At 43.9% G+C, this 132,347-nt stretch overlaps 3 protein-coding genes across 6 annotated transcripts; all 3 read left to right on the top strand.

The window, feature by feature from the left end:
* The first annotated feature begins 19,830 nt into the window (after window positions 1–19,830).
* LOC106569416 (dynamin-3) lies at window positions 19,831–72,939 on the top strand. Its single transcript, XM_014140756.3, has 21 exons — window positions 19,831–20,170; window positions 20,495–20,809; window positions 47,613–47,686; window positions 47,861–48,010; window positions 48,188–48,391; window positions 48,566–48,664; window positions 50,974–51,134; window positions 51,293–51,435; window positions 51,534–51,669; window positions 51,802–51,869; window positions 53,326–53,464; window positions 53,643–53,729; window positions 53,996–54,066; window positions 54,764–54,824; window positions 57,909–58,022; window positions 62,780–62,889; window positions 63,351–63,465; window positions 65,767–65,943; window positions 68,313–68,539; window positions 68,852–69,034; window positions 70,789–72,939. Exons 2-21 carry the CDS (start codon window positions 20,649–20,651, stop codon window positions 70,832–70,834), a joined length of 2,526 nt encoding a protein of 841 aa, XP_013996231.1. The 5' UTR covers window positions 19,831–20,170; window positions 20,495–20,648; the 3' UTR covers window positions 70,835–72,939.
* Window positions 72,940–80,795: 7,856 nt separating this feature from the next.
* LOC106569417 (SUN domain-containing ossification factor) lies at window positions 80,796–101,543 on the top strand. Of its 4 annotated transcripts, XM_014140757.3 has the most exons (23): window positions 80,796–81,088; window positions 86,276–86,369; window positions 86,516–86,704; window positions 87,072–87,523; window positions 87,842–87,980; window positions 88,132–88,237; window positions 88,402–88,526; window positions 88,638–88,705; window positions 89,745–89,852; window positions 90,169–90,274; window positions 90,681–90,701; window positions 91,643–91,698; window positions 94,036–94,118; window positions 94,434–94,469; window positions 95,169–95,234; window positions 95,452–95,593; window positions 95,966–97,321; window positions 97,474–97,561; window positions 97,888–97,992; window positions 98,247–98,395; window positions 99,025–99,116; window positions 99,679–99,734; window positions 99,912–101,543. In XM_014140757.3, exons 1-23 carry the CDS (start codon window positions 81,027–81,029, stop codon window positions 100,332–100,334), a joined length of 4,122 nt encoding a protein of 1,373 aa, XP_013996232.3. In that variant the 5' UTR covers window positions 80,796–81,026; the 3' UTR covers window positions 100,335–101,543. The 4 variants fall into 4 exon arrangements, with proteins under 4 accessions (XP_013996232.3, XP_013996233.3, XP_013996234.3 ...); XM_014140758.3 differs by lacking the exon at window positions 90,681–90,701; XM_014140759.3 differs by lacking the exon at window positions 94,434–94,469.
* Window positions 101,544–122,387: 20,844 nt separating this feature from the next.
* On the top strand, window positions 122,388–125,983 carry LOC106569419 (uncharacterized). The gene is made up of 3 exons (XM_014140761.3): window positions 122,388–122,775; window positions 122,891–122,971; window positions 123,906–125,983. The coding sequence occupies exons 1-3, from the start codon at window positions 122,629–122,631 to the stop codon at window positions 124,683–124,685; spliced, it is 1,008 nt and encodes a 335-aa protein (XP_013996236.3). The 5' UTR covers window positions 122,388–122,628; the 3' UTR covers window positions 124,686–125,983.
* Window positions 125,984–132,347: the final 6,364 nt, after the last annotated feature.

Here is a 132,347-nt window from a genome sequence, read left to right as displayed (position 1 = left end):
GCAGTTATTTATCAAAACATAGGTTGTATTTGTCTATACTGAACGTCTTTGTGTCTGTCTGTCTGATCCCCTTTTTATCATAGTAACGATGGCTACTCAGTGTTTACTTCCTTTATACCCGATACTTATATAATGAAATCACCATATGATTAAACTCTCCCCAGACACAATGTCCAATATCTCTTGGATTTATCACCAGTTAGGTAGCTTTCCTATACACCTGCATATTAGGTGTGAAGTACAGGTAAGCTCTGGGCTAAGGTTCAGCGAATGCACCATTGCATCCTGTCTGCTTGCCTTAGTCTAAACAGGTCTGGGATGTCCAGCTGCCGTCCACCCTTTGCCCCCCACAACAGGCCAACCCAGTTTAGCCTGGTCCCAGATCTAAGGGAAAACCAGTTCACCTGTACACCTGAGGGCAGTCTGACACTCTGCTCTGCCAGGGCAGGATGTCTGGAGGGTGGTTAGGATTAGGAATGTGGTGAACGCAGACGGTCCATCCTTCCTCCCTAACCCGTAGTTTTCTTTATCTGGCTGCTTCACTCTGGCATCATAAATCTAGCTAAAGGATGGGGATGATTAGGGAATATTTGACTGGACATCATCCCACTCTTGTGTAACAGAAAGCTTTCATTACAACGTGATTCATATCAGAACGTTGGGACAGGGTTTTACAGGAGTCCCCACCTCCCACTTCTCTTCTCTCCATGCCTCCCTCTCCTCCCACTGCTCTCCCCCTGGCTAGCCACCCTCTTCTCCCTCCTCCTTCTGGCTAGCCACCCTCTCTTTTCTCCCTCTCCCCCTCTCCTCCAACCTCTCTCCCTCTGGCTAACCACCCTCTCTTTTCCCGCTCAACTTCTGGCTAGCCATCCACTCTACTCTTCCCTCTCCCTGGCCTGCTACCAGCTTGGGATCTGGACCCTGGGGGAGCAGCCCTAAAGGGGATCATGTCCTTTGGTTTGATATGGTGATCTGGAAAAAAAACGAACCTTGTTTTGTACCAGGTGAACATTCCACATGTCTTGCCTCTGTCTGTCAGTTTGTTTTGGGGGCCAGTTTTGTGAAGTGCGAACACACACACACGTGTTTATGACTGAGGGAAGGGACAGGGGAGCAGGTTGGAACCACATGGCTCAGACACGATAGTCGATTAAAGAAAAAAACTAATGATAGGGAGAATGGAGGATCTGTAGATGAGAGGTAGCAGGGAGAATCACTAAGATAATAACAGACGCTCCATCTCCTCTCCCCCTCCCCTCGGGGGAACGGAGTAATGGTTTTTGCATATTTACTCTTGGCACAGCTACGGTCGACTCAAATTCAAAACATTGCTTGAGTGATGATTTATTTTCTATTCCCTCCCGCCTTCCCAGTCATCCACCCCTATGCTTCCAACTCAAATTCACCACATACTCACTAAAAAGTGTTTGTTCCACAATATCAAACTCAAACTCCCCTGGTTGGCTCAACAGGATATACTTCATGTTTCACTGTGGAATCTCCAGCAGTGTTTCCACCGTACGTTCGTTCACCTCTCCAATGTTTTTTTCTGACATAAAGTTACGAGGCCTCAGGCATCCTATTTTTCTCCAGCCCTGTCCATGGCCCCTGGCCCCCTGCCTCATAGTGGCCACAGAGAAAATACAGGCAGTCTACAGGCGGTCAGCTGCAGTCTCTCAGTGAGGGGCCAGGACTGTTTGGGCACGGACACACCGGTAGCATTTGCCGGCCAAGAGTACTTAGCACCTCTGAACAGAGTGCCGCCTGTCATTTGTAACTGAGTGCAAACCAATTCTACATGTAGAATCGCGCAAAAATATTGGTCCACCAGTCGGTGGGTCCCTAAAACACACCTCACCGAATGAATGGCAGATGAATGGCAGATCAACAGTCAGTGTGGTGTTTGTGGTCCCTTAGTCCAATGAGACACCAGACTGCTGCTTAAAACAAACTCCTGATGCCTCTGCCATGCACTTAATTAGGATGGCTTATTTAGTATTTTTTCAATAAAAAAGACAGACCACAAAAAGCAGATAATGTTATTTCTTTAGATTTATCAGCAGCCCAAGTGGTTTGACTACTGCTGGGCTACAGCACCCAGAGTGTACAGGGCCTTTAGAAAGTATTCACACCTCTTGACTTATTCCACATTTTGTTGTGTTACAGCCTGAATTCAAAATTGATAAAATACTTTTTTCTCAACCACCTACACACAATAAGACATAATGACAAAAAGAAAACATGTTTTTACACATTTTTTCAAATGTATTGAAAATTAAGTACAGAAATATCTCATATTCACACCCCTGAGTCAATACATGTTAGAATCACCTTTGGCAGGGATTACAGCTCTGAGTGTTTCTGGGTACATTTCTAAGAGCTTTACATACCTAGATGGTACAATATTTGCAAATTATTCTTTAAAACATTCTTCAAAGTCTGTCAAGTTGATTGTTGATCAGTGCTAGACAGCCATTTTCAAGTCTTGCCATAGATTTTCAAGCCGATTTGTCAAAACTGTAACTAGGCCACTCAGGAACATTCAGTGTCGTCTTGGTAAGCAACTCCAGTGTATTTTTGGCCTTGTGTTTTAGGTTATTGTCCTGCTGAAAGGTAAATTAGTTTCCCAGTGTCTGTTGGAAAGCACACTGAACCAGGTTTTCCTCCAGGATTTTGCCTGTGCTTAGCTCTATTCTGTTTCTTTTATCCTAAAGAAAACTCCCTAGTCCTTGTTGATAACAAGCATACCCATAACATGATGCAGCCACCAACATGCTTTAAAATATGAAGAGTGGTACTCAGTTGGATTTGCCCCAAACATAACGCTTTGTTTTCAAAACATAAAGATAATTTCTTTGGCACATTTTTTGTAGTTTTACTTTAGTGCCTTACTGTAAACAGGATGCATGTTTTTGAATATTTGCTTCCTTCTTTTCACTCTGTCATTTCAGTTAGTATTGTGGAATAACTACAATGTCGTTGATCCATCCTCAGTTTTCTCCTATAACAGCTATTATTAAACTCTGCAACTGTTTTAAAGTCACCTTTGGCCTCATGATGAAATCCCTGAGTGGTTTCCTTCCTCTCCAGCAACTGAGTTAGGAAGGACCCCTGTATCTTTGTAGTGACTGGGTGTATCGATACACCATCGAGAGTGTAATTAATAACGTCACCATGCTCAAAGGGATATTCAATGTCTGCATTTTTTTGTTACCCATCTACAAATAGGTGCCCTTCTTTGTGAGGCATTGGAAAACCTACTTGGTCTTTGTGGTTGAATCTGTTTTTTATATTCACTGCTCGACTGAGGAACCGTACAGATAGTTATATGTGTGGGATACAGAAATTAGGTAGTCGTTCACGCCCTGATCTGTTTCACCTGTCCTTGTGATTGTCTCCACCCCCTCCAGGTGTCGCTTATTTTCCCCAGTGTATTTATCCCTGTTTCCTGTCTCTCTGTGCCAGTTCGTCTTATCTGTTTCAAGTCAACCAGCGTGTTTTTCCCGTGCTCCTACTTTTGCTATTCTCTCTTTTGCTAGTCCTCCCGGTTTTGACCCTTGCTTGTTTTCTGGACTCCGTACCCGCCTGCCTGACAGGTCTGCCTGCCCTGACCTCGAGCCTGCCTGCCACTCTGTACCTTCTGGACTCTGATCTGGTTTTGACCTTTTGCCTGCCCACGACCATTCTCTTGCCTACCCTTTTGGAACTAATAAATATCAAATATTCAAACCATCTGCCTCCAGTGTCTGCATCTGGGTCTGGCCCTGAGCCCTTATATAGTTATAAAAAAAATAATGTTCAACACTATTATTGCACACAGAGTGAGTCCTTGCAACTTATTATGTGACTTGTTAAGCACATTTTTACTCCTGAACTTATTTAGGCTTGCCATAACAAAGGGGTTGAATGCTTATTGACTCAAGACATTTCAGCTTTTCATTTTTTATTAATTTGTAAAAATGTTCAAAACATAATTCCACTTTGACATTATGGGGTATTGTATGTATGCAAGTGACACCAAATCTCTAATTCATTTTAAATTCAGGCTGTAACACAACAAAATTAGGAAAAGGTGTGTGAATACTTTCTGAAGGAAGAATATCTGTCACGACTTTCGCCGGAGTCGGTCCCTCTCCTTGTTCGAGCGGCGTTCGGTGGTCGACGTCACCGGCTTTCTAGCCATCACCGATCCACTTTTCATTTTCCATTTGTTTTGTCTTTGTTTTTTACACACCTGGTTTCTATTCCCCATTACAGGTTCATTATTTAACCCTCTGGTTTCCCCCATGTTTGTGTGCGTGTTTGTTTTATTGTAAGGCTGTATCTGACGGCTGGTATATTGTTACCGGGTTTTGTTATTACGCCCGTTTATTTCGTGGTACCGGTATTTTTCTAGCACCATAGTATTGTGTTAATACTGGTGTTTTCTTGTATTAAATACCTTGTCCACGCATCTCAGCTCTCCTGTGCCTGACTCCTTTCACCAGTTACCCACAGCCTTGACAATATCTTTGTAAGAGTTGTGCATGTCAGATTTTCTAGGAGAATAAATGGACAGATACTGTACATCAGATGGAGTAAAGAGTGAAGAAAATAATAGCAAGGAGGATGACCATCCTGGCAGAGACTCAGAAAATAAACTGAGACTGAAAACTCCTCTTGGACCAGTTTAGACCAGTTTTTCTTTAAGATTCCACAGAAACCCTGAAGGTACAATACCAGCAGCATCCTTGGCAACAACTTCAAATTTCCACTCCTGAATACCAAAGGGAGGCTTATGTTACAGATACATTGAGTTAAATAATAATACCATAATTCCCCCCTCAGAAAGGAAAGGAAAATGACATAAAAAAATCCAGAAGATGGATCCAGAAGCTTGAGACATTTTGAGAAGTATTAGTGAAGTGGGACATGGAAGTTGACGATGCATCTGATCCCGCATGACAAACATAAGGGATAAAGAGAGAAACAGTTGAAGTGGTGATCCAGGACAGTAAAAGGACTGTGGAAATAACTTCTGGTACCTGGAATAAGTTGCCAATCTGTCAACAGACAAACAGACAAACAGACAACATTAGTTACAAACAGACAACATTAGTTACTCAGACTAATCAACTTCAAATCGGTAATTTCAACAGCCTTACCAACAGCCTTGAGGGTTGGGAAACAACAGATCTGCCTCTGGTGAGAGGCAAAACATTTTGTTTCAGAAAGAATTATGAATTTTCTCATTTTGTGGAGGCCAACACACTCATTAGCCCACGCATTGTGGGGTAAAGGGTCATTTATATTGTGGTGATTGGTATTTTGGTCTTTTATTAGGATCCCCATTAGTTGTTGCACAAGCAGCAGCTACTCTTCCTGGGGTCCACACAAAACATGAAACATAATATAGAATGACATAATACAGATCATTAGACAAGAACAGCTCAAGGACAGAACTACATACATTTTTAAAAAGGCACACGTAGCCTACATATCAATGCATATACACAAACTATCTCGGTCAAATAGGGGAGAGGCGTTGTGCCGCGAGGTGTTGCTTTATCTGTTTTTTTTAAACCAGGTTTGCTGTTTATTTGAGCAATATGAGATGGAAGGAAGTTCCATGCAATAAGGGCTCTACATAATACTGTATGTTTTCTTGAATTTGGGGACTATAAAAAGACCCCTGGTGGCATGTCTGGTGGGAAAGTGGGTGTGTCAGAGCTGTGTGTAAGTTGACTATGCAAACAATTTGGGATTTTCAACGCATTAATGTTTCTTATAAAAAGAAGAAGTGATGCAGTCAGTCTCTCTTCAACTCTAAGCCAAGAGGGACTGGCATGCATAGTATTTATATCAGCCCTCTGATTACAATTAAGAGAAAAACGTGCCGCTCTGTTCTGGGCCAGCTGCAGCTTAACTAGGTCTTTCCTTGCAGCACTGGACCACACGACTGGACAATAATCAAGATTAGACAAAACTAGAGCCTGCAGAACTTGCTTTTTGGAGTATGGTGTCAAAATAGCAGAGCATCTCTTTATTACGGCTAGACCTCTTCCCATCTTTGCAACCACTGAATCTATATGTTTTGAACATGACAGTTTACAATCAAAGGTAACGCCAAGTAATTTAGTCTCCTCAACTTGTTCAACAGCCACACCATTCATTACAAGATTCAGCTGAGGTATAGCACTTAAGGAATGATTTGTACCAAATACAATGCACTTAGTTTTAGAGATGTTCAGGACCAGTTTATTACTGGCCACCCATTCTAAAACAGACTGCAACTCTTTGGGGTATGTGGGACGAAATCGTCTCACCTAGTCAACAGCCAGTGGAATCGAGTGGCGCGATATTCAAATACCTTAAAAATGCTATTACTTCAATTTCTCAAACATATGACTATTTTACACCATTTTAAAGACAAGACGCTCCTTTATCTAACCACATTGTCCGATTTCAAAAAGGCTTTACAGCGAAAGCAAAGCATTAGATTATGTCAGGAGAGTACCCAGCCAGAAATAATCACACACCCATTTTTCAAGCTAGCATATAATGTCACAAAAACCAAAACCATAGCTAAATGCAGCACTAACCTTTGATGATCTTCATCAGATGACACTCCTAGGACATTATGTTATACAATACATGCATGTTTTGTTCAATCAAGTTCATATTTATATCAAAAACCAGCTTTTTACATTAGCATGTGACGTTCAGAACTAGCAAACATACCGAAAACTTCCGGTGAATTTACTAAATTACTCATGATAAACGTTCACAAAAAATATAACAATTATTTAAAGAATTATAGATACAGAACTCCTTTATGCAATCACGGTGTCAGATTTTAAAATAGCTTTTCGGCAAAAGCACATTTTGCAATATTCTGAGTAGATAGCTCGCCATCACGGGCTAGCTAATTTGACACCCACCAAGTTTGGCGTTCACTAAACTCAGAATTACTATAAGAAAAATTGGATTACCTTTGCTGTTCTTCATCAGAATGCACTCCCAGGACTTCTACTTCATCCACAAATGTTGTTTTGGTTCAAAATAATCCATAGTTATGTTCAAATATCCTCTGTTTTGTTTGTGCGTTCAGGACACTATCCGAACGGTGACGCGCGGACGCATGTCGTGACAAAAAAATTCAAAATATTCCATTACCGTACTTCGAAGCATGTCATACGCTGTTTAAAATCAATTTTTATGCAATTTTTCTCGTAAAATAGCGATAATATTCCGACCGGGAGACGTCTTTTTCGTTCAAAGACTGAAAATGTAAAATGGACTCTTCGCGTGCACGCGCGCACCCGTCTCATTGTTCTCAGATCGACCACTATCCAAATGTGCTACTGTTTTTCAGCCAGGGGCTGCAAAGTCATCATTCAATGTTCTATGGGCTCTCAGAAGGGAAAGTGTCACGTTACAGCAGAGATCCTCTGTTTTCGATAAAGAGGGTATAGAAGGCCAAGAAATGGTCAGAGAGGGCACTTCCTGTACAGAATCTTCTCAGGTTTTGGCCTGCCATATGAGTTCTGTTATACTCACAGACACCATTCAAACAGTTTTAGAAACTTTATGGTGTTTTCTATCCAAATCAAACAATTATATGCATATTCTAGTTTCCGGGCAGTAGTAATAACCAGATTAAATCGGGTACGTTTTTTATCCGGATGTGAAAATACTGCCCCCTACCCTAGAGAGGTTAAGGGTTTCAGTGACTTCATTAGCTGTGGTTGCTGATATGTATATGGTTGAATCATCAGTATACATGGACACATATGCTTTGTTTAATGCCAGTGGCAGGTCATTGGTAAAAAGAGTAGAGGGCCTAGAGAGCTGCCCTGCGGTACACCACACTTTACATGTTTGACATTAGAGACGCTTCCATTAAAGAAAACCCTTTGAGTTCTATTAGACAGAAAGCTCTGAATCCACGACATGGCAGGGGTTGAAAAGCCATAGCAGTTACGTTTTTTCAACAACAGGTGATTGGTTGGTGGTATGATTGGTCTGTTGTATTTGGCATGGGTCCACAGATCCTCAAAAGGTTCTACAGCTGCACCATCGAGAGCATCCTGACTTGTTGCATCACTGCCTGGTATGGCAACTGCTCGGCCTCCGACCGCAAGGCACTACAAAGTGTAGTGCGAACGGCCCAGTACATCACTGGGGCCAAGCTTCCTGCCATCCAGGACCTCTATACCAGGCGGTGTCAGAGGAAGGCCCTAAAAATTGTCAAAGACTCCAGCCACCCTAGTCATAGACTGTTCTCTCTGCTACCACACGGCAAGCGGTACTGGAGTGCCAAGTCTAGGTCCAAGAGGCTTCTAAACAGCTTCTACCCCCAAGCCATAAGACTCTCGAACATCTAGTCAAATGGCTACCCAGACTATTTGCAATGCAAATATTGAAACTGCACTGTTGGTTAGGGGCTCGTAAGTAAGCATTTCACTGTAAGGTCTACACCTGTTGTATTCAGCGCATCTGACTAATAAAATTTGATATGATTTCAGTATGCAGGGTGAGGTAGACGCGACGCAGGCACACACACACACACACACACACACACACACACACACACACACACACACACACACACACACACACACACACACACACACACACACACACACACACACTATGACCTCTTAACCCCAGAGGCAGCAGGTGGTTTCTTTCCCAGACATTCTTCAGTTACCTCAGTGTTTACTTTGCTACATGCAGCGTTACATGTATGTGACTATACCATAATGTAAGGCTGGTGAAAACATAAATGACTCATTACTTTTGATTCATCTTGCTGGAAAAGGTGGCCTTCAAGGTTGGTACACTACAGTAGTCCTGGTGTTGGGTACTGAGGTGGATACCAGGGGGGTTTTGTTGAGTCCTATAACTGAGCCCTCAGGCAATATGATGCGATGGTGGGATGGGATGTTTTTGTCTGTAAGGATTAAAGATCGTCTGCTGTCTGTCTGCTATAACTGTCTGCCTGGTGTAATCATGGTGGATCACACACTATATCCCTCCTCCTCCCTCCCTCCTCTTACTGTAAGTGTTGTTTAGTCACTCAGTGCTCACTGCCAGCCCAAGGCAGCCAGCCAGGTGTTTCTGTCCATAAGCCTTCATTAGTGATGTAGACAGACTAACATGGCACCAGACCATTATACAAATGCTCCACTGTAGACTGGCTACATAGTCACCTCAGTCAGTGACACACACACACACACACACACACACACACACACACACACACACACACACACACACACACACACACACACACACACACACACACACACACACACACACACACACACACACACACACACACACACACACACACACAACTGTAAAGGGTATGCATGCAGTACCAAAGGCTTTTTTCTCTCTCCCTTTCTCTTCCTTTCTCTCTCTGACACAATGAAAACAGCCTGATGTTGATTCAGAGATGTTATTTTTGTATCAGACATTTGCTACCATGCCGTAACATATGCAAATGTATCGCCGTTTGCAATCTCTCTCCCTCACTGTCACTCTGTCTGTCTGTCTGTCTGTCTGTCTGTCTGTCTGTCTGTCTGTCTGTCTGTCTGTCTGTCTGTCTGTCTGTCTGTCTGTCTGTCTGTCTGTCTGTCTGTCTGTGTCCTGTCCCATCTGTCTGTCTCTCTCCGATTATGTCATCTAAATATACAGTGTAAAATCATGGAATTCCAGCTCCTCATAATTCCAGTAATACCCTCTTCACAAAGCAGCCTTCAGGCACGTTGTTCCATAAGTATAGGTCCTCGGAATACCAATGGCCGTAATACTGTACATTTAAAAGCCCCAATAAATTCCTCTTTTCCGACTTTTGCTATGTAATGCAGCCAAGCACACTCCACTAGCCAATCAACCACTGTGCGTGTATATGTCTGTGTGTGTGTTGGTTTTGTGTGCGTGTTCATTTTGTGTGTATGTAGTGCGTGTGTGTGTGTGCAGTATGTGCATGTGAAAGGTGTAATGTGTATGTTACGGGAAGAACAACTGTTTTCCTCATCGATGACAGTTTAACAGGGCACTCTGCCTCTGGCGCAACTAAGCCAAGAATTAGAGTTTGCCATCAAAATATTGATGGAGGAGAGGATGAAGGAAGATGTAAGAGAATCATAACTCTCCTTCCTCCAAGTAGACTGGAGAGACCTGACCAGATGGAAGGAGTCATAAATAAGACAAAGGCAATCCATAACTGTACATAAAGATCTTTGCTAAGATGACAAGTCCCCGCAGATCTAGTAAACTTCAGACAAAAGCAACATTTTCATCTCATTTGGAGAAAGAAAGTTGCAGCAGGCACAGGAGGTTGGTGGCACCTTAATTTGGGAGGATGGGCTAGTGGTAACGGCTGGAGCGGTATTAGTGAAATGGTATTAAATACATCAAACACATGGTTTTCATATGTTTGATGCCATTCCATTCGCTCTGTTCCAGCCATTACTATGAGCCATCCTCCCCTCAGCAGCCTCAACTGGGAGTAGGGTAGGGGTAAATTCCATTTCAATTCAGGGGATGAATTCAAAGTCTCGTGGACACACAAAGCGATTTTTGATGCACTTCCACCTGAATTGAATAGGAATTGACCAACAACACTGAGCATCAGCAGCAATAGCACCTATACCATTTAGAGTCTGACATTCTTAGGCTAAGTCCCAAATAGCACCCTATTCCCTATGTAGTGCACTATATATATATATATATATATATATATATATATATATATATATATATATAAAAAGTAGTGCACTACATAGGGAATAGAGCACCATTTGAGCCAGACACCTAGTAAAAGTTGTTTCTCCTACCTCTTGTCTTTGGCTCTGGACCTGTTGAAGGCACTTGGAGGGAGATATGTGGTGTTGGGGTTTTGATGAGCCCAACAGACGTCCCTGGCCATCAGGGAGATACCACTGTCCAAACACAGCGCCCCACTGGAGTGTGGGTAATGAACGATTCTGAGGGCCGGTGGAGCGAGACGGGGGGACGACACACGTGCGCACGCACACACACACACACACACACACACACACACACACACACACACACACACACACACACACACACACACACACACACACACACACACACACACACACACACACACACACACACACACACACAGACAGTACAAAAATAGACATCATGCAAAGTTTAACACAATCAAATATAATTGTAAAAACACTGATGCTAGAGCAGACGTGGTGCATGCGTTAACATACACACGTCTGTATGAGTTGATATCTTAGAAAGGTCTTCATGTTCCAAAATGGAGACAGTGAAACAGTGAGGGCAGATGAGACTGACGGATTGATGAGGGTCAGATCTGAAAAGACTAAAGTTAGAGATCATAAATCAAATCAAACTTATTGGTCACTTGCACCGAATAAAAAAAGTTGACAAATATTAGCTAAATTAAAAGGAAATAGTAACACAATAAAAACAATAACGAGGCTATATACAAGGAGTACCAGTACCGAGTCAATGTGCAGGGGTACAAGGTAGTTGAAGTATTTTAGGTAATACAGTATGTACATGTGGGTAGGGGTAAAAGTGACTTAGCATATCACACAGGAGGTTGGTTGCACCTTAATTGGGGAGGACAGGCTCCTATTAATGGCTGGAGCGGAATATGTGGAATGGTATCAAATACATCAAACACATGGGTTCCATGTGTTTGATGCCATTCCATTGGCTCCTCTCCAAACATTATTATGAGCCGTCCTCCCCTCAGCAGCCTCCACTGATCAGCATATGGGAAGAGTGTGAAAGTGTGTCTATGTGTGAGTGTGTGTGTTTTGTGTGGGTGCGAGCATATGTAGTGAGTGTGTGTGTATGTGTGTGTGTGAGTTGGAGTGTCAGTGTAGTATGAGTGAGTGTGTGGGTAGAGTCTAGTGAGTGTGCATAGAGCCAGTGCCAGGGAGAAATAAATAAATAATAAACAGGGTCAATGTAAATAGTCAGGGAAGCCATTTGATTAACTATTCAGCAGTCTTATGGCTTGGGGGTGTTCAGGTGCCTTATGGTCACAGAACTGGCGCTCTGGTACCGTTAGCTGTGTGGTAGCAGAGAGAACAGTCTATAACTTGGGTGGCTGGAGTCGTTGAGAATGTTTAGGGTCTTCCTGACACCGCATGGTAAAAAGGTTCTGGATGGCAGCTAGTTCGACTCCAGTGATGTATTGGGCCGTACGCACTATCCTCTGTTGCCATACCAAACGGTGATGCAGCCAGTGATGCAGCCAGTGTCAATGGTGCAGGTGTAGAACCTTTTGAAGATCTGATTGCCCATGACAAATCTTTTCAGCCTCCCGAGCGGCAGGTGATGTCGTGCCCTCTTCACGACTGTGTTGGTGTGTTTGGACCATGATAGGTCCTTAGTGATGTGGACACTGAGGAACTTGAAGGTCTCGACCCGCTCCACTACAGCTCCAACGATGTGAATGGGGGCGTGTTTGGCTATCTGTTTCAGGAGTCCATGATAAGCTCCTTTGTCTTGCCCACGTTGAATGAGAGGTTGTTGTCCTGGAACCACACTGCCAGGTCTCTGACCTCCTCCCTATAGGCTGTCTCATCGTCATTGGTGATCAGGCCTACCACCGTTGTGTTGTCGGCAAACTTTTTAAAATGTATTTCATTTTTATTTAACTAGGCAAGTCAGTTATGAACAAATTCTTATTTACAATGACACCTACACCGGCCAAACCCATACGACGCTGGGCCAATTGTGTGCCGCCCTATGGGACTCCCAATCATGGCTGGTTGTAATACAGCCTGGATTTGAACCAGGGTGACGGTAGTGATGCCTCTAGCACTGAGATGCAATGCCTTAGACCGCTGTGTGATGGTGTTGGAGTCATGCGTGGCCACCAAGTCATAGGTGAACAGGGAGTACAGGAGTGGACAGAGCACGCACCCCTGTGGGGCCCCCATGTTGAGGGTCAGTGTGGCGGATGTGTTGTTGCCTACCCTCACCAGCTGGGACCGGCCTGTCAGGAAGTCCAGAATCCAGTTGCAGAGGGAGATGTTCAATCCCAGGATCCTTAGCTTAGTGATGAGCTTGGAGGGCAAAATTGTGTTGAATGCTGAGCTGTAGTAAATGAACAGCATTCTCACATAGGGGGTTCCTTTTGTCCAGGTGGGACATGGCAGTGTGGAGTGCAATAGAGATTGCGCCATCTGTGGAGCTATTGGGGCGGTATACGAATTGGAGTGGGTCCAGGGTTTCTGGGATGATGGTGTTAGCATTTCATGGCTACAGATGTGAGTGCTACGGAGCGGTAGTCATTTAGACAGGTTACCTTGGCATTCTTAGGCACAGGGACTATGGTGGTTTGCTTAAAACATGTATGTATTACAGACTGGGTTAGAGAAAGGTTGAAAATATCAGTGAAGACACTTCCAAGCTAGTCAGCACATGCTTTGAGTATGTGTCTTGGTACTCCGTCTGGCGGCCTTGTGAATGTTAATCTGTTTAAAGTTCTTACTCACATTCGCTACGGAGAGCGTGATCATACAGTCGTCTGGAAAAGCTGGTGCTCTCATGCATAGTTCAGTGTTGCTTGCCTCGAAGCGAGCATAGAAGGCATTTAGCTTGTCTTGTAGGCTTGTGTCACTGGGCAGCTCTCAGTTGGGTTTCCTTTTGTAATCCGTGATAGTTTTCAAGCCCTACCACATCTGACGAGAGTCAGAGCCGGTTTTGTAAGATTTGATCTTAGTCCTATATTGACACTTTTCCTGTTTGATGGTTCGTCGAAGGGCGTTGCGGGATTTCTTATAAGCGTCCGGATTAGTGTCCTGCTCCTTGAAAGTGGCAGCTCTAGCCTTTAGCTCAGTGCGGATGTTGCCTGTAATCCATTGCTTCTGGTTGGGATATGTACGTACGGTACGGTCACTGTGGGGACAACATTGTCGAAGAACTTATTAATGAAGCTGGTGAATGATGTGGTAAACTCCTCAATGCCATTGGATGAATCCCAGAACATATCAAATAAAAAAAATTATTTGTCACATGCGCCCAATACAACAGGTATAGTAGACCTTACAGTGAAACGCTTACTTTCAAGCCTTTAACCAACAATGCAGTTTTAAGAAAAAGAAGTGTTAAGAAAGTATTTACTAGAATAAACTGAAGTAAAAAATAAATAAATACAAATAAGAAAATAGAAAAATAACAAAATAACAAATAATTAAAGAGCAACAATAAAATAACAGTAGCGAGGCTGTATACAATATATAGGGGGTCAATATACGGGGGCATGGGTTAGTTGAGGTAATTGAGGTAATATGTACATGTAGGTAGAGGTAAAGTGACTATTCATAGACAATAAACAGAGAGTAACAGCAGCATAAAAAAATGGGGGGGACAATGCAAATAGTCCAGGTAGCCATTTGATTAGCTGTTCAGGAGTCTTATGGACCTAGACTTGGGGCTCCGGTACTGCTTGCCGTGCGCTAGCAGAGAGAACAGTCTTTGACTAGGGTGGCTGGAGTCTTTGGCAACTTTTAGGGCCTTCCTCTGACACCGACTGGTATAGAGGTCCTGGATGGCAGGAAGTTTGGCCCCAGTGATGGACTGGGCCGTACGCACTACCCTCTGTAGTGCCTTGCGGTTGGATGCTGAGCAGTTGCCATACCTGGCAGTGATGCAACCAGTCAGGATGAATAACTTTTTGAGGATATGAGGACCCATGCCACATCTTTTCAGTCTCCTGAGGGGGCATTGGCGTTCCCTCTTTACGAATGTGGTGTAGCCTATGGGTGTAACGAGTGTCGTAATGATTGGACCAAGGTGCAGCGGGAATGTGTATACTCATCTTCTTTAATTGGTAAAAAGAAGGAAAAAACAAACAAAACACGTATACAAACACAACAAATGACACTAACTGTCATGTCATGTATTCAGACACTAAACAAGGAGACAACTACCCACAAATCCCATGACAAAAACACCCTTCTTAAATAAGACCTTCAATTAGAAGCAATGAAAAGCAGCTGCTTCCAATTGAAGGTCAACCCCATCAACTAAACATAGAAACAGAAACTAGACTAGAACATAGAACATTAACCAAAACCCCGGAACACTCTAAACAAACACCCCTCTACATACACACATAGCCCAACAAACCCCGAACCACATAAAACAAACACCCCCTGCCACGTCCTGACCAAACTACAATAACAAAGAACCCCTTTACTGCTCAGAACGTGACAACGGGCAATATGGATATCACTTATTATTGATATCTAGGCTACATAGTGCATTGAAATCGAGGCACGTTGCTGCTCTCTCATTTACCTATATTTGCGCCTTACGAATTGTGGTTGTTGTGGATAGCTGTTCACAAATGTATATGTATATTTTAGCCCAATAATGGTTGAATTGAAGAAGTTTAAGCAGCCTATCAATTATTGTTTTTGCGACCAGGGGTGTATTCATTAAGTAAACCGTTTACCGTTTAAGAACCAAATGGAAGCAAATAGAGCTAAACAAGAGTTTCTATTGGACATATTCAGGTAGGTCCAGCCCCATTTTGTTCTGTTTGCTGCCGTTTAAGAATATAAGAGTATAAAATCCACTCTTGCAACAGCTGCATAGTGTGGATTCCTGCCCATGGAATAAAAATGTGAGGGAATTCCTCCCTTCTAAACTCCCCTGTGCAGGGCCCTATTAAGAAATCATAGGCCCTGGGGCTGGCATCCATTGCTAGTGTACCCTTGAGTTTAACAGTCAAATTGCCAGGGTAAAATGTTACAAAACCCTTTATGGATTATGTGGCTATGGCCACAACACAACAAGCTGTAGCCTATATTTGGCACACATGCTGCCCAAACTGTGGCCTTCCTGACTGTAGGCATACCGGTAACTGGCAAAATTAAGGAAACACTTGAGTAAACAATGTCAGCGAGCTTTAGTCCAGTCGACGCTTGGCATTACGCATGGTGATCTTAGGCTTGTGTGCAGCTACTCGGCCATGGAAACCCATTTCACGAAGCTCCCGACGTGCTTCTTGTACTGACGTTGCTTCCAGAGGCAGTTTGGAACTTGGTAGTGAGTGTTGCAACTGAGTAAACAGACAATTTTTACGCGCTACACGCTTCAGCACTCGGCGGTCCCGTTCTGTGAGCTTGTGTGGCCTACCACTTCGTGGCTGAGTCGTTGTTGCTCATAGACGAATCCATTTCACAATTACGGCACATAAAGTTGACTTGGGAAGCTCTAGTGAACTGACGAACTGACGTATTGGAAAGGTGGCATCCTATGACAGTACCATGTTGAGAGTCACTGAGCTCTTAAGTACAGGCCTTTATACTGCCAATGTTTGTCTATGGAGATTGTATGTGTGTTCTTGATTTTATACACCCGTCAGCAACAAATGTGGCTGAAATAGCAGAATCCACTCATTTGAAGAGGTGTCCTGAAATAGATGTTCTTCAATTGGTAGTATTCATTTTTTGTCTTCTTCTAATGCGTTTTAAGCAGGTTGACGTTTATTGCGATGAGTCTTCTCCTTAAGGCAGAAATGAGCGACTTCCGCTATATTGTAAAACTTTCTGAAAACTAAAATATGTTTTTTGGTCTTAATTTAAGGTTAGGCATTAGGGTGAGCAGTGTGGTTAGGGTTAGGTTTAAAATAAGATTTTGTCGCTGTGCCAGCTAGTGACAACTCTGCAGAGCTGCTTCAACAAGATTCATGATGAAAAGCGTAACCTGTGCCTATTAAGGAAAGTAATTTAAAAGTAACTGAAAGTAATCAGATTAGGCCTACATTACTGACTTTGGGTGATCCAAAAGTTACGTTACTGATTACATTTTTGGACAGGTAACTAGTAATTAAAATGGTTTACATTTAGAAAGTTACCTACCAAACCCTGACAACAACAACAAAGAAGTTACTGCAAACAACAAACACAGTTTTTTCATCTTGGACATAATTGCACGCACAATAGAAGAGCACAATATGTACCTTAAAAAAGGTTTTACTGTGCTGCTCAAAGCTCCTCATTTCGGCAACAAAAGCAATAACATTTACATTTACATTTAAGTCATTTAGCAGACGCTCTTATCCAGAGCGACTTACAAATAACAATGATGGTAGGGCAGCAAGTGGTGCTGTTTCACCTACTGCGGATTCCATCTTTAAAAGTATACTTCGGCATTGTATCTACTTCCCCAGAATCAGATGAACTTGTTGATACCATTATTATGTGTCTGTGTCCAGTATGAAGGAAGTTAAAAGTTGTTTTGTGAGCCAATGCTGACCAGTGTTAGCGCAATGACTAGACGTCCATGCTAGTTAGCAACTTCCTTCAAACTGCACGCAAAGACAAAAATGGTCTCCACAAGTTCATCTGACTCTGGGGAGCTAGATAAAGGGCCTCATTGCCAAAATCCTGAAGTATCCCTTTAAGTGTTGATGGTGTATTGGAGGCTGCCTACACACACAGAACCTACTCCACTCTTCCTCCACAGACATTCACAAAAGATGACAATCAGCAAGATATCTTAATATTGTGTGATGTAGGCCTATGTGGATTGATTCCAAGATTAACTGAGAATCAAGTGACTGCTAAATGAGGCCAAGTGTTGAATCTTGATTAACGCTGCCCTCTGGTGGTACACTTGAATCACAGCAACATGTGTACCATCATTCACCATCTTGCTGTGTGGTATAGCCAGTAGGGAAATGAAAGGCTAAATGATAGGCTAGTGATACCACCATGCAAGAGAAACCATGCAAGAGCCTTCTGCTCCCTTGCCCCTCAATTTAAAGACAATGCTACCAAATACTAATTGAGTGTATGTAAACTTCTGACCCACTGGGAATGTGATGAAATAAATAAAAGCTGAAATAAATAATTCTCTCTAATATTATACTGACATTTCACATTCTTAAAATAAAGTGGTGATCCTAACTGACCTTAGACAGGGAATTTATACTAGGATTAAATGTCAGGAATTGTGAAAAGCTGAGTATAAATGTATTTGGCTAAGGTGTATGTAAACTTCTGACTTAAACTGTATGTTGTTTTTATTGTATATATAGTACCAGTTTTTTTCCTTTTTTTCCCCCGAAGTACAGCTTTGAGATTAATCAAATCAAATGTTATTTGTCACATGCACCGAATACAACAGGTGTAGACCTTACAGTGAAATGCTTACTTACAAGCCCTTAACAAACAATGCTTTAAGAAGTTTCAAGAAAAAATAAGTGTTAAGTCAAAAATAGATAAGTAAAAAATAGAAAATAAAAGTAACAAATAATTAAACAACAGCAGTAAAATAACAGTTGCGAGGCTATATATAGGGGGTACCGGTACAGAGTCAATGTGCAGGGGCACTGGTTAGTCGAGGTAATTGAGGTAATATGTACATGTAGGTAGAGTTAAAGTGACTGCATAGATAATAAACAGAGAGTAGCAGCAGCGTAAAAGAGGGGTCTGGGTAGCCCTTTGATTAGATGTTCAGGAGTCTTATGGCTTGGGGGTAGAAGCTGTTAAGAAGCCTCTTGGACCTAGACTTGGCGCTCTGGTATCGCTTGCCGTGCGGTAGCAGAGAGAGCAGTCTATGACTGGGATGACTGGAGTCTTTAACAATTTTTAGGGCCTTCCTCTATCATCGCCTAGTATAGAGGTCCTGGATGGTAGGAAGCTTGGCCCCAGTGATGTACTGGGCCGTATGCACTACCCTCTGTAGTGCCTTGCGGTCGGAGGCCGAGCAGTTGCCATACCAGGTAGTGATGCAACAAGTCAGGATGCTCTCGATGGTGCAGCTGTAGAACATTTTGAGGATCTGAGGACCCATGACAAATCTTTTCAGTCTCCTGAGGGGGAATAGGCTTTGTCGTACCCTCTTCACGACTGTCTTAGTGTGTTTGGAACATGATAGTTTGTTGGTGATGTGGACACTACAGCCCAGTCGATGAGAATGGTCCACAATCGTCTCCTTTGTCTTGATCACGTTGAGGGAGAGATTGTTTTCCTGGCACTACAGGGCCAGGTCTCTAACCTCCTCCCTATAGGCTGTCTCATTGTTGTCGGTGATCAGGCCTACCACTGTTTTGTCATCTGCAAAGTTGATGATGGTATTGATAACTCTGTAATGAAAAGCGCTATACAAATGAAATGTATTATTATTTATTATTATTTTGAATGGGACATCTGGTCATCGTGTAGCAGAGTTCTTTAGGTGTTTGGAATGTTAACCTGTTGTTATAGTGTGCCATGTCTGCCCTCACCAGGGTCAGACATCCTCTACAGTAGGCCTTAATGACCAAACACATTTAGCCACTGATTATAATGCTGATGTTTAATAAACATGTCAAATGTAAGATATAACTACTGTTATAATGAATGGAGGAAAGGGAATGGCTTTTATCTAACATAGATGTTGGCTTGGTGAGGTTATAATAGGCAGCGTGTGCCTATGGCCTATGGTAGCCTAGCTACACACCGACTGTATACCAGGCCAGACACCTGCTATGGAACAGAATGCTTTGCCATCAAACAAAATACATCTTTATATCATGCATTTTCACACACGATAGAAGAGGCCGTGATGGAAAGGGGGGATGAGTTGGGCATGAATGTGTCAGTGTCCCTCAAATTCAAATATTCGACATGTTATTTTTGCTCTCACTGTAGGGGACTGAAGGAGCGCATCCAATCCTGCTCAGTGCGTAATGCGCAGCCGTGAGTCATGACCGCAAACATGGCACGATGGCACAGGGGGCGGGTTTGTTATACCTAACCTGTATGCGCCCTGCCTATAGGCCTACCGCGACGACAGCTCCCCTGCTGTCATTGGGCATTTCATATGTCAATCTGAACACCAAACGCAGCGCCTCCTCGCAATTATCGCGGTTGCATAAAAATATATGATTAATCCGTTATAGAGGCGAATTTAGGTTCATTCAGAATGAAGCTTTGACTCCATCCGAGCAAAACGACCAGAGCAAAACATTATTATAGCACAGGACATCAACATTTAACCGATGCTCATTTACAGCAGGTGGCGTTGCTTGTATAATCCATAATCGCGTTTCGATCCGGACCTTGGATTGGATCTGCCTGTTGTTCAGATTCAGCACTGGACAGCGACCGATTTTGTCGCTCGGACATTCAAAACGACAAGGAATCCTCGAGAAAGGGTAGGTCTAAATGAGACATGGTTATAGAAAATTAATAGAATGAATTATGTCGATGTATTTATTATTAACGTGTTGCCTGTAAGCAAAACATAATATTCGATGCAACGCGTATCATTTGGTGTAGGTTATTTTTCCTCTTGATGCATGTAATCTATGGAATTATGTCTACAAATTTGCACGGCTTTATAGATGGCTTTTAGAGGCGGATTTTAACAGGACCTCATTCCCCAAATGCCCTTGAAAATAATGGTGTGTGTGCGGTGTTGGAGGCAAACAACTGCGCAATCCTACTCTGACTGCCTCGCTTTCCCTGTCTCTCCTCAGTCGAATCGACCCTTGCTTGGCTCGGGGCATTGCGCGGCTAGATGACTTCACTACATCAACAAGCACGGTAGCCCTGGACTAAATATATCACCACATCCCCCTGCCTTCTCTCTTCCTTCTCTCTCATCTTGAGCGCCCCCCGCCCGCTAGCACCATGGGTAACCGAGGAATGGAGGATTTGATCCCGCTGGTCAATAAACTCCAGGACGCTTTCAGCGGCATCGGTCAGAGCTGCAATCTTGACCTGCCACAGATCGCGGTAGTCGGCGGACAGAGCGCTGGCAAGAGCTCGGTGTTGGAGAACTTCGTTGGCAGGTAGGTTCAACGAGTAGCAGCCAAGCACAACACGTCAAATTCATTACTAATACTAGGGCTAGAAATAATCCAATCTCCTGTTAACCTTGGGGATGTCCTGTCACGGCCAATTTATCCTCAGTCGTGTCCATCCCCGTCACGTTTTGTTTTCCCAGAGGACGCACGCACTGTGGCGTCCCTGATCATCTCGTAGCCAGGAGCTCGAGCTCGTCTCCATCTTATTTTCAACGCACATTCCTATTGCATTGCAGGCTATATGACAGGGGAGCCGGTATTTGGGTTACCGCAACACCCTCGGGATTTCAGCCCCATCCAGCCTGTTTCATTCCTTGAAATATCAATTTCTTCAGGAGATCTACCATTTAAACAGAGGCAACATTTGTTTTCAATCACTTTACACAAATCCATGTCTCTATCTGTAAACTATACATATATAATGTCTATAGGCCTACAGTATTGGGTTGAAATATAACATGTCCACCCCACCACCTGCATAAAGGTTGCATTAGAACCCGAGATGTCTGTTGTGGTCTCCTGGTTTCAATAGGATTTCTAGTCATTACAGCATAAACTGGATCAATACTGCCTATCTCACTGCTGTGACACAACTGACTATCCCTTTCTAATTTCTGTCAAACAACTGAGATTCATAGGCTGTTGTTGTTTCAGAGTGAATGAAGGATGTAAACCTCTGTAGATGAAAGCATCTTTAGGTGAAGAGTAATTATTTATCCATCCTTTTGCCTCTTGGTTTATTTCAAGACATCTATTTACCAATGAATGGAATGAAATTGAATTGAATTGAATGAAGGCTGAATCATCTGGTTGAGTATTATATTACCAATTATCATTCGTCCCAAGACAAATGCGGGTGACAGGTAGCCTAGCGGTAAGAGAGTTGGGCCATTAACCAAAAGGTTTCTAGTTTGAATCCAAAATAGACAAGGTGGTGAAACATCTGTCAATGTGCGCTTGAGCAAGGCACTTAACCCAGAGTGCTCCAGGGTCGCCGTTGATAATGGCAGACCCTGGCCGTAACCCCACTCTCTGAGGGTGTCTCAGGGGGAGTTGGGATATGCAAAAACACATTTCCAATTCACACATGGGTATTATACATGCTTTTACATGTGTGAAATAGGACAAATACAAGTGCCTACATTATTATAAGACGAATCCTCTGTATCCTCGGCACTGTAGTTGATTAAAGGTATTTTGGATGTGGGTGTCTCAGAGGGTGAATGATATTGTCTGTAAAATAAGTAATGAAATGACTGTTGTAAGGACTGTTGGATATACAGTACATATACCTGTCACCACTTTTCTCTCATCTTATTACATTGATATGATCAAATCAGTTCTGCTGTCAATCGTGAAGAAGAGTTTCCATTCGATTTTGTTCACTGTGGGAGGAATTGGTACTGTACATTATGACACAGTGTGACCCTTGAATATGGTTTGTACATAAACAGAAGCCATTGGATAGAGACAGAGGAGGTTATAGAGTAGTCTGACAAGTCAGACAACTGTTTCTGAAGTATGACCTATGTCTACAAATATTTACAGACAAACGTGAATGGTAAAGACTGGTCATTTATGCTATGTATAGAAGATGTTTCTGCTATCGCCAAGGTTGTATTCATTAGTGCACACCGTAGCAAAATCTTTTGCAACGGAAAAAAGAGGATTTCTTATTGGACAAGATTCTGGAGTCCCTCCCTGTTTGTCCGTTTTCTTCCATTTGGTGCCTAGAAAATACGACCCAGGTCCAGATAGATGAGGTGCAGGGTTGTTGTCAGCAGCAGCATCAGTCAAAGCTCAGCCGGCCACCCCTGAGACCTGGGATCCAGCTGAGTAATGATCCTGCTGTCCAGGGTTGGCTCCCCCGCACACCGCTGCTGAATGGACACCAGGGTTCTGACTCATCTTTTCTGCTAGCCCATAGATAGAGGGCAATCTCATGATCAATATTCATCTAGCCTAGCCGTTGTTTCAATTGCGTCAGGATTGTAGCGTTCAACTGTGTGATGAGAAATGACAAGTGTCCTAAACATACATATAGACAAGTGACATGCAAACACATGAGCCAACACTCACGCATACACACACACACCCAATCGCTCTCTCGTCTGGTAGCAGACTGGTATGTACTGAAGTCACAATTTTTTGTTTATTTACAATACAGTATGTGGTGAATTTTCAAAACTCGTAGTACAAAACTCCAAAGTGGTAACACTTGTTGCATCTTACATTTAAAACCTTTCATTGTGCATTTTTTTTGTTTGTAGACATATTTCACCCCACAACCATTGATCCAAAATATAAGTTTACTGTGAAATATAATGAACAACCAGTTCATCTAATAGCAAAAAATGTAAGCTAGTTTTTTTTAAATTGCCCTTTGAATGTGGTATGCAACAGTACTGTAAATTGCAGTACATTACTGTTTCACATTAGACAATACATTTGCACTACCCATAAAAATGCACTGAACATCAAATTTCCAAAATGTCTACCTCATGAGTGACCATTGAAGGCATCTTTCACAATGTTATGAAATGAAAGAAACATCATGTTTAGCAGGCACTAGTTTGCGTCTGTCACGCCCTAGGGGGTGACTAGGGGGTGATCTAGTATGTTTATTTCTATGTTGGTGCTAATATGGTTCCCAATTAGAGGCAGCTCTTTATCGTTGCCTCTGATTGGGGATCATATTTAGTTAGTTATTTCCCCATCTGTGTTTTGTGGGATATTGATTGATTGTTAGTGGGTTTGGGCACTACGTCCTCACAGTCTTTGTAAGTTTTGTTATTTTGTTTTGTTAGTTTCACTTAAATAAATATGTGGAACTATACTCACGCTGCGCCTTGGTCCGCTCATTTCCAAGAACGTGACAGAATATCCTACCAAACCAGGACCAAGCAGCGTGTTCACCAGGTAAAGGAGTTTTGGACATGGGAAGAAGTGATGGGTGGATGCGAAACCCTTCCTTGGCGGCAGACGGAAGGTAACAATGGAGGACAGCGACGACGCCAGGGTTCGCGGCCACAGAAAGCCCAAGGACAACCCCAATATTTTTTTGGGGGGGGGCGCAAGGGGTGGCCGGTCGAGCTGAGAAGAGTGCCAGAGCCTGAATGGCAAACTCTGGAGGAGCGTATCGTCAGACCACGGCCACAGAAACCCCAAGATTTTTTTGGGGGGGGGGCACATGGAGCTGGCGGCTGAGCCGCGGGAAGAGCCAGAGACTGTCAGTGAGGCAATGGAGAAGTTATGAGAGAGATGTTGTGTAAGTGTGTTCTCCTCAACATTCGACCAGAAGATCCGGTTAGCAGTCTGGTGAAACCTGTGTTGGCTCCACGCATCTGGCCTCCAGTGCGCCTCCCCAGTCCGGTACGTCCTGTGCCTGCTCCTCGCACTCGCCCTGAAGAGCGTGTCACCAGTCCGGTGCAACCTGTGCCAGCCCCACGCATCAGGCCTCGAGTGCGCCTCCCCAGTCCAGTACATCCTGTGCCTGCTCCTCGCACTCGCCCTGAAGTGCGTGTCCCCAGTCCGGTACGTCCTGTGTCTGCTCCTCGCACTCGCCCTGAAGTGCATGTCCCCAGTCCGGTACATCCTGTGCCTGCTCCTCGCACTCGTCCTGAAGTGCGTGTCACCAGTCCGGTGCCACCTGTACTTGCTCCACGCATCAGGCCTCCAGTGCGCCTCCCCAGTCCGGTACGTCCTGTGCCTATTCCCCGCACTCGCCCTGAAGTGTGTGTCACCCGTCCAGTGCCACCTGTACCAGCTCCATGCACTAGGCCTCCAGTGCGCATTCCCAGTCCAGAGCTTCCTGCGACGTTTCCCAGTCCAGAGCTTCCGGCGACGTTTCCCAGTCCAGAGCTTCCGGCGACGTTACCCAGTCCGGAACCTCCTGCGACGGTCCACAGTCCGGAACCTCCAGCGACGGTCCATGGTCCGGAACCTCCAGCGACGGTCCACGGTCCGGAACCTCCAGCGACGGTCAACGGTCCGGAGCTTCCAGGCAAGGCGTCCAGTCCAGCTCCAAGGCCGGAGCCTTCTTCTGCGCCAGTGCCCAGTCCAGGCGTCTAGTCCAGCTCCAGGGCGGGAGCCTTCCTCTATGTTGGTGGCCAGTCCAGGCATGATGTCCAGTCCCGCTCCATGGCGGGAGCCTTCCTCTGCGCCGATGCCCAGTCCAGGCACGGCGTCTAGTCCCGCTCCATGGCCGGAGTCTTCTTCTGCGCCGGTGCCCAGTCCAGGCATGGCGTCCAACCCAGCTCCATGGCCGGAGCCCTCCTTTGCGCTGGTGCCCAGTCCAGGCATGGCGTTTAACCCAGCTCCATGGCCAGAGTCCTCCTTTGCGCCTATGTCCAGGCACGGTGTTCAGCCCGGCGCGATGGCCGGATCGGGGGTCTGGGCAGGGGCTACGACCTGCACCGGAGCCGCCACCGACACTAATCACCCCCCTACCCTCCCCATTTGGTTTCAGGTTTTGCTGACTGGAGTCCGCACCTTTGGGGGGGGGGGGGTACTGTCACGCCCTGACCATAGAGAGCCCTTGGTTCTCTATGGTGTAGTAGGTCAGCGTGTGACTAGGGGGTGATCTAGTATGTTTATTTCTATGTTGGTGCTAATATGGTTCCCAATTAGAGGCAGCTGTTTATCGTTGCCTCTGATTGGGGATTATATTTACAGTGAGGGAAAAAAGTATTTGATCCCCTGCTGATTTTGTACATTTGCCCACTGACAAAGAAATGATCAGTCTATAATTTTAATGGTAGGTTTATTTGAACAGTGAGAGACAGAATAACAACAAAAAAATCCAGAAAAATGCATGTCAAAAATGTTATAAATTGATTTGCCTTTTAATGAGGGAAATAAGTATTTGACCCCCCTCTCAATCAGAAAGATTTCTGTCTCCCAGGTGTCTTTTATACAGGTAAGAGCTGCTCCTAATCTCAGCTTGTTACCTGTATAAAAGACACCTGTCCACAGAAGCAATCAATCAATCAGATTCCAAACTCTCCACCATGGCCAAGACCAAAGAGCTCTCCAAGGATGTCAGGGACAAGATTGTAGACCTACACAAGGCTGGAATGGGCTACAAGACCATCGCCAAGCAGCTTGGTGAGAAGGTGACAACAGTTGGTGCGATTATTCGCAAATGGAAGAAACACAAAAGAACTGTCAATCTCCCTCGGCCTGGGGCTCCATGCAAGATCTCACCTTGTGGAGTTGCAATGATCATGAGAACGGTGAGGAATCAGCCCAGAACTACACAGGAGGATCTTGTCAATGATCTCAAGGCAGCTGGGACCATAGTCACCAAGAAAACAATTGGTAACACACTACGCCGTGAAGGACTGAAATCCTGCAGCGCCCGTAAGGTCCACCTGCTCAAGAAAGCACATATACATGCCCGTCTGAAGTTTGCCAATGAACATCTGAATGATTCAGAGGACAACTGGGTGAAAGTGTTGTGGTCAGATGAGACCAAAATGGAGCTTTTGGCATCAACTCAACTCACCGTGTTTGGAGGAGGAGGAATGCTGCCTATGACCCCAAGAACACCATCCCCACCATCAAACATGGAGGTGGAAACATTATGTTTTGGGGGTGTTTTTCTGCTAAGGGGACAGGACAACTTCATCGCATCAAAGGGACGATGGACGGGGCCATGTATCGTCAAATCTTGGGTGAGAACCTCCTTCCCTCAGCCAGGGCATTGAAAATGGGTCGTGGATGGGTATTCCAGCATGACAATGACCCAAAACACATGGCCAAGGCAACAAAGGAGTGGCTCAAGAAGAAGCACATTAAGGTCCTGGAGTGGCCTAGCCAGTCTCCAGACCTTAATCCCATAGAAAATCTGTGGAGGAAGCTGAAGGTTCAAGTTGCCAAACGTCAGCCTCGAAACCTTAATGACTTGGAGAAGATCTGCAAAGAGGAGTGGGACAAAATCCCTCCTGTGATGTGTGCAAACCTGGTGGCCTACAAGAAACGTCTGACCTCTGTGATTGCCAGCAAGGGTTTTGCCACCAAGTACTAAGTCATGTTTTGCAGAGGGGTCAAATACTTATTTCCCTCATTAAAATGCAAATCATTTTATAACATTTTTGACATGCGTTTTTCTGGATTCTTTTGTTGTTATTCTGTCTCTCACTGTTCAAATAAACCTACCATTAAAATTATAGATTGATAATTTCTTTGTCAGTGTGCAAATGTACAAAATCAGCAGGGGATCAAATACTTTTTTCCCTCACTGTAGGTAGTTATTTCGCCACCTGTGTTTTGTGGGATATTGATTGATTATTAGTGTGTTTGGGCACTACGTCCTCACAGTCTTTGTAAGTTTTGTTATGTTGCTTTGTTAGTTTCACTTAAATAAATATGTGGAACTATACTCACGCTGCGCCTTGGTCCGCTCATTTCCAAGAATGTGACAGCGTCAAGCCTATCTTGAGCATTTGGCAACAGGTTCTCATCAAAATTGCAGTAAATATCCTCATTGTTCATGTACCTGGAGAAAAAACAAGCTGGATATAGGTCTGGATTCATCCATGACCTGAAGGAGAGTGGCACGGTCCACCTGTATTCTATTTCACAGTATTGTAGTGGTCCTGTAGTGGCTTAGTTCATTAGAGCACGACACTAGCCAGAGTTGTGGGTTCGATTCCCACCGGGGCCACATACCAAAATGTGTGGACTGTTGTCACTTTGGATATCAGTGTCAGCTATGTAAATTGCATATATTGCAGTACTGTATAGGCCAATGCAATTTTCGTAATGTACTGTAGCTTCATTTTGGATACATGTCTACTGTATAGGGAATGCATTTCTTTCTTGTTTTGGACTTTCTGGATTTTTTGCGTATTTGTATTATTACTGCACTTTAGGAGCTAGAAACACAAGCATTTCAGTACACCTGCTGTAACATCTGCTAATCTGTGTACGCGACCAATAAACGTTGATTTGTTACATACAGTACATCTCTGATCTTGTCAATATCAGATTTAAAAAAAATGTACTGTGAAGTACTATCAAGGCACAAGGCGAGAGGAGATGCAGACACAGGAGGCAGATGGTTAGAGTCTTACAATGTTTAATAAGACAAAGGGGTTGGCAAAAGAATGGTCGTGGACAGGCAAAAGCTCAAAACCAGATTAGAGTAAAGATCTGGCAAAGAGTGGCAGACAGGCTCGTGGTCAAGGCAGGCAGAATGGTCAGGCAGGTGGGTACAGAGTCCAGAAACAGGCAAGGGTCAAAACCGGGAGGACTAGAAAAAGGAGAATGGGAAAAAACGCTGGTTGACTTGACTAAACTTACAAGACGAACTGGCACAAAGACAGGAAACACAGGGATAAATACACTGGGGTTGGAGACAAAGGATTGTGAGACACGGGCTTAATCCTAGACACATGGAAGGTAGGGTGAATATGGAGGGTACGGGGTAACACAAGACGGATAGCAGTGGAACTCAGGACTCTACCCGAAAGGGCAGATCCCGAATGGAAAGCCATACCCTCTACCCAATGCGGTAGTGGGGAGCTGGGGTCGGGCGACGGTCAGCTTGTCGATGATACCTGGAGTTGCTCTTAAGAATAGCTGCCTTGGCTCTTCTCCAGGTACGTCGACAGTGGCGGACAAACATCTGGGCCGAGGGTACACTGACCTCCTGCTCTTGTTCCGGGAAGAGTGGAGGCTGATACCCCATGGAGCACTCGAAAGGGGAGAGTCCCATGGCAGAACTGGGAAGGGTGTTCCGGGCATACTCCATCCAGACCAGTTGACGGCTCCAGGTAGTGGGGTTGGTTGAGACCAGGCACCTTAAGGTAGTCCCCAGGTCTTGGTTGGCTCGTTCTGACTGACCGTTAGTTTGGGGATGGAATCCGAATGACAGGCTGGCCGACAATCCAATAAGGGGGCTGAATGCCTTCCAGAACTGAGACGAGAACCCCGATCGGAGACCATGTCTCCCGGGAGTCCATGGATCCGGAAGACATGCTGCACCATAAGCTGGGCCGTCTCCTTGGCAGAAGGTAGTTTAGGGAGAGGGATGAAATGGGCGGCCTTGGAGAACCGATCGACTACCGTCAGAATGACAGTGTTGCTATCAGACGGAGGGAGCCCAGTGACAAAGTCTAGAGATGTATGAGACCAGGGACGATGAGGGACCGGTAGTGACTGAAGGAGGCCAGAAGGAGCTTGCCGTGGAGTCTTGTTCTGAGCACACACAGAGACGTCAGGAAACATTGTGGGCCACCAGAAACGTTGTCGGAGGAAGGCTAGTGTACGACGGGACCCTGGATGACAGGTCAGCCTGGAGGAATGAGCCCATTCCAGGACCTGGGACCGGACTGGATTAGGGACAAACAGCCGGTTAGCCAGGCCCCCTTCAGCTCCAGGCTGAGAGTGTTGTGCCTCACGGACCAGGTTCTGAATACCCCAATCCACAGTGGCAGCAAGGCATGAGGTAGGAAGAATGGTCTCAGAGGTTGAGGGTGTGGCAGTGGAACTGTATGGGCGGGAGAGGGCGTTAGGCTTAACATTCTTTGAGCTTGGGCGGTAGGAGATGGTGAAGTTATATCTGGTGAACAGGAGGGCCCACTGGGCCTGCCTGCAGTTGAGGCGCTTGGCTGTATAGAGATATTCCAGGTTTTTATGGTCGGTCCAGACCAGGAATGGCTGTTCTGCTCCTTCCAGCCATCTTCACCACCAGGAGTTCTCGGTTGCCAACATCGTAGTTCCTTTCTGCAGGATTGAGATGATTGGACAGGAAGGCACATGGATGACGTTTCTGGTCCTGGGCAGATCCCTGGGACAGAATGGCCCCCACTCCAACATCAGAAGCATCCACTTCCACCACAAATTGACGCGAGGGGTCCAGATGGATGCTGTTGTGAACCGATGCTTCAGGTCCACAAAAGCATGGTCGACAGCTGGAGATCATTTAAATGGTACCTTGGGAGAGGTGAGTGCCGAGAGGGGGGCCGCCAGGGTGCTGTAGTCCCGAATGAAACGGCGGTAGAAGTTTGTAAAACCAAGAAACTGTTGCAACTGCACCCTGGATGTTGGTTGAGGCCAATCCACCACTGCTTTCACCTTTCCAGGATCCATCTGAACATTGCCCTCAGCAATGACATATCCCAGAAAGGTGATTGTAGATAGAGCGGTGGAACTCACACTTCTCGGCTTTCACAAACAGTTGGTTCTCCAGGAGGCGCTGAAGGACCTGTCTGACATGAAGAACATGTTCTTGTGCAGATCGGGAGCAAAAACAGGATATCGTCAAGGTACATGAACACAAACCGGTTTAGCATGTCCCGAAGCACATCATTGACCAAAGCCTGGAAAACAGTTGGTGAGTACAAATGGCATGACCTGGTACTCATAATGTCCACTGGCTGTGTTGAAAGCTGTCTTCTACTCATCCCCCTCGCGTACCCGAACCATGTGGTAGGCATTTCGAAGGTCCAACTTGGAAAATATGGTGGCCCCCTGGAGAGGTTCAAACGCAGAGGAGAGTTAGGGGGGTAACGATTTTTAACAGTAATGTCATTAAGTCCCCGGTAGTCAATGCACGGACGCAGGGTCTTGTCCTTCTCCACAAAGAAAAACCCTGCGCTGGCAGGAGATGGGGACGGACGGCCCCAGTGGCCAGAGACTCCTGTATAGCTTTGGTCTCTGGTCCAGAAAGAGAATACAATCGACCCCGAGGTGGTGTAGTGCCTGGGAGAAGTTCAATGGCACAATCATAAGGACGGTGCGGGGGAAGGGAAGTAGCACGTGCCTTACTGAACACTTCCAGGAGGTCATGGTATTCTGTGGGAATAGCAGAGACATCCACAATCTTGCTAACATCCTGAGGAAGACTACTTGAGTAAGGCTGTGCTGCTTGAAGGCAGTGGGAATGGCAAAATGGGCTCCAACCCAGGATGGAACTTGTGGTCCAATCAATTATGAGTTTGTGCTTTTGAAGCCAGGAATATCCCAAAACAACCGGAACATGGGGAGATGCAATGAGGAGGAACTGGATTGTCTCACAGTGGTTACCAGAAACCCATAATTGAATTGTAGTTGTAATAATTAGGTATGTTTTAGCTGAATTCATTAGCTATGTTGTGGTTGTATTCATTATGTATGTTGTAGTTGTGTTCATCAGGTATATTGTAGTTGTATTCATTAGGGATGTTGTAATTGTATCCATTAGGTATGTTGTAGTTGTATTCATCAGGTATATTGTAGTTGTATTCATTATGTATGTTGTAGTTGTATTCATTATGTATGTTGTAGTTGTATTCATTAGGGATGTTGAAGTTGTATTCATTAGATATGTTGTAGTTGTATTCATCAGGTATGTTGTAATTGTATTCATTGGGTATGTTGTAGTTGTATTCATTGGGTATGTTGTAGTTGTATTCATTAGGGATGTTGTAGTTGTATTCATTAGGGATGTTGTAGTTGTATTCATTAGGGATGTTGTAGTTGTTTTCATTAGGGATGTTGTAGTTGTATTCATTAGGTATGTTGGATTCATTATGTATGTTGTAGTTGTATTAATTAGGGATGTTGTAGTTGTATTCATTAGGTATGTTGTAGCTGTATTTATTAGGGATGTTGTAGTTGTATTTATTAGGGATGTTGTAGTTGTATTCATTAGGGATGTTGTAGGTGTATTCATTAGGTATGCTGAAGTGGTATTCATTAGGTATGTTGTAGTTGTATTCATTAGCTGTGTTTAAGTTGTATTCATAAGGTATGTTGTAGTTGTAATCATTAGGTATGTTGTAGCTGAATTTATTAGGTATGTTGTGGTTGTATTCATTATGTATGTTGTAGTTGTATTCGTCAGGTATATTGTAGTTGTATTCATTAGGGATGTTGTAATTGTATCCATTAGGTATGTTGTAGTTGTATTCATTAGGTTTGTTATAGTTGTATTCGTTAGGGATGTTGTAGTTGTATTCATTAGGGATGTTGTAGTTGTATTCATTAGGGATGTTGTAGTTGTATTCATTAGGTATATTGGATCCATTAGGTATGTTGTAGTTGTATTTATTAGGGATGTTGTAGTTGTATTTATTAGGGATGTTGTAGATGTATTCATAAGGAATGTTGTATGTGTATTCATTAGGTATGTTGTAGTTGTATTCATTATGTATGTTGTAGTTGTATTCATTAGGTATGTTGTAGTTGTATTCATTAGGTATGTTGTAGTTGTATTCGTTAGGGATGTTGTAGTTGTATTCATTAGGGATGTTGTAGTTGTATTCATTAGGGATGTTGTAGTTGTATTCATTAGGGATGTTGTAGTTGTATTCATTAGGTATATTGGATCCATTAGGTATGTTGTAGTTGTATTCATTAGGTATGTTGTAGTTGTATTAATCAGGCAGGTTGTAGTTTTATTCATTAGTGATGTTGTAGTTGTATTCATTAGGGATGTTGTAGTTGGATTCATTAGGTTTGTTGGATTCATTAGGTATGTTGTAGTTGTATTCATTAGGGATGTTGTAGTTGTAATCATTAGTGATGTTGTAGTTGTATTCATTAGGAAGGTTGTAGTTGTATTCATTAGGGAGGTTGTAGATGTATTGATTAGGGATGTTGTATTTGTATTCATTAGGTATGTTGTAGATGTCATCATTAGGTATGTTGAAGATGTAATCATTAGGTATGCTGTAGTTGTATTCAATAGGTATGTTGTAGTTGTATTCATCATGTATGTTGTAGTTGTATTCATTAGGTATGTTGTAGTTGTATTAATCAGGTAGGTTGTAGTTTTATTCATTAGGGATGTTGTAGTTGTAATCATTAGTGATGTTGTAGTTGTATTCATTAGGGATGTTGTAGTTGGATTCATTAGGGATGTTGTAGTTGTATTCATTAGGGATGTTGTAGTTGTTTTCATTAGGGATGTTGTAGTTGTATTCATTAGGTATGTTGGATTCATTATGTATGTTGTAGTTGTATTAATTAGGGATGTTGTAGTTGTATTCATTAGGTATGTTGTAGCTGTATTTATTAGGGATGTTGTAGTTGTATTTATTAGGGATGTTGTAGTTGTATTCATTAGGGATGTTGTAGTTGTATTCATTAGGTATGTTGTAGCTGTATTTATTAGGGATGTTGTAGTTGTATTTATTAGGGATGTTGTAGTTGTATTCATTAGGGATGTTGTAGGTGTATTCATTAGGTATGCTGAAGTGGTATTCATTAGGTATGTTGTAGTTGTATTCATTAGCTGTGTTTAAGTTGTATTCATAAGGTATGTTGTAGTTGTAATCATTAGGTATGTTGTAGCTGAATTCATTAGGTATGTTGTGGTTGTATTCATTATGTATGTTGTAGTTGTATTCGTCAGGTATATTGTAGTTGTATTCATTAGGGATGTTGTAATTGTATCCATTAGGTATGTTGTAGTTGTATTCATTAGGTTTGTTATAGTTGTATTCGTTAGGGATGTTGTAGTTGTATTCATTAGGGATGTTGTAGTTGTATTCATTAGGGATGTTGTAGTTGTATTCATTAGGGATGTTGTAGTTGTATTCATTAGGTATATTGGATCCATTAGGTATGTTGTAGTTGTATTTATTAGGGATGTTGTAGTTGTATTTATTAGGGATGTTGTAGATGTATTCATAAGGAATGTTGTATGTGTATTCATTAGGTATGTTGTAGTTGTATTCATTAGGTATGTTGTAGTTGTATTCATTAGGTATGTTGTAGTTGTATTCGTTAGGGATGTTGTAGTTGTATTCATTAGGGATGTTGTAGTTGTATTCATTAGGGATGTTGTAGTTGTATTCATTAGGGATGTTGTAGTTGTATTCATTAGGTATATTGGATCCATTAGGTATGTTGTAGTTGTATTTATTAGGGATGTTGTAGTTGTATTTATTAGGGATGTTGTAGATGTATTCATAAGGAATGTTGTATGTGTATTCATTAGGTATGTTGTAGTTGTATTCATTATGTATGTTGTAGTTGTATTCATTAGGTATGTTGTAGTTGTATTCATTAGGTATGTTGTAGTGGTTTTCATCAGGTATGTTGTAGTTGTATTCATTAGGGAGGTTGTAGATGCATTGATTAGCGATGTTGTAGTTGTATTCATTATGTATGTTGTAGTTGTATTGATTAGGGATGTTGTAGTTGTAATAATTAGGTGTGCTGTATATGTAATCATTTGGTATGCTGTAGTTGTATTCATCAGGTATGTTGTAGTTGTAATCATTAGGTATGTTGTAGCAGAACTCATTAGGTATGTTGTAGCTGTATTCATCAGGTATGTTGTAGTTGTATTCATTATGTATGTTGTAGTTGTATTCATCAGGTGTGTTGTAGATGTATTCATTAGGGATGTTGTAGTTGTATTCACTAGGTATGTTGTAGTGGTATTCATCAGGTATGTTGTAGTTGTATTCATTAGGTATGTTGTAGTTGTATTCATCAGGTATGTTGTAGTTGTATTCATTAGGTATGTTGTAGTTGTATTCATTAAGTATGTTGTAGTTGTATTCATCAGGTATATTGTAGTTGTATTCATTTGGTATGTTGTATTTGTATTTATTAGGTATGTTGTAGTTGTTTGTATTCATTTGGTATGTTGTAGTTGTATTCATAAGGAATGTTGTATGTGTATTCAATAGGTATGTTGTAGTTGTATTCATCAGGTGTGTTGTAGTTGTATTCATTAGGGATGTTGTAGTTGTATTGATTAGATATGTTCTAGTGGTATTCATCATGTATGTTGTAGTTGTATTCATTAGGTATGTTGTAGTTGGATTCATTAGGTTTGTTGGATTCATTAGGTATGTTGTAGTTTTATTCATTAGTGATGTTGTAGTTGTATTCATTAGGGATGTTGTAGTTGGATTCATTAGGTTTGTTGGATTCATTAGGTATGTTGTAGTTGTATTCATTAGGGATGTTGTAGTTGTAATCATTAGTGATGTTGTAGTTGTATTCATTAGGAAGGTTGTAGTTGTATTCATTAGGGAGGTTGTAGATGTATTGATTAGGGATGTTGTATTTGTATTCATTAGGTATGTTGTAGATGTCATCATTAGGTATGTTGTAGATGTAATCATTAGGTATGCTGTAGTTGTATTCAATAGGTATGTTGTAGTTGTATTCATCAGGTGTGTTGTAGTTGTATTCATTAGGGATGTTGTAGTTGTATTGATTAGATATGTTCTAGTGGTATTCATCATGTATGTTGTAGTTGTATTCATTAGGTATGTTGTAGTTGTATTAATCAGGTAGGTTGTAGTTTTATTCATTAGGGATGTTGTAGTTGTAATCATTAGTGATGTTGTAGTTGTATTCATTAGGAAGGTTGTAGTTGTATTCATTAGGGAGGTTGTAGATGTATTGATTAGGGATGTTGTATTTGTATTCATTAGGTATGTTGTAGATGTCATCATTAGGTATGTTGAAGATGTAATCATTAGGTATGCTGTAGTTGTATTCAATAGGTATGTTGTAGTTGTATTCATCATGTATGTTGTAGTTGTATTCATTAGGTATGTTGTAGTTGTATTAATCAGGTAGGTTGTAGTTTTATTCATTAGGGATGTTGTAGTTGTAATCATTAGTGATGTTGTAGTTGTATTCATTAGGGATGTTGTAGTTGGATTCATTAGGTATGTTGGATTAATTAGGTATGTTGTAATTGTATTCATAAGGAATGTTGTATGTGTATTCATTAGGTATGTTGAAGTTGTTTTCATTATGTATGTTGTAGTTGTATTCATTAGGTATGTTGTGGTTGTATTCATTAGGTATGTTGTGGTTGTATTCATTAGGTATGTTGTAGATGTAATCATTAGGTATTCTGTAGTTGTATTCATTAGGTATGTTGTAGTTGTATTCATTAGGTATGCTGTAGATGTAATCATTAGGTATGCTGTAGTTGTATTCATTAGGTATGTTGTAGTGGTATTCATCAGGTATGTTGTAGTTGTATTCATTAGGGATGTTGTAGTTGTATTAATCAGGTATGTTGTAGTTGTATTCACTACGGATGTTGTAGTTGTATTCATCAGGTATGTTGTAGTTGTATTCATTAGGTATGTTGTAGTTGTATTAATCAGGTAGGTTGTAGTTTCATTCATTAGGGATGTTGTAGTTGTAATCATTAGTTATGTTGTAGTTGTATTCATTAGTGATGTTGTAGTTGTATTCATTAGGGAGGTTGTAGATGTATTGATTAGGGATGTTGTATTTGTATTCATTAGGTATGTTGTAGATGTCATCATTAGGTATGCTGTAGTTGTATTCAATAGGTATGTTGTAGTTGTATTCATCAGGTATGTTGTAGTTGTATTCATTAGGTATGTTGTAGTTGTATTCATTAGGTATGATGTAGTTGTATTCATTATCTTTGTTGTAGTTGTATTCATTAGGTATGTTGTTGTTATCAGGTATGTTGTAGTTCTATTGATTAGGGATGTTGTAGTTGTATTCATTAGGTATGTTGTATTTGTATTAATTGGGTATGTTGAAGTTGTAATCATTAGGTATGTTGTAGCTGAATTCATTAGGTATGTTGTGGTTGTATTCATAATGTATGTTGTCGTTGTATTCATCAGGTATTTTTTAGTTGTATTCATTAGGGATGTTGTAATTGTATTCATCAGGTATGTTGTAGTTATGTTCATCAAGTATGATGTAGTTATGTTCATCAGGTATGTTGTAATTGTTTTCATTAGGTATGCTGTAGTTGTATTCTTTAGTTATGTTGATGTTGTATTCATTAGGTATTTTGTAGTTGTATTCATTATGTATGTTGTAGTGGTATTCATCAGGTATGTTGTATTTATCAGGGATGTTGTATTTGTATTCGTTAGTATGTTGTAGTTGTATTCACTCGGTATTTTGTAGTTGTATTCATTAGGTATGTTGTAGTTGTATTCATCAGGTATGTTGTATTCATCAGGGTTGTGTCACAGAAATAGGCGTGTTGAAGTGACCAAATCGCAGGCGGGATGTGAATACTCATCTTTTAATGGTAAAGAATCAAGCAAACACGGAAAAATTAAAAACAAGAACGACTCAAGGCAGGCTAACAGGCTATACTTACAAAAATAGCAGTGGTAGTGAAAACAACCCACAACCCCAAGAGAAAAACACACACCTAATATATGACTCCCAATCAGGAACAACAATATCCAGCTGTTCCTTATCGGGAGTCACACAGACTAACACACAAACAGAACAACTAGAAACTACATACAACCTCTGCCATGTCCTGACCAATACTAAACAACACTCACTCTGCTGGTCAGGACGTGACAGTACCCCCCCCCTAAAGGTGCAGATCCCGGAATGCACCTTAAAAGAAAACACAAAAATCCCCCCAATACCACAAAAAAAAAAAAAAAAGTACCCCCTAAACAAAAAAGGGAGGGAAGGGAGGGTGGCTGCCGTCAATGACAGCACCTGTGCTACACCCCCCCTCCCCAACCCACCTATCCTGGAGGTGGCTCTGGTTCAGGCCTACTGCCCTCTAGACTGTAGACAGACTTGCTCGGCTCCGGACTGTAGGCAGACTCATTCCGTTCCGGATCGTAGGCAGACTCATTCCGTTCCGGATCGTAGGCAGACTCACTCCGTTTCACGCTGTAGGCAGACTCATTTAGTTCACTGTTAATTAAACACTTATTCAGTTCCGGATCCCATACAGACTCACTTGGTTCCGGGTCGCTGACAGACTCACCCGGTTCCGGGTCGCAGGCAGACTCACCCGGTTCCGGGTCGCAGGCAGACTCCCTCGGTTCCCGGGTCGCAGGCAGTATCCCTCGGTTCTGGACTAGACACTGTTGCCGGATACTCTGGACTGCACACTGGTGCCGGATACTCTGGACTGCACACTGGTGCCGGATACTCTGGACTGCACACTGGTGCCGGATACTCTGGACTGCACACTGGTGCCGGATACTCTGGACTGCACACTGGTGCCGAGCTCTCGAGGCTGGGCTGATGCACTGGACGCCTGATGCGTGGGGCTGGTAGAGGAGGTACCAGGCTGGATACACGCACCCCAGGACTAGTGCGAGGAGCGGGAACAGGCTGAATAGGACTAGGCTGACTCATGGGAAGCTTGATCTGGGTTGCTGGTACTGGTCGCGCCAGACTGGAGGTACTCACTTCCGGGTTAGCACGAGAGGCGGGAACCGGAAAGACTGGGTCATGGAGGCGCACAGGTGGCCTTGACCGCACCTCCTGCACAACCCGTCCTGGTTGGGTGGAACTAGCAGCCCTGTACGAGCGGGGTGCTAGTACAGGGCGAACTGGGCTGTGCAGGGGCTTGCTGGTTACCGTGCGTAGAGCGGGCGTAGGGTAGCCTGGTCCTAGGAGGCGTACCGGCGACCAGACGCGCTGCGCAGGCATCCTCCTCCCAGGCTGGATGCCCACTCTAGCACGGCATCTGCAAGGGGCTGGAATAGCGCGCACCAGACTGTGCGTGCGTATGGGCGAGATAGTGCGCACCTCAGCGAAACACGGCGCCCTCAGCGAAACACGGCGCCCTCCACTCCATATACTCACGGGTAGCTGGCTTATGGCTCTTCCTTGGCCTAGCCAAACTACCCATGTGCCCCCCCCAATTTTTTTTTTATTGGGGGTGCCTCTCCGGCTTCCTCGCCAGTCGTGTACCCCGGTAGCGTTCCCGGTCCTCACCAGCCTTCCTCCACGGGCCCCCTCCGGCCAGAATCTGTTCCCAAGTCCATTTTTCACGAGTGTCCAACTCAAAGTCCCTTTTCTCAACCTGCCGCTCCTTTCTCCGCTGCTTGGTCTTGGTTTGGTGGGTTGTTCTGTCACAAAAATAGCCGTGTTGATGTGACCAAATCGCAGGCGGGATGTGAATACTCATCTTTTAATGGTAAAGAATCAAGCAAACACAGAAAAACAATAAACAAGAACGACTCAAGACAGGCTAACAGGCTATACTTACAAAAATAGCAGCGGTAACGAAAACAACCCACAACCCCAAGAGAAAAACACACACCTAATATATGACTCCCAATCAGGAACAATGATATCCAGCTGTTCCTGATCGGGAGTCACACAGACTAATACAGAAACAGAACAACTAGAAACTACATACAACACACAACCTCTGCCACGTCCTGACCAATACTAAACAACACTCCCTCTGCTGGTCAGGACGTGACAGGATGTTGTATTTGTATTCGTTAGTATGTTGTAGTTGTATTCATTATGTATGTTGTAGTTGTATTCATTAGGGATGTTGTTGTTGTATTCATTAGGTATGTTGTAGTTGTATTCATTATGTAGGTTGTAGTGGTATTCATCAGGTATGTTGTAGTTGTATTCAATAGGGATGTTGTAGTTGTATTCATTAGGGATGCTGTAGTTGTATTCATTAGGTATGTTGTAGTTGTATTCAATAGGTATGTTGTAGATGTAATCATTAGGTATGCTGTAGTTGTATTCATTAGGTATGTTGTAGTTGTATTCATTAGGTAGGATGTAGTTGTATTCAATAGGGAGGTTGTAGATTTATTGATCAGGGATGTTGCAGATGTATTTATTAGGTATGTTGTAGTTGTATCGATTCGGGATGTTGTAGTTGTATTCATTAGGTATGTTGTAGTTGTATTCAATAGGGAGGTTGTAGATGTATTGATTAGGGATGTTGTACATGTATTCATTAGGTATGTTGCAGTTGTATTGATTAGGGATGTTGTAGTTGCATTCATTAGGTATGTTGTATATGTAATCATTAGGTATGTTGTAGGTGTAATCATTAGGTATGCTGTAGTTGTATTCATTAGGGATGTTGTTGTTGTATTCATTTGGTATGTTGTAGAGGAATTCATCAGGTATGTTGTAGTGGTTATGATCAGGTATGTTGTAGTTGTATTCATTAGGGATGTTGTAGTTGTATTCATTAGGTATGTTGTAGTGGTATTCATTAGGTATGTTGTAGATGTAATCATTAGGTATGCTGTAGTTGTATTCATTAGGTATGTTGTAGTTGTATTCATTAGGTATGTTGTAGATGTAATCATTAGGTATGCTGTAGTTGTATTCATTAGGTATGTTGTAGTTGTATTCATTAGGGAGGTTGTAGATGTATTCATTAGGGATGTTGCAGTTGTATTCATTAGGTTTGTTGTAGTTGTATTCATTATGTATGTTGTAGTTGTATTCATTAGGTAGGTTGTTGTTGTATTCATTAGGTATGTTGTAGTTGTATTCATTAGGTATGTTGTGGTTGTATTCATTATGTATGTTGTAGTTGTATTCTTCAGGTATGTTGTAGTTGTATTCATCAGGTATGTTGTAGTTGTATTCATTAGGTATGTTGTATTTGTATTCATTAGGTATGCTGTAGTTGTATTCATTAGGTATGTTGTAGTGGTATTCATTAGGTATGTTGTAGATGTAATCATTAGGTATGCTGTAGTTGTATTCATTAGGTATGTTGTAGTTGTATTCATTAGGGAGGTTGTAGACGTATTAATTAGGGATGTTGCAGTTGTATTCATTAGGTTTGTTGTAGTTGTATTCATTATGTATGTTGTAGTTGTATTCATTAGGTATGGTGTTGTTGTATTCATTAGGTATGTTGTAGTTGTATTCATTAGGTATGTTGTGGTTGTATTCATTATGTATGTTGTAGTTGTATTCGTCAGGTATGTTGTAGTTGTTTTCATTAGGAATGTTGTAATTTTATTCATTAGGTATGTTGTAGTTGTATTCATCAGGTATGTTGTAGTTGTATTCATTAGGTATGCTGTAGTTGTATTTATTATGTATGTTGTAGTTGTATTCATTAGGTATGTTGTAGTTGTATTCATTAGGTATGTTGTATTTGTATTGATTAGGTATGTTGTAGTTGTATTCATTATGTTTGTTGTAGTTGTATTCATTAGGTATGTTGTTGTTGTAATCATTAGATATGTTGTAGTTGTATTCATTAGGTATGTTGTAGTGGTATTCATCAGGTATGTTGTAGTTGTATTCATTAGGTATGTTGTAGTGGTATTCATCAGGTATGTTGTAGTTGTATTCATTAGGGATGTTGTAGTTGTATTCATTAGGTATGTTGTAGTGGTATTCATCAGGTATGTTGTAGTTGTATTCATTAGGGATGTTGTAGTTGTAATCATTTGTTATGTTGTAGTTGTATTCATTAGGTATGTTGTAGTGGTATTCATCAGGTATGCTGTAGTTGTATTCATTAGGTATGTTGTAGTTGTATTCATTAGGTATGTTGTATTTGTATTCATTAGGTATGCTGTAGTTGTATTCATTAGGTATGTTGTATTTGTATTCATTAGGTATGTTGTAGTTGTATTCATTAGTGATTTTGTAGCTCATTTCCAAATATGCATTATGATGCGTTACCAGCTTAAAACATTTTTAAACAAAAATGACAATTATTATAATAACCGAGACTATTTGCGTGATAAATAATTGTTTCCCAAACATCAAATCAAATCAAATCAAATGTATTTATATAGCCCTTCATACATCAGCTGATATCTCAAAGTGCTGTACAGAAACCCAGCCTAAAACCCCAAACAGCAAGCAATGCATGTGAAAGAAGCACGGTGGCTAGGAAAAACTCCCTAGGAAAAACTCCCTAGAAAGGCCAAAAACCTAGGAAGAAACCTAGAGAGGAACCAGGCTATGAGGGGTGGCCAGTCCTCTTCTGGCTGTGCCGGGTGGATATTATAACAGAACATGGTCAAGATGTTAAAATGTTCATAAATGACCAGCATGGTCAAATAATAATAATCATAGTAGTTGTCGAGGGTGCAACAAGCATGTCCGGTGAACAGGTCAGGGTTCCAGAGCCGCAGGCAGAACAGTTTAAACTGGAGCAGCAGCATGGCCAGGTGGACTGGGGACAGCAAGGAGTCATCATGCCAGGTAGTCCTGAGGCATGGTCCTCGGGCTCAGGTCCTCCGAGAGAAAGAAAGAAAGAGAGAAAGAGAGAATTAGAGAGAGCATATTTAAATTCACACAGGACACCGGATAAGACAAGAGAAATACTCCAGATGTAACAGACTGACCCTAGCCCCCCGACACATAAACTACTGCAGCATAAATACTGGAGGCTGAGACAGGAGGGATCAGAAGACACTGTGGCCCCATCCGATGATACCCCCAGACAGGGCCAAACAGGCAGGATATAACCCCACCCACTTTGCCAAAGCACAGCCCCCACACCACTAGAGGGATGTCTCCAACCACCAACTTACCGTCCTAAGACAAGGCCGAGTATAGCCCACAAAGATCTCCGCCACGGCACAACCCAAGGGGGGGGGGGGGGGGGGCGCCAACCCAGACAGGAAGACCTCGTCAGTGACTCAACCCACTCAAGTGACGCACCCCTCCCATGGACAGTATGGAAGAACACCAGTAAGCCAGTGACCCAGCCCCTGTAATAGGGTTAGAGGCAGAGAATCCCAGTGGAGAGAGGGGAACCGGCAAGGCAGAGACAGCAAGGGCGGTTCGTTGCTCCAGCCTTTCCGTTCACCTTCACACTCCTGGGCCAGACTATACTTAATCATAGGACCTACTGAAGAGATAAGTCTTCAGTAAAGACTTAAAGGTTGAGACTGAGTCTGCGTCTCTCACATGGGTAGGCAGACCATTCCATCAAAATGGAGCTCTATAGGAGAAAGCCCTACCTCCAGCCGTTTGCTTAGAAATTCTAGGGACAATTAGGAAGCCTACGTCTTGTGACCGTAGCGTACGTGTAGGTATGTACGGCAGGACCAAATCGGAAAGATAGGTAGGAGCAAGCCCATGTAATGCTTTGTAGGGTAGCAGTAAAACCTTGAAATCAGCCCTTGCCTTAACAGGAAGCCAGTGTAGGGAGGCTAGCACTGGAGTAATATGATCAAATTTTTTGGTTCTAGTCAGGATTCTAGTAGCCGTATTTAGCACTAACTGAAGTTTGTTTAGTGCTTTATCCGGGTAGCCGGAAAGTAGAGCATTGCAGTAGTCCAGCCTAGAAGTAACAAAAGCATGGATACATTTTTCTGCATCATTTTTGGACAGAAAGTTTCTGATTTTTGCAATGTTACGTAGATGGAAAAAAAGCTGTCCTTGAAACAGTCTTGATATGTTCTTCAAAAGAGAGATCAGGGTCCAGAGTAACGCCGAGGTCCTTCACAGTTTTATTTGAGACGACTGTACAACCATCCAGATTAATTGTCAGATTCAACAGAAGATCTCTTTGTTTCTTGGGACCTAGAACAAGCATCTCTGTTTTGTCCGAGTTTAAAAGTAGAAAGTTTGCAGCCATCCACTTCTTTATGTCTGAAACACAGGCTTCTAGCGAGGGCAGTTTTGGGGCTTCACCATGTTTCATTGAAATGTACAGCTGTGTGTCGTCCGCATAGCAGTGAAATTTAACATTATGTTTTCGAATGACATCCCCAAGAGGTAAAATATATAGTGAAAACAATAGTGGTCCTAAAACGGAACCTTGAGGAACACCGAAATTTACAATTGATTTGTCAGAGGACAAACCATTCACAGAGACAAACTGATATCTTTCCGACAGATAAGATCTAAACCAGGCCAGAACTTGTCCATGTAGACCAATTTGGGTTTCCAATCTCTCCAAAAGAATGTGGTGGTCGATGGTATCAAAAGCAGCACTAAGATCTAGGAGCACGAGGACAGATGCAGAGCCTCGGTCTGAGGTCATTAAAAGGTCATTTACCACCTTCACAAGTGCAGTCTCAGTGCTATGATGGGGTCTAAAACCAGACTGAAGCGTTTCGTATACATTGTTTGTCTTCAGGAAGGCAGTGAGTTGCTGCGCATCAGCTTTTTCAACATTTTTTGAGAGGAATGGAAGATTCGATATAGGCCGATAGTTTTTTATAATTTCTGTGTCAAGATTCGGCTTTTTCAAGAGAGGCTTTATTACTGCCACTTTTAGTGAGCTTGGTACACATCCGGTGGATAGAGAGCCATTTATTATGTTCAACATAGGAGGGCCGAGCACAGGAAGCAGCTCTTTCAGTAGTTTAGTTGGAATAGGGTCCAGTATGCAGCTTGAGGGTTTAGAGGCCATGATTATTTTCATCATTGTGTCAAGAGATATAGTACTAAAACACTTTAGTATCTCCCTTGATCCTAGGTCCTGGCAGAGTTGTGCAGACTCAGGACAATGGAGCTTTGGAGGAATAGGCAGATTTAAAGAGGAGTCCGTAATTTGCTTTCTAATGATCATGATCTTTTCCTCAAAGAAGTTCATAAATTTATTACTGCTGAAGTGAAAGCCATCCTCCATTTGCGAATGCTGCTTTTTAGTTAGCTTTGCGACAGTATCAAAAATAAATTTCGGATTGTTCTCATTTTCCTCAATTAAGTTGGAAAAATAGGATGATCGAGCAGCAGTGAGGGCTCTTCGATACTGCACGGTACTGTCTTTCCAAGCTAGTCGGAAGACTTCCAGTTTGGTGTGGCGCCATTTCCGTTCCAATTTTCTGGAAGCTTGCTTCAGAGCTCGTGTATTTTCTGTATACCAGGGAGCTAGTTTCTTATGACAGATGTTTTTAGTTTTTAGGGGTGCAACTGCATCTAGGGTATTGCGCAAGGTTAAATTGAGTTCCTCGGTTAGGTGGTTAACTGATTTTTGTCCTCTGACGTCCTTGGGTAGGCAGAGGGAGTCTGGAAGGGCATCAAGGAATCTTTGGGTTGTCTGAGAATTTATAGCACGACTTTTAATGCTCCTTGGTTGGGGTCTGAGCAGATTATTTGTTGCAATTGCAAATGCAATAAAATGGTGGTCCGATAATCCAGGATTATGAGGAAAAACATTAAGATTACATTTACATTTACATTTAAGTCATTTAGCAGACGCTCTTATCCAGAGCGACTTACAAAATGGTGCATTCACCTTATGATATCCAGTGGAACAACCACTTTACAATAGTGCATCTAAATCTTTTAAGGGGGGGGGGGGGGGGGGGTTAGAAGGATTACTTTATCCTATCCTAGGTATTCCTTAAAGAGGTGGGGTTTCAGGTGTCTCCGGAAGGTGGTGATTGACTCCGCTGTCCTGGCGTCGTGAGGGAGCTTGTTCCACCATTGGGGTGCCAGAGCAGCGAACAGTTTTGACTGGGCTGAGCGGGAACTGTGCTTCCTCAGAGGTAGGGGGGCCAGCAGGCCAGTGGTGGATGAACGCAGTGCCCTTGTTTGGGTGTAGGGCCTGATCAGAGCCTGAAGGTATGGAGGTGCCGTTCCCTTCACAGCTCCGTAGGCAATCACCATGGTCTTGTAGCGGATGCGAGCTTCAACTGGAAGCCAGTGGAGAGAGCGGAGGAGCGGGGTGACGTGAGAGAACTTGGGAAGGTTGAACACCAGACGGGCTGCGGCGTTCTGGATGAGTTGTAGGGGTTTAATGGCACAGGCAGGGAGCCCAGCCAACAGCGAGTTGCAGTAATCCAGACGGGAGATGACAAGTGCCTGGATTAGGACCTGCGCCGCTTCCTGTGTGAGGCAGGGTCGTACTCTGCGAATGTTGTAGAGCATGAACCTACAGGATCGGGTCACCGCCTTGATGTTAGTGGAGAACGACAGGGTGTTGTCCAGGATCACGCCAAGGTTCTTAGCACTCTGGGAGGAGGACACAAGGGAGTTGTCAACCGTGATGGCGAGATCATGGAACGGGCAGTCCTTCCCCGGGAGGAAGAGCAGCTCCGTCTTGCCGAGGTTCAGCTTGAGCTGGTGATCCGTCATCCACACTGATATGTCTGACAGACATGCAGAGATGCGATTCGCCGCCTGGTTATCAGAAGGGGGAAAGGAGAAGATTAATTGTGTGTCGTCTGCATAGCAATGATAGGAGAGACCATGTGAGGATATGACAGAGCCAAGTGACTTGGTGTATAGCGAGAATAGGAGAGGGCCTAGAACAGAGCCCTGGGGGACACCAGTGGTGAGAGCGCATGGTGCGGAGACAGATTCTCGCCACGCCACCTGGTAGGAGCGACCTGTCAGGTAGGACGCAATCCAAGCGTGGGCCGCGCCGGAGATGCCCAACTCGGAGAGGGTGGAGAGGAGGATCTGATGGTTCACAGTATCAAAGGCAGCAGATAGGTCTAGAAGGATGAGAGCAGAGGAGAGAGAGTTAGCTTTAGCAGTGCGGAGAGCCTCCGTGACACAGACAAGAGCAGTCTCAGTTGAATGCCCAGTCTTGAAACCTGACTGATTAGGATCAAGAAGGTCATTCTGAGAGAGATAGCAGGAGAGCTGGCCAAGGACGGCACGTTCAAGAGTTTTGGAGAGAAAAGAAAGAAGGGATACTGGTCTGTAGTTGTTGACATCGGAGGGATCGAGTGTAGGTTTTTTCAGAAGGGGTGCAACTCTCGCTCTCTTGAAGATGGAAGGGATGTAGCCAGCGGTCAAGGATGAGTTGATGAGCGAGGTGAGGAAGGGGAGAAGGTCTCCGGAAATGGTCTGGAGAAGAGAGGAGGGGATAGGGTCAAGTGGGCAGGTTGTTGGGCGGCCGGCCGTCACAAGACGCGAGATTTCATCTGGAGAGAGAGGGGAGAAAGAGGTCAAAGCACAGGGTAGGGCAGTGTGAGCAGGACCAGCGGTGTCGTTTGACTTAGCAAACGAGGATCGGATATCTTCAACCTTCTTTTCAAAATGGTTGACGAAGTCATCCGCAGAGAGGGAGGAGGGGGGGGGGGGAGGGGGAGGAGGATTCAGGAGGGAGGAGAAGGTAGCAAAGAGCTTCCTAGGGTTAGAGGCAGATGCTTGGAATTTAGAGTGGTAGAAAGTGGCTTTAGCAGCAGAGACAGAAGAGGAGAATGTAGAGAGGAGTGAGTGAAAGGATGCCAGGTCCGCAGGGAGGCGAGTTTTCCTCCATTTCCGCTCGGCTGCCCGGAGCCTTGTTCTGTGAGCTCGTAGTGAGTCGATCCACAACATTTATTCCATGGGACAAAACTAGGTCCAGAGTATGACTGTGGCAGTGAGTAGGTCCAGAGACATGTTGGACAAAACCCACTGATTCGATGATGGCTCCGAAAGCCCTTTGGAATGGGTCTGTGGACTTTTCCATGTGAATGTTAAAGTCACCAAAAATTAGAATATTATCTGCTATGACTACAAGATCCGATAGGAATTCAGGGAACTCAGTGAGGAACACTGCATATGGCCCAGGAGGCCTGTAAACAGTAGCTATAAAAAGTGATTGAGTAGGCTGCATAGATTTCATGACTAGAAGCTCAAAAGACGAAAACGTCAATGTTTTTTTTTTTGTAAATTGAAATTTGCTATTATAAATGTTAGCAACACCTCCGCCTTTGCCGGATGCACGGGGGGTATGGTCACTAGTGTAACCAGTGGTTGAGGCCTCATTTAACACAGTAAATTCATCAGGCTTAAGCCATGTTTCAGTCAGGCCAATCACATCAAGATTATGATCAGTGATTAGTTCATTGACTATAACTGCCTTGGAAGTGAGGGATCTAACATTAAGTAACCCAATTTTGAGATGTGAGGTATCACAATCTCTTTCAATAATAGCAGGAATGGAGGAGGTCTTTATACTAGTGAGATTGCTAAAGCGAACACCGCCATCTTTAATTTTGCAAAACCTAGGTCGAGGCACAGACACGGTCTCAATGGGGAAAGCTGAGCTGACTACACTGACTGTGCTAGTGGCAGACTCCACTAAGCTGGCAGGCTGGCTAACAGCCTGCTGCCTGGCCTGCACCCTATTTCATTGTGGAGCTAGAGGAGTTACAGCCCTAGCTGTTTATTTGTGTTGTTGTCTTGATTGGCTCTCTGTCTGCAGAGACTTCCTGCCCCGAGGCTCTGGGATCGTCACCCGCAGGCCCCTTGTCCTGCAGCTCATCAGTGCCAATGCAGGTAACACATGTGCTCGCACACACACACTCACGCACACACGCACACACACACACACACACACACACACACACACACACACACACACACACACACACACACACACACACACACACACACACACACACACACACACACACACACACACCCCCTACTTATCTGCATCTTTCTTCACAGAATGGGCAGAGTTCTTACACTGCAAAGGGAAGAAATTCACTGACTTCGATGAGGTTCGCCAGGAGATTGAGGCGGAGACTGACCGCATTACTGGGGCCAATAAGGGCATATCTCCCGTCCCCATCAACCTCCGCGTCTACTCCCCACATGGTACACATACCTTACCCCTCATCCACCCTCTTTCTCTCTCTTACTCTCTCTCTCTCCCCCTCTTTTATCTCTCTCTCTCCCTCTCATACATATCTCTGTGCTCTCCTTCCCTACTGTGTGTTCATTAATATTCACTATAAGATGTGTCCTCCTCTCTCCTTTCCCCCCTGCCTGCAGTGCTGAACCTTACCCTGATTGACCTGCCTGGCATCACCAAGGTGCCCGTGGGGGACCAGCCAGTGGACATTGAGCAGCAGATCAGAGACATGATCATGCAGTTCATCTGCAGGGAGAGCTGTCTCATCCTGGCTGTCACCCCGGCCAACTCTGACCTGGCCAACTCAGACGCCCTCAAACTGGCCAAAGACGTTGACCCCCAGGGTAAGATGTTGATCATATTGCTATATCACATTATGGGGTTAGCTGATATTTTTAACACCTATCCAGACGTTGAGAGATCTCGCAGGCATCTGCAATGAAGTCAGCTATGAACGTGGTCTTTGTGTTGTGACTGACTTCTGCCTTTGACCCTTACCCTTTGACCTCTGACCCCAGGCCAGCGGACCATAGGAGTGATCACCAAGCTGGATCTGATGGATGAGGGAACAGACGCCAGGGAGGTCCTCGAGAACAAGCTGCTGCCCCTAAGGAGAGGTGGGACATCTCTTTCTCTGTCTTTCTACCAATCTCTCTCATTCTTTGTCCCTCTTTCTCCATCTCTATGTCCACCGATCTACTTCAGTCATCTTTGGTATCAGATTTTCTGCTCTATCCTCCTCACTCGCCTTACATTTTGGTCCCATTTTATTGTATCTCAGTCATGTCTTTTCCATCATCCCGTCTGTCTCTGTGTGTTGCCAGGTTATATTAGAGTGGTTTCACCCTGTCCATCTGTGTGTGTTGCCATGTTATATTGGAGTGGTTTCACCCTGTCCATCTGTGTGTGTTGCCAGGTTATATTGGAGTGGTTTCACCTTGTCCATCTGTGTGTGTTGCCAGGTTATATTGGAGTGGTTTCACCCTGTCCATCTATGTGTTGCCAGGTTATATTGGAGTGGTTTCACCCTGTCCATCTGTGTGTGTTGCCAGGTTATATTGGAGTGGTTTCACCCTGTCCATCTGTGTGTGTTGCCAGGTTATATTGGAGTGGTTTCACCCTGTCCATCTGTGTGTGTTGCCAGGTTATATTGGAGTGGTTTCACCCTGTCCATCTGTATGGAAGCCCGTAAGCCCAAGACAAAAAAAAAATAACGTAGACTCTTGGATTATCTTGTTTGAACGACTTACTATCTTTTTCAAACAACTTATTATTTTGTTTGAACAACTTAGTAAAAAAAAATAATTTTTTATACTAAGTAATTCAAACGAGATACTAAGTTGTTAAAATGACATGCTAAGTCATAATTTTTTTTTTTAACTAGGCAAGTCAGTTAAGAATAACTTATTTTCAATGATTGCCTAGGAACAGTGGGTTAACTGCCTGTTTAGGGGCAGAACGACAGATTTGTACCTTGTAAGCTTGTGGATTTGAACTTGCAACCTTTTGGTTATTAGTCCAATGCTCTAACCACTAGGCTACCCTGCCGCCCCCAATACATTTGAACAACGTATTATCTCATTTTAACTACTTAATTGTTATTTAGTCTAGGCATCATTTATTATGCAGCTTGTCAGAGCATTTAATGGTTGCTGCAGCCATTCATTCACTGATTCCATCCATTGATATCATTGTTCTTTGATAGCCTGAAGTAGGGCTGCTTCTGAATGCCAGATCCTGTAAGTGGGTGAGTGTGGAGCGAGGAGCAGAACGTAATTCAAGTAGATAAAAGGTTGTCACCCGTCTCTCCCGCTCCAATTTTACTCTGGTACTGCTCATTTCCTTCATCACTATTGTTTTAATTAGGTCTATTTGGTTATAATGATTTAGCCTACAGTATATATAGTTTATATTCTACTGTCTAACATTAGTGTGAGCGGACCAAGTCATTTGGTGTCACTCTAAAGCGGAAAGATGGAATAAATGAGTCCAGAGTAGGTTTTCTTGATTGAACACAGTTCTCTATTGAGGGATTTCTGACAATACAAACACTCCAACACAGTCAATGAGAATCTCCCAAGGAACAACCTACATGTTCTTCTTTAGATGACACAGGATCACAAGACGATTATCTTTAAACTATAACAACAATCACATAGTCGTCACCGTCTTAATGGCTCTTCTTGGATATCTCCCCTCCCTTGGTAGCCATTCTCCAGAGATAGTTTATCTTCCCCCTACCTGCTGGTTCCATCCTCTCTCTTATAGGGGAAAGAGAATATCTCATTAGTACCGTCAGCTGTGCTTAATTGCCTCTGGTTACCTTGTCTCACGTGCCTTATTGGGCTACTCTCCGTGAGCCCAGCCTGCCCTCTGGTGGTCCTTCCACATTAGGTTATGTCTTTTTTTAAATTATTCTTCAATTGTATTAATGGATGTTTTGGGTAGGCAATATACAGGCTACTGTAAAATGTATTTTAGTTTTTCTTGGAATAGAAACACCCTAATATAACTCAATTTAATGAAGCTAAAATATCAGAAGTGAATCGTAAATATTAAAGGCCAGTATCAGCTTATTTTCATAAATAAAAGGGAATAAATAATATCAAACTGCAGCGGTGAAATGATTTGCGCACAGAAGCAAACACCAACAAGCTTCACACCCTGTCCATCTGTCCATCTGTGTGTGTTGCCAGGTTATATTGGAGTGGTTTCACCTTGTCCATCTGTATGTGTTGCCAGGTTATATTGGAGTGGTTTCACCTTGTCCATCTGTATGTGTTGCCAGGTTATATTGGAGTGGTTTCACCCTGTCCATCTGTGTGTGTTGCCAGGTTATATTGGAGTGGTTTCACCCTGTCCATCTATGTGTGTTGCCAGGTTATATTGGAGTGGTTTCACCCTGTCCATCTGTGTGTGTTGCCAGGTTATATTGGAGTAGTGAACCGCAGTCAGAAGGACATTGATGGGAAGAAGGACATCAAGATGGCTATGGCTGCTGAGAGGAAGTTCTTCCTCACTCACCCAGCCTACAGACACATGGCCGAAAAGATGGGCACCCCGTGCCTGCAGAAAGTCCTCAACCAGGTAGGCTAACGGACAGACAGCAGACTGACCAGGTTATGAACAGTAACTGAGTCTCTCCTACAGGTTATTACATCCTTGCTAATCATCCTAAAGCCCAGCATAATAGGCTTGCTTAGCGACGTTATATTTAGGGTAATTTTTGTGTTGTGTTGCCATAGCAATTGACCAACCACATCCGCGACACGCTGCCGGCGTTCCGTAGCAAGCTGCAGACCCAGCTTCTGTCTCTGGATAAGGAGGCAGAGGAGTACCGGGGATACCGCCCTGATGACCCGGGACGTAAGACCAAGCAACTGCTGCAGTGAGTTCCACACTCACAATCAGGGTTTGGGTCAATTGCGTTTTGATTCAGTATATTCAGTAAATCAACTGAAATTCCAATTTAAATTGTGTGTGTAGGATGGTGCAGCAGTTCTCCGTGGACTTTGAGAAGCGCATCGAGGGCTCTGGTGACCAGGTGGATACTGTAGAGCTCTCTGGTGGAGCCAAGATCAACCGTATCTTCCACGAGAGATTCCCCTTCGAACTGGTCAAGGTTAGATAGCTGGCTGATGCATATCTTGTTTCCTGGAGTGCTAGGCTGAAAAACAGTCTCTCATTCTCAATCTCTCTCTCTCTCTCTCTCTCTCTCTCTCTCTCTCTCTCTCTCTCTCTCTCTCTCTGACAGATGGAATGTGATGACAAGGAGATGCGGCGGGAGATCAGCTACGCCATCAAGAACATTCACGGTATCAGGTGGGTGTTTATTTTATATTATAATATTACTGTTTACCACTCTCATACCACCTCCACCTCCACCTCTCACTCTCAAATCAAATCAAAGTTTATTTGTCACGTGCGCCGAATACAACAGGTGTAGACCTTACAGTGAAATGCTTACTTACAGACTCTAACCAATAGTGCAAAAAAGGTATTAGGTGAACAATAGGTAAGTAAAGAAATAAAAACAACAGTAAAAACAGTGAAAAACAGTAGCGAGGCTGTATACAATAGCGGGGCTATAAAAGTAGCGAGGCTACATACAGACACCGGTTAGTCAGGCTGATTGAGGTAGTATGTACATGAATGTATAGTTAAAGTGACTATGCATATAAGATAAACAGAGAGTAGCAGCAGCGTAAAAAGAGGGGTTGGGGGGGAGGGGGGGGCACACAGTGCAAATAGTTCGGGTAGCCATTTGATTACCTGTTCAGGAGTCTTATGGCTTGGGGTAAAAACTGTTGAGAAGCCTTTTTTGTCCTAGACTTGGCACTCTGGTACCGCTTGCCATGCGGTAGTAGAGAGAACCGTCTATGACTGGGGTGGCTGGGGTCTTTGACAATGTTTAGGGCCTTCCTCTGACACCGCCTGGTGTAGAGGTCCTGGATGGCAGGCAGCTTTGTCCCAGTGATGTACTGGGCCCTATGCACTACCCTCTATGGTGCCTTGCAGTCGGAGGCTGAGCAATTGCCATACCAGGCAGTGATGCAACCAGTCAGGATGCTCTCGATGTTGCAGCTGTAGAACCTTTTGAGGATCTCAGGACCCATGCCAAATCTTTTTAGTTTCCTGAGGGGGAATAGGCTTTGTCGTGCCCTCTTCACGACTGTCTTGGTGTGTTTGGACCATTCTAGTTTGTTGGTGATGTGGACACCAAGGAACTTGAAGCTCTCAACCTGCTCCACTACAGCCCCGTCGATGAGAATGGGGGCGTGCTCGGTCCTCCTTTTCCTGTAGTCCACAATCATCTCCTTAGTCTTGGTTACGTTGAGGGATAGGTTGTTTTTCTGGCACCACCCGGCCAGGTCTCTGACCTCCTCCCTATAGGCTGTCTCGTCGTTGTCAGTGATCAGGCCTACCACTGTTGTGTCGTCTGCAAACTTAATGATGGTGTTGGAGTCGTGCCTGGCCATGCAGTCGTGGGTGAACAGGGAGTACAGCAGGGGACTGAGCATGCACCCCTGGGGGGCTCCAGTGTTGAGGATCAGCGTGGAAGATGTGTTGCTACCTACCCCCACCACCTGGGGGCGGCCCGTCAGGAAGTCCAGGATCCAGTTGCAGAGGGAGGTGTTTAGTCCCAGGATCCTAAGCTTAGCTTAGCTCCTATCCACTATTTCCTCCCACACACATCTGCTTTATTGACTGTTCTCTTTTCTCTCTCTTTTCTCTCTCTCTCTCTCTCTTTCTCTTTCTCTCTCTCTGTGCGCTGCAGGACTGGCCTGTTCACTCCAGACATGGCATTTGAGGCCATTGTGAAGAAGCAGATAGTGAAGATCAAGGAGCCGTGTATCAAGTGTGTGGACATGGTCATTCAGGAGCTGATCAACACAGTGCGCCAGTGTACTAACAAGGTAACCTTTTAGTTTAGTCAATCCTCATTATGATGTATGCTGTCATTCCTTTCAAAAAATATTTGTCATTATATTATTTCCTAGGATGCACTGTAACAGGTTTTGTGTGTGTGTGTGTGTGTGTGTGTGTGTGTGTGTGTGTGTGTGTGTGTGTGTGTGTGTGTGTGTGTGTTTTCAGCTGGATTGCTTCCCCAGACTGCGTGAGGAAACCGAGAGAATTGTGACCTCACACATCAGAGACAGAGAGAGTAGGGCCAAGGACCAGGTAACACACACACACACACACACACACACACACACACACACACACACACACACACACACACACACACACACACACACACACACACACACACACACACACACACACACACACACACACACACACACACACACACACACACACACACACACACACACACACACACAGTACAAATGATTATGGTATAATTATTGACCATGGGGCTAGTAATACTACACTGTAATTGCCTGCATGTATTGTTGACCATATCTTTCTGTCTCCAATTTCAGGTGTTGCTGCTGATCGATGTCCAGCTCTCGTACATCAACACTAACCATGAGGACTTCATAGGCTTTGCTAAGTAAATGACTGACTAGGCCTGCCTTTAATGGCCTGCTATTTTCATTACATAGTGGAGATGGGGGGGTGAGCGTCCAAAACGATACTGAATACCTGCAGACAGTACTTTGACAGACTTCTCCCTCTCTTGTCTGTTTCCCTTTCTCCTGTGCTAACCTCCTATCTCTCTCTGCTGTCTCTATCTGTCTCTCTCTATTTCTTTGCTGTCTTTCTGCTTTCTCTCTCTGTCTCTCTGCTGTCTCTTTCTGTTTCTGCTGTCTTTCTGATGTGTCTCTCTGTCTCTCTGCTGTCTCTTTCTGTCTCTCTGCTGTCTCTCTCTGTCTCTCTGCTGTCTCTCTGCTGTCTCTTTCTGTCTCTCTGCCATCTCTCTGCTGTCTCTCTGCCATCTCTCTGCTGTCTCTCTGCTGTCTCTCTCTGTCTTTCTGCTGTCTCTCTGCTGTCTCTGTCTCTCTGCTGTCTCTCTGCTCTCTCTGTCTCTCTGCTGTCTCTTTCTGTCTCTGCTGTCTCTCTGATGTGTCTCTCTGTCTCTCTGCTGTCTCTTTCTGTCTCTCTGCTGTCTCTGTCTCTCTGCTGTCTCTCTGCTGTCTCTGTCTCTCTGCTGTCTCTCTGCTGTCTCTCTGATGTCTCTCTCTGTCTCTCTGCTGTCTCTCTGCTGTCTCTCTGCTGTCTCTCTCTGTCTCTCTGTCTCTCCTCCATAGTGCACAGCAGAGCAGCAAGCAGAGCAGCAAGCAGAGTAATGCTGCAAGCCAGGTCAGCCAGGTGAGACATAGAGGAGGATCTGAAATACCCACACACACACACGCACGTACACACGTGCACGCATGCACACACACACACACACACACACACACACACACACACACACACACACACACACACACACACACACACACACACACACACACACACACACACACACACACACACACACACACACACACACACACACACACACACACATACACTTGGGCAAAGGGTCAAGGGTGCCCTGGCTCACACAGTGGGCTGCAGGCCATAGAGGAGGAAACAGGACCATAGAGGAGGAAACAGGACCATAGAGGAGAAAACAGGACCATAGAGGAGAAAAACAGGACCATAGAGGAGGAAACAGGACCATAGAGGAGGAAACAGGACCATAGAGGAGAAAGCAGGACCATAGAGGAGGAAACAGGCCCATAGAGGAGGAAACAGGACCATAGAGGAGGAAACAGGACCATAGAGGAGGAAACAGGACCATAGAGGAGGAAACAGGACCATAGAGGAGGAAACAGGACCATAGAGGAGAAAAACAGGACCATAGAGGAGAAAACAGGACCATAGAGGAGAAAAACAGGACCATAGAGGAGGAAACAGGACCATAGAGGAGGAAACAGGACCATAGAGGAGAAAACAGGACCATAGAGGAGAAAAACAGGACCATAGAGGAGGAAACAGGACCATAGAGGAGGAAACAGGACCATAGAGGAGGAAACAGGACCATAGAGGAGGAAACAGGACCATAGAGGAGGAAACAGGACCATAGAGGAGGAAACAGGACCATAGAGGAGAAAACAGGACCATAGAGGAGGAAACAGGACCATAGAGGAGGAAACAGGACCATAGAGGAGGAAACAGGACCATAGAGGAGGAAACAGGACCATAGAGGAGGAAACAGGACCATAGAGGAGGAAACAGGACCATAGAGGAGGAAACAGGCCCATAGAGGAGGAAACAGGCCCATAGAGGAGGAAACAGGACCATAGAGGAGGAAACAGGACCATAGAGGAGAAAACAGGACCATAGGGACACAGACTCTCTTATTGGTTTCTTTATCTATCATTCATTTGTACACACATGGTATGTATACCCCAGTATGTTATACATCCATTACCTGTGTGTCGCATGTTTTTTGCATTTCCTGTTGATTTTGGGTACCTTTCGATAGCCTTTGTGTGTCTTTTTCACTTGGATGGTGACACTTATTATTATGTCAGTGTGTACAAACCAAATGGATGTTTTTACTTTCTGTTTACCATCATCACTGTGTTTGAACCCCTTCTATATCATCAAGGTGCCCCCATGCATTTCATCCCAAGCCCTTAGTGAGAATCTGAGCTGCCCTGTTTTGGGTGTGTGGTCTGGTTGGTGAGTATTACTCGTTGGGGTTAGGGTTGGGCTATGCCTGCTGCCTGCTTTAGCGGTAGCTAATGGGGATCCTAATAAAATAAAATAAAACATTTAAAAATACTTCCTCTACTCTACTGCTCATTGAGTGTGGCTCCCTCTTGTGGCCACTTTGAGTGTGCTGCTGTTTATAGCTTTTTCCACTTCTCAAGCTTAAATCGAGGTATGCTAACTTGAACCCACTCAACTGCTATGGAAAACACATATGTCAAATACTTTTAAATATTTGATCTGCGTTGATTTAGTTTGCCTGCTGGACAATGGAACCAATGGAATAGTCCCAAAAGTACAAACTCCAAGCTAAATCAACCACAACTCAAGTATTAGAATGTATTTGCCTTGATGTATTTGAGCCAGGTGTGGCAGGTTCCAGTCGTGAGGTTGTATCCAGACGTGGTACCCACGTAATGTGGTGCCCCAGGTGTTTTAACGGCCCACTTCCTTCCTGTTTCAGGCCTCCTCTCCTCCCGCCTCAGGCCTGATTGTAAGAGCAACAGTTTACATTACGACACTCCCTCATCCCTGTGACCACAGGGGGTTACCTGTCACAATCAACCTCCCAATACAAATGGTGTTGGAAAAATCTTTGATTTGTGCCACAACTGAAAAAAATCAAGACTTTATAAATGAACTGTTTGGGTAACCCCCTTAGTGGTTCTATGCCATCTGAGACACCTAACTTAATATTCACTCAATCCTCTGGCTTGTTGTGCCTGCTGGTTAACACACCTAACACAATGGACACTGATGTAGCACTAATGCTATAATGCTAATATTGTGTGTTTTGGGGATGTAATGAAGCACTAATAACCCAACAGCCACCTCTTAACACTGTGACACAGACCTGTGTTTGTGACTGTCACCCTAGTGCCTTGTTTTGCCAGGAGACTGTCACCGAACGGAACTCAGTCACATGTTGTGGTCTGGTTGAGTCACAAAGATACACACTGACACAATCAATTAACTTGGAGTTCTCACACAACACACTTTCTCATTGCATTTTATTATTCATACATCACCTTTGTGCACAAATTGGTTTGGTTATGTATAGTAGCCTAGCAAGCCAGGTTTGGTTATGTATAGTAGCCTAGCAAGCCAGGTTTGGTTATGTATAGTAGCCTAGCAAGCCAGGTTTGGTTATGTATAGTAGCCTAGCAAGCCAGGTTTGGTTATGTATAGTAGCCTAGCGAGCCAGGTTTGGTTATGTATAGTAGCCTAGCGAGCTAGGTTTGGTTATGTATAGTAGCCTAGCGAGCCAGGTTTGGTTATGTATAGTAGCCTAGCGAGCCAGGTTTGGTTATGTATAGTAGCCTAGCGAGCCAGGTTTGGTTATGTATAGTAGCCTAGCGAGCCAGGTTTGGTTATGTATAGTAGCCTAGCGAGCCAGGTTTGGTTATGTATAGTAGCCTAGCGAGCCAGGTTTGGTTATGTATAGTAGCCTAGCGAGCTAGGTTTGGTTATGTATAGTAAGTAGCCTAGCGAGCCAGATTTGACAGAATGTGATTGAAGTAATCAATGGAGGATGGGTACAGTAGGTGTAGCTTCTGTGTTGACCTGACAACTGTTCAGTGCCTTTAAACCTGTCAAAATTTTCTTCCTGCCAATCACAACGCCAACCACCACTATGGCCCCATCTCTTATCCCCTGATCTCTAACCTCTGCCCCCTGCCCTCTCTACAGGTCATCCGTAAGGGCTGGCTAACCATCAACAACATCAGCATCATTAAAGGTGGGGCCAAGGAGTACTGGTTCGTCCTGACCGCTGAGAGCCTGTCCTGGTTCAAGGATGACGAGGTGAGATAGTCAACCCTCTTCAGGGTGGGTTAGTACAGTAGTCAATCACAGTACGTTTGATGCAGTTTATGGCTAGATTTCTGGTGTTGGTGGATTGGAACACCATTTCTGGTTAATGTCTGGCAGAAGGGAGGGCAGTGTAAACAAATGGTAGAATATACATAATTTTGAATTTCTGTCCAATTCCAATGTCATAAGAGTCTCTTTTGTTTGATATATCTGTAGAGGATATATTATAAATCATACCTTCTGACTACCCACTGAATCACAACTCAACGGTGGTTCCCCATTGGCTCTTCAGTGGGGTTTCCCCTCCCCTTGAGATGCAGGGTGCTCCTTGATTGTCTGAATGTTGCGTTCATCATAGCTTGGTGGGCTGGTGTCTGTCTGCCTGTCTGTGCCTGCTGTACAGGTTCCAGGAAGTTCTGCACAGCAAGTGTAGACAGGCAGACACACGGCAACTCCCGGAGTCAGCCAATCCATGCACTGGTCAGCAGATGACATCCATAGGTCATAGAAAGAGAGAGCGGGAAGAGGATATAAAATACTTTTGAGTCCTGCCCAGTGAATATGGCTGTGTATCGACCACATTCTGAACATAGAGAGGATTAAACTATGTGGACTGCTTGTGACCCTATCAACTGTCTCGCCCACTTTGTCTGTCTTTGAGTTTCCCCATCTTTTCTTTCTGTCTCTCTTTCTCTCTCTCCACCTCTCCTCTCTCACTCCGTTGGGAGTTAAGGCATTTGGTTTTCTTTTGCACAATTGGAACAATCCCAAATCAAACCACTGGTCACACATACTCACACACATTATACAAACACACACATTTACACAAAAACAGTTATGTGTTGGCTTTATAAGGCATTATTTGATTATTAATAGGTGTAGACATTAACTGGGTGGATCGTAGACATTCTCATGTTGCATTGACTCTCAAGCAGTTCTGACATTCAACCAAGCAGTTCTTTACTTTCCTTGTGCGTTTTACTGTATATTTATTCTACACACACACACACACACACACACACACACACACACACACACACACACACACACACACACACACACACACACACACACACACACACACACACACACACACACACACACTCGCCTCTTTCTTGGTGCAGTTGGCAGTTTCTCTGGAACAGCACACATTCTTGGCAAGTTTTTAATTCAAACATCAGCCTCCAATGATTCAGTGGGGAGAAATCCCCTATTAAATTACAATATTCCTCCCTCTCTGTTTCTGAACCCAATACCCTTTCAATATCCAAACCATCTATCAGCAATTCCAACCCACAGCCTCTGAAATACCACCCTAACAGTACAGTAAAATACCCCTTCATTATGCAAACCATCTATCAGCAATACTAACCCACAGCCTCTGAAATACCACCCTAACAGTACAGTAAAAGCATTCCCAACACCATTGCTAATCCTAGCAAGCATACTACACCCACCACTAATTCCAATCTCTATACAGTATACAACCCCAATACGGTACTTTATCCCAACAAAACCACTGATTCCTATACATCCTCTCAATACCACCAATACGGTACTTTATCCCAACAAAACCACTGATTCCTATACATCCTCTCAACACCACCAATACGGTACTTTATCCCAACAAAACCACTGATTCCTATACATCCTCTCAATACCACCAATACGGTACTTTATCCCAACAAAACCACTGATTCCTATACATCCTCTCAATACCACCAATACGGTACTTTATCCCAACAAAACCACTGATTCCTATACATCCTCTCAACACCACCAATACGGTACTTTATCCCAACAAAACCACTGATTCCTATACATCCTCTCAATACCACCAATACGGTACTTTATCCCAACAAAACCACTGATTCCTATACATCCTCTCAATACCACCAATACGGTACTTTATCCCAACAAAACCACTGATTCCTATACATCCTCTCAACACCACCAATACGGTACTTTATCCCAACAAAACCACTGATTCCTATACATCCTCTCAACACCACCAATACGGTACTTTATCCCAACAAAACCACTGATTCCTATACATCCTCTCAACACCACCAATACGGTACTTTATCCCAACAAAACCACTGATTCCTATACATCCTCTCAACACCACCAATACGGTACTTTATCCCAACAAAACCACTGATTCCTATACATCCTCTCAACACCACCATCTACTAACCCCACCAAACTACCAAACCACCAGGCCTCTCTCCTAGCTGGTTTATTATATCATCAGTGAAGTAATATTTTTTGCTGATTGCACACACTGGGCAATATGAAGATCATCTTTCACACAATAGTTTGATCACAGAATGAAATAATTTAGTATTATATTTTATCACTATGAGTTTGACTGTATATTTAGGCAACATAGTTACTGTAACCGCCCAACCCAACCCCAATGAAGTACTAGAAGTATGTGTTTGTATTTGAAGCAGGAGTTGATGGATGGGTTGACCACTGTTCTGTGTCTGATTCTATGGAGCCGCTGCTGCTCCTCCCTTTACTGCACCAGAGCCAATCAGGGCTGAATTCTTTGTGCAAGGGAGCCTATACATTTCTATTACTGTTGTACTGTACATTTAGCAGAAATACTGTTTCAAAGACATTAACACACATTGGTCTAGACCTGACTATGAAAAAACAACAACCTTGTTATAGCATAGGCATTTTCTTCAGGAAACTGATGTTATACATGTGTTGCATAAATAAAATAAGTCTTCAAAAAAATGCAGTTACAGCAGTCACAAAGTACAAGTATGATGCCCTAGTGAGAACCGATAGCTAACACACACAGTAAAGGAGGAAGCAGAGATGAGCAGTCAGCTCTGGAAGATGCTCCATGGTGGAGTGTGGCTAATCAAACCCACTCCTTCAAAGCCAATGTTTCCCCAAAGAGAAGAGAAGTGCTTCCCTGCCCAGTCTAACCAATGTGCAGACTACTGTACACCAGTATGACAATGAACAGGTAGTCTGAACACTGGGAGGACGGAGCCGGACAGACAGACTCAGAGTGTCAGGCCATTCCATAGGCAGTAGGGCTGCACAGTTGCTGCTCTTTGCCTTCCTCCCTCATCCTCCTCCATTTTGGCATCAAGAAGTAGGGATCCCCCACCCGAACCCCCAAAATCACTGTTTTCTTTTCACCCGTCTGCGTCACCTCTTCTCCCTCTCTCTGTCGTTAGGTTGTTTGTTTATTGTGTTTCTGTGTGTCGCTCCCCTCGCGGTCCGTTTGGGTCATGCCGGCCAGGCAGAGTATCCAGGCTTGACGTGGCACATTCACTCAGATGACCGACCGGGACAGACTGGCTGAGCACTCTGGGAGGGGATATTACAAAAAAGAGAGAAGGAAAGAGAAAGGGAGGGAAAGAGAGTGAGAGAGATGGAGGAAGAGGGAGGGACCCATGTGGCCATATTTGGGTTGGAGTGACCCCTTGGGGAATACAACCTAGGGAGGTCTGCAAAGTGTATTTTTCATTTCTCATTTTCTACTCCCCTTGTTTTGTCTAGTAACACCCTACCATGGCTCTGCAGGGGTCAGATCTGGGCACCTCTGTTGTTCCACTTTTCTAAATCCTTCGTTTTGTTTCTTCTTCAGGTCTCCCTTTCTTTCTTAACTTCACTCTGGAAGTTCTTCCCCCCCCTCCTTCCCTCCTCTCCTTCCCTCCTTCCCTCCCTCCTTCCCTCCTTCTCTCCTTCTCTCTTTCTTTCCTCTCCTTCCCTCCCTCCTTCTCTCTGTCTCTGTACTGTTAAGCGGTAGCAGATGTTAAGTCAACACCAGGCTGTCATTTAATCTCTCCCCCTCTCGCTTTCCTTTTCTCACTCTCTCTCTACCTCTCCCTCTCTATCCCTCTCTCTCTCCCTCGCTACCCGACAAATCAGGCAGGAAGTGGGCCCCTCTGGAATGGAAAGAAAAAATATTGAAGAAATAAGAGGGGGAGGGTTAATAGAGAGAGAGAGAAAGAGAGAGAATGGGAGAGTGAAGAATTGAGATGGTGAGGATAGATAGATGGATGGATGGATGGATTGAGTGATGGAGAATTTTACATGACTTTTTACTCTCCATCTTGACTCGTTGCACCCACCTTTAAAACTCTGTCATGCTCAGTGTTATCCAGACAAGCAGCTCTCTGTTTCTTCTATTGTCCATGTTCACATGCACACCGCAGAGTCCGCTGAGTCCCCTGCGTTTCTCCACATCTGTGTTTCCATAGCCAGGTTTCCTCCTGTCTCAGCTCCCCATTCCATAACCAGAAGGTTTCCTCCAGCCCCAGGTCCCCCTCCCTTACAGATGTACCGTGGAGAACGACTGTGTCTTGACCAACACACTAATGACTTCCACATGTAGACTTTCTCTTTCTCTCTCCCTTACCCTCCCTCTCCTCCCCCGCTCTACCTCCCACTCTCATTCTTCCTCCCTTTTTCCACCTCCCCTCTATCTCCCCCTCTGTGATCCCCCACCCTCTCTCCTCTCCCCTGCGCTCCCCCTAACTTCTCCCTCTCCTTACCCTTGTCTCCACATTCCCCTTCTCTCTCTTTCTCCCTGGATCGTCGCCCAATTAAACCAACCTCTTGATTCAAAATCTAACCGAAAAATATACATCATTTGACACACAAAGATCAGACAGCAATCAGAAAAGAAGTATGCATTTCCCTGCCATGGTTCTTTGCATTTGCTTGTTTCTATTGTCAAACCTGATGGCCTCTTTCTTTCTGTTTGTGTTTCTCAGGAGAAGGAGAAGAAATACATGCTCCCTCTTGACAACCTGAAAGTGCGAGACGTGGAGAAAGGCTTTATGTCCAGCAAGCACGCCTTCGCCATCTTCAACACAGAGCAGAGGTCTGGAACCAGACACATCCTAATAAAGTTAACTTTTAATATTGTAGCGCTACACTCTTCAAAAAAAGGGTTCTTCGGCTGTGCCCATAGGGGAACCTTTTTGGTTCCAGGTAGAACCCTTATGGGTTTCACAGAGGGTTCTACCTGGAACCAAAAAGGGTTATTCAAAGGGTTCACCTATGGGGACAGCCGAAGAACCCTTTTAGGTTCTACTGTAGATAGCACCTTTTTTTCTAAGAGTGTACATTTACTTTAAATATTCCTACTTTGGTACCACTACTTCTAATAATAATAATACAAACTGTACAGGAAGACAGAAACCAACGTGGCTGGTGGGCTTCTTCTCTTCCTAGGCTTTATTTAACTAGATGGGCCTGCCACCCCCTGCCTTGACCCCTAAGGGGACCTGAAAGCAGTGTAACTAACTTCCTCTTCCCCTCCCCTGTGTTGTGGTCCGACAGGAACGTGTACAAGGACAACCGTTTCCTGGAGCTGGCCTGTGACACTCAGGATGAGGTGGACAGTTGGAGGGCTTCTCTCCTGCGTGCTGGAGTCTACCCCGAAAGATCTTCTAATGTGAGTGACTGTTACACGGGAGACCAGGGTTGGGGACAATTCCATTTCCATTCAGTCTATTCACAAAGCCAGCCGAATTGGCTGAATCTAAATGGAATTGACTCCGACCCTGGTGCCCGCCACTGTGATGTACAGCCTTCCCTGTGGCTCAGTTGGTAGAGCATGGTGTTTGCAACGCCAGCATGGTGTGTGCAACGCCAGGGTAGTGGGTTCGATTCCCACGGGGGGCCAGTACAATAAAAAAATGTGTGAAATTAAATGTATGCATTCACTACTTTAAGTCGCTCTGGATAAGAGTGTCTGCTAAATTACGTAAATGTAATCCCTTCCTGTAGCATCACCCCATATTAGTCACTGACTCACTGTATCTCCTGTCTGCCCTGTTTATCATTTTACGTATTACCCATGACTACCCCTCACTCCCTTCCCATGTTGCACTTCTGTCATATCTATCCTTATTATTTATCAATTTTTCTTAAACCTGTGTGCTTGCATGGTTATGTACATTGCTAAATATGCATTTTGAATGTATAGTCCAGTATACAGTACCAGTGAAACGTTTGGACACACCTACTCATTCTAGGGTTTTTCTTCAAATGTACTATTTTCCACATTGTAGAAGAATAGTGAAAAATGGAATCATGTAATAACCAAAAAGTGTTAAACAAATCAAAATATATTTTATATTTGAGATTCTTCAAAGTAGCCACCCTTTGCCTTGATGACAGCTTCGCACACTCTTGGCATTCTCTCAACCAGCTTCACCTGGAATGCTTTTCCAACAGTCTTGAAAGAGTTCCCACATATGCTGAGCACTTCTTGGCTCCAACTCATCCCAAACCATCTCACTGGTCGGGTGATTGTGGAGGCCAGGTCATCTGATGCAGCACTCCATCACTCTCCTTCTTGGTCATATAAAATAGTCCTTACACAGCCTGGAGGTGTGTTGGGTCATTGTCCTGTTGAAAACCATATGATATTCCCACTAAGCGCAAACCAGATGGGATGGTGTATCGCTGCAGAATGCTGTGGTAGCCATGCTGGTTAAGTGTGCCTTGAATTCTAGATAAATCACCGACTGTCACCAGCAAAGCACCATCACACCTCCTCCATGCTCCACGGTGGGAACCACACATGCAGAGATCATCCGTTCACCTATGCTGCGTCTCACAAAGACACAGCGGTTGGAACATAACATCTCAAATTTGGACTTATCAGACCAAAGAACATATTTCCACCGATCTAATGTCCATTGCTCGTATTTCTTGGCCCAAGCAAGTCTCTTCTTCATATGGGTGTCCTTTAGTAGTGGTTTCTTTGCAGCAATTCGACCATGAAGGCCTGATTCACACAGTCTCCTCTGAAAAGTTGATGTTGAGATGTGTCTGTTACTTGAACTCTGTGAAGCATTTATTTGGGCTGCAATTTCTGAGGTTGGTAACTGTAATGAACTTATCCTCTGCAGCAGAGGTAACTCTGGTCTTCCTTTCCTGTGGTGGTCCTCATGAAAGCCAGTTTCATCATAGCGCTTGATGGTTTTTGCGACTGCACTTGAAGAAACTTTCAAATTTCTAGAAATGTTCCGCGTTGACTGACCTTCATGTCTTAAAGTAATGATGGACTGTCGTTTCTCTTTGCTTATTTGAGCTGTTCTTGCCATAATATGGACTTGGTCTTTTACCAAATAAGGCAAAGATTGGCTACTTTGAAGAATCTCAAATATAAGATATATTTTAATTTGTTTAACACTTTTTTGGTTACTACATGATTCCATATGTGTTATTTCATAGTTTTGATATATTCACTATTATTCTACAATGTAGAACATAGTACAAATAAAGAAATACACTTAAATGAGTAGGTGTGTCCAAACTTTTGACTGCTACTGTATGTTTTTACAATTTAAAAAAGTAATATCTCTCCTATCACTTCCCAAGTGACTCATCATATCACTTTAATCTCTCCATCCTCTCTGTCTTTCTCCCTGAAGATTGATGTAAGTGTGAAGATGATGTAACTAGTCACAATAGCTGTAGGCTACATTTTGTTGATATGCTATTCGTACTTGTAACTCATTTTTGTTAAAACATTTTAGCCCTTTTTAAAAGCCTGTGCTATGGTTGTTTCTGATGTACAGAGCTTTGTGATTTCCATTTGTAATGAAAAGCGCTCTACAAATAAAGGTATTATTATTATTATTTGTCATTGATATACACAATTGTTCTGCATCTGAAGATGCAAGCCACTAGGTCTGTATTGCTAAATACAGGTGTGTTAAAACTAAAAGCCCTTTTCCTCCAGGTGGAGAGTGAGGGGGGCGGCTCCTCGTCCTCATCCCAGGACAACTTTTCCATGGACCCTCAGCTGGAGCGGAAAGTGGAAACCATCCGCAACCTGGTCGACTCCTACATGGCCATCGTCAACAAGTGCATCCGCGACCTCATGCCCAAGACCATTATGCACCTCATGATCAGCAACGTAAGAGAAATCTCTGCTTCACGCTGGGGTAGTGCTATCAGAACTGGGTTCAAATGGTAGTTGAAATCTTTAAAATACCTTCTGCATCAGCTTGAGCCTGACTAGTGTGCAACTTTTTAGATTATTCTAATGGTTTCTTTGTGCCAGGCAAGCTAAATCAAATCAAATCAATAAAAAATCAAATCAGATTTTATTTGTCACATAAACAACAGTTGTAGACCGACAGTGAAATGCTTACTTAACGAGTCCTTTTCCAACAATGGAAAGTTAAAGTTAAGGATTAAGATAAATAACAATATAGAATAATAACATGGCTATATACAGGAAGTACCAGGTAATAACATGGCTATATACAGGAAGTACGAGGTAATAACATGGCTATATACAGGAAGTACGAGGTAATAACATGGCTATATACAGAGAGTACCAGGTAATAACATGGCTCTATACAGAGAGTACCAGGTAATAACATGGCTCTACACAGAGAGTACCAGGTAATAACATGGCTAAATACAGGGAGTACCAGTTAATAACAAGATTATATACAGAGAGTACCAGTTAATGACAAGGCTATATACAGAGAGTACCAGGTAATAACATGGCTATATACAGGAAGTACCAGGTAATAACATGGCTATATACTGAGAGTACCAGGTAATAACATGGCTATATACAGGAAGTACCAGGTAATAACATGGCTATATACAGGAAGTACCAGGTAATAACATGGCTAAATACAGGGAGTACCAGTTAATAACATGGCTATATACTGAGGGTACCAGTTAATAACAAGGCTATATACAGAGAGTACCACTTAATGACAAGGCTATATACAGAGAGTACCAGGTAATAACATGGCTATATACAGGAAGTACCAGGTAATAACATGGCTATATACAGGAAGTACCAGGTAATAACATGGCTAAATACAGGGAGTACCAGTTAATAACATGGCTATGTACTGAGAGTACCAGGTAATAACATGGCTATATACTGAGAGTACCAGGTAATAACATGGCTATATACTGAGAGTACCAGGTAATAACATGGCTATATACAGGAAGTACCAGGTAATAACATGGCTATATACAGGAAGTACCAGGTAATAACATGGCTAAATACAGGGAGTACCAGTTAATAACATGGCTATGTACTGAGAGTACCAGGTAATAACATGGCTATATACTGAGCGTACCAGGTAATAACATGTCTATATACTGAGAGTACCAGGAAATAACATGGCTCTATACAGGGAGTACTAGGTAATAACATGGCTATATACTGAGAGTACCAGGTAATAACATGGCTATATACTGAGAGTACCAGGTAATAACATGGCTATATACTGAGAGTACCAGGTAATAACATGGCTATATACTGAGAGTACCAGGTAATAACATAGCTCTATACAGGGAGTACCAGTACCGAGTTGATGTGCAGCGGTACAAGGTAATAACGTGGCTATATAGAGGGAGTACCAATACCAAGTTGATGTGCAGTGGTACGAGGTAATACATGTTTTATTTTTATTTAATCTTTATTTAACTAGGCAAGTCAGTTAAAAACAAATTCTTATTTACAATGATGGCCTACCCCGGCCAAACCCGGACGCCGCTGGGCCAATTGTGCGCCGCCCTATGGGACTCCCAATCATGGCCGGATGTGATGCAGCCTGGATGGCTATATAGACATGGCTATATACAGGGAGTAGCCGTACCAAGTCGATGTGTAGGGGTACGAGGTAATTGAGGTAGCTATGTACATATAGATAGGGGTAAAGTGAGTCAATGCAGATAGTCCAGGTAGCCATTTGATTAGCTATTTAGCAGTCTTGTTTAGCAGTCTAATGGCTTGGAAGTAGAAACTATTCAGGGTCCTATTGGTTCCAGACTTTCTGCATTGGTAAATCAAACAGGCCGGGTGTTATGCGTCTGTGTGTAGCTGGTGAGATGAGTCAGGCGCAGGACAGCAGATATGAGTAATGAAAGCAATTTACTAAAATAATTCACAATACACGTCGTATAAATACAAGGCCACACATACGGACTGCAAAACAATAAACAATTACTCACAAATAAACATGGGGGAACAGAGGGTTAAATAATGAACAAGTAATTGGGGAATTGAAACCAGGTGTGTAAGACAAAGACAAAACAAATGGAAAATGAGAAGTGGATCTGCGATGGTAGAAAGCCGGTGACGTCGACCCTCGAACGCCGCCCGAACAAGGAGAGGGACCGACTTCGGCAGAAGTCGTGACACCGGGTTACTGTAAAGCACTAGCTGACAATTGTTGTTGTAATAAGGGATTTATAAACATATTTGAATGAGTGATTGATTTATCCACCAATTCTCTCTCCTGCCACCAGGTGAAGGACTTCATCAACGCGGAGCTGCTGGCCCAGCTGTACTCAGCCGGGGACCAGGGTGCCCTGATGGATGAGTCCCAGGAGCAGGTCCAGAGGAGGGACGAGGTCCTCAGGACCCACCAGTCCCTGAAGGAGGCCCTGGCCATCATAGGAGACATCTCCACCACCACCATCTCCACCCCCATGCCGCCGCCCGTGAACGACTGGCGCAGTGGAGGTGGCAACCGGTAGGCATCCTGGTAGTCCATTGATAAGGACTACCCTAGACCCTAGACATTGATCTAAGTGTAGTGTAGTGGAGTCAACTCTTGTTCTAATAATGGTGAAGATGTTGGGTTGGCCAGCAGTAGACCTGGGTTTGCACTGATTTCCACTGATTCCCAAGAAGACTATGTTATTATTATTATTTTATTTTTTACTTGGATAGTGTTGCAAAATAAAAAAAAGGAAATCACAAATAGTTAAGTCTATTTGATCTGTTATGTCCAGAATATGTCATACACGAGAGGTCACTAAGGGAACTATCTCCACCCTCCCAGGTCTCCTCCAACCAGCCCCACTGGTTCCAGGAGGATGTCATCAGGCCAGCGCCCTAGTCCCGGAGGGGGGCGAGGGGCTCCACCCCCTCCTAACCGCCCAGGACCTCTGGGGCCCTTCAGCAACAGTGCTGATAGCCCCCAGGTCCCCAGCCGCCCCAACCGGGCCCCTCCCAGCATCCCCAGGTGAGACCAGGCCAGGGCCTATGTGCTCCTTTGTGGCTCAGTTGGTCAGAGCATGATCGTGTGTGCTAAGAGCAAGGGTTTAATTCACATAGGGATCAAAAACAAAAAAATGTATGCACTCACTGTAAATTGCTTTGGCCTTTGGATTAAAGGGTCTGATATGTATACATAGAGACCACAGGAGGTTGGTGGCACCTTAATTGGGGAGGACGGGCTGGTGGTAATGGCTGGAGCGTAATAAGTGGAATGGTATCAAATACACCAAACACATGGTTTCCATGTGTTTGATGCCATTCCATTTGCTCTGTTCCAGACATTATTATGAGCCGTCCTACCTTTGCTAGCCTCAACTGATAGATACAATGAACACTATTTGGTACCCATTACTAGTGGTAACCCTCATATAACCTGACTCAGCTCCCTACATCACGTTCCACTGTTTTACTTAAAGGGGAATATTTGAAGGGTTATTATACTGAACAAAAATATAAAAGCAACAAGTGCAGTGTTGGTCCCATGTTTCATGAGCTGAATTAAAAGATCCCAGAAATGTTCCAAACGCACAAAAAGCTTATTTCTCAAAAATGTTGTGCACACATTTGCTTACATCCCTGTTAGTGAGTATTTCACCTTTACCAAGATAATCCATCCACCTGACAAGTGTGGCATATCAAGAAGCTGATTAAACAGCATGATCATTACACAGGTGCACCTTGTGCTGGAGACAATAAGAGGCCACTCTAAAATGTCCAGTTTTGTCACACAACACAATGCCACAGATATCTCCTGTTTTGAGGGTGAGTGCAACTGGCATGCTGACTGCAGGAATGTCCACCAGAGCTGTTGCCAGAGAATTGAATGTTCATTTCTCTACCATAAGCCGCCTCCAACGTTGTTTTAGAGACTTTAGCAGTACGTCCAACCGACCTCACAACCGCAGACCACGTGTAAACACGCCAGCCCAGGACCTCCACATCTGGTTTCTTCACCTGCGGGATCATCTGAGACCAGCCACCTGGACAGCTGATGAAACGGAGGAGTATTTCTGTCTGTAATAAAACCCTTTTGTGGGGAAAAACTCATTCCGATTGGCTGGGCCTGGCTCCCAAGTGGGTGGGCCTATGCCCTCCCAGACCCATCCATGGCTGCCCAGTCATGTAAAAACCATAGATTCGGGCCTAATGAATTTATTTAAATTGACTGATGTTCTTATATGAGCTGTAACGGTAGAGTAGGGGCCTGAGGTCACACACGTAATGTGTTGTGAAATCTGTTGTGAATGTATTGTAAGATTTTTTAAATTGTATAACTGCCTTAATGTTGCTGGACCTCAGGAAGAGTAGCTGCTGCTGGTAATGGGGATCCTTAATAAATACAAATACCAAATACAAAAAACAGTTTAAATTGTTGCATGTTGCGTTTATATTTTTGTTCAGTATCATTCAACTAAAACACACAAACACATTCCAGTAGTTTGTGGTTACTGAAGCAAGGAAGTCCACACGCTGAAGTGTTTCTCAACACCACTTCCAAATTCAGGATGCCACTTTTCTCTGTTTCTTTCTCTGAAGTCACTATTTCTCTTTTAACACCTGTCCTTTATGCTATTGCTAATGGCCTGTTTTTAACCCTTTTTCAACTAACTTAACTCTCTGCTTCTCTCCTACTCTCTTCCCTTTCTCTCTCTCTCTCTGTCACACTTTGTCCTCTAAACACTACTGCCCTCCCACTCTCCCTTCCTCCCTCGTCCCCAGTCGACGACCTCCTCCTTCTCCAACAAGAAATGTCCCCCCATCTTAAGCAGTCAAAGAAGCTTGTGATCTTTTAAGGGCCTAGTGCTCATCCCCTAGCTCATCCCCTAGCGCTCATCCGTCCCCATACCAACCCTATTCCCCCTATCCTCCACAAGCCCCTCTTCTATCTATCCTTGGTCTTTACATAGTGCAGACATTGAACCTTTTGCCCTCTGACCCTGACCCCTGACCTCACGCCAGGTGACGATCGATGTCCATGTATCTATGTACAGTATGGTGCTTGTCTTGTGGTGTATCTTTCTGTATGTGTGCTTGTGCTCACCTGTGGTCCAGGTCTGTTTAGCAGATCCAGTTCCGACTGAGTTTCAGCCCCTAGAAACCTCATCTCCCTTACCTAGAACCCAACCTGCTGTCCCTAGAACGCCCTCCTCACCCTCCACCCACCTCCACCTAGACCCCACTTGCTGCTTCTCTACATATCTATGCTCAGCAGTGGCACTACCCTACCCATTCCAAAATGCAGCATGGCACATAGGCTGCTTTTATTGCATGTGTGTGTGTGTGTGTGTGTGTGTGTGTGTGTGTGTGTGTGTGTGTGTGTGTGTGTGTGTGTGGTGTGTGTGTGTGTGTGTGTGTGTGTGTGTGTGTGTGTGTGTGTGTGTGTGTGTGTGTGTGTGTGTGTGTGTGAGGGAAGGGGACTAATTGGCCTATATAGGCCAAGTTAGTTTTAGTATCATATATTGCATATTGTACAACACCCTCTTTCTGTGGGTTATTGGCTAGGTGTTCTTCTCTTAGAGAGAGAGGAAAGAATATGTCTTAGTGGAGTGCATGTGTGTCGTGTGTGTGTGCGTGTGTGTGTGTGTGAATGTAAGTGTGTGCGTATATTTGTGCATATATATGTGTGTGTGTGTGTGTGAGGGAAGGGGACTAATTGGCCTATATAGGCCAAGTTAGTTTTAGTATCATATATTGCATATTGTACAACACCCTCTTTCTGTGGGTTATTGGCTAGGTGTTCTTCTCTTAGAGAGAGAGGAAAGAATATGTCTTAGTGGAGTGCATGTGTGTCGTGTGTGTGTGCGTGTGTGTGTGTGTGAATGTAAGTGTGTGCGTATATTTGTGCATATATATGTGTGTGAGTGTGTGCCAACACGTATGCATGTATTGTCTGTCTGCACGTTGGTTTGATGTTTGAGTTGTAAGCTGTTAATAAATCAAGACCCTTGGGACTAATTTGATGTTGGATTATTGTGTGATTTGTTCCTGTGTTGTAGTAGCAGTCAATACACATAGAACAAGGCTGAGGACATTGTTCAAAACAAAACAGCCTCAATAAATGGTATGCCTGTATCTACTGTATCACTGGTCAAGTGGAGATCTTCCTCACACCTTTAAGCTCAAACTCACAGAGGCTGGCTGGCGAGATGGAAGGAAGTATTCCCAACACACAGAGAGACAGAGAAATACACTGATATTACTGGCCACAATTATGGGAAGATACATATCTCTGTGTGACTGAGAACAGTGACATTCTCCATTTAGCCTTTGCCTCAGGTTGGATTCAACCCTCCCCTGTGTTCATGACTGATCACATGCCACTACAGAATTGTGTAAAATGTATCCTCCTCTCACTGTCCTCTCCCTGTCCTCTCCTTTTCTCCTCTCCCTCTTCCTCCCCAGTCCTGAGTCCAGTCAGCCACTGTGCCCAGAGCTTAAGGTGTATTTGTGTAAAGTGCTCTCTGTCAGTTTGTTATTGTGTATGTTTGTGGTCCTCTTTTGAGACTGTGTTCTGCAGTACACACATACAAACCAAGGTATTAATAATACAGAGGTGACTGTTGACTATAATGACCTTGTTACAATCTAGCGCTTGTTCTCTCAATGTCTCTAGCGTTCTCTCGCTCTACTTCTCTAAATAGATCAATTAGACCACCATAGTGGCATGAGTTACACGTCTGTATTGCCAAAGTTAATTATAGAAAGGAAATCATACAATATCAAGCAGAGCATCAACAATGTGGTTCCTATAGTTATGAAAATATATTGTATGTAGGAGGATTTAGATTAATTGGGAATTGAATTGCAACAGTGGTTCTTTTCTTTCTGTGTGTCTGTATCTCTCTTCAATAAACTATTCCCCTCCCACTTTCCCTTTGTCCAAAATGTTTCTCTTCAAAATATATTTATCTGATTAACCCATGCAGGCTAAACTTAGCCCCTCCATAACTGGAAACAGTAGCTGAACATACAAGTTGTTGAAAGGACATTCACAGACTGCACTGCACATAATACTAAGACAGAAGGTTTGTTTAAATGAATCAGATATGAAACTCAACTAAAATTAACAGATTTTATTGTGGTGGATTTATTAGTCCATCATCACCATGATCTATAATGATAGTTATACAGACAGAAACAGTACACTTATTTGCCCAGAAGATGGCGCTGGTTAGCCATAAGTAACTGCAGGCCTACACTTATCAGGCAGATGAACACGTCCTCCTCATCAGCATTGAGTTGCATTGCATCACTTTTTCTTTTGACATGAAGTACTGTTCTACACAGAGTAGACTATGTTTTTTTTAAGTTGTAATATGTACCGAATAATTTAGTTATTGTCATAGCTGGGCTATTTTCTAAAAGACAATGAGAAAAGAAAGCAACTCAGAATACATATTTTTCTGTTGAAAGCTCCAACTTGTCCATGTGGGGTCAAACGACATTAGGAGGGATAGCTCGGAACTGCTGAAAATTGATTTTAAAGAACTGATTCTAAGTCTGAAAGATTCCAAAAAGCGGCCAATTATTTCAGGCCCGGTACCATCAAAGGGCCGCGGCTGTGAAAGATTCAGCAGGCTACTGACATTACACACCTGGCTAAAAGACTACTGTAGCTCTGCTGGCATAACTTTTATAGATAACTTTGACACTTTTTGGAAACAGAAGATGCTCTACAGGAATGATGGAGTCCATCCAAATCATTTTGGCTCCTGCACCCTGTCCGCGCATTTCAAGGCTGCATTGAGACAATGACTTATCCATGACCCAAGCCATGCTCAGATAATCCCCACTATTGTGTCGCTGAGCTGTTGTAGTGCTGCTGCAAATGTACATTGGCCCAGGGGCATTAGCAGTCATAATGTAAGTAACGTAATTCATGTCCCTCTAACTCCCCTGAATGCCTCTGTCAACCCTACAGCTATTGTATGCAGTAATCATGCGCTTATGAACAATCAAGAATCCCAGAAAAGTGCTAAAAATAGCCCACATTAACATATGTAGCCTAAGAAACAAGGTTCAATGAATCAATAACTTGCTAGTAACAGATAACATTCATATACTGACTCTCTCTGAAACTCACTTAGATAATACCTTTGATGATACAGTGGTAGCAATACATGGTTTAAACATCTTCAGAAGAAACAGGAATGCCAAATGGTGGAGGTGTTGCCGTTTATGGTCAGAGTAATATTCTTGTAAAGCTTAGAGCGGATCAATTTTTTTAATTTATTTTATTTCACCTTTATTTAACCAGGTAGGCCAGTTGAGAACAAGTTTTCATTTACAACTGCGACCTGGCCAAGATAAAGCAAAGCAGTGCGGCAAAAACAACAACACAGAGTTACACATAAACAAACGTACAGTCAATAACACAATAGAAAAATCTGTATACAGTGTGTACAAATGAAGTAAGGAGGCAATAAATAGGCCAATAGTGGCGAAGTAATTACAATTTAGCAATTTACACTGGAGTGATATATGTGCAGATGAGGATGTGCAAGTAAAAATACTGGTGTACAAAAGAGCAGAAAAACAAAAACAAATATGGGGATGAGGTAGGAGGTTGGGTGGATTGACTATTTACAGATGGGCTGTGTACAGCTGCAGCGATCGGTAAGCTGCTCTGACAGCTGACGCTTAAAGTTAGTGAGGAAGATATAAGTCTCCAACTTCAGTGATTTTTTGGCTTTGGGGATGACCAGTGAGATATACCTGCTGGAGCGCGTGCTACGGGTGGGTATTGCTATGGTGACCAGTGAGCTGAGATAAGGCGGAGCTATACCTAGCTATACCTACCTAATGTCAACTGCTGTTGAAGTAATATGGCTACAGGTTCACCTGCCTCACCTAAAGCCCATTCTTGTGGGAAGCCGCTACAGACCACCAAGTGTTAACAGTCAGTATCTGGATAATATGTGTAAAATGCTTGATAATGTACAGTATGTGATATCAACAGAGAGGTATATTTTCTTGGTGACCTAACTATTGACTGGCTTTCATCAAGCTGCCCACTCAAGAAAAAGCTTCAAAGTGTAACAAATCAAATCAAATTGTATTAGTCAAATGGAACAGGTGTAGACCTTACAGTGAAATGCTTACTTACGAGCCCCTAATCAACAATGCAGTTAAAAAAAATACGGATAAGAATAAGAAATAAAAGTAACAACTAATTAAAGACCAGCAGTAAAATAACAATAGCGAGACTATATACAGGGGGTACCGGTACAGAGTCAATGTGCGTGGGCACCGGTTAGTTGAGGTAATATGTACATGAAGGTAGAGTTATTAAAGTGACTATGCATAGATGATAACAACAGAGAGTTGCAGCGGGTGTAAAGGGGGGGGGGGGGGGGGGGGGGGGGGCAATGCAAATAGTCTGGGTAGCCATTTGATTAGGTGTTCAGGAGTCTTATGGCTTGGGGGTAGAAACTGTTTAGAAGCCTCTTGGACCTAGACTTGGCGCTCCAGTACCGCTTGCCATGCGGTAGCAGAGAGAACAGTCTATGACTAGGATGGCTGGAGTCTTTGACAATTTGAGGGCCTTCCTCTGACACCGCCTGGTATAGAGGTTCTGGATGGCAGGAAACTTGGCCCAGTGATGTACTGGGCCGTTCGCACTACCCCTCTGTAGTGCCTTGCGGTCGGAGGCCGAGCAGTTGCCATACCAGGCAGTGATGCAACCAGTCAGGATGTTCTCGATGGTGCAGCTGTAGAACCTTTTGAGGATCTGAGGACCCATGACAAATCTTTTCAGTCTTCTGAGGGGGGATAGGTTTTGTCGTGCCCTCTTCACAACTGTCTTGGTGTGCTTGGACCATGTTAGTTTGTTGGTGATGTGGACACCAAGGAACTTGAAGCTCTCAACCTGCTCCACTGCAGTCCCGTCGATGAGAATGGGGGCGTGCTCGGTCCTCTTTTTCCTTGTGTCCACAATCATTTCATTTATCTTGATCACATTGAGGGAGAGGTTGTTGTCCTGGCACCACACGGCCAGGTCTCTGACCTCCTCCCTATAGGTTGTCTCGTTGTTGTCAGTGATCAGGCCTACCACTGTTGTGTCATTGGCAAACTTAATGATGGTGTTGGAGTCGTGCCTGGCCGTGCAGTCATGAGTGAACAGGGAGTACAGGAGGGGACTGAGCACGCACCCCTGAAGGGCCCCTGTGATGAGGGTCAGCGTGGCGGATGTGTTGTTACCTAACCTTACCACCTGGGGGGCGGCCCGTCAGGAAGTCCAGGATCCAGTTGCAGAGGGAGGGTGTTTATTTCCAGGGTCCTTAGCTTATTGATGAGCTTTAAGGGCACTATGGTGTTGAACGCTAAGCTGTAGTCAATGAATAGCATTCTCACATTTTGTCCAGGTGGGAAAGGGCATTGTGGAGTGCTATAGAGATTGCATCATATGTGGATCTGTTGGGCCGGTATGCAAATTGGAGTGGGTCGAGGGTTTCTGGGATAATGGTGTTGATGTGATCCATGACCAGCCTTTCAAAGCATTTCATGGCTACAGACGTGAGTCCTACGGGTCGGTAGTAATTTAGGCAGGTTACCTTAGTGCTCTTGGGCACAGGGACTATGGTGGTCTGCTAAAACATGTTGGTATAACAGACTCAGACAGGGAGAGGTTGAAAATGTCAGTGAAGACACTTGCCAGTTGGTCAGCGCATGCTCTCAGTACACGTCCTGGTAATCCGTCTGTGGAGTGCGTGATCATACAGTCTTCCGGAACAGCTGGTGCTCTCATGTATGTTTCAGTGTTATTTCCCTCGAAGCAAGCATAGAAGTAGTTTAGCTCATCTGGTAGGCTCGTGTCACTGGGCAGCTCTCGGCTGTTCTTCCCTTTGTAGTCTGTAATGGTTTGCAAGCCCTGCCACATCCGACAAGCGTCAGAGCCGGTGTAATATGATTCGATATTAGTCCTGTATTGACGCTTTGCCTGTTTGATGTTTCGCCGGAGGGCATAGCAGGATTTCTTATAAGCTTCCAGGTTAGAGTTCCTCTCCTTGAAAGCGGCAGCTCTAGCCTTTAGCTCAGTGCGGATGTTGCCTGTAATCCATGGCTTCTGGTTGGGGTATGTACGTACAGTCACTGTGGGGACGACGTCATCGATACACTTATTGATGAATCCAACGACTGAAGTGGTGTACTCCTCAATGCCATTGGAGTAATCCCGGAACATTTTCCACTCTGTGCCAGCAAAACAATCCTGTAGCTTAGCATCTACTTCATCTGACCATTTTTTTATTGATCTAGTCACTGGTGCTTCCTGCTTTAATTTTTGCTTGTAAGCAGGAATCAGGAGGATAGAATTATGTTCAGATTTGCCAAATGGAAGGCGAGGGAGAGCTTTGTATACGTGTGGAGTAAAGGTGGTCTAGAGTTTTTTTTCCCTTTGGTTGCACATTTAACATGCTGATAGACATTTGGTAAGACGGATTTCAGATTCCCTGCATTAAAGTCCCCGGCTACTCTGGGTGAGCGGTTTCCTGTTTGCTTATTGTGGAATACAGCTCATTCAGTGCGGTCTTAGTGCCAGCATCAGTCTGTGGTGGTATGTAGATAGCTTCGAAAAATACAGATGAAAACTCTCTAGGTAGATAGTGTGGTGTACAGCTTATCATGAGATACTCTACCTAAGGCGAGCAAAACCTCGAGACTTCCTTGGATATCGTGCACCAGCTGTTATTTACAAAATTACATAGTCCGCCGCCCCTTGTCTTACCAGACACCGCTGTTCTGTCCTGCTGATACGGCGTAAAACCAGCTTATCGTATGTTGATAATGTTGTCGTTCAGCCGTGAAGCATAAGATATTACAGTTTTGAATGTCCCGTTGGTAGTTTAGTCTTCCGCTTCGGTCATCAATTTTATTTTCAAAAGATAGCACATTTGCTATTAGAATGGAAGGAAGTGGGGGTTTATTTGATTGCCTACAAATTCTCAGAAGGCAGCCCGTCCTCTGGCCCCTTTTTCTCTGCCTTCTCTTCAAATGACGGGGATCTGGGCCTGTTCCCACGGAAGCAGTATATCATTCAAGTCGGGCTCGTCGGACTCGTTAAAGGAAAAAAAGGATTCTGCCAGTCCGTTTTGAGTAATCGCAGTCCTGATGTCCAGAAGTTATTTTCGGTCATAAAAGACAGTAGCAGCAACATTATGTACAAAATAAGTTACAAACAAAGCAAAGAAACTAACAAAAAACACAATTGGTTAGGAATACGTAAAACGTCAGCCTTGTTCTCTGGCACCATCTTGTCCACTCATTACCTCCCCTTTATCTGGACCTTCCTTAGGTTCCTTCCCCAGGCAGTATTGTTTCTGTTATTCATGTCTAGACACTACTCCTATGTTGGATCGTTCCATGTTATTTGTCATATTAAACTTACCACCTGCACCTGCTTCTCAACTCCAGCGTCTACATTACACCCACTAAGCGCAAACCAGATGGGAAGACATATTGCTGCAGAATGCTTTGGTAGCCATGCTGGTTAAGTATGCCTTGAATTCTAAATAAATCACTGACACGTTCACCAGCAAAGCCCCCCCACACCATCTCTTCCATGCTTCATGGTGGGAACCACACATGCGGAGATCATCCGTTCACCTACTCTGCGTCTCACAAAGACACGGCGGTTGGAACCAAAAATAAAAAATTGGACTTATCAGACCAAAGGACAGATTTCCACCAGTCTAATATCTAATGTCAATTGCTCGTGTTTCTTGGACCAAGCAAGTTTCTTCTTCTTATTGGTGTCCTTTAGTAGTGTTTTTTAAAATATTTTGTTTACAGCAATTTGACCATTAGGCCTGATTCACGCAGTCTCCTTTGAACAGTTGATGTTGAGATGTATCTGTTACATGAACTCTGTGAAGCATTTATTTGGGCTGCAATCTGAGGTGCAGTTAACTCTAATGAACTTATTCTCTGCAACAGAGGTAACTCAGGGTCTTCCTTTCCTGTGGTGGTCCTCATGAGAGCCAGTTTCATCATAGCGCTTGATGGTTTTTGCGACTGCACTTGAAGAAACTTTAAACGTTTTTGACATTTTCCAGATTGACTGACCTTCATGTCTTAAAGTAATGATGGACTGTCATTTCTCTTTGCTTATTTTGAGCTGTTCTTGCCATAACATGGACTTGGTATTTTACCAAATAGGGCTATCTTCTGCATACCACCCCTATCTTGTCACAACACAACTGGCACACCTGTTAATTAAAATGCATTCCAGGTGACTACCTCATGAAGCTGGTTGAGAGAATGCCAAGAGTGTGCAAAGCTGTCATCAAAGCACAGGGTGGCTACCTTGAATAATCTCTAATATAAAATATTTGATTTGTTTAACACATTTTTGGTTACTACATGATTCCATATATGTCATTTCATAGTGTTGATGTCTTCACTATTATTCTACAATGTAGAAAATAGTAAAAAAATAAAAACCCTGGAATGAGCAGGTGTGTCCAAACTTTTGACTGGTACTGTACATGAAGAGCTAACATTAATAATATGCACGTCAATCTCTCTTGGTTTAAAGTAGAGGAGCGATTGACTTCATCACTACTTGTTTTTGTGAGAAGTATTGACATGTTGAATGCACCGAGCTGTCTGTTTAAACTACTAACACACAGCTCAGACACCCATGCATACCCCACAAGACATGCCACCGGAGTTCTCTTCAAAGTCTCTGAGTCCAGAACAGACTATTGGAGGCACACAGTACGACATAGAGCCATGACTACATGGAAATCTTTTCCACATCAGGTAACCGATGCAAGCAGTAAAATCTGATTGAAAAAAGAGAGATAAAAATACACCTTATGGAACAGCGGGGACTGTGAAGAGACACACACACGGGCACAAACACACGCACACACACACTCATGATAACATACACATTATACACACGTACACATGGGTTTTGGGTTGTAGATAATGTGGTAGTATAGTAGTGGCTGGCCTGAGGGCACACACTTAAGGTGTTGTGAAATCTGTTGTGAAATGTATTGTAATGTTTTTAAAGTTAACTGCCTTAATTTTGCTGGACCCCAGGAAGCGTAGCTGCTGCCTTGGCATCAGCTAATGGGGATCCTTAATAAATACAAACTCTTTTTTTTTTTAAAGCTCAAATTTTTTAAACATTTTTTTAAACATTTTTAGTCATTTAGCAGATGCTCTTATCCAGAGCGACTTACAGTAGTGAATGCATACATTTCATTTCATGCATTTTATTTTTTTGTAATGGCCCCCCGTGGGAATCGAACCCACAACCCTGGCATTGCACACACCATGCTGGCGTTGCAAACACCATGCTTCCCTGTGGCTCAGACTATCAAATCAAATTGTATTTGTCACATGCACTGAATACAACAGGTGTAGGTAGACCTTACAGTGGAATGCTTACTTACAAGCTCTTTCCCGAAGATGCAGCTTTAAATGGATGCACAAGAATGAAGCTATACAAGGAGTATATACAAAGAATACCTCCAACTCATAAATTAGTAATTTGCCAATTTCCTGTAAAGGTCCATTCCCCTATCTAGTACTCAACAACAAAAAACATTTTTAACTGTCACATTTTACACTCATTTGTGTCATAGTTCATAATCATAGTATGGGAATTTGACAGGGACACACTGGTACACCACATTTTTTAAACACCTCTACGAACTTTACTACGCAACAGCGTTGCTGCGTTTTCATTGGACAGAGCCGGGGACGCGGCGGATGACACAGCTATCGCGTTGGCGGAACGCAAGGTCTCCAGCTCCAGTGGATTTGACAGGAGCCAACAGTTCAACACAACACCACTTTTAGGAAACTAGAAGTTAGGTGTCGGACCTGTAACTTGTAGTAGAAGTTAGACATATTCACGTTGAGTTAAAACATACAACTGTTGAATAACGACAGTATTGATACATGTGTAGGTAGACGGCGATAATGTTGGACCCTGCGGGAGGATGATGAAGAAGAGATTGTGGCGAGTTGTGTCAGCGTGCCTACTTGTGTTATTACTGTGTTGGTAAGTTTTAGCTCTACGGTACTTTTGTTTTCATAACAAGGAATGTGTTTTACCTCACTAGTTAACTATGTACGTTAGCCAAAGCATGTTGGAAGAGATGCTACATTAACGATAACTACGGCAAACAGCGTTAACTAGCTTGCTAGCCAGATTAGCTAGCTAGCTAAATTACCTGCTAACGTACCTCAGAGTTAGATAGCGAACGTTAGCCAGCTAGCTAGTGTTCACCAGTAGCGTTGGCTAGCTCAGGCAAATGCAGTTTGTATTTTAACAATTCATATCATTATGCCTCAGCCTGCCTCCATCACCAGAAAGTGGAGTATAGGACCCTAATAGTAACTTAACTAGCTACATAAACAATATCTCTATCATACTGAATAGGCTAGGTTAAATAACACACTATTGCCGAGTTGTTGCACCTCCTGTATTGATTTCTAATATGTTCTGTGAGTCACATAATACATTTTACCCTCACAGTCAAGAATTTGACTCTTCAGCTCTTGAAGGGATTACAGCCTATTTAGTCACTCAGCTAGCAGGCTCGCTGCGTTTTAGGTCCTGACCCCTGGCTGTAAATCCTTCATCACCAAAGTTCAGAGGGTCCATCCAGAGGTGATGAGAATCTAGGATAGGCTTAATGATGAAGAATGCACCTGGTTTACTGTAACGGCACACATGAATGCTGCATTGATGCTCAGAGATTCCAATAGCCTGAAGTCCTTTCGAGGAAAGTGATGCCTTATGAACCAGTTGCTTCTTGGCCCTTACATTTTTGAAAGTGTACCACTGGTCCGGCTCAGCGAGATTATGTTGCATGCACAAAGTAAACACAGTAGTGCAGGGATTGACATTAAGGTCTGAAAGGCACTCGGCCATGGCATTGGGCAAGTGAGGAGTATTTTTGGGTTGCCAGAAAATGATTACTTGCCCGAAAAGTAGGCTAGCTATTTACACCTACACACGGGACGAACTAGACATAGCAGACTACTGGAATTATTTGTATATTGATTGTTATCAGTAAAAACAAATCGGCAATAAGGCAACCCTTCATTTCCACAACTAAGAGTGTTGAAGCGCAAGGCTAAACTTCTGTTATTTTGTTCCCGTAGCTATCAAGTTGTAGAAGCGTGAAGTGAACAGATACTGTGTGAGAGTAGTCTTGCGTCATGCTCATTTGGGGTGCTGCTCGTTGAACCGTCATCTCGCTGAGTTTACTTTTAAATGTACCTGGCCTAGGCTGTAATTTTGCCCACGCATTAGTGGAAACTCATTAATGAGCTAAGCATCTGGAAAGTACCTAGTTAGGTGCAATGTGATGTGTAAACCTCCCCCTGAACTTTGTACTGCTATGATATGACATATTGATGGCTATCTCCTTCCTCAGACTGCAGTGTTGGAGGCTACCCCTCCTTTATTCTACTCAGGCCTGAAGGAGTATTATTGACAGTCCCACCCCTGGATGCAAATCTAACTTTCTCAATGTACCAATAATCTGCCCTTTATCCTGAAGTGTGCACTTGTTTACTTCCCTTCAAGGATTCAAGAGGGGAGAGTCCACTTCAGGCAGAGGGTGTGTTTATGCTCAGGGAAGAGTGCTCAGTCACAATCACACCTTGGGTGTATCACTGTAAATGAGTCATAGAATGTGCCAGTTAGGCTGCTACTCCCTTATCTTGTTACTCATAGTTTATCACTATAATTAGTATGTCGTTAGAGGGAATTGAGCTAAAATCTGCCATCTAGCACTGGTCCCGGTATTCACATCATCATATTATGTCCGTCTACATTTGATTCCTGTTTAAACGACCGGTAGTACTTCTAGGCTTGGGCGATATACCATTTATACCGTATACCGATGGTATGATTTTCAATAAAAAAAAAAATGTTTTGGGGGGGGCATGCTACGCCACTGCTTATAACAAACTATAAGTAAAAACTGCAATATCTTACTTTTTTGGAGACCAGACCAAATTCACATAGAATTCTGAGTTATAGATGTGTCATTCTCATTGAAAGCAAGTATAAGAAGCTGTAGATCTGTTCTATGTGCACGATTTCTTTGCTTCCCATTCTTAAGTTTTGGTTTTGGGTCTTTTATTTTGGGATTGTATGCCAGCATTAAACATCTGAAAATACAACATTTTTGGTGATTGAAAATATATTTCACAGTGGTGGAATCAGTAGGTGTGTCCAAACTTTTGACTGGTACTGTGTATATACAGTACCAGTCAAAAGTTTGTACACGCCTACTTATTCCAAAGCTTTTATTTATTTTTTACTATTTTCTACATTGTAGAATAATAGTGAAGACATCAAAACTATGAAATAACACATTTGGAATCATGTAGTAAAATCAAAATATATTTTATATTTGAGATTCTTTAAAGTAGCCACCCTTTGCCTTGATGACAGCTTTGCACACTCTTGGCATTCTCTCAACCAACTTCATGAGGTAGTAATCTGTAATGCATTTCAATTAACAGGTGTGCCTTGTTAAAAGTTAATTTGTGGAATTTCTTTCCATCTTAATGCGTTTGAGCCAATCAGTTGTGTTGTGACAAGGTAGGGGTGGTATACAGAAGATGGCCCTATTTGGTAAAAAAAAAAAACTCAAATAAGCAAAGATAAACGACAGTCCATCATTACTTTAAGACATGAAGGTCAGTCAATCTGGAAAATTTCAAGAACTTTGAAAGTTTCTTCAAGTGCAGTTGCAAAAACCATCAAGCACTATGATGAAACTGGCTCTCACAAGGACCGCCACACGAAAGGAAGACCCAGCTGCAGAAGATAAGTTCAGAGGCTGCAGAGGATAAGTTCATTAGAGTTAACTGCATCTCAGATTGCAGCCCAAATAAATGCTTCACAGAGTTCAAGTAACGAGACACATCTCAACAGGTTCGGTGAATCAGGCCTTCATGGTCGAATTACTGCAAAGAAACCACTACTAAAAGACACCAATATGAAGAAGAGAATCATGGGCAATGGACATTAGACCGCTGGAAATCTGTCCTTTGGTCTGATGAGATTTTTGGTTCCAACTACCATGTGGGACGCAGAGTAGGTGAACGGATGATCTCTGCATGTGTGGTTCCCACCGTGAAGCATGGAGGTGTGATGGTGTGGGGGTGCTTTGCTGGTGACACTGTCTGTGATTTATTTAGAATTCAAGGCACACTTAACCAGCATTCTGCAGTGATACGCCGTCCCATCTGGTTTGCGCTTAGTGGGACTATCATTTGCTTTTCAACAGGACAATGACCCAACACACCTCCAGGCTGTGTAAGGGCTATTTGAGCAAGGAGAGTGATGGAGTGCTGCATCAGATGACCTGGCCTCCACAATCACCCGACCTCAACCCAACTGAGATGGTTTGATGAGTTGGACCACAGAGTGAAGGAAAAGCAGGCAACACGTTCTCAGCATATGTGGGAACTCCTTCAAGACTGTTGGAAAAGCATTCCAGGTGAAGCTGTTGAGAGAATGCCAAGAGTGTGCAAAGCTGTCATCAAGGCAAAGGGTGGCTACTTTTTGGTGCAGTTGCCGTACCAGGCAGTGATGCAGCCCGACAGGATGCTCTCAATTGTGCATCTGTAAAAGTTTGAGGGTTTTAAGTGACAAGCCAAATTTCTTCAGCCTCCTGAGGTTGAAGAGGCTCTGTTGCGCCTTCTTCACCACACTGTCTGTGTGGGTGGACCATTTCAGTTTGTCTGTGATGTGTACACCGAGGAACTTAAAACTTTCCACTTTCTCCACTGCTGTCTCTTCGATGTGGATAGGGGGGTGCTCCCTCTGCTGTTTCCTGAAGTCCACGATCATCTCCTTTTGTTTTGTTGACGTTGAGTGAGAGGTTGTTTTCCTGACACCGCACTCCGAGCGCCCTCATCTCCTCCCTATAGGCTGTCTTGTCGTTCTTGGTAATCAAGCCTACTACTGTTGTCGTCGGCAACATTTCTGATTGAGTTGGAGGTGTGCATGGCCATGTGGTCCTGTGTGAACAGGGAGTACAGGAGGGGGCTGAGCAGCAGTAAATGAGTAGGTGTGTCCAAACTTGACTGGTACTGTATATCATTTTTTTCTTTTATTTTTATAGCGCCCCTTGTGTGCACTTCCGGTAATACCATATACCCTGGTATGGTACAGAAATGGTATGACGGTATGAACATCTGGATACCGCCCAACCCTAAGTACTACTACTCATTTTAACTACAACTCATAATTCAAATTCCTCAGACTTGTAGGGATGTATGCTAGGCTTATGGTTTTGATTACATTTTACTGCAGTATATTTGGTAAGTAGGCCTACTTTTGCTTTACTGCCTAGTTTTTTTCTACTGCCTATTGTTAAAGTGGCCACACACTCTAATACATCATTTGTTGTCCAACGAAACCTCCATGGCTCCTTAGAGGTTACATTAAGGCTGTTGGATCTGAATTAAAAGTTAAATAAACACCCTACAACTTATATTATTTGTGTCTTACCAGACTCCAGTGGCCAAGCACAGTAGACTACTTACCCTATAAATCTCACTGCTAGACAAGGCCAAGTTAGTGGTGCAGCTGTTTGACACTGCAGCTTAACACAATGACCTCTGTCCCCAGTAGAAATGTGACATTGTTGTGAGTGGAACTATTTAAAGCCTTGTCATGACTGGCGATCTCTGTTATCCCGTGCCAGGATTCACTAGACAGCTGTGACATTGACTTGTCCATTTCCTTGACAGACTGTCAGCAGACAGTGGCATGCGTTTTTTAATTTCCCTGTGCAGCCACATGGCATAAGGTTTTGACTTTGACCTCCCACCTCCAGCCTGGCCTGCCCCCCCACTGTGATAAGATACACTGTGAGAGAGACACACTGTCAGCCACCTAGTCGTTCCCATGTCGCCTCTTTCAGCTCTGAAACTGCTGGGCAGCAGCTCCCTCTGTTTGATTATGACTCATTCATTGATTCTTTGAAATCAAGTTGTTTTCCTTCTGGTCAAGGCTTGTACTTGTTGGAACGGTAAACACAGTGACACTAGGTTACAGTATATTTCCACACCTTAATAGCATTAGGGTCAATTTCATCTAAATTCAGGAAGTAAACAGAAATTCCAATTCCACTATTCCTATTGCTCTCACTCTCACTCTGCGGCCCCCATGCCTAAATCAATAACACTGATGTCTTCTCCTATGTTATCTCAGGCACCCCACTAAATATGTTAGCTGCACAGAGAAACCCCCAGAGGCTCAGACCCAGAGTCTGAAGGAAGATCCTGGCGACAGGTCCCATCACAAGGTACATCACCTGCTTCATCTGTTTGGACCATCTATCCTGCCTTTTGTTACATACCTAGTATAACATATCAACAACTCTCTTGTTGATATGATACCTGTTTCTTTAATGTTGGATACGACAACTAATGTTTACTTCCGGTCCGTCAGGGTGTTGTTCAGTTAGAGGATGGCTGGGGGTCCCAGTATGTCCAGCACCTATCTGAAGAGGAGGTGCTGCCAGAGGGAGAGGAGGTGCTGCCAGAGGGAGAGGAGGTGGAGACACAGCAGCAGGGCCTAGCAGAAGAGGAGGGGGCGGGGACTCCAGGCACTGAGGTGGAGAACAAGGAGCATGTACAGGTATTTGTGTTTTGGTTATGTTTTTATTTGGATCCCCATTTCGCTGTTAGAATTGCGATCTACTCTTCCTGGGGTCCAAAAGGTACAGGTACTGCTGTGATGAATTATAAGAAGTAGACCTGAAGAACTACTCCACTCTGGCTTTCTTACTGTATGTGAAGCAGATGTCTATTTCTTTAGTTCAAGAGCAGATTGAGACTTGCATACCATCCACCAGACTTATTGACCAGACCTATTGATTGTTCCCGAAATCATTGTATCATAAAAGGTTGTACAACACATACTGCACAGGCAGGTGGATGGTTGTCATAGGCCATCAATATTAAGTTCTGTCTTTTACTGAAAGTGCAGTGATAATGTTTTCCAGACGTTGGACCTGGACGATTCTGAGAAGGAGCCAGAGACAGCAGAACCAGAGGCCGAGCCAGAGACAGCAGAACCAGAGGCCGAGCCAGAGACAGCAGAACCAGAGGCCGAGCCAGAGACAGCAGAACCAGAGGCCGAGCCAGAGACAGCAGAACCAGTGGGCGAGCAGCCACCTCCAGAGGCTGTTGTCACCCAAGAGCTGCAGCCAACCCCCACCTCTGACCTATTCCCTCCATCCTCTGCCCCTGCCCTCAACCCCGTCACTGAAGACCCCTCCATGCCCCATGGCTCATCCTCTAGTGTACCAGAGGATACTTTGTCTGATGTCTCTGTATTGGAATTCAGCGATACTGATCTTGCCACAGACGACTGTGAAGCTGGAGAAACCAACCCCTTTGATGAATCCTGGACCTGCGTGAGTAGCGGGTCCAAGATCCAGGACCAGAGTCCCAGGTATTGTGACTTGGAATGTAGAATGTACATCTCGCAAATCTTTTCCTGAAACGCTTATTTTCAAGTCTTGTGAAAGCAAAAAGTATTTTGTAGAATTCTCACAAACGGTCCAGGAAACCAAACCAGGGAATTGAATTTCATATGTGAAAACGCCCTAACCTTCCCTGAGGCCTGAACTTGTGTTAGCTCCTAGAGAGCTAATGGCTTTAGCACAAATGGCTAACACAGTCAAGTGGCGCACAGGAGGCTTAGGTTCGACCCCAGTTGCTTTTACCAGTGTTTGAATGTAGGCTCTCTTTCTATTGTCCCCCTCTGTAGTCTTCCTGTTGTCCTGGAGAAACTTAACAATGCTCGAGGAAAGGGCACCAAGACCGACATAGACCCCCAGACACGTCAGGCCTCAGCGGTACTGGCTCAGGTGGCCAACACCTCCCGCATGCTCAAAGAACCGGTAGAGGTACACCAACATTTGTTGCATAGCAATAATGTTTTCTGATGCTTATAGTCCCACTCCAAGCTTAATTAAGCCCACCTCAAATGCTTGAGTATATGATGATTGAAGTAAGTATTTGAACCAGGTCTGATGTACTGTTGACTGCTGTTGCTAGGGCTTCGCCACGGAGAAGGATCCTAATGTGGCAACCAAGGATGCGGAGGACATCCCCACCTTTGACGAGTGGAAGAAGAAAATTATGGAGGTGGAGAAGGAGAAGAGTAAGATGTTCCTGTCACTCACTCACTCACTCACTCACTCACTCACTCACTCACTCACTCACTCACTCACTCACTCACTCACTCACTCACTCACTCACTCACTCACTCACTCACTCACTCACTCACTCACTGGTTTTGATTTAAAACTGTATCTCTCTTCATAGCTCTGGCCACTCACATCTCCACCAGCGGTGGCTCTCACGCTGTAAAGAAGGTGCAGAAGAACTTCAACAACTATGCCTCGGTGGAGTGTGGGGCCAAGATCCTGGGCTCTAACCCAGAGGCCAAGGTATCTATTTCAAACTGTCACCCTCCAAACCCATCTATATATTCAGTTGATACAATTGATTTTAATAGCTAGCTTTGCATATTTTGATGGAAGGATCTTGTTTTCTGTCAGAGTACTTCAGCCATATTAATGGAGAGCATGGATCATTACATGTTAAACCCCTGCAGCAACAAGATCTGGTGAGTGTGTGCGTGTGTTTGGAGATCCCTGTGTGTACATGTGTTTCTGTCTCTCAAACATGGCTTATGTTCTTATCCTTCCTCTAAAACCTCCCTGCTCTTATTCCCTTTATAAGCACAGAGAGAACAACATCCACTATTCCACTCACTACCTACTGAATCCTCTCTCTCTCTCTCTCTCTCGCCCCTTTTCTCTCTCTCTCTCTCTCTCTCTCTCGCCCCTTCTCTCTCTCTCTCTCTCTCTCTCTCTCTCGCCCCTTCTCTCTCTCTCTCTCTCTCTCTCTCTCTCTCTCTCTCGCCCCTTCTCTCTCTCTCTCTCTCTCCCTCGCCCCTTCTCTCTCTCTCTCTCTCTCTCTCTCTCGCCCCTTCTCTCTCTCTCTCTCTCTCCCTCGCCCCTTCTCTCTCTCTCTCTCTCGCCCCTTCTCTCTCTCTCTCTCTCTCTCGCCCCTTCTCTCTCTCTCTCTCTCCCTCGCCCCTTCTCTCTCTCTCTCTCTCTCTCTCTCTCTCGCCTCTTCTCTCTCTCTCGCCCCTTCTCTCTCTCTCGCCCCTTCTCCCTCTCTCTCTTGCTTGCTCCCTCTCTCTCTCGCTCCCTCTCGCTCTCTCTCTCGCCCCTTCTCTCTCTCTTTCGCCCGCCCCTTCTCTCTCTTTCGCCCTCTCTTTCGCACGCCCCTTCTCGCTCTCGCCCTTTCTCTCGCCCCCTCTCTCTCTCTCTCTCGCCCCTTCTCTCTCTCTCTCGCCCCTTCTCTCTCTCGCCCCTTCTCTCTCCCTCTCTCGCTCTCTCACCCCTTCTTTCTCTTGCTCTCTCTCTCGCCCCTTCTCTCTTTCGCTCTCTCTCGCCCCTTCTCGCTCGCGCCCTTTTTCTCTCTCTCTCGCCCCCTCTCTCTCTCTCTCGCCCCTTCTCTCTCTCTCTCGCCCCCTCTCTCTCTCTCGCCCCCTCTCTCTCTCTCTCTCTCGCCCCTTCTCTCTCTCTCTCGCCCCTTCTCTCTCTCTCTCTCGCCCCTTCTCTCTCTCTCTCTCTTGCCCCTACTCTCTCTCTCAGGTTCATCATCGAGCTGTGCGATCCCATCCAGGTGAAGCAGTTGGACATTGCTAACTTTGAGCTCTTCTCCTCCACACCCAAAGACTTCCTGGTCTCCATCAGTGACAGGTTTGATTTTTAGCCATAGATCTGGGGCATGTTCATTAAGGCACGCATGGAAAAATGTTTTAAACCATTTAAAAACTGAAACGAAAATGTGCTGTTATTGGACAAGTTAATATAGTTTCTCCCTGTTTCAGTCAGTTTTCTTCTTTTTGGTGCTTTATGAACACAACTACAATGGGAATATCTTGATTTGATATCTTTCAAACTGTCATTTGATGCTGAACATCATACGTTACTAAAATAGTCAGTACTATTGGACTAATAAGGATTGATCAATAGGTTGAATGATGTTGGATGTTGTTGGATGATGCTCCCTCAGGTACCCGACCAACAAGTGGGTGAAGCTGGGCACTTTTCATGCTCGGGAGGAGCGCACTGTTCAGAGTTTCCCTCTAGACGAGCATCTGTACGCCAAATATGTCAAGGTGTGTATGGCATTCTCCTGCACCTTCTGTTATCTACCCCCTCCTTTACTCCCATTCTAGTCATCCAGGTCTCTCTTGGGAAAGAGGGGACTACTTGATTAATTACAAATAAAATCAAGACTACAGTAGCCCCCTCTTTACTCTGTTATGGCCCTCTGCTTCACAAGTGGGTCAAACTCAAATCCCGCTCTGGGCTGTTTGTGTGTTTGTGCTGGTCCTCTCATTCTAGAGTAATGTTTTACAAATGTACAAAACATTTGAGCCTTTCTCATCTTTAAACTGATGCTTCTGTACCTCTTCTCTGAAGAGCGGAACAGGGACCAGCATTCATCCATTGGTCCTATTTTAAATGCATGTATGCTTCTTGTAATTACTTGTTTCTCTTCCTTTGTTTCTCCTGCTTCAGATGTTCACCAAGTACATAAAGGTTAGCCTATTTCTCTCTTAGAGGTGGTTGGTCTGTGGAGGAGCATGTAGAGGGTTGGAGGGAAGGGCTTTGGTGTTACAATGCTAACAGTAGGAGAAGCTTGCTAACTGATCAGCACCAGCTTACACTAGGCCAGGAAGCAAATAATCCTTCTATCTAGATAAAGCCACTGAACATATCTCTGTAATCATTATAATTCATCTAGTCATGTCAGTCATGAGAATACCATGTCATTTTGACAGTAGAGATTTTGACTGTGGAGTAGCCCATGCTTTAAAGGGCAACTTCTCTGATAGGCCGTTTTCTATGTGGCATCGATATGAGTCAGAAACATTTATTTTAGTGTCAAAGTTGACTACAAAGTGTAAATAGGATTACTTTTGTTCATTAAGTCTGTCTCGTCTATAACTGTATTTTGTAAGTGAGTTCGTCATGACTTACTTGAGGGTTGGGTTTTGAGTTCGACAATGCTCACTTGCCTTTTTCATCTTAGATTCATTCAGACTAATTTGAGGAAGGAATATTGACTTTGCTGCTATGGTGTCTCATGGGGGACAAACATCTAACTGCCACATCAAACCATATTCCCTTGACTGAGGTCTTGACTTTTATTAATGAACAACAGAGAAACACATTTGGAATTGTTGCATTCAGTCTCTCTTTAAGTGTGTAGGGCAAGGCGGTTCATCACAGCTTCAAAGTGTTCTATATATCTGTAATAGCTTGTCGCTGACCAGCCAGACAATCATCAATGTTAACAACAACTAACTTGAATTTGACTATTTGTCCCACGATTTCAATAACAGTTTAACCACTGGCCAAATCATAGCTTTGCCAAGTGTTCATATTGCAACATGATTATTATCACTGAGCGTGTAGAACAGTCCCACCATGCAGTGATGCCTGTCTCCTGGATGTAAATGATGTCTGTTTCATCGCAGGTGGAGCTGGTCTCTCACCATGGATCTGAACACTTCTGCCCACTCAGTCTCATAAGGTAGGCAATGAATGGAAGAACTTTGAGTTAATGGAATTTTTACAGTCATTGAGGAAAAAACCCCCAGATAAGATAAAGATGCATCAATTTACTGAATCAACAGGTATTTGTCATATTTGCCAATTCGGAAAGTATTCAGACCCCTCCACTTTTGCCACATTTTGTTATGTTACAGCCTTATTCTGAAATGGATTAAAAAAAAAGAATACAGAGCAGAATACCCCTAATGACAAAGTGAAAACAGGTTTTTAGAAATAAAAAACAGAAATACCTTATTTACATAAGTAGTCAGACTGTTTGCTATGAGACTCGAAATTGAGCTCAGGTGCATCCTGTTTCCATGGATCATCCTTGAGATGTTTCTAGAACTTGATTGAAGTCCACCTGTGGTATATTCAATTGATTGGACATGATTTGGAAAGGCACAAACCTGTCTATATAAGGTCCCACAGTCGACAGTGCATGTCAGAGCAAAAACCAAGCCATGAGGTTGAAGGAATTGTCCGTAGAGCTCCGAGACAAGATTGTGTTTCGGCACAGATCTGGGGAAGGGTACCAAAACATTTCTGCAGCATAGAAGAACCCAAGAACACAGTGGCCTCCATCATTCTTAAATGGAAGAAGTTTGGCCGCCCGGCCAAACTGATCAATCAGGGGGAGAAGGTCCTTGGTCAGGGAGGTGACCAAGAACCCATTGGTCACTCTGAGTTCCAGAGTTCCTCTGGAGAGATGGGAGAACCTTCCAGAAGGACAACCATCTCTGCAGCACTCCACCAATCAGGCCTTTATGGTAGAGTGGCCAGACGGAAGCCGCTCCTCAATAAAAGGCACATGACGGGTCTCTTGGAGTTTGCCAAAAGGCACCTGAAGGACTCTGACCATGAGAAACAAGACTTTCTGGTCTGAAGAAGCTAAGAGAGAGAGAGAGCGAGAGAGAGAGAGAGAGAGAGAGAGAGAGAAGGGGCGAGAGGAGGAAACCTGGCACCATCCCTACGGTGAAGCATGGTGGTGGCAGCATCATGCTGTGGGGATGTTTTACAGCAGCAGGGACTGGGACACTAGTCAGGATCAAGGGAAAGAAGAACGGAGCAAAGTACAGAGAGATCCTTGATGAAAACCTGTTCCAGAGCGCTCAGGACCTCAGACTGGGGTGAAGGTTCACCTTCCAACAGGACAATTATCCTAAGCACACAGCCAAGACAACGCAGGAGTGGCTTCGGGACAAGTCTCTGAATGTCCTTGAGTGGCCCAGCCAGATCCCGGACTTGAACCCGATCGAACATCTCTGGAGAGACCTGAAAATAGCTGTGCAGCGACGCTCCCCATCCAACCTGACAGAATTTGAGAGGATCTGCAGAGAACAATGGGAGAAACTCCCCAAATACAGGTGTGCCAAGCCTGTAGCGTCATACCCAAGAAGACTTGAGGCTGTAATCACTGCCAGAGGTGCTTCAACAAAGTACTAAGAAAGGGATCTGAATGCTTATGTAAATGTGATATAATTTTTTTTTTTATACATTTTGCTAAAATGTATAAACCTTTTTATTTTAGAATAAGGCTGTAACGTAACAAAGTGGAAAAGTGAAGGGTCTGAATACTTTCTGAAGGCACTGTATAATAGTGTACGAGTGTGAGGCGGCAGGTAGAGCTTTGGGCCAGTAACCAGAAGGTTGCTGGATCGAATCCCCGAGTTGACAAGGTAAAATTCTGTCGTTCTGCCCCTGAGCAAGGCAGTTAACCCACTGTTCCCCGGGCGCCGAAGATGTGGATGTCGATTTAAGGTGGTTCAGAGGGGTTGGGTTAAATGCGGAAGACACATTTCCGTTGAATACATTTAGTTTGACAACTGTATCCCCTTTTCCTTTCCACTGATAAGTTTACCCCATGTCGCCCCTCACCAGTCTTGCATCTGGAGCTGCTAGTGTTGTACTGTTGAACTGATCTCTCTCTCTCTAAGCTGCCTCGTGTCAGGGGCACTGGGAGGTAGCTCTGGCTGTCAAAGTTTGCAGGACATTTTGTTTTCAAAAAGTACAGCTAGCCACTTGCTTAACATGCTTTTTCTCCTACAGAGGCATTAGTTGTAAAACAAAAAGACAGCTGGAGCTTAATGTACCAACGCCCACCACTAGGGACCATACGGGCTCATTGTATTCTTGTGGACTTAAACACACAATACATTGGTAGTATTTGCTAACTCTCAGTTTGATGTTAGTTTAAACATTTTATTTTAGGATATCTTAGCTATCATTTGTTATGTTATTACTGGGCTCCTGGTGTATCTTTGTCTTCCCTAAGGTGACTGCTAGACAGTATAACATGTCTTCCTTTCTGTTGAAGGGTTTTTGGAACGAGTATGGTGGAGGAGTATGAGGAGATCGCTGACCCCCTGGACAGACCAGACGACCAGGATGACGACCTCGGTGAGAGCCTCCTATTCTTCTGCACTATCTGAAATACTTGTCAATATTCTCTCAACCATCACAGTCATAAACATATATAAATAAAATGTCTCTGGTCATACGTATCAGACAGTGAATACATGATAATATATGACACATTCATCAATGTACATTAACATGTTACAAGTACACAGCAACATTTTCACCTTATGAGGAGACTAGATGGAATATGTCAACAAAGTCCTGAAGTACTATTATACAGGTGTTATGATCTAAATATCAGAGTAAGAAATTGACGGACACTATGAAAGCTCTAACCAAGTTTATTCGTCCAAGGGATGGAACAGCTGAACAAAGACATTTCCACCAGTGGTAGTATTATATACCCCAATTTGGGTGACATCCTCCTCTCTAAACATTACATCTCTATTGCTAGACAGGAAATTAAATGACGTGGGCAATAAACTGTTCCTTCTCCCTTAACGTGACCTGACCTCGACCCCCTTCCTCACTAATCCACATCTCTCCATCCTTATCAGTGCCTGCCACATGACTATCTTTCCTTCACTACAATACATTCCAAGCTTAACTACATCCACCATAACCATTCCTCCTACAGATAACCATTCACTTCTGGTGTAGACCCTAGACTATGGCACCCCTCATGTCTCTAGTAGAACTGATGATTAACAATATTTAAAGTTTAGGAATCCCAACCCATCACAGGTTAATGTCATTTGTACCACTCACCTTTGAACTGTTTGGATGTTGTTCCTGGTGAGTGGGATGTTGTTCCTGGTGAGTGGGATGTTGTTCCTGGTGAGTGGGATGTTGTTCCTGGTGAGTGGGATGTTGTTCCTGGTGAGTGGGATGTTGTTCCTGGTGAGTGGGATGTTGTTCCTGGTGAGTGGGATGTTGTTCCTGGTGAGTGGGATGTTGTTCCTGGTGAGTGGGATGTTGTTCCTGGTGAGTGGGATGTTGTTCCTGGTGAGTGGGATGTTGTTCCTGGTGAGTGGGATGTTGTTCCTGGTGAGTGGGATGTTATCTCTCCTGTGTGTGTGTGACCTTCAGATTATCCTCTTGGATACGCTCCTGCAGAGGACAAGGCTTCAAATGACCTCATAGGATCAGCCAAGGGTGAGATACAGACAAATAAATATCCCATTACACCAGTCACACAACTATGGTTTGATCCTGCGTGTAAGTGTCTTTGAGACTCACAGGGTTCCCACCCCTCTTAGTATTGAACAAATGATATCTGTCATACCTGAGTCTGTAAACCCTTTGTGACGTCTATGTGGGGAGGGATTCAATGACTGGTATAAGTATTCACTCATGGGCTGTCTTGTTCCAGACGTCATTCTGAACATGGTGAACAACATTAAAGTCAACGTGCTGGGGGGAGGACCAGGTGAAGGGAACTTCTCAGGCCAGACAGTGAACCTGACTGTCGTTACATCATCTGACCCTGACACCACCACCACCCTCATCCCAGTGTAAGTACCAGCCAACCAGGCATTTTTTCACTTAGTCTTTCACTTGATATAGATCTACAGTAATGGCAGACATTTTGTCATTTAAACTGCTGAAGTGTTTATTTTTTTAAGTCTGGCGGCAATGGTATTTACCAGAGTATATTAGAAGTCAGCTAAATGTGATAGTTTGTGATTCCTATTATAATAAATCACATTTCTGTCAGGGCCTGCAGGTTACCGTGCTTGGATGTGCATTATTGGTATTTTGTAGCTGTAATAGCTTACGTCCCTGTCTCTCTTTCTCTGTGTCTTTCTCCCTGTTTCTGTCTCTCATTCTCCCTGTTTCTCCATGTTTCTGTCTAATTCTATCCCTGTTTCTGTCTCTGTTCTCAGGCCTGACGCTGTAGAGGTGGAGCAGCCTGAAGTACTAGAGGACCCTGATGTCACTACCACAGGGGAACCCAAACCAGAGCATGTAACTGAAGAGGAGCAGGTATTCTCTCCTATAGAGGAGAAGGAGAAGGTCCAGTCTATAGTCACCATGCTGGAGGAGGAAGAGGATGGGAGGGAGAGAGAGGAGCACCGTTGCCCTGGCCATCGACAGCAAGAAAGCCTTGACTACTGTGGCCTATCTTCCTCCTCTTCTTGGTCCTGCTCAGCCTCCCTCCAGGAGTACCTCGTTCACCAGTGTTCCTTTCAGAGGAACTATACCAGCCAGGAGAGGAAACCAGAGGCTACTCCAGCTCCAGTCACCCCCACCACCCCGTCACAGCAGCTGCCCATCTCCCCCACGCCCATCCAGACACCCCAGCAGCCACACACTCAGGAGGAACAACCCCAGGAGAGGGAGCCAAGCTCTGCCCATGGGGGGAGAGAAGCCAGGCCCAATGACACCCCACCACACCTTCCATGGGTTGAGACTGAGGCAGTGGGAGAGGTAGAGCCCAGTATGGAGCTGCCCCACCTAGAGCCCAGCCAGACCTCCACCCTGCCCAGACCCAGCTCCACCGACACCTCCAGCTCTGCCGCCAGGCCCACCCCTGCCGTGGAGCCTCCACTCCACACTTCATCCAAAGACCTGCCTGGGCAGAAGCACCCGATCACTGGGGCAGAGAAAAGCCAGGAGGTGCAGCAGGAGGAGATCAGGCAGCCTCCCACTGTCGCCACCTCCAGCTCCAGTGGAGCTGTGGAGCAGAGCTGGGGAACCCCTGTAGAGGAGAGTCCCTGTCCGGAAGTCCAGCCTGTAGATCAAGACAACATCCCGGTCATCCACCAACCACATGTGGCTGATCCACTCCCCCCACCCCTCCTCACTACCTCCACCCCCACAGAGCAGCAGCAGCCTCTGGGATCCCCACCTAAACCAGCGGGTGCCGGCGGCGGCAACACTACTCCTGAGGAGCAGAGCTCTGTCCCCGTCGTGGTCATGACGGAGCCCCCCTCGCACGGCCAGGCCGTGGCCACGGAAACCAAGGGGGAGGGGGAGCTTGTGGAGGACATCCTCTTCACCCCGTCACCCAATGGCAACGGGCAGCAGCTGCCTCGCCCCACCTCCTTCCAGCCCCCCTCTCCTTCCCCTTTAGACTTCTATGCAGAGCTCCACAACGCCACGGAGCAGGGGAACGGGAACCCGATGCACGGCTCCACCAGCCAGAAGGAGTCTGTGTTCATGAGGCTCAACAACCGCATCAAGGCCCTGGAGATGAACATGTCGCTGAGCGGACGTTATCTAGAGCAACTCAGCCAGAGGTACGGGGGCCTCAGGGATTCATGGATCGCCATTGGCTGAGCATTGAGCACCATCCTGCTGGTTTTATTAACTGTCAGATGTCAGACATATTGCAACTAGAGTTAGTCAATTGAAGATGGTGATGCTGATACTTCTGTGTGTTTTGTTGAAGGTACCGAAGGCAGATGGAAGAGATGCAGAGGGCTTTCAACCAAACCATCATCAAACTGCAGAACACATCCAGGATGGCAGAGGAGCAGGTGGGGAGTGGAGGGGGTCCTACAGTGTGTTTGTCTAGAACGTTACATACTGCGTAGCCTATCTTAAGATGGGTATCTTTTGGCCTTTTAATATATATATTTTTTTTTAACCTTTATTTAACTAGGAAAGTCAGTTAACAACAAATTCTTATTTACAATGATGGCCTAGGAACAGTGGGTTAATTGCCTTGTTCAGGGGCAGAATTACAGATTTTGTCATCTAGTCACTCACAATTGCAGGGAGGGTGTCATTTGCAATATATGGGAACATGGCTTGTGAGAGTGTTTGTGATTGGTCAGCTCAAAAGTTTCCTTTGTCCCTATAGGACCAGAGACAGACAGAGTTCATCCATTCGTTGCAGGGCCAGCTGGAGGACGTCACACAGCTGGTGCTCAACCTGTCTGTCAGAGTCAGCCAGCTGCAGAGCCAGGTAGATACTACATCATCTCTACCCTATTGAATACAGCAGGTTTGGGGTCAATACATTTCAATTCAGTCAGTGGTAAGTAAACTAAAGACCTACTCCTCATTGCTTTTCAACAAGGAGGTTTGCCACCTGAATTGACATGGAATTGAAACCAACCCTGGAATGCAGCAGTAAAATGTATTATATATTTCTTTACACCCCTTACCAATCACAGCACATGGCTGCAGTGTGCTAACTTGGCCCTGTCTCTGTTGTAGGTGTCAGACAGGCAGAGCTACCTCCTGCTGTGCCTGGTGTTGTGTTTGATCCTGGGCCTGCTGCTGTGTGTCCAGCACTGTCGCATGACTGCCATGCAGCCTCCCTCCACAGACCCTCCTATAACCTACAGCTACTGCTCCCCAGAGAGGTATCTACACTCACATCCTCTGCTTATGTCCTACTAGGGGGAACACCAGTGGTTGTGATTATGTACTGCTTATGAATGGGTTACGAATGTGTTATGAAGTCCTTACATAGGTACTCTTCAATTGGTGTTACCACATCTCATCCAAGGGACACCACACACTCACCTGCACATTATTGTTGACATACATGAAGTGTCATCAGGATGCTGTGTTTAAAGTAACTTTCCGGTGTTTCCAGGTTTCTATTGAATATGACCTATAATTAATTACAATATGAGTAAAATAGTTTTCCTTCCAAATGTTTTTTTATTAAGTATGTTAAAAAGCAGCTTTTCTGTGTTGGAATGGTATGGGCGTATACCGGTCATTAAAGATATTCACGCCAGTAGACCTCTGATTGGCCAGTGCAACATCCTCTGAGGAAATATCAAGCATTTTTTAAACGCTCTGTTTGAGGTGGGGTTTTTGAAGTGTTTTTTTTTCTCCAATTTATGATTTTGCCACATATGAGTATAGGATGAGTCAGCAACATTATTTGGGTATGAGTTAACAATATGAACTTTTAAAAGTGAGATTTTCACTGACAGTTACTTTAAGTCTGAGTCTAATTCATCCTGTCTCCTCCCCTCAGGCGTTTCTCTGAATATGAAGACATGAGCTTGAAGAGACGAGCCTCATATCCTCTCCTGCTCTCTGATTCCTTTCAGTTACCTACCACTGAAGGCAAGTTTACTTATGACTGTCTGTATGTGTGTGTGGAGGAGTGTGTACTTCCTGATTCCTCATTCTAAGGTTTAGGTTTGTGGTAGCTCATTCATAGACACTGTCTACCTTAGTGGCTGTCTATTCATGAAGGTATCTTCTGGCCGGGGGAGTTTTGTTAAGAGCCCTGACACGCGGTTTTTAACCGATAACACGCATTGCTTGCGGTACGATTTTGGAAACATAATTTCTCGCTGATATGAAAGATGCGTTCCTTATTAAAAGAAACTGTGTTAGGGTTCCACACAGCAATATTTCCATCGCTTGTTTACGGAAGACAGAGGCGACCCCCTGTGCTCATTAGCTATCTAGCATGCTCGAACACCTGTGTGTTGGGATTGTAGTTTACATGGTCCCAACAGTAAGCGGTGTTTATAGCTGAGAACCCTTGGGATAAGGCAGAATGCCTTGGGTTCTCGAGAGCAAGGTTTGTGGTTGCTGTTTGGCTGATTTTGTAATATTGTTTCACAATCAGTTTTTTAAATATAATTTGCTTACTATTTTCACCTTCTTGTGCTTGCAGGTGCAGAGTCACTGCAAACTGTTGAACCAATTAATTTTCCACCAGCTAATAAAAAGGTATGGATGGAACAGTGTCGCTATCTCAAGGAAATTCTCAACACTCTCTCTCTCACATATAACTGTATCATGTATAACTGTATCATGAACATGATCTCTCCTCATCGCCAACCTCAACAAATAAAATCTCTCTCCTCAACCCTTCCACCCTCTGTCCCCAACCCTTCTCTGCTGAAGAAACGCAGTAAGATGAAGACCGTGGAGACCCTGAAGTGCACTGCTTTCTGTGCTCCTTTGCTTGCTAACCGAGCGCCCATATATAACGGCCGTGGCACCATGGACCCTCTACCCCGCACGGGGCATCTGAGCCACCCTGCCTTCAGGGACCCCCCCTCTGAGGGCAGCTCCGAGGGCTCCTCCCAGTCGGACGAGCCCTCCTTCTGCGGCCTCGCTTCTGCCTCCTGCACACGCCTCTGTGACGGCCTGCCCCTGCCCAGGAGCAGGGCAGAGAAGCAGGCGTTCAAGCCTGGGCGCGTGGATCTCCTGCAGGCCCCACGGAGAGACGGGAGTGACGCTACACCCACCATCCTAAACCTGCAGGACCTCATTGGGGGGGAAAAAGAGCTAGCTGCAGGGAGGCTGGGAGTGATGGCGCTCTGAGGTCCTGTCTGACACAGACTGCTCCTCCTTCAGACTCTGGAACACTCATCCTCTGAAAGGAGGGTTGTTGTTATCTCTGTATACATAGGAGGCTTTAAACTAGGACGCAAATGAGACAATCCCTCTTCTTCCACCTCCTAACCAGCATGTTATGTTCTGTCCATGTTTTCTGTCAAACCTTTTGTCAGGCTCTTTTGTTATGAGGTTAATAATGGCAACCTTAAAAGATAAGTTCACTTTTTTTTAACCAAATCTGTATTTTGGATGTAAATGGCATGTTCTAGAATAAAACATGAACAAAAGCTCAAAAATCACCTAAATACGTCATTTTAGACACACAACTTGTGAAATTGTCTTTCCGAACTTTATCTGCAGTGTTATATTTCATTTTGTGTGACTCAAGCAGTTTCCCCTATCCATCTGTGCTTATTTTCCGTGTAGCCTGAGCATGCGCACCCAGAAAAGTATAATGGGCTACACAGAGAAGTATCGCTCGAGTCGCACAATATGAAATATGTTGCCAATAAAGTTTGAAGTGACAAAATGTAATGTGTACAACATCTAAAGACCTGCATCACTATAGTGAGAGCATTGCCATTTCTAAAAGGATGTATTTGGGTGACTTTAGAGCTTTTGTTTTGCTTTATCCACACCCTGGCACTGCAGAATGAACAGGAGGAAGTCTATCTCTGGTTGGGGTAAGTTTATCAAAAACAAGTGAAATCGGAAAAATGTCTGGGCACTTTTATAACATCCCATTTACATTCAAAATACAGATTCTCCTTTAAAGGTGCACAATGTAACAATCAAAACTACAAATAATAGCCAATGTCAATGATGGGCTAAAGGAATACAATTCCATAAGAGGAAAATCTAAGTTAGAATTTGCTTTTACCAGTGAGTTGCTGGTCTAGCCATGTTCAGTTCATAGAAACAGCAGGTTCTTCCTGTTTCAAGATTGGTTCTCATTTTCTGAAGTTGAAAACATTTTATTATATTAGGGATAAATGGGCCCTATCTAAGCTATTTGACCACAGTAAAAGTCCAGCAACACCTGCTATGACCTAGCTTTTTGTTAAAACTTGTTTTGTAATTTATGGACTAGTGGGTAGATTGTACCACGGTTGGACACCTGAAATGTCACTTAAATATAAATCGTTAATATATTTATCATATGAATAAATGCAGGTTGAGACTTTTCTACTATTACGTTGGGGACTTTTATTTAGACATTTCCCCAAAATGCTGTGACCTGGAAGTGACATTCTAATCTGGGTGACGGAAGAGGAAGCGAGATGGCCCACTCCCTCATTTTTTTGGGTTACATTACAATCAATGAACTAAGCAGGCCAGACCCAGCTCCTATTGCATTGGGGTCTATGGGAGAACCACCCTGTTAAGCAGACCGGATTTATTTATATTTCTTTCAATGGTAAGCAGCCTGAGTTCACTATCTTCATTTATCCACCATCTTTGGCTGACAAGAAGCCTGGGGTCACAGGTGTTGTTTACAGAGCTAGCTAGTCTAGGACTGCGCAAAAGAACTTGACTGCAACTGGGTTTTCTTCAGCCAGCACGCCGGTAACATTTCAGTGTGTAGTACCTGGATGCCACAGTAAATACCTCGGAGCTGATGGCAATACTGTTAGCCTTGCAGTGGGTGGAGGAAGTCAAGTCAGACAGAGTAGTTATTTGCTCTGATTCATGTGCAGTGTTGATGAGTCTCCAGTCCTTTAGCTCACGTAGCAGATAAGACCGTAATGAGGTGCTACAAACCCATGGCAGGATTAGACAGATGGGTATACAGATACCGTTTACTTGGGTCCCAGCCCATGTGGGGGTGGAGGCAGTTGATGTACTGGCTAAACATGCACTTAGTAGTGGGATGTTGTAGTTTCAATGAGCAAGGCAGAGGTAAAATGCCTGATATGGACAATGATGTTGCAGAGATGGCAGGAGCAGTGGAATAGAGATACTAAGGGCAGGCATTTATTTCAAGTACAGAGGAAAGTCGAGGAGGACAGCAGGAAGGGACAGAAGAGAGGAGGCTATTTTTTTACAAGAATAAGGGTGGGACACAGCCAGTTGAATAAGACCTTACATGGGATGGGAAAGCATCCAGCAGGATTTAAAAAAACAACATTTATTTCACCTTTATTTAACCAGGTAGGCTAGTTGAGAACAAGTTCTCATTTACAACTGCGACCTGGCCAAGATAAAGGAAAGCAGTTCAACACATGCAACAACACAGAGTTACACATGGAATAAACAAACATACAGTTGGTAATACAGTAGAAAAAGTCTATATACAGTGTGTGCAAATGAGGTAGGATAAGGGAGGTAAGGCAATAAATAGGCCATGGTGGCGAAGTAATTACAATATACCAATTAAACATTGGAGTGACAGATGTGCAGAAGATGAATGTGCAAGTAGAGATACTGGGGTGCAAAGGAGCAAGATAAATAAATAAATACAGTACTGGGATGAGGTAGTTGGATGGGCACTTTACAGATGGGCTATGTACAGGTGCAGTGATCTGTGAGCTGCTCTGACAGCTGGTGCTTAAAGCTAGTGAGGGAGATGTGAGTCTCCAGCCTCAGTGATTTTTGCAGTTTGTTCCAGTCATTGGCAACGTGTGATTATTGCCAGAAAACAGAATGTTGAGCATGTATTGCTACAGTTTGGGCAGTATCAGAGGGAAAGAGTGTTTGGATGTTAAATGACAGGACAGAGTTATTGCTGGGAGTAACCAGTCTTGTTCAGTACATTGCAATACATCCGGGTATATCAAGCACACCGGTAAAAACTGGTGTTGCAATAATTAACATTTACCAACAGATGGCATCAACGTGCCATTTTGCACCCATAACATCTTCCCTTTTATAAAATAGGACAGGAGCTGTCAATTCACTAACAAAACAAACCTAGTAATAATATACTTTCAAATTTTTTTCAGGTATAAAATAAACAGCACATTGATAATCTCTTCACTTTTACAAAACATTTTATGTAAAAAATCTTGGGTCTGTCAACAATTCCTAATAGGAAACCTACAGATTAAGTATTTTATGTGGCTGGGACAGCCGCCTGCAGCGTGAAAAGACAGAGGGCTTGTCTGTGAGGACTGCGGGTTCACGCAGAGGTGTGTCACCTGACTGTCTGAGGGGAGTATCGATGGGCGACGTGATCCCCTGGCTCTTCACCCAGTGCCTCAGGCCCCACATGACTTGCTGGGGTTCCGTCCTTTGTCACGTGACCCCTATGCCCATCAGGGTTCTGAGTAGGGGCTTGCTCAGCAACCTGAAGGTGAACCCTGTTATGACGGTACAGTGAGCCATTCACTTCGACCAAGTAGGAGCGTGGTGCAACTTTTTCTGAACACAGGATCCCGATTTTCCAGAGGCCCGTCCGGTCATCTGGTAGTGGCTTCATCAGCACTGTTTCACCCACCCTAAGCTCAGGTAAATATTTTGCTGATTTGTTGTAGATGAACTTGGACACCTGTCTTCTGTGATGAAGCTTCTCCAGCACGTCTGTCACCACACAGGGCTCCAGGAGAGTGTTGGCTACTGGCAGAGCTGGTTTTAAGCACCGTGCCATGAGGTGCTGGGCCGGGCTGCTATTCAGGCCTTCTGTTGGGGTATTGTGCCACTGCAGGACTGCTTTCCAGGTGTCCTTGCCCTCTCGTAGAGCTTTTTTGCAGAGGTTCTTTGCGATTTTGACTGCCGACTGCCTTCCCATTAGCTTTTGGGTGTCGTGGTGATGAGGTGATGTGCTCGAATCTCCATTCTGCAGCAAATATCCAGAACTCAAAGCAGGAGAATTGGGGTCCATTATCTGAGATTACCCTATCTGGCTGGCTATAGCGGGCAAACTGAGCCTTGCAGCGTTTGATCGTTGTCTCTGCCGAGAGGTTGGGGAGGAGGTAAATCTCCCAGAAGTCTGAGTAATGCTCGACTACCAAAAGAAAGTCTGTCACTGTGCTGGAAGAGATCTAGACTTACTATCCACCAGGGCTGCATCGGTAGCTTGTGGGACATCATCGTCTCTCTCTGTTGCTCAATGGCGTATTCATAGCAGATTGTGCATTTATTGACATAGTCTTTTATTTCACTCTGCATTCCTGGCCAATACAGTGTGCCTGTAACAGGCCTCAGCTGCAATGTGACTTGAGTGAACGCGCTCCAACATCGCAGGGCGCAGAGACCGGGGTCTAGCAGCTGTGTTTGGGAGTGATGGGTCTAGCAGTGATGGGAGTGTTGGCACCGTGGTACGAAGCTGTAGTCCCATCAGCAGTTGCGCCGGGCTGAAGCCATTTTGGAGTGCAGTTGACCGATAGGCCAGCCAAGCAAGCAGAGTAGGCCGAAACCAGGACCTCAGGTACCCCATTGCGGGCGAAGATGAACTTCGGATGAACTACAACGTCTGTAGACTTTGTTAGTGACAGGTTTGCGATTCTCACATACCTTGAGAAGTAGTCCACCACTAGCAGGTAGGTGGTTCTTTTTAGAGTGAACAAGTCTGCTCCCAGTCTTTGCCAGCGTCTCTCAGGAAGTTGTGATGGTTCTGTGTGGTTTGTGTGCTCTTTGATGCTTAAGCACAACTTCGTTCAGTTACTGGCTGAGTCCAGGCCACCACACAGCCTGTTGTGCACGTTCTCTGCACTTGAACACACCTTGATGACCCTTGTGTCGCTTAGTGAGAACATACTTTCGTAAGGATGATGGAATGACAAGTCTTGTTCCTTTCAACGGAAGACCATTGTGCACTGCGAGAAAAGCGCGTTCTGCCCGGTACAGTTTGAGGTCCTTAGCATTAGCTGAACTCATACCATCCTTCCTGACACATTGTCATGACTTTTGAGCACACACTGTCGGCTTTGAGTTGTTCTCTCAGGTTGTCCATGTAGGAAACACTTGCTGGATGCTTTTCCATGATGGCATCCACATATATATTTGTGCTCTTTATGTGCTTCTTTTCTGCAGCAGGAGCTTTGGATTTGACTGGCGCACATGACAGTATGTCTGCAGTCCACAGACTCTTTCCAGGGACATGAGCAATTGTGTAGGAGTATCTCAAAAGTCTCATCCTAAAGCTTTGGATTCGTGGGGGAAGGGTGTACAAGGGTTGGTTCCACAGAAGGCTCAGGAGCGGTTTGTGATCAGTTTCCAGCTGAAAGTGTTGACCAATGAGAACGTCTCTGAATCTTTCACATGCCCATGTCAGCCCCAGAGCTTGTTTTTCCACTTGAGCTAGCTAGTATCTCTGCTCGGTCGGTGTGAGAGACCGGGAAGCATAAGCAACGTGTCTCCATTCCTTTCTCTTCTTCTGCAGCATCACTCCTCCTAGTCCGTAGGAAGACGCATCGGCTGACACCTTGATCTCTTTGTTTGGGTCGTACAGGGCTAGCACAGGTGTGGATGTCAGCTCCTCCTTCAGCTCTTTGATGGCTTTGACCAGTGGTTTTTCTTTGAGAGTAAGTCTGAGAGGTTTGTCCTTTTCTGCAAACTGAGGGATGAACTTTCCCAGTTGGTTCACCATTCCTAGAAAACTCTGCAGCTCGCTGACGTTGGATGGCTGTGCCATCTCCTTGACAGCCTCTGACTTTGTCCGGTCAGACTGTACTCTGTCCAATATAATGTGGCCAAGGAACTTCACTTCCTCCTTTGACAGGTCACATTTGTCCATGTTCAGAGTTAAGCAGGCTTTTTCCATCTTCTGCAATGCGGCATGAAGTCTTGCATCATGCTCCTCCGTTGTTTAGCCCCAGACCAACACATCATCCATGTGACAGACCACACCTTCCAGGCCTTCAGTGACCTCTGTCACCATTATGTTCTGGAAGTGTTCAGGTGCTGAAGCGATACCAAAAGGTAGAAGATTGAAGTAGTAACGTCCTAAAGGTGTGATGAAGGTTGCTTGCTTAACTGACTCCACGGCTAGCGCTATCTGCCAGAAGCCCATGTTCCTGTTGAGCTTGCTGAAGATCTTCGCCCCGGCTATTGAGCCAAGGGTCTGTTCGACCGTGGGAAGTATGTATTTTTCTTTACACACTGACTCATTGAGACTGTTGAAATCGACACATATCCGCACATCCCCGTTATTCTTTGGGACAACCAACCAGTCCGTGGGCTCTAGCTCTTTCTTAACTTTCGGCAGCAATGTCAGAGGAATTTGTCGTGGAGTGAGTAGCGCTCTGCGCCAGGTTTCAGCTTGATGGTATATGGTTGTTGTACTAAACCAAGACCGCAGCTTTGGATAGCTTTCTTTCAGTGTCTGTAAATCAATGCTGTCGAGTCGAGCATCTAACTCAAGCTTTGTGATAGCTGGTCCGCCTAGTAAAGCTTTGTGTAGATCTCTGATGACATCATACACATCCTCCAGTGTCTCCTTTTCTCCCTTTCATAGAACCACACTTGTGACGGGTTCTTCCACACTGATCTCGACAAAGTTTCTTTTTTGCTGAGTTTATAGACACATACACACACACACACACTTATGTGGACACCCCTTCAAATTTGTGGATTCGGCTATTTCAGCCACACCCGCTGCTGACAGCTGTATAAAATCGAGCACACAGCCATGCAATCTTCATAGACAAACATTGGCAGTAGGATGCCACCTTTCCAACAAGTCAGTTTGTAAAATATCTGTTCTGCTAGAGCTGCCCTGGTTAATTTTAAGTGTTGTTATTGTGAAGTGGAAACGTCTAGGAGCAACAACGGCTCAGCTGCAAAGTGGTAGGCCACACAAGCTCACAGAATGGGACCGTCGAGTTCCAAACTGCGTCTGGAAGTAATGTCCGCACAAGAACTATTCGTCAGGAGCTTCATGAAATGGGTTTCCATGGCCGTGCAGCTGCACACAAGCCTAAGATCACCATGCACAATGCTAAGCATCGGCTGGAGTGGCATAAAGCTCACCGCCATTGAACTCCTGAACAGTGGAAACGCATTCTCTGGAGGGATAAATCACTTCACCATCTGGCAGTCCAACGGACAAATCTGGATTTGGCGGATGCTAGGAGAACGTTACCTGCCCGAATGCATAGTGCTAACTGTAAAGTTTGGTGGAGGAGGAATAATGGTCTGGGCCTGTTTTTCATGGTTCGGGCTAGGCCCCTTAGTTCTAGTGAAGAGAAATCTTACCGCTACAGCAAACAATGACATTCTAGACGATTCTGTGCTTCCAACTTTGTGGCAACAGTTTGGGGAAGGCCCTTTCTTGTTTCAGCATGACAATGCCCCCATGCACAAAGGGAGATTCATATAATTTGTCGAGATCAGTGTGGAAGAACCTGACTGACCTGCACTGAGCCCTCAACTTAACTCCATTGAACACCTTTTGGGATGAATTGGAACGCCAACTGCAAGCCAGGCCTAATCGCCCAACATCAGTGCCCGACCTCACTAATGTTCTTGTGGCTGAATGGAAGCAAGTCCCCGCAGCAATGTTCCCACATCTAGTGGAAAGCATTCCCAGAAGAGTGGAAGCTGTTATATCTGCAAAGGGGGACCAACTCCAAATGAATGCCCATGATTTTGGAATGAGATGTTCGACAAGCAGGTGTCCACATACTTTTGGTAATATAGTGTTTTATTAATTAAACAACCATTATTTAATTGTACTGCAGTTTTACTTAATTTTAACTGTAGTGCATTTTTGGAAGTGTATCCTGTATTATTGTGCATGTTTATCTTACATACTGCTAGCCTAGAACAAATGTTATGGAAGTGAATGTGCACTTTTCAATTGGGTGGACTGCAACTATGAAAAACACTGCCGTAGTCTGTAGCAAAAGCATTTATAGCATCTGAGATTCTCTAAATTAGGGACCATCTCTGATAGTGTCTGCGGTCCTATAGCTATCACAAATTTGTGATTTTAATGACCTTGCAAATTCCATGACTTTAAAAAAAATTGGTATTTCAACACCTGCCAAAAAAAACTCTAACTCAACTCATGAACAACCTCAACTCCTAAAAAAAGTTAAATTGGGCCAGGTAAGCTGAAGTGGACTCGGCCCGGGTACTTTTAGCCGGAGCCCAGAGAAATATGTTTCTGACAGACTCGGAAATAGCTTGTCCTGCATGAAGCCCTTCCCGAGTCCAGGCCTAGCCCCCCGAGTCTCGGATTATGCCTGAGCCCACAGTATGCCACGAGACCTTAACCCACTTTTGTGCCCTCTGCCAGCTGTTTGCCAAGTGTGATAAGATGAATCATGTAAACCCTACTGAAAAATAACATTAATGGCTCTAGTGTCTTATATGCAATGCGTGCATGGCCCACAAACACTATGCTCATGTTTTTAGTGCATTCAGAAAGTATTCAGACCCCTTCTTTTTCCACATTTTGTTACATTATAGCCTTATTCTAAAATGGATTAAAAAAAAAATCCTCATCAATCTACACACAATACCCCATAATGACAAATCAAAACTGGTTTTTAGAAATGTTTGCTAATTTATAAAAAAATTAAATAACACTTATTTATGTAAGTATTCAGACCCTTTGCTATGAGACTCGAAACTGAGCTCAGGTATGCACCCTGTTTCCATGGATCATCCTTGAGATGTCTCTACAACTTGAGTGGAGTCCACCTGTTGTAAATTGAATTGATTGGACAGGATTTGGAAAGGCTCAAACCTGTCTATATAAGGTCCCACAGTCGACAGTGCAAGTCAGAGCAAAAACCTAGCCATGAGGTTGAAGGAATTGTCCGTAGAGCTCCAAGACAGGACTGTGTCGAGGCACAGATCTGCAGCATTGAAAGTCCCCAAGAACACAGTGGCCTCCATCATTCTTAAATGGAAGAAGTTTGGATCCACCAAGACTCTTCCAAGAACAGGCTGCCCGGCCAAGCTGAGCAATCGGGGGAGAAGGTCCTTGGTCAGGGAGGTAACCAAGAACCCAATTGTCACTGACAGAGCTCCAGAGTTCCTCTGTGGAGATGAGAGAACCTTCCAGAAGGACAGCCATCTCTGCAGCACTCCAACAATCAGGCCTTTATGGTAGAGTGGCCAGCGGGAAGCCACTCCTCAGTAAAAGGCACATGACAGCCTGTGAATCACCTAAAGAACTCTGACCATTAAAAACAAGATTCTCTGGTCTGATGAAACCAAGATTGAACTCTTTGGCCTGAATGCCAAGAGTCATGTCTGGAGAAAACTTGGCACCATCCCTACGGTGAAGCATGGTGGTGGCAGCATCATACTGTGGGGATGTTTTTCAGCGGCAGGGACTGGGACACTAGTCAGGATCGAGGGAAAGATGAATGGAGGAAAGTACAGAGAGATCCTTGATGAAAACCTGCTCCAGAGCGCTCAGGACCTTGGACTGGGGTGAAGGTTCACCTTCCAACAGGATAACGCCCCTAAGCACACAGCCAAGACAATGCAGGAGTGGCTTCGGAACAAGTCTCTGAATGTCCATGAGTGGCCCAGCCAGAGCCCGGACTTGAACCCGATCAAACATCTCTGGAGAGACCTAAATATAGCTGTGCAGCGACGCTCCCCATCCAACTTGACAGAGGTTGAGAGGATCTGCAGAGAAGAATGGGAGAAACTCCCCAAATACAGGTGTGCCAATCATGTAGCGTCATACCCAAGACGACTCGAGGCTGTAACTGCTGCTAAAGGTGCTTCAGCAAAGTACTGAGTAAAGGGTCTGAATACTTATGTAAAAGTGATATTTCAGTTTCATTTTAATTTCTTTTTTTTTTTTTTGAAATTTCTAAAAACTGTTCTTGCTTTGTCATTATGGCGTATAGTGTGTAGATTGATAGGGGGAAAAAACATTTTAATCAATTTTAGAATAAGGTTGTAACGTAACAAAATGTGGAAAATGTGAAGGGGTCTGAATACTTTCCGAATGCACTATATATAGATTGTCTATTAATTTAGTAGCATTTAGATAAGTGGTAATCAGTTCAACCAAAAAACAGATATCAACCAAAATAAGATGAATGAAAAATACTGATTAATCTGGTTTTAAGATTTCAACCAGTAAAAGACTCCTTTATCACGTCGTATGCCCACTGTGATTGATCCAAGTCGGAAGCTATAGTAATTAACTGCCATTTGTGAGTCACACCAGAGAGGAAGAGGCGAAGCAAGAGGGATAACTGGGCCCAAAATCTGTCTTCTCCAGCAGGTGGCGTTTTTTCTTTGGCACATGACATTGAGTATAGGGAGTGGATTAGCAGGGCTCGACAGACAGGGCTGCCTGCTGGCCCGGCAACATCTGCGGAGCTCACCGGGCCAGTTAATCAAGCTTTCATATGGCCCGCTTTGGCCAGTACATTTCAAACTCCAAGACAGAAAAAACATGTATACACACTGAACAAAAATATAAACGCAACATATTCAAAGATTTTACTCAGCTATAATTCTTATAAGGAAATCAGTCAATTTAAATAAATTCATTAGGCCCTAATCTATGGATTTAACATGACTGGGAAGACATATATTCATCTATTGGTCACAGATACCTTTAAAAAAAAGGTAGGGGCGTGGATCACAAAACCAGTCAGTATCTGGTGTGAACACGATTTGCCTCATGCAGCGCGACATATCTCCTTCTCATAGAGTTGATCAGGCTGTTGATTGTGGCCTGTGGAATGTTGTCCCACTCCTCTTGGCTATGTGAAGTTGCTGGATATTGGCGGGAACTGGAACATGCTGTCGTACACGTCGATCCAGAGCATCCCAAACATGCTCAATGGGTGACATGTGTAACGATGTACGCTGAGAGTCGGGAAGCAAGTTCAGGGAGTGAATACATTTAATAAATAAATGAACAAAACAAGAAACACGAACAGCGCACTGACATGAAACAGCAACAGGAACAATGAGGACTGGGGAAGAAACCAAAGGGAGTGACATATAGAGGGCAGGTAATCAAAGAGGTGATGGAGTCCAGGTGAGTCTCATTATGTGCGTAACGCTGGTGACAGGTGTGCGCCATAATGAGCAGCCTGGTGACCTAGAGGCCGGAGAGGGAGCACACGTGACAACATGTCTGAGTATGCAGGCCATGGAAGAACTGGGACATTTTCAGCTTCCAGGAATGGTGTACAGTCGTGGCCAAAAGTTTTGAGAATGACACAAATTTTAATTTCCAAAGTTTTCTGCTTCAGTGTCTTTAGATATTTTTGTCAGATGTTACTATGGAATACTGAAGTATAATTACAAGCAATTCATAAGTGTCAAAGGCTTTTATTGACAATTACATGAAGTTGATGCAAAGAGTCAATATTTGTAGTGTTAACCCTTCTTATTCAAGACCTCTGCAATCCACCCTGGCATGCTGTCAATAAACTTCTGGGCCACATCCTGACTGATGGCAGCCCATTTTGCATAATCAATGCTTGGAGTTTGTCATAAATTTGTGGGTTTTTGTTTGTCCACCCGCCTCTTGAGGATTGACCACAAGTTCTCAATGGGATTAAGGTCTGGGGGGTTTCCTGGCCATGGACCCAAAATATTGATGTTTTGTTCCCCGAGCCACTTAGTTATCACTTTTGCCTTATGGCAAGGTGCTCCATCATTCTGGAAAAGGCATTCGTCACCAAACTGTTCCTGGATGGTTGGGAGAAGTTGCTCTCGGAGGATGTGTGTGGTACCATTCTTTATTCATGGCTGTGTTCTTAGGCAAAATTGTGAGTGAGCCCACTCCCTTGGCTGAGAAACAACCCCACACATGAATGGTCTCAGGATGCTTTACTGTTGGCATGACACAGGACTGATGGTAGCGCTCACCTTGTCTTCTCCGGACAAGCTTTTTTCCGAATGCCCCAAACAATCGGAAAGGGGATTCATCAGAGAAAATGACTTTACCCCAGTCCTCAGCAGTACAATCCCTGTACCTTTTGCAGAATATCGGTCTGTCCCTGATGTTTTTCCTGGAGAGAAGTGGCTTCTTTGCTGCCCTTCTTGACACCAGGCCATCCTCTAAAAGTCTTCGACTCACTGTGCGTGCAGATGCACTCACACCTGCCTGCTGCCATTCCTGAGCAAGCTCTGTACTGGTGGTGCCCCGATCCCGCAGCTGAATCAACTTTAGGAGACGGTCCTGGCGCTTGCTGGACTTTCTTGGGCGCCCTGAAGCCTTCTTCACAACAATTGAACCGCTCTCCTTGAAGTTCTTGATGATCAGATAAATGGTTGACTTAGGTGCAATCTTACTGGCAGCAATATCCTTGCCTGTGAAGCCCTTTTTGTGCAAAGCAATGATGACGGCACGTGTTTCCTTGCAGGTAACCGTGGTTGACAGAGGAAGAACAATGATTCCAAGCACCACCCTCCTTTTGAAGCTTCCAGTCTGTTATTTGAACTCAATCAGCATGACAGAGTGATCTCCAGCCTTGTCCTCGTCAACACTCACACCTGTGTTAACGAGAGAATCACTGACATGATGTCAGCTGGTCCTTTTGTGGCAGGGCTGAAATGCAGTGGAAATGTTTTTGGGGATTCAGTTCATTTGCATGGTAAAGAGGGACTTTGCAATTAATTGCAATTCATCTGATCACTCTTCATAACATTCTGGAGTATATGCAAATTGCCATCATACAAACTGAGGCAGCAGAGTTTGTGAAAATTAATATTTGTGTCATTCTCAAAACTTTTTGCCACGAATGTACATATCCTTGTGACATGAGGCCGTGCATTATCATGCTGAAACATGAGGTGATGACGGCAGATGAATGGCATGACAATGGGCCTCAAAAGGGGCGGACTGAAACAATAATTCAGGCCGGGAATTTGACTCCATCCCAGGCCACCCTGTTCACGCAAACCACCAGACAGCTAATTTTCTAGGCTTACCCTATTTTTTGATGTAACGGGTACCAAACTAGTTATACATTTGGACACTATGTTAATAGTCTGGGAAGAAAGTTATCCACATTACAAAATACAAACATTTGGGACTGACCAACAAGTAGCCTATCTGAACACTGAGTTTTCAAGGTATGCTATGGCTATGGGTGCACCCTCAAAAACTTACTAGGAATACACCAATCATAGCACATACAAATGAACAAGGCTAGAAACCCAAAACAATTAGCCTACACTTTTTAAAAAGAGAATGAGATATACAGAGTTAGCTCAAATGTTCAAATGATTATCTTTATATTCAAGCATCAAGCATATCAAAACTATCAAAAAACTTCACACACAATCACGGAACTTGAACATAAGCTACAACAATGTAAGTAAGTATAATACAAAAGTCGAAAAAGCACTCCTCTACAAGAAAAATTATATTACAATGTTCCCTCACTGGTGTCCATAAAGCCAACAGCACACAATAAACACATCTATACACTGAGTCAATGAAATTGAACATTGGCTACATAACTGCAAGTATAATATGAAACTCCAAAAAACATGCCTCTGCACAAAAGCTTTAACTCACAGCAAATGTTCTTTCCCCCTTGTCAGCCTGTTAAAACCTGTTGGGGCTAGGGGGCAGTATTTGCACGGCCGGATAAAAAACATACCCGATTTAAACTGGTTACTACTCTTGCACAGAAACGAGAATATGCATATAATTAGTAGATTTGGATAGAAAACACTCTAAAGTTTCTAAAACTGTTTGAATGGTGTCTATGAGTATAACAGAACTCATATGGCAGGCCAAAACCTGAGACGATTCCATACAGGAAGGGCCCTGTCTGACAATTTGTTCTCCTTCTGTGGCATCTCTATCAAAAATACAGCATCTCTGCTGTAACGTGACATTTTCTAAGGCTTCCATTGGCTCTCAGAAGGTGCCAGAAAGTGGAATGATGTCTCTGCAGTCTCTGGGCGAAAAACAGCAGGAGTTTTTGTGAGTGGTCAGGCAGGGAACAATGACACTGGAGATGTGCGTCCACGAGACGACTTCATGTTTTTCTTTCAGTCTTTGAATGAATACAACGTCGCCCGGTTGGAATATTATCACTATTTTACGAGAAAAATCGCATACAAATTGATTTTAAACAGCGTTTGACATGCTTCGAAGTACGGTAATGGATATAGTTTGACATTTTTTGTCACAAAATGCGCTCGCGCGTCACCCTTCGGATTGTAACCTGAACGCATGAACAAAACTGAGCTATTTCAATATAACTATGGATTATTTGGAACCAAAACAACATTTGTTGTTGAAGTAGAAGTCCTGGGAGTGCATTCTGACGAAGAACAGCAAAGCTAATCCAATTTTTCTTATAGTAAATCTGAGTTTGGTGAGGGCCGAACTTGGTGGGTGTCAAATTAGCTAGCTGTGATGGCCAGGCTATCTACTCAGAATATTGCAAAATGTGGTTTCACCGAAAAGCTATTTTAAAATCTGACACCGCGATTGCATAAAGGAGTTCTGTATCTATAATTCTTAAAATAATTGTTATGTATTTTGTGAACGTTAATCGTGAGTAATTTAGTAAATTCACCGAAAGTTTGCGGTGGGTATGCTAGTTCTGAACATCACATGCTAATGTAAAAAGCTGTTTTTTGATATAAATATGAACTTGATTGAACAAAACATGCATGTATTGTATAACATCATGTCCTAGGAGTGTCATCTGATGAAGATCATCAAAGGTTAGTGCTGCATTTAGCTGTGTTTTTGGTTTTTGTGACATATGCTTGCTTTGAAAATGGCTGTGTGATTATTTTTGGCAAGGTACTCTCCTGACATAATCTAATATTTTGCTTTCGCTGTAAAGCCTTTTTGAAATCGGACAATGTGGTTAGATTAACGAGTCTTGTCTTTAAAATGGTGTAAAATAGTCATATATTTGAGAAATTGAAGTTATAGCATTTATGAGGTATTTGTATTTCGCGCCACACGATTCCACTGGCTGTTGACTAGGGAGGTTAAGGAAGAGTCATAGCATAGCTACTTCAGAGTAACCAGTAAGTAATTACCACTAGTAACAATATAAGCTAAAAAAAATAGCCATGATTGTCGGCCATGTTTTCCAAGTTATATGCAGCTTCATGTCTGTGTCCTCTGTAGCTAAGCCCACATTTATCAATAACTTTAATTACATCAACCACATGTTCTTTGACCTGCCTCCTCTTTCTGACCTGGTCTCGTTGAACTGACATGTGCTTATCACTCAGAAGGGTACAGATGTCTGCTTTGCTGGCTCTGAGGAAAAAGGCTTCTGCACTTTCTCTATGGGTCTTGCTTCTCTCATGTTCCTGTACTTTCTGATGGGCATGTTTCCAGGCCTGCATGCCTCCTTTGACAAATGCACTATCACTGGCTGAAGGTTTTGCGAATGCAAGACATACTGAGCAGAACAAGGAGTGAGTTACTTCACTGTATGTCAGCCATTTACTGTTTGTTCCATCTTTATAGTGGAATACATTGGGAATGACTCTTTGAGGGATTTGTTTTGGGTGGTACTGAAAAAATAAGTCAAAGTCCTTGGACTGAGGATGGGCAAAATAAGTGCTTTCATTGTCCTTTTCTATTTTCCCTGTACTGGGCTCTGAACCTCTCTCTCTCTCTCTGCACACCTGGTTGCTCTGCAGAATGAGATTAACATTGTAAATAACCTCAACTTAAACTTGTATTACTTGTGCAGTCATCGATTACAGTCCTACTGATAATCTCATAAATAAAGTACATATTAATGTAAAATCATAGCCTACATGTTTAGGTTTGTGCTCTTAAGTTGTACCTGAAGGTTCCTGCTCTGAGTTTGACTCTGAACTGACCACCATCTCCAGTTCTGCAGCAGCACCTGAAGCTCTAGTGCTGCTGCTGCTTCCTTCTCCACCTTTACAAAGAAAAGACTCTTATCATACTCACTATCATTAGTGTATCAGTAGCTCTAGTGCTGCTGCTGCTTCCTTCTCCACCTTTACAAAGAAAAGACTCTTATCATACTCACTATCATTAGTGTATCAGTAGGCTACAGCTCTGGGGAAAAAAGTAAGAGTGGTCTCTTAATTTGGAGTGGCCTCTAAATTTTTCCCAGAGCTGTATATTATTGTAGTAACTTGTAATGCTGGTACTAATGGCACTAATGATCTTTGTCATTGCCTGTGCTGTGGCACACAAGCTACTGTGTTACGTTCATGGATGTATTATGGTTACGTTACTGTAGCCTGTTTCGCTGTACAGTGTATGTGCACTTTTCCTAGCTTATGTGGCATGAGTCATGACCGAATGCTGGCAAGTCCATAGTCTAGGTTTACAATTTTTTACTAGTTGAAACATATTGCCTTCAATGTCATATTATGATCGCTATGTTGCCATGATATAATTCCTCCACAAAGACGTAAGAAGTGCAAACTGTTTAGCCTACCGGCCGTTGTGTCACTATTATTAGCTAGGCTACTTAGCTAGCCATGCTGGGTGTCGTGTGTGTGTGTGTGTGTGTGTGTGTGTGTGTGTGTGTGTGTGTGTGTGGGGTTTAGCTAGCCATGCTGGGTGTAGTGTGTGTGTGTGTGTGTGTGTGGGGGGTGTGTGAGGCTCGGTGTTTTTGACTGACCTGGTCCCTTACTGGCGAACATGTCGCTTATTTTGCAGCGTCTGTGGCAAGGGCCTTTCTCTTTTTTATTCTCCCTCTCTTCTCCACCTTTCCTCTTCTGATTGTCCATTTCGCCATGCAACTTGTCTAAAATGTTATCTGTAGAGAGCCAGGTAGACGGTTGCTATGTGTGTCGCGGAGAGACCTGGTGTCATTATTGGTCAGCACACCCTCGCGTGGGGACATGATGCGTGGATTCTTCGTCATCTCATTCCTGCTTGCTATATTATTACTGGTCAAGTTGACTATTCACTGCTGGCCAAAACGACCCTCAGGCCACCGGGAAATGTCCCGGTGCTCCCGACGGCCAGTCCCCCACTGGGCCTCAGGATCTCGTCATTGTATCTCTGTGCATTCAAATTTCCATCGATCAAATGCAATTGTGTTTTTGTCCGCAGCTTATGCCTACCCATACCATAACCCCACGACACGAGGTGGCACTCTGTTCACAACGTTGACATAAGTAAACCGCTCGCCCACACAACGCCATACACGCTGTTTGCCATGTGCCATCTGCCCCGTACAGTTGAAACAGGGATTCATCCATGAAGAGCACACTTCTCCAGTGTGCAAGTGAGCATCGAAGTTGAGCATTTGCCCACTGAAGTCGGTTACGACGCAGAACTGCAGTCAGGTCAATACCCTGTTGATGACGACGAGTACGAAGAACAGCTTCCCTGTTTCCAACCTTTTGTGCAGAAATTCTTCAGTTGTGCAATCCCACACTTTCATCAGCTGTCCGGGTGGCTGGTCTCAGACGATCTCGCAGGTGAAGCAGCTGTCTGGGTGGCTGGTCTCAGACGATCCAGCAGGTGAAGCAGCTGTCTGGGTGGCTGGTCTCAGACGATCCAGCAGGTGAAGCAGCTGTCTGGGTGGCTGGTCTCAGACGATCCAGCAGGTGAAGCAGCTGTCTTGGTGGTTGGTCTCAGACGATCTCGCAGGTGAAGCAGCTGTCTGGGTGGCTGGTCTCAGACGATCCAGCAGGTGAAGAAGCTGTCTGGGTGGCTGGTCTCAGACGATCCAGCAGGTGAAGCAGCTGTCTTGGTGGCTGGTCTCAGACGATCCCGCAGGTGAAGCAGCTGTCTGGGTGGCTGGTCTCAGACGATCCAGCAGGTGAAGCAGCTGTCTTGGTGGCTGGTCTCAGACGATCCAGCAGGTGAAGCAGCTGTCTTGGTGGCTGGTCTCAGACGATCCAGCAGGTGAAGCAGCTGTCTTGGTGGCTGGTCTCAGACGATCCAGCAGGTGAAGCAGCTGTCTTGGTGGCTGGTCTCAGACGATCTCGCAGGTGAAGCAGCTGTCTTGGTGGCTGGTCTCAGACGATCCAGCAGGTGAAGCAGCTGTCTGGGTGGCTGGTCTCAGACGATCCAGCAGGTGAAGCAGCTGTCTGGGTGGCTGGTCTCAGACGATCCAGCAGGTGAAGCAGCTGTCTGGGTGGCTGGTCTCAGACGATCCAGCAGGTGAAGCAGCTGTCTGGGTGGCTGGTCTCAGACGATCCAGCAGGTGAAGAAGCTGTCTGGGTGGCTGGTCTCAGACGATCCAGCAGGTGAAGAAGCTGTCTGGGTGGCTGGTCTCAGACGATCCAGCAGGTGAAGAAGCTGTCTGGGTGGCTGGTCTCAGACGATCCAGCAGGTGAAGAAGCCGGATGTGGAGGTCCTGGGCTGGCATGGTTGTGAGGCCGGTTGAACATACTGCCAAATTCGTTAAAACATTGTTTAAGCTTTACTTTATAACAGGTTTTTATGTGATTTAATATTCTTTCCTTATCTGGGTTTTCTTTTTACAATCATGTTTTCTTACCTGCCTTTCACCTTAAAATATTTATTTTCAGGTATAAAATATGGTAGAGAAATGAACATTCAATTCTCTGGCAACAGCTCTGGTGGACATTCCTGCAGTCAGCATGCCAATTGCACACTCCCTCAACTGTGAGATCCCCGTTTCACTTTGTTTTGTAGCGTTTCACTGTGTTTCATGCTTACTGAACATGACCCAGAATGAACTATAACTTGAAGTATGGGGACAAAATGTACGTCAATATGAGTCTTTTATGAGGCAAAGGGTTGTTTCTGCTATACAGTTGTATGAAAACACTACAGTAAATTCTACTTAATTGTTACTAATATAAGTGATTCAAATCAAATGACACTATTGATATTTACAGTAAATATATTTACAGTTGTACTGCATACCGGTACACTGACCTGACTGTTTTGGTCATGTTGTAGAAATTATTTTTACAAAAACATTCTGTTTATGTTACTGGGTTGAAAAAAAACAATTTATAGTCACCAAATATTTAAATATTTAGATTTTCTTCTACTACTTTAAACTAGGTTTGTGCTGCTGTTTAATTATGTAATAACATTGTTTGATCACAGATTGAACCTCTATTAAGCTCTTTTAGTAGGCTATTCCAGTTTGTAATGCTTAGATTTGTAATAGTTTTTGAAAGAGCTTATAATCATTTGTTTTTCTTATATTGTCATACATAACTGCTCTCTTTGCTGTCGTGATGGTTTCAAATGAATGAAGTAATTTTTTGAAGAATTGTCTTTCTTGCCTTGAATATTCATAAACTTTATGGTTTTAAGTCAATATTATCGTCAACTCTGCTTTATGGATAATGTAACGTTCACTAGTTCTTAGTTTTTTTCTCCATGACTTTCGTGCAATTTTCACAAATATGTGGTACATTTTTACAACTCTAAGTAAACAAATTCAAACAGATTCTAAAAAGTTCTAAACTCCAAGCACATGACTTGTGTATATTATTGGGGCTAATCATGTTGATTAGGGTGGTATTCTTTCACTTTTCATCTATTTTGTCTATGCACTTTAATCAACCTGTAATGATAGTATCATAATGTTCAAGACATTGCAGTAATTTCCACATCTAGCCTACTTTGCACAGCTTCCCAGGGAACCATGTCCACCTAAACTGTCGGAGTTGCCACCTACATAGTTTGTAAAGAGTGGTTAAGGTGTAGGCTACTGATGATTTATGATCGTTTTGTTGTTATTCAAGTAAGTACAACCAAAGACGCCTCAACCCCCTGTGGTATTAGAGAGACCCCACCAGTGCTGGTATGTGAGACAACTGTTCATTTGAATGTGGAGTCTGATGATGACAATGCCCTGTACTGTCTGATGAGAGAGGAGGATGAGGAGGAAAGTTCTGATGAGTGGGTGCCGACTGATGAGGAAGATATTTCAAAGGATGGATGTTGCGTTGGACTCCAATTGCTGTGACGACAACCTCTGACAACGAACCACAGCACTCTCACAATAAACCACCTTCCCCACTCTGTCCAGACCGCGGCATGTTCATTAGGTTCAACAGGGATCAAGCCTTACCGCTGCCTAGACTGTAGCAAGCGATGTGTTTCCAAGACCGCTCTCAAGCTTCACAGTAGAGTCCACCAGGAGAGCTATATGCACACATGTAAGTATTGCCTCAAGCAACTAAGGACCAGGCCAGACAAACTGACCCACGAAGAAAGTAATCTGGGTGACAAGAGTCCCTATCAGTGCCCTGACTGCTCGAAGAGATTCAATTATATTAACATACGGAACAGCCATCTTTGGAGCCACCGGTGCCCGAAGAGGTACATTTGTCATATCTGTGGTAATGAGTGGCATCAGGTTCATTATTTCCAGCGACACAGAATGGACCACACTGGGGAGAAGCCCTAGAAGTGCAAGGTGTGTCAAATGTCCTTCAACCAAGTTAGCCACCTCAAGTCTCACATGCGCCTCCATACAGGGGAGCGACCCTTCAAGTGTCAGCAGTGTGAGAAGGGAGGAGGGGGGGGGGGGTCAGGTGATAAACTCTGGGACTGAGGAGGACAGACAGAAGGTAGGGAGTAAGGAGTTAAACTCTGGGACTGAGGAGGACAGACAGAAGGTAGGGAGTAAGGAGTTAAACTCTGGGACTGAGGAGGACAGACAGAAGGTAGGGAGTAAGGAGTTAAACTCTGGGACTGAGGAGGACAGACAGAAGGAAGGGAGTAAGGAGTTAAACTCTGGGACTGAGGAGGACAGACAGAAGGTAGGGAGTAAGGAGTTAAACTCTGGGACTGAGGAGGACAGACAGAAGGTAGGGAGTAAGGAGTTAAACTCTGGGACTGAGGAGGACAGACAGAAGGTAGGGAGTAAGGAGTTAAACTCTGGGACTGAGGAGGACAGACAGAAGGTAGGGAGTAAGGAGTTAAACTCTGGGACTGAGGAGGACAGACAGAAGGTAGGGAGTAAGGAGTTAAACTCTGGGACTGAGGAGGACAGACAGAAGGAAGGGAGTAAGGAGTTAAACTCTGGGACTGAGGAGGACAGACAGAAGGAAGGGAGCAAGGAGTTAAACTCTGGGACTGAGGAGGACAGACAGAAGGTAGGGAGTAAGGAGTTAAACTCTGGGACTGAGGAGGACAGACAGAAGGTAGGGAGTAAGGAGTTAAACTCTGGGACTGAGGAGGACAGACAGAAGGAAGGGAGTAAGGAGTTAAACTCTGGGACTGAGGAGGACAGACAGAAGGTAGGGAGTAAGGAGTTAAACTCTGGGACTGAGGATAATTAAAAGGGTGGAGGCTCTAGACCTAAGGAACAGAGGGATGGTCAGGATTCAGGAACCAAACTCATGGCAAGAGAGAGAGAAATTGGAACCAAGAAAGAAGAGGAGCCAGAGCCGTCTACACTAGACGTATAACCCTGAGGAGTTGGTGGAGGAGAAGGAGGAAGAAAGCAACAGTGACCCAGACTTCAACCCAGCAGAGGAGGAGAAAAAGAAGGGCCACAAGATGAGGAAGTGGAAGGGGGAGTGTGAGACCGGACCTCAGAGAAGATTGTGTTCTGTAAGTGTTACTGAGTAGGCTGATACCCCATTTCATGGGTGTACAATCCATAGGCTAGGCTGTATGTACAGTGCAATATGAATGTCAAATACACACAATATACTGACTGGAAAGGTGATTTCCCACAATCAAAGTCCTGCAATAAGAATTAATACTTGTGTAAACTCTACATAGTTGTGCTCTGTGTGTGTTACTGGCTAGGCTGATATCCCATTTCATGGGTGCACAATCCATAGGGTAGGCTGTACATTGCAATATAAATGTTCAATTCACATAGGTTGACTGGTGAGCTTAAAGTTGCCCATTTCAGTGGTATCAGAGTCCTGCATTAAGAGTTAGATGCTAATATTTCTGTAAAATCTTTACAGTTTTGTTCTGTGAGTGTCACTGGGTAGGCTGATACCCCATTTCATTGGTGTACCAGCCATAGGTTAGGGCAGTGCTTATAAGAATGCCCCCAATTCAAATACATCCACAGTGCGATTTCAACAGTTTTTGGGGGGGGTCGAATGAACTAATAATTGCCTTTTGTTGCATTTATATAACAACATTCCAACATTGTTTAGCATTATCTAGTCCATTGTGGCATGATTCCACCCTTTTTATCCGCTTGGATTAGTCTCAATAGTGGACTTTTATTTCGAAGGCGAACCGCCGATTCCATTATTGTTGCTCACAACTCACTGGTGAAGGAAGTCTACCACCAATAAGAGATGGCGAGACAAAGTTGGTGTACGGTCCCTGGTTGCGGTTTTTACAGAAAATCTAGGGCAACAGGTAATGCATTTCACCGTTATCCAGTGAAAGACCCGGAAAGATGCAAAAGATGGTTAATAGCTGTCAGACATATTAAATACGATGTCAAGACTCCAGTTGCCACTCTGAACAGCCTACGTGTATGTAGCACGCACTTCAGGGAAGATGATTACGAGAGAGACTTTCAAGCAGAAATTATGGGGACTAAGAACAAACGAAGACTCAAAGATGCCGCTGTGCCATCTATTTTTCCATGGACTCGATCGGCAGTACCAAAATACAGAGGAGCGTTCGAGAAGAGAACGCGCGGAGGTAGGCCTTCTCATGGGAGCTGTCGTGCTTGTAGCTAGCGGTTGTTGTCTATCACTGTACTCCCATTGTGGCTCAAATGACTGTGCATGACAATATCCCTTTCGGTGTCTTCCAGGTTCTGGCCTCAATAGAAGGTCTCAATATGACTTCAAAGGTGAATCAACCAGCAACAACAGCAAGCTCCTCGGCCATATATGTGAGTTGAGGAAAGATAGATCTACTGTGACTCGTTCCACATATTTTTTATTTTGCCAGTCCCTTTCCCAATACCTGCTGCAGCCTACAAACTAGCCGTTGATCATGATTCTCAGGTCCATTACTTTACACACAAGAGTCATTGGACGAAGGCGTCTTCTGTACAGGGGAGTTTTGTTACGAGCCCAAAAGCTTGCTCAGAAATCATTGGTCTGAACATTACCCCGCATCGCTTGCGGTACGGTTTTAGTCACATAAAATTACCTCCTCTTTCATATCAGCAAGGGGGGAAAAAACGAGTTTAATTTGATACACACCTTTTATAGGGCTAATTCGTGTTCTCCCACGGCTGTATCACCATGTTACAGCTATCTAGTATGCTCTGAAAACTCGACAGAAGAAAGCCGCCAGAAATGTGTTGTCACTGAAAAAGATGTTGGCTACAACTGTGATAAAGGAGCGTACAGTAAGTGCATATTTTAAATTATGAAAGTAATGGGCTTTATGCTTCTAGAACGGTATCGCAATCCAGTCTACCTCTGAAAGTAACCTTGGACAATTAAGGAGTAACGGTTGACAACATTTGATTTCAGTCCAACTATAAGCATAAGTGGACTATCACCCTCAGGAACCACCTGTAGTTTTTGATTGTCCAAAGGCTAGTTCTGGTCTATTTATTCATAGTTCCGCTGCTGAGCAGATAGCTTCCATGTCATGATTATATTAACATCAGAAATACTTTTTGGATAATGGTCATAACATTTTTACATGGTTTTTGAAAATGGGTGTCCATCCTTATCACGGATGAATATTCACAAACCGTGTTATCCCATTGTTCATTAGAACAAGTCATTTGTCCCTGTTGAACTATCACAGAACATCTTGATCATGGAATTAACACACAATAGTAATGGGATTTGTTTTCCTTCCCCAAGGCGGTGGGAGGGACAGTTTCCCAGGCTCGCCTGGACAGAGAACAGCTCCTAGACGACACTGGTTCCTTGACTGTGGAAATCACTGAGGAGTTGTTTGGCAGTGATCATGATAACAATGATGATGTGGCCACTGCACCTTATGAAGAGGAAGATGTTCTGTCTTCAGAGGAGGAACCTGAGGAACCCAAGAAGAAGAGAAAAAACAAGGATAGTTCAGATGAGTGGGAGCCGTCTGATAAAGAACATACTGAAATACTAATGGACTTTTCGTATGATTCCTCTGAGGATTTGGAAACTGTTGGTTCCTCTGACCTAACAGAAGGGGCCGAAGCTGCTACTTCTCAGACAGACAGAGAGGAAGACGGTAAGCTTGTAGTTTGGTGGTGCGATGAATGTGGAGCTGAGCCTGAAGTCACCTGCACCACACGGAGACATAAGATGCTGTACGCCTGTGCTCTGTGTGTGGGTGAGGGCGAACAGGCTGTTGGATTTGACCAATTCTACATGCGGTTCGATGACCTATCCAGCCTAAAAGTTAATGTGCAACTTGAACACAACACCAAAGTTTGTCAACGCGCACTCTGCCCAGACTGCGGCAGGTATCACTTCAAGAAAGACCACGTGTGTGTACACAAGATCAAGAAGATCCCCTGCCTAGACTGTGGTAAGCTATTTACTTCCCAGACATCTCTCAAGCTTCACATTAGAGTCCACAAGGACAGCTTTGTGCATGCATGCAAATTCTGCCTCAAGAAATTTAAGACCAAGCCAGACACATGAGGAGAGCCATCCCCAAGAGAAGAGTCCTTATCAATGCCCTGACTGCTCGGAGAGATTCAATACTTTTAAAAAACGGAACGGGCACCTTCAAAGCTGCCGAGGGCCAAGGAGGTACATTTGTGATGTCTGTGGCCAAGAATGAAATGGGTTGAATGCACTCAATAGGCACAAAATGCTACACACAGGGCAGAAGCCATACAAGTGCAAGGTGTGCCACATGTCCTTCAACCAAGTTAGCCACCTTAAGTCCCACATGCGCCTCCACACAGGGGAACAACCCTTCAAGTGTCAACAGTGTGAGAAGTGCTTCAATCACAACGTCAGTCTAAAGAACCATGTCCACCGCCATCATGGTCCAGAGTCTCAGGAGCAGGGGGAGAGAGAGAGAAAGCTGACGAGTCAGGAGCTAAACTCTGGAGCAGGGTGGATGCTCTAGTCCTAAAGAACAGGGAGAGGGTCAGGAACCAATCCATCAACCTGAGCAGGAGAGAGAGAAGAGGGAACCGAGAAAGACGAGGAACAAGAGCAGTCAACGCCTGACATCTGACCCTGAGGAGTTAGTGGAGGAGGGGGTGAGGCAGATCAACAGCGACTCAGACTTCAACCCAGCAGAGGAGAGGACCACAAGTAGAGGAAGAGGAAAGGGTAGGCCAAGAGGGAGACCGAGTACCACTGGGAAGAGGAATGGAGCTGTGGAAGATTTAGATTGATCCCCTCAGTGTCGTGTTCATTAGGGCACATCATAACAAAACATTTTACAATGGAAAATGAGAGTACAGATAGAACATTCCTGTTTCACTTTGTTTTGTAGCGTTTCACTCTGTTTCATGCTTACTGAACATGACCCAGAATGAACTCTAACATGAAGTATGGGGTCAATGAGTCTTATAGATTTATGAGGCAAAGGGTTGTTTCTGCTATACAGTTGTATGAAAACACTACTGTAAAGTCTACTTCATTGTTACTAATAGAAGTGATTCAAATCAAATGACACTATTGATATTTACAAAAACATTGTTTGTTACTGGGTTGAAAAAAAATATATATACAATTTATAGTCACCAAATATTGAAATATGTAGATTTTCTTCTACTACTTTAAACTACGTTTGTGCTGCTGTTGAATTATGTAATACCACCTCTATTAAAGTCTTTAGTAGGCTATTCCAGTTTTTCTTATATTGTCATACATAACTGCTCTTTTTGCTGTCATGATGGTTTCAAATGAATGAAGTTCTATTTTGAAAAATGGTCTGTTTCTTGCCTTGAATATTCATAAACTTTATGGTTTTAAGTCAATATTATTGTCAACTCTGCTTTATGGATAATGTAACGTTCACTAGTTCTTAGTTTTTTTCTCCATCACTTTGGTACAATTTTCACAAGTCTTAAGCACGAACATCCAAAAGGATCATCAACATTTCAAAACGCCAAGCACATTTTCGATTGACTGAGTAAAACAAACAAATTCACAAAGTCACTTGTTCAATGCACCAAATCACTTTACATTTGGATACATATTCAATCTAAGTATCTGCTTTTCAAAATGAAATATTCACTTTACTTTTGGTCTGATTATCTTGTAATTTGTTAACAATATAATTATCTCTTAATCAAACTACTCAAAACAAATAACTACTAAACCAAGAGAATGTAGTGCCTAGTTAAATTATTTACATTTACATTTAAGTCATTTAGCAGACGCTCTTATCCAGAGCGACTTACAAATTGGTGCATTCACCTTATGATATCCAGTGGAACAACCACTTTACAATAGTGCATCTAAATCTTTTAGGGGGGGGGGGTTAGAAGGATTACTTTATCCTATCCTAGGTATTCCTTAAAGAGGTGGGGTTTCAGGTGTCTCCGGAAGGTGGTGATTGACTCCGCTGTCCTGGCGTCGTGAGGGAGCTTGTTCCACCATTGGGGTGCCAGAGCAGCGAACAGTTTTGACTGGGCTGAGCGGGAACTGTGCTTCCTCAGAGGTAGGGGGGCGAGCAGGCCAGAGGTGGATGAACGCAGTGCCCTTGTTTGGGTGTAGGGCCTGATCAGAGCCTGAAGGTATGGAGGTGCCGTTCCCTTCACAGCTCCGTAGGCAATCACCATGGTCTTGTAGCGGATGCGAGCTTCAACTGGAAGCCAGTGGAGAGAGCGGAGGAGTGGGGTGACGCTGTGAAGTTCTATATTTATTCCTCATAAATGTATCAATTTGACATGAATTTCTGTTAGAAGGTAAAACCAAATCATGAATGGATGTGGCTGTAAATACTAGGTCATCATTCTCCATCAGCCAGTGTGTGTCAATAGGACAAAGTGGAAAGAGCCACTCTGCTACCATTTGGAATTGTAGTGTACAATGCACTGCTGAAGTGCCTGGGTGGTATATAACAATATATTCCACTCATTATCAGACTTTCATTGATACACTGTAAGCTGTCAAGCAGAGTGACTGGCGATACTGTATCATTTGACAAGTCAAGTAGAAAAGGCAGTCTTGTACAATGTTGCATTGGGCAGAAATGGCATACAACACCGTGCTACGTTTTTACAATAGCCAACTTCTTTACAATACTCCTATTTCTGATGATTTATCCTATGTACAGTACCAATCAAAGGTTTTTCTTTATTTTTACAATTTTCTACATTGTAGAATAATAGTGAATACATAAAAACTATGCAATAACACATATGGAATCATGTAGTAACCAAAAAAGTGTTAAACAAATCTAAATATATTTTAGATTCTTCAAAGTAGCCACCTTTTGCCTTGATGACAGCTTTGAGCACGCTTGGCATTCTCTCAACCAGCGTCACCTGGAGTGCTTTTCCAATAGTCTTGAAGGAGTTCCCACATATGCTGAGCACTTGGTGGCTGCTTTTCCTTCAATCTGTGGTCCAACTCATCCCAAACCATCTGGTGTGGCAGGTAGCCTAGTGGTTAGAGTGTTGGACTAGTAACCAAAAGGTTGCATGATTGAATCCCTGAGCTGACAAGGTGAAAATCTGTCTTTCTGCCCCTGAACAAGGCAGTTAACCCACTGTTCCTAGGCTGTCATTGAAAATAAGAATTTGTTCTTAACTGACTTGCCTTGTTAAAAAAATTGATTGAGGTCAGGTGATTGTGGAGGCCAGGTTATCTGATGCAGCACTCCATCATTCTCCTTCTTGCTCAAATAGCCCTTACACAGCCTGGAGGTGTGTTGGGTCATTGTCTTGTTGAAAAACACCTGATTGTCCCACTAAGCCCAAACCAGATGGGATGGCGTATCACTGCAGAATGCTGTGGTAGCCATGCTGGTTAAGTGTGCACTGAATTCTAAATAAATCACAGCGTCACCAGCAAAGCACCCCCACACCATCACACCACCTCTTCTATGCTTCACGATGAGAACCACACATGCAGAGATCATCCGTTCACCTACTCTGCGTCTAACAAAGACACGGCAGCTGGAATTAAAAATCTCAAATTTGGACTCATCAGACCAAAGGACAGATTTCCACCGGTCTAATGTCCATTGCTTGTGTTTCTTGGCCCAAGCAAGTCTCTTCTTCTTATTGGTGTCCTTTAGTAGTGGTTTCTTTGCAGCAATTCAACCATAAAGGCTTGATTCACGCAGTCTCCTCTGAACAGTTGATGTTGAGATGTGTCTGTTACTTGAACTCTGTGAAGCATTTATTTGGGCTGCAATTTCTGAGGCTGGTAACTCGAATGAAATTATCCTCTGCAGCAGAGGTAACTCTTGGCGGACCTCATGAGAGCCAGTTTCATCATAACGCTTGATGGTTTTTGCGACTGCACTTGATGAAACTTTAAAAGTTCTTGAAATTTTCCAGATTGACTGACCTTCATGTCTTAAAGTAATGATGGACTGTTGTTTCTCTTTGCTTATTTGAGCTGTTCTTGCCATAATATGGACTTGGTCTTTTACCAAATAGGTCTATCTTCTTTATACCACCCCTACCTTGTCACAACACAACTGATTGGCTCAAACGCATTAAGAAGGAAATAAATTCCACAAATTAATTTTTAACAAGGCGAACCTGTTAATTGAAATGCATTGTTGGTGATTCCTACATGAAGCTGGTTGAGAGAACGCCAAGAGTGTGCAAAGCTGTCAAGGCAGAGGGTGGCTACTTTGAAGAATCTGAAATATAAAATATATTTACTTCTTGATTCCGTATATGTTATTTCATGGTTTTGATGTCTTCACTATTATTCTACAATGTAGAAAATAGTAAAAAATAAAGAAATACCCTTGAAAGAGTAAGTGTGTCCAAACATTTGACTGGTACTGTATGTACTGTATAAAGATAATGCAACTGTAAGACTGACATATTTCTCAACACAAGAAAATAAAGGAAAGCCGCACACTCTAAGAGCTCAGATGCAAAAATTTAATAACCAACGTTTCGACAGCGAAGCTGTCTTCATCAGGGTATATTTCTCAACACAACCTGCCATTGGATACAAATTATAAAAATATTATGTATGGGAAATTATATTAACCATCTACTATTTAGTTCTAAAGAACAGTTTTGAAATGTGTGTTTTGTATTATTTGCTATTGGATTGAATTGTAGTTAAAATGACTAAATTGTGAGCCAATCATTATCTGATGTATTGGGGACCAAAAAAATGTTCTCATGGTATTTCACATAAAACTTTGATTTTGCATGACTGACTCAGGGGTGTGTGAAACCCAAATGAATGCACAGTAAAAGGTTCTGAATATAAGATAGGGGGCATTACAAGTGTTATCAGTTTAGAGTTTTGTAGATAAAAACACTTCACCACATCCTTGTGAAAATAGCACCAATGCGATTGAAAAAAACTGTAATGATGCTTCTAGTATAGTAGTAACATGTTGAACATACCTGCTTCTCTGTCATGTAAAGGGTAGTCAGTTCATAATATCACAACTATCTGCAACAGTCAGAATGTTGCTCCCTCCTGAAGATAACACAGTATTAATCAATACATTTTTCTTATGAAGCCCAGTTGTCAAATACCCTGCAAAAGCAGGCAGGCACCATCCAACCCAAACCTGCAAAACATCATCATCATCCAGTGCTGGAGAGTGGTGATGGCATTTTGGGCCCAGCAGGGGGCACTGGAGCTGTGGAAGTACTGGACTGGAGTATGGGATCAGGATGCTGTTTTGTTATTTCAACCACTCATTTCCCCCCAGAATCATTGCTGAGGAGAGTGGAAGCAGAAATGTTATGGTATATTACCAGGGAAATGGAGGAGAAGGCAAAATGTACCCTCCATCTCATCTACTCAGTGGGATACCGGAATGTTTGACATTGCAGTGACCTTGGATTGAAATTGACATGCAGGGAATACAATTTTTACATTGATTTATATGGCTCAATTGATAAACATATGCAACTTAGCAGGCAGTTTTATCCAAAGCGAAGTATAGTTTAGTGAGTAGGCTACATACATTTGTTGTATGTGTAGCCTATGTGATCCCTGTTGGAACTACCTTCTAACCGATCAGTGTTGAGGCAACCCTGTCAGTTCCCTTATCATGTATATGTGATCATAATGCAACTGAAATACATTTCCACAATGCTCAAAGGGCTCACCAGACCCATCCTGTGTATAGCATACCTGTTGTGAATAATAAGAATAATGGTGGGGACGCTACTTTATCTTTGTGAAGGCTATATCTTTTGATGTGCAGCCTTGACCAACATGCATTCATTACATACAGCTGCTGCTGATGTTTTTTTTATGTTAAAACCGGATTAATTTTCTCCCCCGTTATTTTTTGTTATTCTTTCTGTCTCTGTGGACGGGCCCAGTGAGAGTGGTGGATGATGTCAGAAATTAGGTTAAAACCTCTTTATTCCTCTGACCCGGTCGGGTAGCAGAAGCCTTTCACAGATAAGCGTCTCTGATGGTCTTTTTTCCTTCACTCTGTTCTGTGGTGCACATTATTCCTAAGTTTCTCTCTCCCTTTCGCTCTCCTCTCTCTCTCTCTCTCTCTCTCTCTCTCTCTCTCTCTCTCTCTCTCTCTCTCTCTCTCTCTCTCTCTCTCTCTTTCACTCTCTCTCTGCCTCTCTCTCTCTTGTTCTCTTTCTCTCTCGCTCACTTTCGTCCCAAAGATTATCTGCAAATGCACTGCCACAAAGCTACAATCCTCTTGACTCCAAGGCTGTTTTCATCCGAGGTTCTCCTCTGTCCGCTCAGTATTTCATGATACTTTACTGTAATAACTTCCCTGTTAATAAAACACATTCCGTGGCTAGTTGGGACTGTTTTCTGCTTGCAACAGCATTGTCCCAACACTTGAATAATTCTCTGAGTCTTTTCTTGAGTTTTGTATTTGGATATCGGGAATATTTTTGTGTCTGTGTGGGAGGATGTGTGTGTGTGTGTGTGTGTGTGTGTGTGTTGGCTACTGTTGTTTTTTAAAATGCCAATGTCAGGTCTCATTAGCTAGGAATGCTGATCCATCCTTTAAAGGAGGTTAAATGCTCATCTCAAGCCTAGAGGTGCTAACCTTCTCTCTTCCTCCCTCTTTCTCTCCATCTCCTTCCTCCTCTCTCTTTTTTCCATCCCTTTCTCCATCTCACTTCTTATCTCTCCATCCCCCTCTCCCTTCCTTTCTCCTCCACACTTCTTATCTCTCCATCCCCTCTCCTTTCCTTTCTCCATCTCACTTCTTATCTCTCCATCCCCCTCTCCCTTCCTTTCTCCTCCTCACTTCTTATCTCTCCATCCCCTCTCCCTTCCTTTCTCCATCTCACTTCTTATCTCTCCATCCCCTCTCCCTTCCTTTCTCCATCTCACTTCTTATCTCTCCATCCCCTCTCCCTTCCTTTCTCCATCTCACTTCTTATCTCTCCATCCCCTCTCCCTTCCTTTCTCCATCTCACTTCTTATCTCTCCATCCCCTCTCCCTTCCTTTCTCCATCTCACTTCTTATCTCTCCATCCCCTCTCCCTTCCTTTCTCCATCTCACTTCTTATCTCTCCATCCCCCTCTCCCTTCCTTTCTCCATCTCTCTTCCCTCCTCTCACTCCTCTCTCTCGCCTACCTCTTTCCTCTCTCCCCCTCTCTCTTTCTCCCCTCCCTTTATCCCCCCCTCTCTCTCCTTCTCTCTGGGTCTGGGAGTATATGAGCTCACCTGTGAGTGGAGAAAAGAGAGAAGAGAATCCCCTCAGTGAGACCTCTTGTGATTGGAGGAGGAGAATCCTTTCAGTGTTGGGCTTTCTTTCATTTGTGCGGGAAATTCTTTGATGTTACGCGGATACCATTTGAGACCACTGAATAAAATGAGGATTTGCAATTTATGTTCCAGATGAATTTTTTCCTCCCTCCCCTCCCCTAACCGTCTTTTGACTGTGTTATTGGAACGTTTCTTGTTTTCATCTCCAAACCACAGTTCTATTTTCTACTCAAACCAATTTTAGAATTCACATCTTGTGGTGCCCTTCACATTTGATCTGGTTCTGCAGTAAGTAAAACCATCACAATAAACTTTATAGGCTATGTCAATTATATCCTCTTCATGCCTTGGCAACAATAGCCTTCTGATGGAGGCGTTTAGTGGTCCACTTAGCCACAGACCGATAAGACATTGGCAGCCACTTGAAATCAATTGAGCCGTGCCTTTACTCCTCTTTATAAATCCTCACTGCTGCATCTCCA

The sequence above is a fragment of the Salmo salar genome, chromosome 14 (genome assembly GCF_965601325.2).
Source record: "Salmo salar chromosome 14, fSalSal1, whole genome shotgun sequence".
NCBI lineage: Eukaryota > Metazoa > Chordata > Actinopteri > Salmoniformes > Salmonidae > Salmo > Salmo salar.
The sequence above is the reverse complement of the archived record's forward strand: the minus strand, read 5'-3'. Positions and strand labels throughout refer to the sequence as shown.

Excerpts from the sequence above, each read along its gene's own strand:
- LOC106569417 (XM_014140757.3), top strand. The coding sequence starts at position 81,027 with ATGATGAAGAAGAGATTGTGGCGAGTTGTGTCAGCGTGCCTACTTGTG. Across the intron at positions 89,853-90,168 it reads CTGGTCTCCATCAGTGACAG|GTACCCGACCAACAAGTGGG; the intron begins GTTTGATTTTTA and ends ATGCTCCCTCAG. Across the intron at positions 90,275-90,680 it reads TGTACGCCAAATATGTCAAG|ATGTTCACCAAGTACATAAA; the intron begins GTGTGTATGGCA and ends CTCCTGCTTCAG.
- LOC106569416 (XM_014140756.3), top strand. The coding sequence starts at position 20,649 with ATGGGTAACCGAGGAATGGAGGATTTGATCCCGCTGGTCAATAAACTC. Across the intron at positions 51,436-51,533 it reads AAGACCAAGCAACTGCTGCA|GATGGTGCAGCAGTTCTCCG; the intron begins GTGAGTTCCACA and ends TTGTGTGTGTAG. Across the intron at positions 69,035-70,788 it reads GCCCCTCCCAGCATCCCCAG|TCGACGACCTCCTCCTTCTC; the intron begins GTGAGACCAGGC and ends CCTCGTCCCCAG.
- LOC106569419 (XM_014140761.3), top strand. The coding sequence starts at position 122,629 with ATGATTACGAGAGAGACTTTCAAGCAGAAATTATGGGGACTAAGAACA. Across the intron at positions 122,776-122,890 it reads CGAGAAGAGAACGCGCGGAG|GTTCTGGCCTCAATAGAAGG; the intron begins GTAGGCCTTCTC and ends GGTGTCTTCCAG. Across the intron at positions 122,972-123,905 it reads CAAGCTCCTCGGCCATATAT|GCGGTGGGAGGGACAGTTTC; the intron begins GTGAGTTGAGGA and ends TCCTTCCCCAAG.